Source organism: Cupressus sempervirens, chromosome 1 (assembly GCF_028749045.1).
Source record: "Cupressus sempervirens isolate cs-2001-9-10 chromosome 1, ASM2874904v1, whole genome shotgun sequence".
NCBI lineage: Eukaryota > Viridiplantae > Streptophyta > Pinopsida > Cupressales > Cupressaceae > Cupressus > Cupressus sempervirens.
This window is the reverse complement of record NC_143118.1, coordinates 887,081,115-887,225,293: the sequence shown is the minus strand read 5'-3', so window position 1 is coordinate 887,225,293 and position 144,179 is coordinate 887,081,115. Positions and strand designations below refer to the sequence as shown.

Genomic DNA, 144,179 nt, shown 5'->3' with positions numbered 1-144,179 from the left:
TCTACAACAACAATTTATTCTCCCTGCTCAACTGCAACAATTGTTCCTAAACATTCATTTTCTCTGAAACAATCAGAGTAGAAGAAACAATATGACTTGCACAAAGATACAAGGTTCATACTTTCACACCTTTTGCTACTACAAAGGAACCTTTTGAAACCTTCCAATTTTTAGCATTAAAAGTAACGACACAACCTTCATCACCAAGTTTCCCTGCTGAAATTAAACTCATACTTAGCCTTAGAACATTTCTTACCTCATGTAGTAGCCAATGATTCCTATTTTGCAACTTAATATTAACTTTTCCCTTTCCAACAATTTGACAGGGTTCATTATTCCCCAAATAAGCAAGCCCAAAATCTCCTTGGACATAATCAATGAAATAACCTCTACGAGGTGTAGCATGAAATGAAGCACTAGAATCTAAGATCCATGAATCATCAACACTTTCTAAAGACAAAAGCAAATCATCCTCTTTAGATTTGTTACTTACCACATTTGCCTCTTTGTTCCCTTCCGGTTTTATCTCCTTCATTTTTCTTTTGAGTCAAGTAATCTTTTTTTTTATGCCCTAGTTTCCCACAGTACCAGCAGTCATTTGGTCCTCTCGATTGAGACCTCTTCTCCTTTCACTTTCCTCTTGATTTCCCACAATTTTTGGAATTATTTTCTCTCTCAGTCGTTATGCCTCTGCTTTGTGTGTTCAAAGCACTTTCTGATGTAGATCTACCTGAGGTTTTCCTACAAGTTTCCTCACTCTAAATAAAACCAATCACATCATCATATTTTAGGGTATTAGATGCAGAAACAAAATTACTCACAACCATTACCAAGAAACCCTAATTTCTTCATCAAAATTATACCCATAGAAGATAACTGACTAGTAGTAGTATTAAACTCATTTAAATGATTTGCAATAGATCCATCTTCTGTCATTTTCATATTAAATAAACACCTCATGAGAAATACCTTATTTGAAGTGGAGGGCTTTTCATACAATTTTGCTAAGGTTTCCATCAACTCTTTCATCGTCTTCGCTTTCGTAATGTTAAATGTCACTAATGGTGCCAAGCATAATCGAATGGTTCCAAGTGCCTTTCTATCTAAAATCTCTCAGTCTTCATTTGTCATAGTTCCGTGGTTCTCAGTTTTTCCTTCCAATGGCTTCAATAAATCCTTATGATAAAGATAGTCCTCCATTTGCATCTTCTCTAACTAAAAATTCTACCCATTAAACTTGTCGACCCTCAACTTACCCTCATCTGCCATCACTCTCACTCAACCGTGAGAATTTCCTACAGAGGATAACTAAAAAAATAACCTCGCTCTAATACCACTTGTTATGATTAAACCACATACATAAATAATATTACATGCAAATATAACCAATAACATAAAATAATAATCGCACAGTAGAGAACACAAGACACCAAAATTTAACATGGTTCACCTAATCCATGGGCTACATGCACCAAACAAAAAGTCTAATATTATTACAATCTATTGATTACAACCTGATTACAATATGTAATCCCTTATAGCTCAACGTAGCCACAAGAATCAATTTTCACATCACACCTTATGAAACAATCCCTAACCCTAAGCCCTTTTATACGAGTATTTTTTCCTCTTTACGGTTAAAATTAGTTACAACACGTCGACCATAAAATGGAGTGTACAATACATCCCTAATCAGTCACCATAGTCTAACAATTGTTACAGGGAGGATATTCATAGAACACACCCAATCTGAAACTTCCCAAACACCATCCAACATGAATTGATCTAGCTTCTCTATACTATTGGAGAAGCCATATCTTCTATTTGTCCATGTGAACTATCCATTTTGAAGAGCCACATCCACTAATGCATTATTGGTGTAGAAACTTGAAAAATTTGTGTATGTGTGGCATGTCCAACATTTACCACCACGTTTCTCTTTTGGCTTGAGGATGGAGTTGAAGACACCTCCCAATAAATTCAATTCGGAATCACATGCAAAGATGATATGAGTGAGACACCTCCAAACTTCCCTTTTGTTTTATGTGTTGATTGAGCCATATATTAACAAGATTTAAACTAGTCATCAACTATTTAGAGAGAACCTTCATCCACACCATGAAGTATCGTTACCATTCATAGAGACCTCCAAAGTTCTAGAGTTCCAAAGAACCCCTAAACCTCCTAAAACACCCAGAGCTTCTAAAAATTCACACTTCCATCTTGGAAGCTTTCTTCTAAAAGTTTCCCAATCATTTACGTTCAACTTAGTTTCTTGCACAAACACTATATCCAGTCTCACTTGATCCAAACAACATTTGATCGGGCAGATTTTTTTAAGGGAGTTGCAACCCCCGACATTCCACAAAAGGACCTTCATTTCTTCTAGGACATGGTGTAGCCCTTTTCCAATCTCAAAAGTTTGGTTTGATTAGAAGCACTCTCATCCATAACTAGTTTAACCTATGGAGGTTTGGGTCCCCTTTTCTTTTTTCCTCCTTTGTTAGATTTATTAATAATTGGCTGCATTTGGGACACCATTCTTTTCTCCAAAATGTTTGGTATTTATGACAACCCTAAAGTATATTCTAGCTCATGTTCCTCCATCATACAATCTGTCTTTTACCACTTTGAATGATGATTCCATATTACGAATAGGGGAAATCACATTATCCTTGAAAATGACTTATTACTAGTCATCCCTACCTTCCAAAATGTGCTCATCCATGAAATTAGTATCCTTAGCTTGACTTTCCTCTCTATCCTCCCATGCATGATCTATCCCAATATGAAAACATTCCCTTCAACCTTCTTTTCCCTATGTTGATTAGATATTGGCTCCATCCCTCTCCCCATATACTTTGTAGCTTCTTGGAAGCATGTTTTGTTGCTCCACATGGGAAACCCACATCGGGTCCTCCACACACCCTAGATCCATGGTTCACTATGTTTGCAACCATGTCTCCCTTCCTAGGGAAAATAAGGTCCATTGAAGCATACCTCAATCTTTCCTTTATAAGATTGGAACTAAGCTCCATCACCAAATCTTCTAGGACATCTTGCTCTAGCCCTTTCCCTTTGATACCCACCACACTTGCTGATGGAAACTATGTTTCTGTATATAGGTTGTGATCAACAACAACCTTCTGCCTCCATATCTATTCTCAAATGTTAATATCCAAGAGACTTGAAATAGGGTGGGCCTCTTGACATTTTATGAACATTCTATCCCCACTTTTAACTCTAGCTTATCCACACACTCTTCATGTCCCACATACGATCCTATCTCATCTCCAATCATTTTCATGGAAGTTGGATTCGCATACTCCATAGGAATGTTAGAAAGATGAATCCAAACTGGAATCATGTCTACTTGGGTCATTTTTGGGTTCACATTTGGATTCCAATTAACCACAAACATCCCTATGTTGTTTATAAAAAAAGGGTCCACTATTCATGAACCACTCCTTATCCATTGGAGCCACTACGATAATCAAGAAGAAGCCTTTTGAAACTAGTTTGACCTAACAACTCTGTCCTAGGGTTTTGGGGAACTAAGATTTAACATTAGGGTAAGAGGGCCAAGAGCCTTTCCATTTCACAAAGAAGGCATGTTCCTTCATATAATTGATTTCCTCCTTCCATTCAACATTTTAGATGGAAATAAAGGAAATTAGGTCATGCTCAAAATTCTTACTTACCAATTGGGGATTATTAACAGGAAGAGCAAGATTCTTTGGTCGCCAAGATTTTTGTTCTATAAATTTGAACACAAACTCATTGTCCACTCTAAATCATGTATAATCACTTCGCTTGTTGTTCCCTTAGGGATACCACCTTCCTCCCGCATTCTGTCTTAGTCTTCCATCCCCATTTCGCTAGTAACTCTCGTTCTGATGGAATCGGCTAGCCCCAATGCCCTATCAATGAAACCCTCATGGTTTTGCTGAAAATTCTCCACCCTCTTCCAAACTTGACTCAACCCATTAGATCCACAACTATTTAGATTTTGCCTATTGAATGACAACCTGCGCCCACCATTGTCGTTGTAATCCAAATTCCAATGTTGCTTAAAACCCTAGACTTTCGGCCAACATTGGTTACTTTAGTTACATAATGAGTGTGTTAATGTTAACATTTATCTTTGTAGGTTAAATTTGACAACCATCTACATGTCATAATTTTAGTATTTATCATAAATAGAATATACTTTTAAAAATGATTTAATAAATGCCACACAATTTATTTTCTAAAATAATATTTTTTTTGAGAATTAAAAAAATAAACAAAAATAAACAACTTAAGTTAGTAAAACAAACAAATAGAGATACAAGGAAATATAACAATTTTTTAGGTATAGTAAATTAAATTTTAATCATTTTATGTTACCGACTAAAAAATAAATAAATCATTTTACAATGAATATATGTCTGCATTTCTTTAGATACATATATTTACGATATCTATACTAGTTTATAATCTAATATATTTGTATGACATTTATTATCAAACAGTTATCGACTCATCATTGCAAGCACAAAAGTATGCAACTGGTAGTTACTATTATTATATGTTTTAGGATCACTTCTACAATAACATAATAGTATTCCAAGACCACTTTTACAATAATGCAAAAGTGCTCCAAGATCACTTTTACAGTAATATAATAGTGCTCCAGGACTCTACAAGGGGTGTTTCTCCTTTCCCCCACCATTGGTATGTTGCCTCCCAAACCCCTATTGAGAAATTTGAGAAGAAATGGCATTGATGAGAACAAACAAAAATTAACCTTTGAGTCTAATTAGGCTCCACATAACAACATATAATTATTTTTTACCAATTACATGTGTGAACACATTTTATTATAACATTAGACTAATATGTTTATCCCCTTTAATGAATATACTTAATAATATGACATTTAAAATATGAAAAAACAAGAGGAAATATTCACACCAAAAAAATCATCATGATAATAGGAACTTCATAAATACATACAAAACAAACATGCTCTACTACAAAATTATGACTTATCTTGTTTATCTTCCAAAGTGGTGAATTTACTTGGCCGTCCAATACACTAATGAAAATTTGTTAAGACAATCTCACTTAGAGAACTCTATATGAGTTTAACCTCAACTAAAATTAAGAAAACTTCAATTTCCATAATACGGTATAATACTCATGAATTGGAAGGTATATTTCTTAGAGACATTATGATATTAGCTCTTGTATTGACTTAAATTTTTGACAAGAAAAAGTTTCCTTTGGTGCAACATGAAAAGAAAGATTGATAAATAATGCACATGCTTTTGTATGCATCTCTTAGCCCAATGCTTAAATTAATTATTTTACCTTATTTACATATTAGGAACAATGGATTGTTGACACTTAATATGCTCCATATTATAAGAACCCTCACTTTCAAAATTGACTTCACATTGCTTTTCAATGTGGCTAGTGGTGAGGATGCACACACTCTATTGATTAGTGTGTAGTGGTATTCCTTTGCTTTAGTCTAGTTCTTTGTCAATGATGGTAATAAGTTGTAGGTATCGGAGTCTTGCTAGATGGATGATGACTATAATGTCCAATAACTTTCCCACTTCTATTTTTGGGAATACTATGCCACTTATTGAGGTGGTTTATTCATCATTTATGCTTATTGCTCATGTCCTCTTCAATCTATAACTTTGACCTATACCCCAAATCCTATTGTTTGTTGTGGTCCATAGATTAAAGAGAACATTTTTCATTATGCTCAATGTTCCTTACTTTACAAATTTAATTTCTTTTGGTTCTCTTTACTCATCCTACATGAGTAGGTATTAGCATCTTGGAGGCACCTCAAATGAAAAAAATGAGCTTTGCCCTTTTCTAAATGACTTTTAATAATTGGCTTTGGCCCTCACATTGATGATGATCTGATATAGGATTGTAGGGTTGTGGTCATGAAGAGAGCACTCTCTTTAACTCAAGCTAAGATTTCCTTCTTTTTAATGCCCTTATTGAGAACCTTCATATGTTTACATCTAGGTTGAATTATTTGATCTCCCACTCTATCTCTAGGAAGAATCCTATTATGAAGCTTTAACTATTCCATTAGACAATCTTTCATAGCTAACTCAATTGCTTTAAACATTGGATACACTATCTAGGCCTATATTTTGTTTGATATTAACAACTCCAAGGTACTTGGCGAGGTTGTTTTGAATGTGGACAATATGCCATGGACTCATGTTATTGACTATCAAGGTCTTCCCCTCCATTATAGGTGATGCTTCGCTTTTGGGCATCTTGAATTTCATAGTCCTCATAAACATCACAAGAATGGGAGTTTTTCTTCAAGGTGACATGCCATGAGTTTTGCCTCAAACCATTGTTGTCGTGGTGTACCCTTCACTATACAATTTACTTGATGATATTTCTCTAGTATTTGTTCCCACTCATGTTGATCCTTTGACGCTTTTTAGTGAATCACACATCTTTTATTTGTATTGCTCATTTTACATATCCACCAACTTTAGCTTAGATTTGACTTACTCCTATCGTAGTTGTTATTAGAATATATGACAAGAGATGAGGAAAAGATTAAATAAATAAAATATAATAATATAGTGCTTCAATCTCATTTTCACTCAACATATTACACACATATCGGATTTGCATGACCTAGTTTATAATGACCAACTTCCCTATTTAGCTATGATTGTCACTCACGTAACAATACACAACTCACACCATATGAGTTGTTTTAAACAAATCAATCCATAATATATATTATGGTTAATATGATAATAATATTAATATATAATAGCATTGAGATAATAGTTATTCACATAATTACTATTTACTAAAACTTACGAAGCACTATCTTAAATTTCCTAACATAACCCCAATGTGAATATGGTAGAATAACATTACACTCTTCTACAATATGCTCAACCCTATGGCATGCCCACTCTCGTGGTTCATGATCTTGATTCAAATCGAAAAAGGAACCCCTTGTTGAGATAATGGGTGTTGCACACATTGCATAATATTGTTATATTGTATTATTTTATTTTATTATGTAATGTTGCACCTAGGAGCAACTAGATGGGCATGAAACATGTAAAGATTTCCATGAGATATACTTGATGATTTGTATTGTAACATTGTGATAATATTTGATGTAATTATTTAATATTGGAAAAAATATTGAATTCCAATAATAAATGTAGGGTCAATGGGTTAGGTAGCACATGGTTTATGTAATACCACTTGGTGGTTTTGTGGGACTTGCACTATATAACCAGCCACAAAGGTAGTTGTAGAGATAAGACAAAAAGTAAAAAAAGACAAAAAAATGAGTTGAGCAAGAAGGTTTGACAAATTAGCCAAGGGAGCATTTGTGAAGGTTGTAAGCATGAAATGGGATGTGTGGATTCATGCGTGTTCACATGGATTTCTTGGTTGTGACTATGGCTTTGAAGGCTTCCATGGTTGTATTGCAATGGTGTTTTTGCTGAATAATATATGGTGATGGATGTTTTTGAAGGCTGAGTTTTCCCCTCAATGAGGGTTTCCCAGGGTATATCTTGTATCACATTTTTGTGGGTATGTTGCCTATTCTCTTGCATGTGGATTTTGATTGCATATTTATTTTAGATCTATTATGGGTTATGTGGAAATGGTTATTTTTTAGTTGCAAGTTTCCTTACAAGTGGTATGAGAGCTATGATTTTGTTGTTGTAACCCTAGATTGAATCCATGGGAATGCTGTGAGAGGATAAAAGAAAGGGCAAGATATATAAGTTTTGTAGGTTGTTTATTACAGATCTGAGGGTTTTGGGTTTGTCGTTATGGTGCGATGTTGGTAGATTTTGGGCATGTGAAATTATTGGACAAAAGTTTTTTTTGGATGTTTCATTTAAATGAGATTTTTAGGGGGAATCTTGTAGAAAAAACCTCTTGGATAAAAACATGCCTCACCATTGGATCCACGTTGGCTTTTCCATAAATTTTGATATATAATATGCCCTAGTTTGACCATGATGATAGAAAATTGCAAAAGGCTTTTATTTTCAGCCCGTGATGGCCATCAAATTTAATCTCATCAAAATTTTCCTCATAAAAAATTAAAAAGTGAAAATGGTAAAAATGTTGTCTTAGTAAAATGGTCATAACTTTCTCTCAGAAAATTGGATTTTAGACTTCTTATAGTCACCGGAAAGCTAATTCAAAACACTACAACTTGGTGTAGGTTTGATTATGTGATTTTGACATATTGTCAAGTTTGAAGAGCCCGAAAGTCAGATGTTATTTATTTTGAATATAGATTAGGGCATAACTTGGGCATATGGAGTTAGATTTTGGACTTCAAGTAGTCAACAAAAAGCTCTTGGAGAGCTCTACACATTGGTTTAGATTTGGTGTATGTTTGACATGGTTTATTTAGTGATATATTGATCAAAATGGTTTATGATATATATTGACTATGGTAACACTGTGAGTTTATGACATTGTATATTTTGGAGATTTGGATTTAATGTCATTGTATACTCAATTCATATTTCAGATTGGTCTCATCATGACATTTTTATCAGTGTTTGATTTGGATATGTATGATGACTTGTTAGGTCTACAAGTTGTGTAGTGTTATAAGCGGTCTATACTTACAAGTTACATTTATGGCTTGGTTATGGGTTGTTTTTTCCTAGTGATCTTTAATTATTGATGCATATCCATATTGGTGGCTTGGATTTGAGTTTTCTATGCCCTAAGTCACATGATTTGCTGATTTTTCTTGATATAGAAGGGATGAGATGTTGTTATGAGGTACAATCATCATGGAGGATTATGGTTGATTATTTTATGCTTACAAATTGGACACTTTGAGATTTAAATGCTTAGCATATGAATGTGATCATGGTGTTATGGATTTTGGCATGACATGATTGGATAGATAGGTACATAATTGATGCTCATCGATTTAGATTCCTGATTTAGCTATGGTGGTATATATGTGGTATATATCTTCTTGATTGAGGATCATGGTTATTTGGTTTCTTTTGTGGAGCTCATGATGTGCACTTTGACTTCTTTGATGGTTTGATGCCTTGGTTGATTCTCATGGTTAGAGGATGGCTTTTTCATCATAATGTCATGGATGGCTTAGATACATGGTTTAGTGAGAACTTGTGACAATGATGAGACCTAAAGGATCTTTATATAGGAGATGGATTTTTTGATGTCATGGGTGACTTGGTACCACGGTTGAGTGGGAGTTTTCTAGCATCAATATATTTATTAAGTTTTTGTAGATATTGGAGGTTTTTCTTAGATCTTGTTGTTGTAGAAGCATCTTTGACATTTGTATGGTACACTTGTTATCTTCATGGTGTATGGAGATGGTTATTCATGGTATGCGGAGATGGTTTTCTTCATGGTTTGTGGAGATGGTTGCATCTACAAGACTCATGGGGTTCTTGGTAAAGATGCGGTTTATGCTTTCATTTGACATGTTATCCTTGGTGTTAGGATGGTTTCATTATTATGCCATGGTATACTCTTGATGCACGCTTATATTTTTGACATGTTATGGTATGTTCATATGGAGCATGCTATCTCTTTGGTTGAGATGGTTTGGATGTTGTCATGTTTATGTTCCTAAGGCCATGGTTGGAACTTTGACATTGATCTTGGTTTAGTTTCTTTGTATTGAGTACATTGATCATTTCTTGGATACTTCATGATATTGCTAAGTGGTATTTGGAGTTGGCATGGATTGATTGGTCACAAGTGCTCATGGATACTTAGAGATGGTGGTGATGTTGATTTCTCTTGGATTAGAGAAGTATTTGTTGAGACGATTAATGGTTTTAGCAGGAAGTTTGAGGGGCATTCACCTAATATGGACTTGAGAGGAGATTGTTCTTAGATGGGTCTTGGTTGGATACTTAGATATCTTGATGAACATTCTCATTCCCCACTCTTGGTCTACTTGACGATTTGCTACTTGAGAGGTACAACCCATTGTTTCTCTTAGGTGCATTATGTTTATGTTTTTCTTTCATGGATATGAATCTTGAGCTATGGTACATGAGTTAGTTTTAGAAGGTTCATTTGAGAGATGGCTTAGCATTCATTATCTCCATGTGCATATGTCTTTTGATATGCTACTTGAGTTTGGGAGATAACTTTATATTGGGCATATTGGATTAGGAATGGTTATTTCTTGGTTTAGGAATGGTTTATGAGTTTGATCTTCTTGTGAGAGACTTACATCCATGATTAGTTATACGGTATGGTTTGGGTGTTGTTGTGGCTTTTTTTTGAAATTTTATGGAGGAGATCATACTTGCAAAATTTACATCTAGAGGTGTGTGTAGAAGGACATGATACAGGTTATGATTTGTATGACTTCTATTTGGTCTTGGTTATCTTTCTGGATGTTCAATTTCAATTACATTGGATTTGAGATTGGTTAGATATTATGATCAATGGTTTGTGTTCATGTATGTCATGTAAGAGATGAAATGGTTATTCCTTTATCTCTTTCTTTTGTTGGTTATGGAGAACATGGAAGAGTGTTGGAGACTAGTTATGAGAGTTATTCTTGCAGGTTATTGGTTTATGTATTGTGGATATCCTTGATACTACATGGATTCACTTCTTTGAGATGTTGTGAGTGGATTAGTTATAGATTTGACATTATCTTTTGTAGTGGGAGCTTTTTAGTATATATGTGATAGGTATTGCTCTTGAGGCTTGTGATTGTAGGTTACAAATTGGATATGTTGATGATGTGAGATTCACTTGGTATGTACCTTTGAAGGTATGGGTTGTTGGATGGGTTAACACTTCTTGTGTGTGTTATTTCATCTATGGATATTTGACAACTATGGATACATGTGATTACTTATGGATCAGATGTTTGTGCTTGATATTTTCAGTTAGTATAGGATTTAATGATCTTCTTATGTGACAAGTTGGGTGGCTTTCTCTTTGGATGGATTCTATGTATGCCAAGTGACAATGGCATAATAGGAGGTGGCATCATTCATGTTCAAGGGGCTAGATACTTTGATTTTGTTGTTAATTGGTGTACTTTGATCCATGATGGTGGATGTGCTAGGAGGGATTGTTTCCTTATTCATTTATGTGGCTACAAATTGACCCTATGCAATGTATACAAGAAGTGGGAGATTTTTGAGATAATTGATGTTGCATACATTGCATAATATTGTTATATTGTATTATTTTATTTTATTATGTAATGTTGCACCTAGGAGCACCTAGATGGGTGTGCACATGTAAAGATTCCCATGGGATATACTTGATGAGTTGTATTGTAACATTTTGATAATATGTGATGTAATTATTTAATATTGGGAAAAATATTAAATGTGGGCTCAATGGGTTAGGTAGCACATGGTTTATGGAATACCACTTGGTGCTTTTGTGGGACTTGCTACTATATAAGCAGCTACAAGGGTAGTTGTAGAGACAAGACAAAAAGGGAAAAAAAGACAAAAAGACAAGAGTTGAGAAAAAAAGGCTTGACAAGTTAGCCAAAGGAGCATTTGTGAAGGTTGTAAGCATGGCATGGGATGTGTGGATTCATTCTTGTTCACATGGATTTCTTGGTTGTAGCTATTTCTTTGAAGGCTTCCATGGTTGTATTGCAATGGCATTTTTACTAAACAATACATGGTGATAGATATTATTGGAGGCTGGGTTTTCCCCTCAATGAGGGGTTCTTAGGGTATATCTTGTGTCACATTTTTGTGGGTACATATGTTGTCTAGTCTCTTGCATGTGGATTTTAATTGCATACTTATTTTAGATCTATTACGGGTTATGTGGAAATGGTTATATTTTTAGTTGCAAGTTTTCTTACACCCCATCAATGTTTCATAGTTTTCACATAGGCTTACAACAAAACTATACATGAAAAAGAACCTAGTCATATGTCCACCTCATGTAGTTTTCTTGATCCTCTCACAAACCCTTCCAAAATCCATGAACCACATTATTATGGTGTTGTTGACTTCTACTATGCTTGTACATCATGAAAGATATAAACTAACATACATATTGCAAATGGGAATGAAAATTTGGTTATATCCCCCCTCCCCCCCACAATATTAAATTTTAATTTATTCATATCACCCACAACACTAAAAAACAATACATATCAAGTTGCATAAAATGCTACCAAAGCTAATAAGCAGTATTTTCATTGACGACTAATGAGAGGACATTAATTATCCTCCAACCTCCTATTCCTCCAAACTCCACTCTAAAACTTATCTAAGGAACACAATCTTCCTCACTATGACATGATAGCTCTTCATCATTAACATATATTTCCCAATCAGTTTCTTCAACTAAGAAGGCTTGATGATCCAATTTATCATCTAGTAGATCTTGTGCCATCTTCTTACAATTAAGAATCACATGACCTATTTTATTACAATAGAAGCATTTATTTTTCCTTTTTAAAAGAATGTTCTTGGATTTGTTATTACCTTTTCTTGATTTTTATATACATATAAGTCCTCTTTAGATTTTGAGTCTTCATTATGATCAAGTAGTGTAGATATTACTCCTTCAAGAGTAATTGTTATCTCCCTTAAAGTGAACACTATAACAAACATATGTTTAGCAAAACTATTCAGAAGTATTTCTTTGGCATCATCATCTTTTTATTTCTCATTAATCTCATCTAGCTGATTTAGAAGAGAATGAAACTTATTGATATGATTTGTCATTTTAGTAACTTTTTCTATCTTCAATTCATACAATATTTGCTCCAATGTTGTCTTTGCACTTTCTGTTGAAGATTTCGAGAGCTTGTTTAATAACTCCCAAATTTCTTTTGTTGAATTCACAAAATCCACATGGTGTAAATATGATTTTGATAATTCAAGGCAAATAGCCCCCAAGACTTTGTGATCTTTGATATTTCATTTCGCAAGTTCATTTACATCGGTTGGTATTACTAAGTTTGGTTTGACATGAACATTCCAAATTTTTTTTCAATCAAATGTAACCCCATTTGTATTCACCAAGTATAAAAGTATCTTCTATTAAATTTCTCAATGAAAGCTAATTTTTCCATAAGATAAGATGATAAATTTCTTAATTTCCAAAGAGAGATCACAAAGGGTCTAAGGGACTCAAATCATACAACAAGGGCCACAACTAACAATAGGAGCACCAAATGGTATGAGGGAAGAAACAAAAAGGAAAACATAACAACCCAAGCAAAAAGACTAAGGAACCTTTTTGAGTGAGAAAAAGTTGGCCAACACTAAAGGATAAGGTCAAGGGATGGGAAGAACCCTAGACTATCATAGATTAATGCTAGAAGTGGAGTGTTGTCATCTAAAATACTCGTTGTGAGGCCTCACACACCTAGAGTGACTAGAATTAGGAGGGTCAAGTCATCATTTTGATCCCTAGGCAAAAGAGGTCAATGAAAAAAGGAAGTGATTAGGTGATTAGAAACTTGCCTTGAAGGGAAAAGAGTCAACAAAGTGTGATCATAGAGACGCATGGCCTCTTGAAGGTAATGAGAAAGAGACCATTGGTCAATGTAGATGAAGAAGGATGAAAATGAACTACACACTTTGAACAAGCAATGATACCTCCTTCTGATCTCATAGTAGCTGGGACATCGAAAGATAAAGTGGATCTCAATCTCAATCTTAGTCAAGGTACAAAGGTAGTAAATCTGATTAGCTCTATCAATCTGGTGGTGACTTTGGATGCGGAGCCGATGAGAATCAACATGGAAAGAACCTAACAAGATGTGGAGGACATAGTTCTAGCGTCGAGACAGGTAAGGGGGTGCACAATGACACCACCCTAAATGTCCAAAAATTGCTCAACATAAAAGGTCATCTTCACCGAAGAGCACCCGTGGGGCTACACCAGATCATGGTAATGTATTACCTATAGATGTCAAGCTAAATATGGCCATTCAACTCCTATTGGGAGGAAAGAAAGTGGGTAGGGCATCCAAAGAATATTAAAAGGGAAGGGCGATTAATCCCAATCCCAATTGAACCTAGAAAAGTAAAAGCTTGCACATACCAACAACATGATTTGTTGACATGGTTAGATTTGAGAATGGGCACAAACAAGAAATAAGATAAGTAGGAGTATTTGTGACACCCATCGCCAGAGTCCGTAAAGCTCCAAAGATGGAAAAGAAACTAGACTAGGTCAAAGATGGCTTTGATTCTGAAGGGATGAGCCCCAAACTCAACAAAAATAATAGTATGAGGATTGGATCAATGATATTCAATGGTGTGTCGAAGGAGAAGGATCTAAGCCCTCTCAAAGAAGTTTAGTTAGTGTCAAGAAGAGAGGGGCCCTACATAGAGAAGAGTTGGCTTGACCAAGGATTCCATGAGGGGCAACTTGGATGTAGTGTCCTAGAAGTGATGTATGAAGCACTATCTCTCAAGCATAGCAAGGGATCTGGGCCCTTTGTTGACTCTGGGTTGAATGGCGGGTTTCAAGCTAAAGCAGGGACCAGAGAACTTAACCCTAAGATAAGTATATGACGACACAATCTCAATCTGATGACCCTAAAAATAGAAGTGAAGATGGAGGGTCTTTAGGTAATTAATGACCATCACCTGAGTCTTTCCCATGTTTACTCTTTAATCAAATGTTGTGGGGTCAACCTACAATGCACCTTACTATAACACTCGAGAAAATTGACTTTCCAAAAATAATCCTGTTAAAGACCAAAAAAAATTATTTTGAAATACCATAGCTAAACAATAGTTAAAGACCTGCCAAACTTCTTGATGGGTTCTGAATATGCCTTATATTTTCACATCCTTTATTCTAAGTTTTGCCTGTTTGGTCATTTACTTTGCCTAAAATCTTTGCCATAGTCCTCTACATCACCATAGTTATTGTAAAATGATTGATATTAAACATGTGAAAAAGACATGTAAATCCTTGGCATTAAACCTAATAATGAATACTAGTTTGGGTGTTTGTTTCAAAGCAAGAATCTATTAGCGAAAAAGTTGAATAGCAATGGATGACTTGGCATATCCTTAGAAGACCGATTTTTTTATCTAACTAGTATCATGATGTGTTTTGAGCATATAGCTAATTTTTGATGGTGCTTGTGAATATTGTTGTTCCTCACGGTTTCTAACCACGAGGAACAAAACTTAGACAATTACTATTAATTCTAATTGGGTTTGGCCTATATATGCATACCATATTATGCAAAATATATATTCATTTTATGGGATTGTTAATGAAACGTTGCTCAATTGCTTACATTATGATTAAGTTTTCTTGTTGATTGATTGGTGGTTGGAGAAAGGCCTCGCTCCCTCTATCAACAATTGATGTGTACATGGTGTTAGTCCCTAAGTGTGGATTGCATATACATTTAATCCTGTAAGTAAATATTGTAGTACATTTTCTAGATTCATGTGTTTTTGGTTGTTTCCATTTTGTGTATACCAACTTGATCTTGCACTACGTAGGAATAGACTAATTGAACTACTGGAGATATTCGATGAAAATTGGATTGAAAGATTAAGTAGTCTGTCAAACAAGTCTTTATCCTGTTGCCAGTATTATTTCTATCATGTCATCCAATAAATTAAAGATGTTGAATTACAAGCTTAGTCAAAATACTTCTAAAGTTTAATTGAAATAAGCATGTCATTAATGTAAGATACAATAAGGATGTATAGTAGTTGCGTGAATTAGAGATTCTAGTGTAAACCTTAATAAGCGTGGTGAGTATAAATTATATTTATTAAGTTGTGTGGGTGTTAACTCCAATGACATAATAGGTATAGATTGTATTTATTATAATACCATAAGAAGTATTTAGACTTTAATTGTGGGATTTATTTTCGGTTGGGGATATTTCATTAAATCATTCAATTTTGTTTATGTAAGTATGGATTTACTTTTATTATAAGAAGGGATTGTATTTCAAATGAAGATTGTATTTAATTTATTTAACTGAAGATTGTAATTAATTTCATAAGTGGATATTGTATCTAATTTTATTAGGATAATTTCATTACATGCTCAGTCTTTAATAGTGGTTATGCTAAACAAAAAACAAAAATGAACATCTTTAGAAAGTGTATTAAATATATGAGTGTGTTCATATCAACTTGATTTGGTGTCTTCACCCCTTGTGCAAACAACTAGTATATCTCTCAATAGTTTATGAAACTTGGATTGACATTCTAAAGTTTAACTTAGAATAATTATCCTAAATCCAAATCACATTTTTACTCAACACTTCTCGCTAATAGTAAAAAAGAATCTTCATAAAAGTTTAAGCCCCTTATTAATAATGAAATTGCATAGTACCAAAATAAAGCCTACCCAAAGGTCTTGACAAGGATAGAAAGAATCTCATAGACCACATGCAAAGGAGCAATAGGACCACTCTAACACAAAGTTGTCAATCTAGAAATAGTTAGGCTCAATCACAAAAAAAGATTGTTATGTCGACATTCGTTTCCACTCATCTTTGGCTAATGAGCGAGAGAAGATGATAAGACAAGGATCTGCTAATAAAAGAATTGCCAACCACTATATTCAATCATACTAATGGCATAGACACTACATAAATTCATTCTTATAGACACTACACATATCTAATCATATAGTTGCAAGATAATGAACCAATACTCCAACCAATCAAAGATCTCAGCTAATGGAGATCAAACTAGATACAAATGCAAAACCAAATGTGTGGACTAGAAAAATAATAACTCATAGACATATCCCACTATCACAATAAAAAAACTCAGAAGATGCAAATATGGCCACCTTTAAACATCACACACTAAAGAGAGAATTAAGCTTGGAAAAAATACGTCAACTTTTACTATTTAACACTTTTAGTCTTGGAATGAAACTTAGTGTCTGATGTTTAAGTTGTGCCTACACATATCCCTAGCATTGCTAAATTTTCTTCAAATCTCAATAATTAATTAAAAAATTATGAAGGAACTGAAAAATAATAGCCAAAAAAATCCTAAGTTGTAATACTGTATTGGAATATATGGTAAGAGATGAGAAGAACCTAAAATAACTAAAAACAAATAATACGACGCTTTAGTCTCATTTTCATTCAAGAGATATTACATATATGTAGGATTTTCATACCCTAACTTATAGGGAACAACCTCCCTATTTAGTGGTGATTGTCACTCACGTAACACTGCATTACTTGCTTGGCCTTAGTGTTGATGCTGACTTCAATCTTTGGCACCACAAAATCCTTGGCCTTATGGGTGTTGGTGCTAGCTTATGCATGAGCTCATCCTTAACTTGTAGATGATGCCATTGTTTGTATGAGTGTTGGTCATGGTCTCAAGGCTCCTCTATTTTGTGGGCAACATTTGGTTGTCCCTTTCCTTGGTTTGGAGTCTACTACTTTGGCTCCTTGTAATGGCGATCTTTGCAATTAATATGATGAGGGAAGGATTCACCCCTAAAATTCTATTGTTGTTTGTTGAAGGAGCTATGTTCATGTGACCAAATATGCTACTACCATTCCTTTTGTTGGTAAACAAATTGCTCTTTTCAATTTAACTCTTAAATGCATGAATTTGTGAGAAACAATTTGATACCAACAGTTGGATAATCTATCATTAGGTTGATACATTTTCTCTTAATTAAAAGGCGCATCTCCCTTAGCAATGATATTCAATGAATCTTGTTTTATTTCTAAACTAAATGGGTACGTTCTTAACCTGAGAACGGAAGAGGAAAACCAAGCCAGCCCTAGACAGAACTAACTTAGGCAGTGAATTCAGTTCTAAACCTAGCCAACCCTAGGATTTCAATTCCTCGACATTGGTAATGCAATGTGAATGCTACATATTCAAATGCAATGCAAAATAAAATGAAAGAGAAAGCTAAATAATCCTAATTTTTGTAATAGGAACCCCTGCAAATACTCTAATCTACAACCCATTCATTATTCAACACAAGATGCGAGATGATGCCCAAAACTGAATACAACAATACTCTAATTGATTATAATCATAAGAGAAATAATCTAAATGCTCTGATTCAGAAATAAACTCTTGCTGCCTCGAACATCACAAATAAGAATGCTCAGATTTTATTTATTCACAACTTCTGTTAAATCAATTACAAAAACTGAAACTCTTAACATGCACAATCAAAATGTAGAAAAACAAAACTAAGTTCCTTCCCCCTACTCCAGCTCTCTGTCTCTTGCAGAAGAAAAGAACCCTTCTTACATCATCAAATTCTTTATTTAACACCTTTCCATCTCCGTGACCCTTCAGTTGCTAATATCACTGATTATTCGGAATCAAAGTCTTTAATCATTTGTTAATGATAGTCTATTTTCACTCTCTTCGGATACCATTCTTTTAACTTTTAATACCTTAATCATTTTAATGGTATCGTTCTTTATGGGTTCAACGCAAAGGATTCCCCAAAGTTTGCAACAGTCTGCTGAATATTGGCACTCTTGGGATTCTTTGACACTTCATTTCCAAAATAAGATTGGCCTAGAATGCTCTGCCATTTGTTCTAGTAACGATTATATTCAAACATCTTCTCTTTATTACCTGCATTGATGAACGGAATACGGTGGCATACCAGGAGACACTCAGTGATGACTTATATTTGACTCATTTGCATCTGATGGCGAGCTAACATCTTGACATCTAGCAACTATGACATGAATCCTTTGTATTATGAGTGGTGCATATAGCCCGCGTTCCCTTCACTGCCATTAACATCTTAGGAACCCAAAATTCCCCATGTGAGTTGAGAACTGTGTAATCTGTATTGAATTTAATGGAAGATTAAATCATAATGTTATTTATCTCTTCTAGGCTGTGCTCATGCCAACCGAGACCATTGAGTTTATATGAGGAAGTACAGGGAACTTGCCCATCGATCGGTGTCGTATGTTGAGGCATTGGTAGCATTGGGTACGTTTATTAATTTGTGTGAGTCGCCCAAACCGTGAGCTCACCACTGGGCTTGACTTCTTGATAACCTGAGAACCTCAGCATTCCAGATGGTTACATGATGCGTAGTCTCTCCAACAGTTCGATGCCACTGTCCTGGCGGGAGCTCCATTTCTACAACTTAAGCTTCAACGTGGAGAGGCACAGTTGCATAATAAGATACTTCCGAACTCATATGTATCATTTGAAATCCTTTAGAGTTCCGTGCGACAGAGAGTGTCTCATAATTGAGATTCTTGATTTGGTTCAAGATGATTCTCACCGTGTAGGATAGCCTACAATTCTGTAAGACTTCAACGTCTCTGTGATTACAATATGGGGAGGATCAGGCAACCTTGCAAAAGTGTGTGTGTTCACTGTGTGGATGTTTTCCGGAAGGCTCAATCATGGATACACATTTTACTATCTGATACTCTTTCTTAGTGGACATCTCTATGCATTAGCTCATTTAAACTTGTATTTTGCCTCAGTTGACAAAAACCAAAACATCTTCTTTCATCTCCATATTCCATGTGAGACCACGATATAACCAAAAGTCCATTCTCTAGACGCATCTCACCATTATGTAACTCAAGTCAGCCCATGGTATTGAGATTGCCAATAGTTTGTCATTCTTTTGAAATTGTGACTTGTATCGGCTTTTCCTTGGCATCAACGTCATTCGATATCTCTCTATCATTAGACATTGAATGGAAAACCTGCCCAAAGTGTTTCTTATTCAACTGAAATTATGTCCAAAGGATGGGAAGCAAGGTCTCGTCTTTGCTATCAAATTCTAACAATTTGCATTTAACAAATAGTCATAAAGACCAATGCACAGAGTGTTCTTTCTTAATACTCATTAGGCACGGGCAGTTCACACATAATTTACCAATCTCCCCGATTGGTCTTCGGCTTGAATGGAGACTATGTCTTCTCCTCCTTGTCGGTTTTACCAGCAACAATCGGCCTTTCCGTCCAGCAGTCACAACACGCGCATCCTTCCAGGAATGTCCCTGTAATTACATCATGTGTTGTCCAGATGTCTTGATGATGGATATTCGCTTCTCTGTGACTAGCAGTGATCTCGAGTTGGAGTGTCCGTGTCTGACTTCACTTTGGTGGAGTTTTGACTATGGCCTTCTCTTTGGCGGAGAATTAGGCTGGGGTTTTATGGAAGGGGGCTTTTTATAAAATAGAGTGGAAGCCGATTGCTATTTTTTAGAGAATATTTTAAAGCTAGCAGTTCCATGATTTATGCTACTCAAAATTATAGCTCCAAAATTTAAAGAAGATATGCATTTAAAATAAGCTGAAAATTTAAATTCCCTCTAAAACTACATTTTAATTAAAATCTAAAATTTAGATTATTGACAAATGGCAAAAAGCATTCCTAAGCTGGTGGGACAGCCCCACCCTTTTTTCACCTGGTTCCTAAAAATCTAGGGCTTCTATTTTTCAGGAGAAAATTCTAAATATCCCCGTAAGCAAAATTATATTTTACTCATGAGACCACCCACTTCCAATAAAATAGAGCTTAAGCCCCCCTCATGGGACTGCACCCTTAGAAAATAGCTTCTCCTGGTAGAAAATGAACATGGGATGGTATTTTCAGCCAAAGTAACTCCTTCATGCTCGAGTCGTTCTATTTGGGATTTTAAATTTTAAGCATATGCATATTCCTTGGAGTTGCAGTTATGGTGCGAACCTGAACCAAAGCTGAGTATGGATTCATTTCCTCATACAACTCGCAATTACTTCCATAGAGTTCGAGCCTCTGTAATCATACCTGCATCCACATAACTCGAAAAGTAGTTATATTGTTCTTATATGATCACGACGTCTTCCTTGGTGAGTGACAATGTTGAGGAGGATACTTGGCATGAACTACACCTTCGAGTTCCCGTTCACCATGTTACTTCCAAATAGGGGGCTCGAAATTTTTATTAACCAAATCTGCTCTTTTTTCTTTCGACCCACATGTTTCAAATAAAGCTATTCTTATTGATTTGATGGGACACGATTGAAGTTTCCATCATTGTAATTACCAACTGTGAAAAATTTAACTATTACAGTCACTGATTATTAATCTCCTATCATAAACGATTATTAAACTGCTGAAAATAAATTTCCAGCTAATATCGAAAAATAACACAACTGCAAATTCACTTATAAAATATGGAAAGAAATGCGCAACACAATGAACATAATATTTTTGGACAAATTGTCCCTGGAAAAACCCCTAAGGGAAAACCAGTTCTACAGATGAGAAATTATATTAAACTTTAGCAAATCAAGAGATACAAAATTCCTTGCCTTTTATTGGCAGAATTTTGACAACCTTCTAATTTCTCTCGCTGATATTCTCCACTGCTATTCCACACTAACACTATGCCCTTGCTAACACTGCAAGATTGTTTGCTAACACTGCAAACGTTTCTCCAAACTTCATGTTCTCCAAATGCCCCCTTGACCTCCTTTTATACTACTCCTGTTGGTAAACCAATGGCCGAGATTGATTTACAATCGACGGTTGAGATTAAAACAACTTAACAACCCTAACCAAGTCGATTTCTAGTTGTTTCCAAAAGTGGTCAATTAATTAACAAATATTTGTTTCTAATCTAACCAATTAGTTAGCAAAATAATTACTTGCTAAATAATAGCAAATGGACAAACAGCTGTCCAAAGCTAACAAAACTAACACTCCCTCTTAGCGAGGAAGCTATGCTGCAGGACACCTAACTTATCTCTGAAGAAGATAAATTTTGCCTTCCCCAATGCCTTAGTCAAAATGTCTGCTACCTGCTCCTTTGTAGGTATGTACTGTAGCTGAACAACTCTCCTTTGTACACAATCTCTGATGAAGTGATATCTGATATCTATATGTTTAGACCTATCATGAAACACTGGATTCTCAGACAACTTGATGCAACTCTGATTGTCACAATGTATCACAGTAGTCTCAACCTTCTGACCAAACAAGGCTACTAACAACTTTCGAATCCATATAGCTTCACATGTCGCCATGCTAGCTGCTATGTATTCTGCTTCTACTGAACTTAGATCCACAAACTTTTGCTTCCTGCTGAACCAAGATACAACTCCTGATCCCAAGCTGAAACAACACCCTGAAGTGCTCCTTTTGTCTATTGTACTTCCTGCCCAATCTGCGTCAGTATAGCCTATCAACCTGATACCTTCACCTCGAACATATCTGATCCCATACTCGACTGTACCACACAAGTAACGTAGCACATGCTTAGCCGCTATCCAATGCATTCTCTTTGGTTCAACCATGAACTAACTAAGAGAGTTTACTGCAAATGCTATATTTGGTCTAGTGTTGACCAAATACATAAGCGAACCAATCAACTGTCTATATAAAGTGGGATCTACATCTTTCTCCTTAGTTGTATCTACCTTCCTCCAATTTGTGATCATGGGTGTAGACATGGCTTTGCAATCCTCCATCCCAAATTTTTTCAAGATTTCAATGCAATATTTCCCTTGACCAAGGAAAATCTACCCATTTTTTTGCCACACTTTCATGCCTAGAAAGTAGTGCATAAGTCCTAAATCCTTCATCTCGAACTCTTCTGCAAGGTTCCTCTTACAATCCACTATGAGCCCTAGAGAACCTGTAAGAAATAGGTCATCCACATAAAGAACAAGAATGAGAATCTCACCCCCAACCACCAAGTAGTAGAGATTAGCATCTGCTTCACTCTTCACAAAGCCCATTTTCTGCAAGTATGTATCAATGCGCTCATACCACGCTCTAGGATCCTGCTTGAGTCCGTACAATGCTTTCTTCAATCTGCACATGTGGGTCTCTTTGCTATGTGCTACAAAGCCTTCTGGTTGTTCTATGTATACCTCCTCCTTCAACTCACCATTAAGGAATGCTGTCTTGACATCCATTTGATGGATTTTCCATCCCATCTGTGCTGCAAGTGAGATTACAGCTCGTAAAGAAGTATACCTGGAAACAAGAGAAAATGTCTCCTCATAGTCTATTACCTCCTTCTAAGAGAACCCCTTTACCACGAACCTCACCTTGTATTTCTCGATGCTACCATCTGCAACATGCTTTATCTTATAGATCCAGCATGATCCAACTACAACCCTATCTGTTGGTCTAGGTACTACCTCCCACACATCATTTTGCATTATTGAAGAATATTCCTCAATCATAGCATCTCACCATACCTGATGTTCTGTAGCTTCCTGATAGCTAGAAGGCTCACTATTTACCAACTGAGTAACTAATGCCACATAGTCATTGAACTTGGCTGGTTGTCTTCGCTATCTAGTACTCTTCCTAGGAGCTCCCACAAACTCCTGAGTATCCCTTTGTGTATCTGGAACCACATGGTTCCCGCTGCCAATTGTAGAGGATGAAATGTCAACCTCTAAGTCTTCTAGATGCTTTTCCTGTTGCTCCATATTCTGTGAATCTTCACTAACTGAGTCTACACTCCTACTGGTAACTGTGATTGAGCTTTGTTGCTCTTGACTTGGTCTTGGAGCTTCTGTTGGCTACTCACTCTGATCATCTACTGGAAAATCTCTGGATCTCCTAAATGCCTTGTCCTCCATGAACTTGACATCCTGTCTGACAATAATTCTTTTAGTCCTCAGAATGAAAATCCTGTATGCCTTTGAGGTCTCATTGTACCCACCAAAGTACCCCCTCTCTGCAGTCTGATCTAACTTTGTATGTGTATCTCCAGGAATATGGCAATATGCCAAACTCTCGAATATCTTGAAGTGACTAACATCTGGCTTCTTCCCTGTGAAAGCCTCCTTTGGTGTCATCTTTCCTAGCACCTTGTGTGGAACTCTATTCTAGATGTAGACTGTTGTATTACATGCCTCTGCCCATAAGTAATAGGGCATGTCCTAGTCATGTAGCATAGGTCTTGCTGCCTTCGATATAGAATAGTTCTTCCTCTCATCAACTCCATTCTACTGTGGATTGTAAGGAATAGTCCATTCTCTCTTGATTCTTTTTCTGGTACAGAACTCCTGGAAGACATTTCCTTTGTACTTGCCTCCATTGTCTGACCGAAGAACCTTTATCTTCTTTCCTGTTGAGTTCTCCACAAGAGCCTTGAACTCTTGGAATCGACTGAAAATCTCATCCTTAGTCTTCAAGAAGTATATCCAGGTCTTTCTAGAGAAATCATCAATAAAAGTAACATAGTACTCATATCCTCTAAGAGATTTCGTTGACATCGGTCCACAAACATCTGAATGTACTAGATCAAGAACACCCTTAGATTTGGTGTCACTCCTTGGAAAAGATGCTTTCGTAAACTTTCCCAACACACATCCCTTACATACATCGTCATGCTCTGTGCTCACCTTTGGAACACCTGCCACTGTCTCACGAAGCAATCTAAGTGCTCCATGATGAATATGGCCCATCGTCCTATTCCATAGTTCTCCAAGATCTCTAGGATTACTATTGCTCATGAGTGCCTTAGGAGTATCAAACTGCAATCTATAAAGGTGACCACTCCTAACTCCAATAGTTATGGGTGATTTCCAATCTTTGTGCTTAATCAACACATTTGTACCTCTAAAGAGTACATTATACCCCCTATCCTGAAGAACAAATATAGAAATCAAATTCATACCTAAGCCTGGCACATATAACACATCATGAAGTGGGATTATCTTTCCATTCTCCCTCTAAAACTAAACAGTCCCTTTCCCAATAGGGTTGAGTTTGGACAAGTTTCCCATAGAAATCTGGATGTTGGTGTCCTCCTCCTTGTAACTGGAGAAGTACTCTCTAACTCCTGTCATATGAAATGACGCCCCACTATCTATATACCAAACACACTGTGAGGTTGAGCTAACCATACAAGCTATGAGTGCAAACTCATCTTCCATTCTACTGGAGAGTTCTTCTGCACTTGCTGAAGCTGCCACCTGCTTCTTACCCTTCTTCCTCTCTGGGCAATCACTGACATAGTGGCCAAAATCATGACATCCAAAGAACTTGACCTTAGAAAGGTCCTTCTTCTTCTTTTCACTTTGTGAATTTGATCCTTTGCTAGATCTCTTCTTTGCTTTCCCTTTACCCGCTAGGGCAACGTTCTCTTGTTCCACCTCATTTTTCTAACTCTTGTTGGCCCCATTGACAAGACTTAGTCTAAACTCCTCTTGAATGAAATCAGTCCATAGTCGATCCCAACTCGGTAAAGTATCTCGTCCACTAACAACTTGAACAAAGACACTCCATTATTTAGTAAACCCATTTAGGGCTATTATCATTAGCTCATCATCACTAGGGCTATCTCCAACAGCTGCTAACTCATCCTTGACAAGTCTGAGCCTAGTGAGGTAACTTGTGACGTCTTCTCCCTGATTCATCCGAGTATTCTTTAGCTTCTCTCTGAGAATCAACTCCCTGTTGGTGGTAGCATTCTGGTATAGATTCAGAATGGCGTCCCACATCTTCTTCGTCGTATCTAGCTCTACGATATGTGGAACAATATGATCCTTGACACCATCAAGGATAATCCTCCTCGCTTTGGCATCATCCTTCCTATATGCTGCAAGCTGTGTTGCATCCATTGGTGCAGGTACAACACTGGTAGCATAATCCTTGATACCATTCTCTTCCAACAATAAAGAAATTTTGGCCTTCCAAACACCAAAATTTGAGGCACCATCCAATCTATCTTGATCTCTTAAACCAGCTAAAGCCATCTCAAGGGTTTAAAGCAATAATAGGTCTAAAGAGATCAAAATTTCTTTGCTAGGGAAAAACTCTTCTACCCTTAACAATGCTCTAATAGCATGTGAAAAATTTAACTATTGCAGTCACTGATTATTAATCTCCTATCATAAACAATTATTAAACTACTGAAAATAAATTCTCAGCTAATATCGAAAAATAACACAACTGCAACTTCACTTATAAAATACGGAAAGAAATGCGCAACACAATGAACACAATATTTTTGGACAAATTGTCCCTAGAAAAACCCCTAAGGGAAAACTAGTTCTACAAATGAGAAATTATATTAAACTTCAGCAAATCAAGAGATACAAAATTCCTTGCCTCTTACTGGCAGAATTCTGACAACCTCCTAATTTCTCCCGCTGATATTCCCCACTGCTATTCTCATGCTAACACTACGCCCTTGCTAACACTGCAAGACTATTTGCTAACACTGCAAACGTTTCTCCAAACTTCATGTTCTCCAAATGCCCCCCTGACCTCCTTTTATACTACTCCTGTTGGTAAACCAATGGTCAAGATTGATTTACAATCGAAGGTTGAGATTAAAACAACTTAACAACCCTAACCAAGTCGATTTCTAGTTGTTTCCAAAAGTGGTTAATTAATTAACAAATATTTGTTTCTAATCTAACCAATTAGTTAGCAAAACAATTACTTGCTAAATAATAGCAAATGGACAAACAGTTGTCCAAAGCTAAAAAAACTAACACCAACTGCTATGAGGTGGATGTATAGATCGTTTCTCTTTAACTCATTTGGTAACAAGAGTTTATGAGGAATCAGGTTGTTACATCTATGGATATCATTGAGCATTGGGATTATGCAGGCCAAATCTTCTTCAAAGATGGATATTGAAAAGTGTGTATGTTGGAGAATTTACCTCATGCAATTATTATGGAAGAAACCCTCATCAGGCTGAGTGAACGTTTGATCAGACATTTGTTGGATGTCTTCATGTGCATTTTAATGATTTCAATTGTAATCTCTGAATGTGCGTTTGAACTTGAACTGAGACTGTATTTTGAAATCTGCACTCCAAACCTATATTACAGAATTCGAAACATGGAATTATGTCGAAACTTCGTAAATCTGAACTTGAACTATAGGCGTTCTTTGAACCATTAATTCTGCATGAACCTCGAAAATGGAAAATTCCAAACTTTGAACCTGAACTTCCATACTGATGATCTCATAATTTGAACCAACAACCTGTGCTCATGAACTTGGGCTTGGAGGGTGATCTTTGAAACTGTAGGTCAGAATTTAAACTTTGAATTTGATTTCAAACCAAGTGCCATGTATATCTGAACTGTATCTCAAGCTTTGAACATTTGAACTTGACCTTCTAAGCTTTGCAAATCAAGGTTCAGGTTCAGTACATTCTCCAAACACTGTATTCTTACAAGTCAAATCCTAGAACATCATAATTAGCAAAACAAACTAACAGAAGATTTACTTGATGGGTCTGATTTGGAAGTTTAAAATGCAGGTGCTAGAAGCACACTAACACCTTCAAAGGTGAATGTTCATCCCATTTCTTGTGCTAAGATGCCACTTGTGGTTATCTATTGCCCTAAAGTGGAAGAAAATATAGATTTACACTAGAGCCATGGGTTGGTTGATAGATTTGTAGGCCTTTGGTTGCCTCTCAAAGACTTGCACTATTGGGTTACCAACTCTTGGAAACCTCTTGTCTCATATGATATTGAGCTCTACCCTTGTGTTGATGGATTCTTTTATTGCTTATTTTTCTTCGATGAAGTATCGTGATTTGATTAAGAAGAAGCAATGGATTTAGGTAAATTATTCCCTTTTTTCCAAACCTTCGGCAATCTCATTCAACATTCTCTCTTAACCACTCAATGTGCATTCAGTGTGGGTTTTTCTTCCTAATATCCTACTCCTTTTTTGGGAGATGTCTTTCTTTGAAGTTGTCGAGGATTTCCTTGGTTGTGTTCTGAAGGTGGATGTACAACTTTTGGTGATTCTACTTGGTGGAAGGTTGTAAGTAATGCTTCTTTGATTGTTCATAGTGTTGACTCTCCCTGAGTCCTACTCTAAGGATTCACATAATATTGTTGATGAAGAAGAAACCCCTACAAAAAATCTTGATAGCACATCTACAATCAATTGAGACTAGGCTTATGTGATTGTTCCAAGTCTAGCTTTTGTTGCAACTTGTGTTGTTGCCCCAAATCATGATGGTACTTTTCCCTCGATCCAAGATATACCTGCTCCCTTTACTTTTCCCACTACTTTACACTAGGTTTTTGCTGACAATGCTAAACTTCTACAACCCCCTCCCTTTGCTATTGATAACTTCCCTAGCAAATCTATTTTGTTAGGAAGCATAAGGATAGTATAGCTTGGATAGTTGTATGTCAGTGTATAAAGAACACTCACCCTTCCTCTCTTTCGATATGATTTTTGCCCACTTTGTTCAACCAAAAGCCTTTATGCTTTGTATTGATATTTTTTTATAGTTCTATTTAGTACCTTTTGGATTGCCTATGCATTGTTGATGACATGATAACTTATTGTTGGACTTTTCTTCTATAAAGGGTCAACTCCCTTGTTTTTATATACTTCTAATTTAAAAATCACTACTTCTAATTTCAAAATCACTACACAACTCATAACACCTAATTTTTTAAAAACAAATCAAACCATAATATAAATTATTGTTAATATAAGAATAGTATTACTATTTAGTAATATGCAAGAATTTTAGGCTAGAAATGGCTCCTAATGTCCGCTACCATGGCTAGGGTTTTGATCTCTCCTCAAAACCATAGCATGACAAGCATCTCTTGGTGTTTCTCACAACTTATAGGGGATGGATGTAAAGATAGTGAGATTGGTTGGAATGGCTCAATTCGTATGAATGGTTTGCGTGTTCTACATGTAATGCCTACCCCTACTTGACTTTTATGTTGTAGTGTCAGATTCTTTTAGGTCAATTTTCTGATTATGTTTTATGATTATCGGTGCTTGGTTATCAAATTTCATTAAATGTTAATTTCATACTTAGTTTATATATGTGATGAGTTATTTAGTTATTTTAGGTGTTTATGATTGTTTTAATGACAATATACGTATGTTCATTTAATGGATTTTAGTTATTTCATGAGGTTAGATAGATGGATTTATTATATACAGTTTCTATAGTTACTTACCACATACTTGCATGTGTATGGTATACGTGCATGTTTTCTCTATGTTTGACCTTCTTGATGTTGTTGAGGGAGGGAGTCGTAGTCACCTACTAGTCAAAATTTACACAATTTACCACTTCCTACCATTGCATGTTTAGTTTAGGATATATGTGTATGTACATGCATGGATTTTATGCAGATTGCACGTACTAGGTATCGACTCTCTAAATTGCCAGGATGAGTGTACCCTATCGCAGTATTTCAATGGTATAAGTGAGGAGATAACTCTTGAGTCCAAATCCTAAACTAAGCCTATTGTCTTAGAAAATAGGACAAGTATTTGAGTTAGTTTCACCTTTCCAAACTTGTCAAATGACATGAATTCGTGACTTTGACCCTAGAGTTTGACTATATTCTTTGACTTTTAGTTGAGTTGTCAGATTTGATTTTGTGGGTCTATTGTGATTTTTTGTTATAATCAAATCAAATCAAAAGAGAATTTAATGAAAATTTTATAAAGAAATTTGATATTTAATTATATTTAATTAATTGAAAAATTAATTAAATAAAAGATTTTATTAAAGTTCTAATTTAGGCATTTTATATTTATTTAATTTAATAATAATTTATTTAGGAGTTTTATTTTAATAATAAACTCTAAATAATATTATAAGTTAAATTAATAAATATATTATTAAAACATCTCGTAATTAACCTAAAGAGAGAAAATAAAAATTTAAGTTTATTTTAATTAAAGTGCATAAAGCTTATGCATGAAATTAAAATATAATAAATTAATTAAAGAGAGAAAGAAAATTAATTTAATAAAGATATTTCAAATTACCAAAAAGTTTGTGCATGAAAATGTAAAAAGATAATAAAATATTAAAAGAAATTGATCAACGAGTTCCCTCTCGTGATTGCACAATCAAAGCTCCAAATTTAGGGGAGAACTCTTTATCAGAGATCGGGAGTTCATTTTCAATAACCAGGATTTTGGAGAAGTGATTTCAGGGAAGGAAGTTTTTAGAGGAAATAGATTTTCTCTTGTTCTTCGTGCAATTATGTGTTTACGGGTTAGCATTAGATTCAGGTAGAACTTAGTGTTTAATTTCACAATAGATTTAGTTTTCCAATCTTCTATCTGCTTCCTGTCTGGATAGATCTGTTCTCGGATAATTGTTGATTTGTTTGATTTCTTTAATGAAACCCTGTTGTGAATCTGAGTTTGATTTCATTTCAAAGTTATCTGTGTTTGAGGAATGGAATTTTGGAAAACCCTTGTGCTTGTAAATTTTAATCAGTTGGGTTTTTGTTTAAAATCAAAATTTAGAATGTGAATTCGATTGCTTTATTTAGGTTTCCCTACTAGATTAAATTCACAATATTTATTATATATATATATATATATATATATATATATATATATATATATTAAAAAAAAGTTTTTTTTTTTTTTTTGGGGGTGGGGGGGGAGGGGGCGGGGTGGTGGTTGGGCATCTTGTTTTAAATTCTTTTTTAAAACAATTTATATTGAAAAATAAAATTTTAAAAAGGGAGGGAGGGAGGTCCTAGACCCCATCTCCCCTCCCGGCGATGGTACTAGTCTCGGCTACATGCAACAGGTGTTGTAGCAACTGCAACAGTACACAGTCGTAGACCGTTGCAACAACATCAATTTAAAGGCCAGTCATGCGGGCCTAAAGAACTTTTAAACTATGTTTAAAAATAATAATTTAATTTAATTTTTTTTTTTTAAAAATTTAAAATTATTTAAGTTATTATTATATAGTTTAGTTAATATTATATTATTAATATTAATTATGATTATTAATAAATCTAAATTATTTATTAATAGTTGAAGTTTTTATATTAATAACTAATATTAATTGCTAGTTTTATTAATATATATGTTAAAATGATAATTATTATCATTAATAAATTGATGATTTTTGAATTAAATCTTAATAATATTTAATTAAATTATTATTAAGATGAATTAGGACTATAAATTGTGAATGAGTATTATTAAACTTCTATTATGCTATGATATTGCTATCAGGATTTAACTGTGTAGTTTTGAGTCAAACTCATTGACCCACATTTCATGAGTAGTTATTCAACATGAATCCATCTCTCATGAGAATAAATGGAACACTTAGCACTCATTGGATCTAGGTGATGCTCATAGGGGTGAAACACCGGGACTACCTGGGAGGTCACCCATCCTAGTACTACTTCTATTATGCTATTAATAACTTGTTAATCATTATTTAAATATATAAATAAATATTTTTTTAAATTTGTTTTATAATCTTAGGAGAGATGTGAAATTGTGATTTGTGATTTGGAAAAGACCTATAATTTTGAGGAACTCAGATTTTTCTCTAGACGAGTAAGTTTTAAATGTAAATGATTTTTATCACCAGGGTAATTTTATGATTCGAAAACCTTAGTAGTTATCATACTTTGAGAAAGAAAAAACATGAACCCTAATTGAAATTGAAAATTTTATAAAGTCAAAAACTTAGAAATGAAAATCTGAACTCTTATGTTTTTTTATAACAAATTAAACTATGAACAATGTTTAAACGACTTTATACAAATTGTTGAATTGTCCAAGATTCTAGTGTGTTAGTGTAGTTTTTTAATTTCCTAGTAGGTTATTTATTTTTTCCTATATTGCTAGGTTTTTCCTACACTTTTAATAATCTCACTTAGGTTAATAAAGCATGTCTTATTAGGTGAATGGTTGCAAGGTGTCACCTTCCTACATGTGAGCATCCATTAGCTATTTCGGGAAGATACTTTGCTATCTTTAGTTCGATAGATGGTTGCTCCTCATTGGTCAGTATTGCCACCTTGTAACACCCCGCCAAGGGATCCAAAAGAATTAATCTAAAGTTTTACTAAGTTTGTCATACAATTTTTTTTTTAAAACAAGAAAGATAAATCATTCACATCAAACACATAGTAGTAGAAGCAATAACATACAACCAACTCAAAGCATACATAACAGGTTACATTCCTTAAGGATTCCAAAATGTTGAGTCACATTTAAATTTAATTAATACTAAGTCTAACAACTACCACATTCACATGAAAGAATAATTAAAAAGTCCAATGTCCATAATATACATTTGTTCCAAATACCTCTTGGCAAATGAAATTCAGAATGCTCAATCATCCATTGTACATGTCATAGGGTATGAAAGGCTAAAAGAATATAATATGTGAAAATAGAATACATCATCCCCTTCGGATCCATGATACAAAGTATAGTAAAATAAATGAAACCATCCACCACACATGATACATCCATCCATCATAAAACACAACTAAGTGCGCAGTTCCTCCCAACTGTCAATAGCATCATTAGACCATCGTGGGCCCTAACCATCCCCTACACATAACATCCCAAGCCACTGATTAGATCATCAGTACTATCATAATAGGGATGCCACAACTAAAACATACCACAATATACACATAAAGAAATCTAACATGCTAGAATAAAGCATAAGATGATCCTGCAAAGTAGATAACATCATCTATCACATGCTAATCATCAATATAAGGAAATGCGTTAGTAAACAACATCATCTAAACCTGATAAACAAGCATCCCAAGAAGCTCTAGCCACAGTCACTACAGGCGGATCTCAATGGTAAGAGTAAAAAAGCACTACCACCCGACCGCGTGGAACCTAAATGGACCACTCCCACCGTGTTGAGGAGATAGTCTCAAGTCTCAAATAGGATATCAAATCACATAACACAAATACTCTCTAAGTCCAAAAAATCCTAAAAGTATACTAACTCAAAGGTTCTAACATAGATCGACATCTAGACCCAGAGGCACAGAAGACACGTAGGAAACCTACTATGTAAGCGGGCAAGTGTCATCGCACAAATCACACTCAAAGTCACCTAAGTAGTCCCTTAGGACTCCCGGGTCCATAGTGATCCCACTGCGGACACTAGTATCCTCTTGTACTGACACGACATACTAAGGAATGCAAGGTCGTAACCAAGCGTTCTCTCTACTCTAATCCTAGTTTGTACTAGCACTCAAGGCATGGGCGAGAACATATACAGACTCATTTTACTCTCATTTAGTGTAATTTTTTCACTTATTAAAACAACTTACAATGGGTTATCCCTAGAGCCACTTAGGGCCCCCGTCCCCTATTGCAAGCCACTTCCCAAAACTACATATAGATAACCTACCCTAGGCTCAATAAAAGCACAAATCAATAATCATATAAAAATCACCTCAACCCTATACAAGCGACTGAAAAGCGTCAAAAGATAATCCATAATATTCACATCAATTCTCCATGAGCAACTGGAAAGCACCAAAAGATAATCATAATAATCACAATAGTTCTCTACGAACAACTGAAAAGCATCAAAGATAAATCACAAGATCCATCGGTTCTCAACGAGCAATTGAAAAGTATCCCAAATAATATTACTGATCAAAGACTCCAAAATGGTCAAGTCAAATATGTCACAACATAACATCATCAAGAATAAATCATTCAAAACACCTTAGTCCTCTCAAAGTGACTGAAAGGCAAAGCAAATATAATTGATCGAGGACTAAAAAATGGTTAAGTCACGTATCTCATATAGATACACCTCAGTTTCACACAAGAAGACTGGAAAGCAATAACAATCAATAATCCACATGCATCATAGAGCATGCCATTGCATTACCATGGTTGGGTTTTAAAAGATCGAGATCAAAACATTAGCATGACATCACAAACTCATAACTCCCAAGCCTCTGGTAACAACCTAAACAGGTTAACATCAAATCAACCCCAAAACCCCAAAACCCCAAACATAAACATCACACAGAAGACAAGGTGTAAGTTCATATTTTGGCTTGTTTTAAATCACATGGTTGGGTTAAAGATAAAGGTTTCAGTTTTCTCATTTTGGAGTATATTCAAGTGTATAAGATTCTCAGTTTAATACACCCAATAACCCATTCATTTATTCGACTCAATTATATAAAGTTACTCTCATTATTAAAGTCAATCTCCTAAAAGAATAATCTGAGGGTAATCATTTATTTATCTAAATTATAAAGGTAACCATTATTGATTTTAAATAAAATAATTACAATTTTATTAAAATCGATATTATTAATTTTTTTACCAACCATAATTAAATTTACAACATCATTAATTACATCTCATTATTAATTAATCTTAATTAAACCAAATTTAATTTTTGCAAAAAGAGGGGTAAAAATTTATTAAGACAGAAAGGAATACAACAAGGAGAGCTCAACAAGGAGCTCAATCCTGAGCAACAAGATCATCAAATTCTTGCACCATCTCAAAGGACAGTTGCCTTCTATCCCTAATATTCCAACCCAGATCATGACTAGATGCCCATTTGGCTAAACAATCAGCAGTTCTATTCCATTCACGAGGAATATACGTGAACCTAATGAACTGAAAAGAGGAAGAGAAGAAAACAATCTTCTTAACAACAGTAGCCAGCTCCCAACTAACATCCTCAAGCTCTTGCAAAGAAAGCATGTTCACCACTACTTGGGAATCAGACTCACAGATAATCTTACTCCATCCCCGCAAGCAACACTATTCCACAACATATAAAATAGCCTGAGCTTCCATGAGATTGTTAGTATAATCACCCTTATGAACTGAGAAGAAAAATTTAACATCCCCATAACTACAACGAGCCACTCCGCCAATACCAGCCGGACTAGGATTCCCACGGGAAGAACCATCAATGTTAATTTTCAGAACTCCATAGGGAGGAGGAGTCCAGTGCCCATCCCGGATAACCCGACCCTTCCTCTGATGCTGAAGCTGCCTGGACATAGAAGGAAACCTATGAGCTGTAGCCCCATCCTGCAGATGAAAATTGAGGCGATTACAGATAGCAAGAGCAATCGGATCCATACCCCCATCAAGCTCACACTTCACAAGAATAGTTTCCTGAAGAGAATGTGATATTTTCCACCAAAGATGAAAAACACCAAGCCGAACATCTTGGAATATGTGACGATTCCTCTCCAACCAGATATGCCAAAGCATGAAAGATGGGCCAGCAATCCAAGCAGCATGGAGAAAAGAAGACTTGGAGGGAGCAGTACCCAAGCGGGCCAAGAACTCAGGCAAAGAGGAAGCATGCCGACAAGAGCAACCCCAAGCGCGCCACCAAAGGTGCCATATCTGAGTAGAATAGGAGCAATGGAAGAATAGATGGGAGACAGACTCCTCTCCATTACCACACAAAACACAATAAGAGGGGCCCTGAAATCCACGTTTACAAAGATTATCCCAGGTAAGACAACGGTTGTGAGCCACTAGCCACATGAAAAAATTGCACTTGGACCAAGAAACTTTATTCCAAACTTGCTTCCACCAAGGGACCTCAGCATCCCCAAATAATTGTCTAGTTATCTCCTGATACCCAACAGAAACATGATATTTACCAGACAAGGTACCGCCCCAAGCCAAAACATCTGGACCAAGCAAAGAAGAACACTCTCTAGAGACCAGAATTTGAGAAAGCTCCTGACGATCCATGTTTGTACCTCCAGGAGGCCAATCAGAAGAATGCTTCCATCTGTAACCAACAACAGGTCCCAATTGATAAGGAGTCTTGTAATGAGCCACTTTATCCCATCCAGCGGCAAGGAAAGAGTCACAAAGAGGCTGAAGATGAGGGTATATGGATAAAATGTTAGGGAATCCATCCCAAGCATCAGACCAAAAAAAATCCTGAGAACCTCCTTTACATATCCAAAATAGACCCCTCTTTACCAACATCGTACTTGTCTTCAAAGTATGCCAAACCATTGAGCCACGACCTTCAAGAGGAAGTGCAGAAATAGAGCAAGGATCAGCACCATGAAAATATTTATGAGTTATAATACGAGCCCAAAGTTGATGTTGTCTATAGCACCATCGCCAATAAAGTTTAGCAGCCAAAGCTTGACTACTCAATAGAGCAGATCGAAGACCAAGACCACCCTCCTTTTTAGGCCTACAAACAGTTGCCCAATTAACCAAGCTCCATTTAGTACTACGCAAATTACCACTCCAAAGGAATTGTCGAGAAAGAGCATCAAACTCCTTGAGAAAGTAAATAGGTGCAGCATGAACCATGCTTCGATAAGTAGGAAGAGCTTGGATAACAACTTGAAGAAGAGTAACCCGAGCAGCAGTAGAAAGCCATCTATGAGTCCAATGATTTACCTTATCCTGAAGCTTGGTAATCAAATTTTGCCAGAAGAGACGTGGCTGCCTGGAAACAGCAATAAGGATGCCAAGATAAGTCAAAGGAAGTGATCCTATCTGAAACCGTAGTATACCAACAATCCTATGCTTAATAGAATCAGGAGTGTTAAAAAAGTAAATGGAAGATTTGTGCTCATTAACTTTTTGGCCTGAAGCTTCCAAATAAATGTCCAAAGCATGTCGAAAGGCTTTAGCTTCCTTGATCCTAGCAAGACCAACAAGAGCAGAATCATCAACAAATTGAAGATGGGAAAGAGAAGGTAAGCCATTACCCCACCGCCAGCCTTGAATAGAATTCTGGGACACCTGATGCTTAATGAATCTGCCCAAGCCTTTAGCCATGATGATGAATAGATATGGGGAGAGAGGGTCACCCTGGCAGAGGCCTCTAGAAGCACCAAATAGTTGAGAAGGTTGATCATTAATAAAAAAAAAAAAGAGGAAGAAGTAACACAACTCATAATCCAACTCACCCAGTCAGAGCTAAATCCAAAAGAAAGAAGAATACTCCTTAGGAAACTCCATTTAACTCTATCGTAGGCCTTAGCCATATCCATCTTAACAAACATGGCTCTCTCCCTTGAAGTAGTCATAGAGTGAATAGCCTTAGTAGCAATAACCACCCCATCCAAAATTTGTCTGCCAGCAACAAAACCACCTTGTTCTTCTGATATAATAATGGGAAGCCACCTTTTCAATCTCTCAGCAATCAACTTAGTAATAACTTTGTAAACCACATTACATAAGGCAATTGGTCTAAAAAACTCCAATTGATTAGCACCCTCTCTCTTAGGAATAAGAGTCAAGAATGTACAGTTCAAAGCTCGAAGCATCTGCTTGCTAGCATAGGATTCTTTAACCACCTCCAAAAAATCATGATTAATGATGTCCCAAAATTCCTGAAAGAATTCAACTGGAAAGCCATCAGGACCAGGAGCCTTCCCTTTAGGCATGCCAAAGACCACCTCCTCCAGCTCTTCCAAAGAAATAGGATGCATGAGATAATCATTCATTTCCTGAGTGATAAGGGAAGGAATACAGGACAAAATAAGATCTTCTTCATTATCAGCAGGAGGAGAGTCCTCAGAGAAGAGGGTAGACAAGTACCAAATAGCCTCCTAGAACAAAGCTGGCAAGGAGTTCAGTTGGATACCTTGAGAATTAACCAAAGAAGAGATAGTGCTCTGATTCCGGTGAGATTGCACTATTTTATGGAAAAAGGCAGTGTTACGATCACCTTCCTGGAGCCAATCAACTCTAGCCTTTTGCTTCCAAAAAATTTCCTCTCGAAGTTCCCATTCTTCTAGAGCTCTAGAAGCAAGGGATTCAACCTTGCCAAGATCCTCTGAGAAACCTCGATCTCTAATCTCCCTTGTGATGACATCAAGATCTTCTTGAGCAAGCCTCTTCATAAAGTGAAGGTTCCCAAAGCATTCCCTATTCCATATCTTGAGCTGCCTTTTAACATATTGAAGCCTTTTAGAAAATGAGAACATTGCAGTACCATATGCAGGAGCACCATCTTTCCTCCAACAGAAAACACAATCATGAAGAGAGGAGTCCCGAAGCCACATCAACTAGAACTTAAAAGGAGGATGCTTCGGAACATAAGCCCCTATAGCAGAAAATTTGATTGGCCAATGATCTGAACCCCTCCAATCAAGGATTTCTAAAGAGATAGTAAGGGTGCCACTAACCCAGAAGCAAGAAACAAGAAATTTATCCAGACGTTCTGAGATAGCAGCAACACCAGTCCTGCAATTATTCCAGGTATAGAGACCATTAGAAGGCTTAACATCAGAGAGATGCAAAAGAGATATATGTTGCCGAAAAAGAGCAGAGAAGGCCCCAATCTAGCCAAACCACCATGCTTTTCCTCTAGACTTAAAACTGAATTGAAGTCCCCTGCTAACACCCAAGGATGATAAGGATGAAAATTTCTAACATATTGAATATGTTCCCAAAGTTCCTCCTTTCCCACAAGATCAACAGGTGCATACACATTAGTAACCATGATTACCTCTCCTAAGTCTAGAGCAGAAGCTACCATAGAGAGAGCTGAGCGAGAAGACATCCAGCCAAGAGGAGAAATTTTTTGAGGATCCCAAAATATAGCTAAACCACTCGCACTGCCTGTTGCCCCAACACACTGGCATTGGCCACGAGACCAAATACTGGGGGCATATTGGACCATAGACTCCATAGAGAGCTTAGTCTCTTGGATACAAAAAACATTAGGGCTATGATCAACCACCAAGTTATGAATAGCCTTTTGTCTAGGGATGCTATTCAACCCCCTTACATTCCATGAGAGAATAATCATCATTGGGTAGAATTGGGAAAATGAGAATCCAAAGGTTTCACTGAACCAGACTCAATCAATATATCTCCTGTGAGTTTAATCTTCTCTTGGTCTATTTTGCACCCACTCCTTAGAGGAGTAGAAGAAGCCCACTTAAAGGGTCGAGACATCAACCCCAAGGGGAGAGGAGAACCCTTGCCCTTACCTGATGGTAGCACATCCTTAACCAAATCAGCTAAAATAACATCATTATCCTCCAACACTGCAGGAGTCACCAGAGCCTCTGTCACAGGAGCTACAGGGACCTCACAATTTTGATATACTACAACTTGGGATGCCCCACAAGCATCATTAGGAACAGATCTCTCATCTGGGCAAACTGGATCAGAAGAGATAGGAGGAGGAATACCCTCCTCTAGAACCATTCTATCCAGCACCTCAAAGCGGTTAAAACCTGAATCAGATAATCTTTCTTTCAAAGGCCTCTTTTGACCACGACCCTTAGCATGAGGGCGAACAGGGGTAAATCCATCCTTATCCTGCATTTGAGCCTTACCCTTACCTGTAGCATCTTGCGGATTCATCCCCTTGGTAGTATTAGCCATTTGAGATTGTCCTTTCCCTGTAGTATCTGCCAAACCACCAGTATTGCCAGCTGTAGAACCATCCACTCCTTTGAAACTTGAGTTATGGGGGCACTGATGCAGTAAATGACCATACTCATGAAAAATCCGGCAACGAAAAGGGAGAGATTCATAATCTAACTGCTGCACCCAAGAAAAATCCCCCATACAAATTTCCAAAGAATCTGGTAATGGGTTATTCAAATTAATTTCAACACAAATTCTAGCATAAGAAATAACCTTTTTATCGAGGGATTGATGTGCGATCGCAGCCGGCTTCCCCAACAAAGTAGCAATTTGTCGAAGGATGTCTTCACGCCAAAAAACCAAGGGAAGATGAGGCAAGCGAACCCAAACTGGCACTGTTGAAGGGAGATCCTCAGCAGAATTAAAACCTGAATGCCAAGGTTTGACAAATAACCCCACATGGTTGTAGAAATAAGGGCCTCCTTCAAAAACATGATCCCGATCAGACATGCAAGAGAATACAACAAAAAAATAACTATTCCCCGACAACATGATCTCCATATCGCCTTAAACCTGCCATGAGTGGCGGATCCATGCCTCAAGAGCGGATAGGGAAATTCGGATTCCAAGAAATTTGTATATCAAAGCATGCTTGGTCCAATAATCAATGTCCTCCATTACAACCATTGGAGGAATAACCAAAACAGGACGATCATGGCTACGCGGAAAACAACCATTAACTTTTTTTAGCTTAGAGCTCTCCCTTGAATAAAACGATTCAGATCGCATTGCATGCATAGTTGGAGAAGAACCATCTGTTCTCACCAACGGAGAAGAAATCCCAGGCCCTGCCATGCAAACAATAAAACCTCAAGACTGCAGAAGATTTCCAAAAACACCGACGCAAATTATGTCCAGTAGCTAGCAATCCAAACAGAACAGAAAAATAGTAAAGATCAAACACCAAGAACAGGCTAGGGGAAAAACCCTAGCCCAGCCGACAGCCAACGCTTCTCCACATTCTCCCCATCGTCCACTTCCAATCACCAAATTAAATTAAATTAATTGATAAATTATATAATTCACCAGTTACGATCTCAAATCATTTAATAATGACTTAATTAAGACTTAATTAAATATTATCATATTTTAAATTACTTAATTAAATTATTAATAATAATAGTTTATTTAAACATAATTTAAATTCTTACTAAACAATTACTAATTTATTAATAAAATGATAACTCATTAACATTTTATGAATTAATACTTATTAATATTTAATATATGCTAAATTTCATTTAATATATATTAAATTACATATATTAATATTAACTACAAGAAATATATCATAAATTAAATCTTACAACATATATTTGTAACTTTAATATAAAAAATTAAAACCAAAACTTATATATTTTTATAGGCCCATCGGCCTACGCATGTGCGGCATCTCTATTGTTGTCATAGCAGAGTATGCTACGTCAGCGACAGAGTTTGCTGCCCGCATGCATGTGAAAGAAGAAAATAGGAGGGGGTGGGGTGTGTGGAGTTCCCCCCACCCCATTAACAATTTCATTATAATTTTTTTTAAAAAATCGCTTTCATTTAATAACCAATTTATTTCATAAAAAAAAAATAAATTTAAAATTTAAATAAAACCAATTTCCTTTTTAAAATAAAAACATATTTTATTTTATTTTAAATTTTCGCCAATGATAATATTTAAATAAACAAATAATTTTTAATTTATTTTAATTAATTAATTTTAAAAAAATAAACTTACTTATATAATTTGATAGAGAAAATATCATTAACCAACTGAATTTTCTTTTTTTAATTTCTTTTTAATTTTCAAAACCCTACCTGATTAATTTTCTCTTCAACTTTCAACCCTTCCTGGCTTAATTTTGATTCTCCAAAATCTACAAAATGAGGTTTCCTTTACTATATTTTGAATCTCCACGAACACAAAGGGATATTAGCATACATTCAGTAACCTACAATATTAAAATATTCACAAGTTCACTATAGAGAAATTCGGATCTATAATCCACAGTCACAAAGAAGACATAATTTGTTTTAAATAACGTAATTAACTATGCAATTTTAAAACATAAGAATCTACCTGGATTCTGATGCTAAAATCGCAACGCCCAGAAGATTTGTGAGAGAATTCGCTTCTATCCAAGAACTTCTCTCTAACAATTTTTTCAAAGTTTCCTTTCTAGAATTTTCTCCCCAAAATTCACATCCAAATTCCTCCTTTGCTGAAAATGCTCACTAGACTCAATTCCAAATTAACTTTTATTAATCTTTTTTTAAAAAATCTTTTATTTATCTTTTCCATGCACGTTAATTGCATTATTAAATAACTTTATTTAATTTTCCACTTGACTTCATTTTCAAATAATTTATTAACTTTAATCTCATGCACACTTTATGCAATTAAAATAACATTATTAAATTCACATGTTTAATCTTTTTAATTAATTTCTTCTATTTTGATCTCATACTCAAATCATGCAAACTTAAAACTTTTTCATAATTTAATAACTTTTTTCACTCTTAATTTAATTTTGAACATTTAATTTAATAAATATTTATTATCTTAAATAACAATAATATTTAACATTTATTTAAAAATGAACTTTAAATATATTATTATTAAATTAAATAAATATTATCACGTTCTAAATTTATTCTTATAGCTTTTATCTCCAAATTTAAGTCTTTTTATTTAATTAATTTCTCAATTAATTAAATATAATTAAATATTAAAATGTCATAATAATTTTTCATTAAATTAAATAATTAATTTAATCTTGTAATTGACTTAATTAATAGAAAATCCACCAAAGACTCATAAAGTAAAATACAAAAACCCATCATAGAAAAACACATACAAAATCAAACTAAAGGGTTATAATCACAAATTAACATCATTCGACGCATTTGAAGGGTACTCGACTCAGATACTTGTCCTAATTTTCAATTATGACAAATGGCTTAAAGGTTTAGGATTTGGACTTAAGAATTTATCTCCCCTCTCTTACCATTGAGATAATGCAATAGGGTACGCTCATCCTGGAAATTTAAAGAAGTTGATACCCAATACCTGCAACCTACATAAAATTCACGCATGTACAAATAGAATATTCTAAGCTAAATAGGCAATGGCAGGAAGTGGTGCATCGTGTAGATCCCAACTAGTAGGTGACTACAACTCCCTTCCTTAACCACATTAGAAATGTCATACATAAAGAAAACAAACACACACACCATACACATGCAATATGAGGTAAGTATCCATAAGAAAATACATATGATAATAAACCATCTAACTAATCATCATCAATAACTGAAAACACTAAATAATCATCATGCATACATGAAATATAGAGTACCAAGTAATCTCATTATATAATAAACTAAATGTAAAACAATATTTGATAATCTCAAAACAATAGTACTAATCATCAAACATAAAACTGACCTAAAAGAGTTCAACAATGACATCAAAAATGCAAATAGGGCAGACACTACACGCCTCCTCTCTCTTCCTAGCCTATATAAGCATGCTACCTGGCTTGTATTTGCGTATCTTATTTTTGCATCCTCTTAATGCTAATTTTCTTCTAGCATTTGCATTACTCTCTTGGAGACTAACTCTGTGTTGCTATTTTGATTTTGTATCATTTGCATTCATAGTTTAGATATTTATTCTTTGCACTAATTTTTTGGGTTATTAATCTTTTTAGATTCTAACATGGTATCAGAGTTTTTCTATGTGCAAGAGTAGATTTTAGTTTCTTTATTGGAGAGATTCAAGGGGGGCTAATAAATCTTATTATAAGTTTTTGAAAAACCCAGTATGCTCTTCTCTCACATCTTCGGATGATTTTGAGAATCGAAAAAAGTTTGACACAAACATTTTGGATCTCTTAGTGATTGCAACATTTCTGGTTATACTGGCAACATTTCTTGTTGTTCCAATGCGTCCAGGAGGCTTGAGAAAGTTAGATTTGGCTTTCATTTCACCGAGATTAGAGATCGTCATACAAGTTGCAAAACTAAGGTTTCAATCTCAAATTTGACAACCAACTTGCATAGTTGGTGTTTTCAATCAATATTACAAGTTCCAGCATGTCATTTATTGACTTAGGTAGTTGATTCAATCTTTTCATGATGTCTTTTGGTTGTTGGGGCTATTTTTTGTTGTTAAAGGCATCTAATTTACACTACAGCTACATCTTCTATACATCAACAAGAAAAATGCTTTCTGGGTTTTGTTTGCAGCCCCAAAAAACCATTTGGATATCTTTTAGTTTTTGCATGCAATCTATATATTTTAAATAATCGAGCGTGGAAAGCTATAGCCATACCCCTCTCCATTGGCAGTCATAGTTTTGAATGCAGTTTTCAAATGCCTCGTTCTTGCTCATACAGACTCTAATTTCAATTATTCTTGTTATGATCTTGGCTATTTATTTATGCTCTATTCACTAGTGCAGTCACTATTTGATTTTCATCCATAATTTTTTCAAAAATTGTAGATTCTCGGCAGTGACTTTGCATAGTTCTCCTTTTAAAAACTTCGAAGGATCATAACTTTCTCATACGACCTCATATCAAGGTGATTCTTTTTTTGAAAGTGCACAATTTTTTGAGTAGATCACAGTGGTGCTATTTTTTTCCTTCAATATTGTGCCCAAGTTTTACTTTTAGAATATGCTCTTCGTGAGAGTTTTTGTAATGCATTGAAATCAAGACAACTTAGTATTTCTTGCTAGTGGTAGTTATAAACACACTAAAATAAAGTGCAAAATCATTTTATTTTATTTTATTTTATTTTTGGGGGGGCAGGGGGGGGGGTGTTCTTTAATTGAGTAAAAAGGGGGGGGCATTGTCGTGGTCGGGTTCTCTTCTTTTTAGCATTTCTTCTCTATATTTCTTCATCATGGATCAAACAAATATGCCCATCCTAACTCCATACAATTACTTTGAGTGAAAATCACACATGACAATTCACTTAAGGAAAGCTGGATTAAATAAGATAACTATGGGACTTGAAACTGAACCTGATAAAGTTGAAGATAAGCCTAAGTGGTTTAACAAATGTGATGAGGCAAATGAAACATTGTGTTTGTTTGTTTCTCTTGACTTGTTATTTCACATTGAGTCTTTGGATACACCAAATGAAATATGGATAGAGCTAGAAACACTATTTGGCACACAAGATTCAATGAGGGGTCATATGTTGGAAAATGAACTAATTAGTTTAAGTCCAAGCAATTTCAACACGATCCAAGATTTCTTCACCAAATTGAAATCACTAAGGTTGTAGTTAAAACAATGTGGAATTGAAAAGAAAAATGAACAACTGATTCTTAGTATTCTCTCTAAGCTAAGTGTAGAATATTATGTGTTTGTCTCTACCTTCTATGCTATTAAGGGTGTACTTGGTACCCAATTCACCATGCCATCTTTAGATGGTTTTGCTATGAATCTCACTCAAGAATAGGACAAGCTAATCCAAATGGGCACTCTTAAGTCCTCTAAGTCACATGCCTTGGTTGCCAGCCAAGGCACAAAAGAACAAAAAGGACAAAGCAGTAATAACAATAGTAAGGATGAGAAACAAAATAATAGTGAGAAAAAGAAGGATCAGATACTGGTTGCTTCAAAAGTAACTATTGATACCCCATCTTCCAAAGGCGATAAGCCTAAGAAAGAAAAGGTCAAATGTACCTATTGTAAAAGACCCAGTCATGATGAACATAAATGTTTGAAGAAACATATTGATCACTTGACATACATTCTTGTGAAGAATAATATTAGTGTTCCTGAGCCTATAAAACAAAGTTCTAATGAAGGGTCTAACAAGGCAAAATAAAATAGCAAGGGGAAAGGAAAGGGCAAGGCTCTTGTTGCAGTTTCTTCCTCACCATCCACTTGGGTTCTTGATTTAGGTGCTTTGCACCACATAGCTTCATCTAAGGAAGAACTTGCATCCTTAGAGCTGTGTACTATGCCTTCTATTTTGATGGGTGATGAAACTCCTGTTGAGGTGTGTGGGAGAGGGTTTGTTGATGTGGGGGATGGCACATTCCATGATGTTCTTTGTGTACCCTCATTATCAACTAATCTCCTATCAGTATACTAGATCACTCACATAGGTTCATGCAAGCAGGTTAAGTTCACTCCTAATTCAATGGAGATACGTGAATTACACAGTGATTCTATAGTTATAGCTGGGAGAGTAGATCATCAGTCATGACTCTATCTATTTTCTCACTTTGTTCCTGATCCTCCTTTGACTATTTTTCTCACTCACTCTAATGATGTGAGTAAATTATGGGATGAGCGGTTTGGCCATCTTAACTTTCACTATTTACATCAACTCAACCAGCAGAGCATGGTCATAGGGTTGCCTTCGGTTTAGTTCTCAGGGGTGTTTGCCAAGGTCGCATTCTTGGTAAGCATCTTAAGGAAAATTTTGACAAAAGTAAGGCATGGAGATACTAGAGTTAGTTCATAGTGATTTGGCTAGTCTATTTCAGCATCCTTCTTTTAGCAAGGCCCAATATGTCCTCACATTCATTGATGACTTTTCTTGATATACTTGGGTGTACTTTCTCAAATAGAAGTCAAAGGTATTTGATCATTTTAAGGACTTCAATTTTTTTGTAGAAAAGTAATTTGGGAAAGTCATCAAATTTTTGCACACAGACAATGGTGGTGAGTATGTCAACCATCGGTTTGAAAGATTTTGCACTTCAAAGGGGATTGATTTACAACATTCAGTTCCATACAATCCTCAGCAGAACGGTGTTGCAAAATGGAAGAATAGATCCTTGAAGGAAATGGAAAATTGTATGATTCACTCTAGATCTCTTGCACCACAGTATTGGGCAGAGGTTGTTAATTGTGCTTGTTATATCTAGAACCATGTTCCTCACTGAGCCTTGAAGGGAGTTACTCCTTTTGAAGCTTGGAGCAGTCAGAAACTATCAATTAAGCAATTTCAAGTTTTTGGCTCTCCTGCATGGGCCCACATTCTTGCAAAGAAATGCAAGGCCTTGGATCCGTAGAGCAGATCTTGCATATTTGTAGGTTATCCTGATGGTGTGAAGGGTTATTGATTGCTCCACCCTACTACACATGAGTTGTTCATTGAGAGGAGTGTTTAGTTTGAGGAGGGATCTTCAATCTCACTTTCTATCACTTCTCTAACTCCTCCTAATTTGACATTGGAGTCACTTGGAATACATGATAGATCTTCTAATGAGTTAGATTCACCTGAACAATCTTCTACCTCCACTTTCGATGCAGAGAGTGATTCAAAGAACTCACCTCCTTCCTCTCCTAGTCATCATTCAAAGGTTAATGATTCTCCTCTAGATTCTCCATCTTTCAGTCCACTTTGGGCTAGACAGACCTTGCAGTCTACAGGTGATTGGGTTGGGGATCTATCAAACACTAGGTAGACTTGTTCACAATTCCAAGATGCTCCACATGACTTCATTGCTATTGCCTCAGATCCACAGTCCTTTCATGAGGCTTCTGGTATTCTTGAGTGGGATACAACTATGTAGGAATAGTATAGTTGTGTGATGAGAAACCACACTTGGGATCTTGTCCCTCTTCCTAAGGGAAGAAAACTTGTTCAATGTAAGTGGATCTATTGGACAAAATTTGTAGCAGATGGTTCAATTGACAAACACAAGGCTTGTTTGGTCACCAAAGGATTCTCCTAGGTTCCTGCGATTAACTACTCTGATATTTTTGTGCCAGTTTCTCAAATGAATTCCATTCAACTTGTTCTTTCCATTTCTATAGCTAATCATTGGGAAGTACATTAAATGGATGTGAAGAGTGTTTTTCTTCATGGTGACCTTCATGAGGAGATATACATGGAGTAACCACAGGGCTTCCTTTAAGATTCTTCACTTGTGTGTCATCTTCAGAAGTCTCTCTATGGCCTCAAATAGGCTCTTTAGGCCTGGTATGCCAAGATGGACTCCTTCTTTCTATTATTTGGGTTCACTCGATGCCATTTTGATCCTAATGTCTACAACAGGGTGATTCACTTCTATTTTTTGTTTTGTATGTTGATGACTTGCTAATCATAGGAAGTTCTTCACCCACCATTAAGGCTGTCAAAGTGGCCCTTCTGAACAATTTTTTGATGACTAACTTGGGCTTATTGCATTACTTTCTTGGGATTGGGATCTTTTAGTCTCCTTCCAAGATCACCATCACACAGTCCAAGTATGCTCTAGATTTACTCTCAAGGTTTCATATGGTTGATTGTAAGCTTTCTCTGACTCCCTTCCTTTCTAGAGTCAAACTTGAGGATCAGTGTTCTTCTCCACTTGTTGAGGGAACTTTGTACCACCAACTTATTGGGAGTCTCATTTATCTAACTCGTGTGAGACCCAACATCTCATATGCTATAGGCATAGTCTCTCGATTCATGCAGGTACCTCATGAGTTGCATTAGAAAGAAGCCAAGCAAATCCTTCACTACATTCAGGGTTCTCACAATTGTGGGATTCACTAAACAGTAGGTATTGAGCTTGATTTTGTGGGCTATATAGATTCAAATTGGGCGGGTGATTCTCAAGATCGTAAGTCTACTTCAAGTTACAATTTCTCACTTGGTTTAGGTCTTGTTTATTGGTCGAGAAAAAAGTAGTTTTCTATTGCTCTATCTTCTACTAAGGCTGAGTATTGGGGGGCTATAAATGCCACCACTGAGGCCATTTCGCTTCAACATCTTCTTATTGATTTTGGTATCCAGATTAGACAACCATCGGTCATATTTTGTGACAACCAGAGTGCCATTCAGATCTCATAGAATCTAGTTCATCATCAGCAGACCAAACACATAGAGGTCCACATGCACTACATCTGGTAGCTCATCCATGGTCACGTCATTAACCTTCGCTATTGTCTGACTTCCAAGCAGGTTGATGATATCTTCAACAAACCCTTCACTGAGAGCAAGTTCCTTCATTTGCGAGCTTTGCTAAGGGTGCAGGATGCTTCATCTTTTCGGGGGCCTCTTCCTCTCACTCAGAGTATTGACATTTTTTTGGGGGGTCTCTTTTCTCTCTCTTTTGGGGGAATTTTATGTACATGGGTACCTCATCAGGCTTGACTTGTCGGGACCCATTTCTACATCCACCTAAGCTTTGCTTATGGGGGGGTGTTAGTGTATTTTTTTATTTCCTAGTAGGTTATTTATTTTTCCCTATATTGCTAAGTTTTTCCTATACTTTTAATAATCTCGCTTAGGTTAATAAAGCATGTCTTATTAAGTGAATGGTTGCGAGGTGTCACCTTCCTACATTTGAGCATCCATTAGCTATCTTGGGAAGATACTTTTCTATCTTTAGTCTGATAGATGGTTGCTCCTCATTGATCGGTGTTGCCACCTCCTCCCTCTTCCTAGCCTATATAAGCATGTTACTTGGCTTGTATTTGCATCTCTTGTTTTTGCATCCTCTTAATGCTATTTTGCTTCTAGCATTTGCATTACTCTCTTGGAGACTAACTCTGTGTTGCTATTTTGATTTTGTATCATTTGCATTCATAGTTTAGATATTTATTCTTTGCAATAGTTTTTTAGGTTATTAATCTTTTCAGATTCTAACATAGTGAACTCAGAAACCATAGTGATTCTAGCAACTAGAGAAACAAAAACAGAAACTCTGATTGAGATCAAAATCATTATGAACTGCAATACTTGAAAATGAAAATGAGAACATGAAAACTTATAAGTGAAAATTAAACCCTAGTGTTTTCAAAACCTTATGAATTATGGAAATGACTTCTGTGTGTACTCTTTATGACATGTAGGTTTTTGATTCTGGGTTTCAAGGTTGACTTAGCTTTGCCAGTCAGGATGTTTACGAAAGGCTTGGGGGTTTGTGTTGTGATGTCATAATGATGTTTTGATTACGATCTTTTACACCCGACCATGGTGATGTGTCATGTGTATTCTATGAAGAATTTGTCCATATCTTTGTTATTGCTTTCTAGTGTTCTTGTGTGAAACTGAGGTGGATGATGTGTCTTTCTTGATATAACCTTTAAGTCTTCGATCAATTAGCTTTGGATTGCTTCCTAGTTTCTTGTATAGGACTGAGGTGATTATGTGATTTATTCTTGGTGATGTCATGTTATGACATGGATTTGGTTTATGTGTACTTTTTTTTGGATCAATCTTGTTAGGATGATTGTACTGGTGGAATTTGTGATTATGATCAGTGATGTTTATAGTATGTACTAGTTGCTTGTTTAAGAACTAATGTGTGGTTTATGGTCTTTTGTTGATCTTAGGGTAGGTTTTATGTATGTCATGTAGGGAAGTGGCTTGCAATGGAAGTCAAGGCCCTAAAGAGGCTGACAGGTAACCCATTGTAGGTTATTTTAATAAGTGATAACATTTCATTAAATGGGCTTAAAATGAATTAATAAGATATTGGTACCACAGAAAGTCACTAGGGGGTCGGAGTATTAAAAGACTGTCATGGCAATCTTAGAGCTGACTTGTTTATATGCCTTGTTTGTACAAAAGGATACTAATGCTGCATAGAGGCACTAGGGGGTCTGGAATATTAAAAGACTACCGTGGTAACCTTAGAGTTGGCTCATGCGATGACACTTGCCCACTTGCATAGTAGATTTTTTACGTGTTTGTGTTTCCTCTGGGATTAGTTGATACTTGTGTCTTGGTACCCTTTGAGACAGTTTTCTTTCAAGTGATTCCTTGAACCTAGATGTGGTATTCACTTTTGAGTTTGTTATCCTGTTTGGGACTTGAGTTTATCTCTGCAACGCGGTGGGAGTGGACCTTTTTGGGTTCCATGAGGTTGGGTGGTAGTGCCTTTTACTTATACCATTGAGATCCGATAGTTTGATGTCATGGCTGGAGTTCCCTATTTTGTACTCTCTTTCATTCTATTTCTTATGTACTATGATAGATGGTTGTACTGTATTTGATTTTATAGATCTTATAAGATGATGTAATCTATTTCATGATGTATATTATTTCAATCTTTCATACCATGTGACTTGTACAGTGGACGATTGTGCACTCTATTTATTGCCAAGTGGCATCCTATAATTGTATATTATTTAAATGGAATTCGTACATGTTGTTATTCTTTAGTATGGACATTTTATATTTTGGTTTTAGTATTTATTACACTTAAATGTGATTCAACGTTATAGAACCCAAAGAGATGAAATCTATTTTATGGTATGTGATTATGCTTCTGCTATATTTTATCTTGTTGTTTATTATCTTTCAAAAATAAATGTTTGACAAACTTAGTGAAACTTTAGGTTAATTTCTTTTGGGTTCCTTGGCGGGGCGTTACGTTACAAATCTCATCTAGTGCAAGTGGGGACCCATGCTTCAATGGTAGGGATGAGTTTTTGCTTCAAAAAATGGACATAGATTTTCAAGGATTTGAGGACGGGAAAACATTGGGTTCTACAACTCTCATTTGGTGTAGGGGAGGACCCCTACTTCAATGGTACTAATGAGTTTCTACTTCAACAAATGGCCAACAAGGATTTTTAGGGATTTGAGGAAGGCAAGACATAAGTATCCCCATTAGTAACAAGTTACATACACCAAAGGGATGGAAGGGAAATTTGATAGTGGTGAGATCCTTTACAAATAGGTGAGTGACTATTTTGGAAGGAAATGTTCTAATTTATCATGGTGCTCGAGGTTTCTTTGTTGTTGGCTTTAATGATGATTATGATAGGAAAAAGATCTTATGTGAGTCCATTTGGAGTTGAAAAACAAATATCCATTTCCATTGAAGACATTTTATCAATCTTTTAATCCAGTCACAAAGTGCTTTGACAAAATTCCTCTTTGGGTAAGGTTGCCTAACCTTTCATTTTAGTTTTGGTTTGAATCCTGCTTGGAAGCAATTGAGAATTCTTTGCGTAAAGTCGTCAGTGTTTACAAGAGTTCTCAAAAAGTTGCACACATTTTTGCTAAGGTGGATGTTACCAAAGTCCTCTTCATAAATTTATTGTTGTAAATAGCTAATGGTAAGTGGTTACAACAAGTGGATTATGAAGGCATCCCTTTCGATGTAGACAATCCTTCCAAACAAATCATATGGCTTCTAGCTGTCGAAAAGAGAGCATGCATAAGCCAACTTGGTGGAATGATAAATCTTTCAAATTTTATTCGATGGAGAAAGAGGTGGAGGTAGCCTCACATGGGGCTCCAAATGAAATTTCTAAGATCCCAAAGTAGATCTTAGCTTTGGATTCTTCAAGCATTCCTATGGTGGATAGTGGTTTGAGAGAGAAGAGCCAAAAAGAAATGAGATATGAGGCCTCAAGGGTCACCATTGAAGATGAGTTGTGTTATGGGTTCAAAGAAGTAAAATCTTGTGGTGGTGTTAATGATAGTTTGTATGATACCTTGAAAGGGGGATACAATTGAGTCTTTTGTTATAATGGAGTGTCTCAGAAAGAAATTTGTTTAAGATGCCTTTGAAAAAGAATGCTCTTTTGTTGATGGAAGTCATGGATATGAAGAAAATACTTCAAAGGGATGATCCTAGAGCCACGCAAGGGAGGATGTTCACTTAATATGGTAAGAGGTAGTGGAAAGGTCGGAAAAAGGCTGGCAAGTAGTTAAAGGGAGAAGAGATGAGAAGGTAAAGAAAGGGGGTGGGTTTGATATGGTCTTAAGATCACACTCAAAAAGTGGGAAACTAAAACACCTTAAAACATTGACTTGTTAATATGTCCTATTTGGTGGCCCTGCTTGTATGGAGAGGTAGTTCTCCTTTTTTACCTACGACTAGTACGGGCCAAACTTATACTCAAAATACTTTAATAAAATTATAACCCTATTAACACGAAGAAAAAAAAATTACTAAATAGTAACATTTATACGATAATAATTATTCAAAATATTCTATTTACCCAAATTCATAGAGCACTAGTCTAAAGTTCCTAACAATTATTTGATAATTGGCTACTCTTGCTTGATGTTCCTCTAATTCTAATGTAGACATGATTGCACCCTCTTTGAGGGATTCTAACTTATTTCTCCTAGGTTTGAGGACTTCAAAGATAATTTTTCTCAAACAATTGTACAAAGGAGGAATGTCTTCCCAAATATCTCTCTTTATGTAATCCAAGAGTTAAGGTTGTGATATTGAATAGGGTTGATTCTCAAAATATTCAGGTTGGATCTTTGAGTACTTTACTTTATTTTTGTTTGTGCTTTAGCCACTTGGTTGCAACTGTCATACTCCTTTAAGTTCAAATTATTGAATTTGTCTCTACTTGTAGGCTTGCGTTGTAATAGAGTTCGGACACTTATTTAATATAACAAAAAAAAGCACATCAAACAACATAATTGAATAAGAACATGAGCATTTTAAAAAATCTAGCTAATAGAGAACATGTTACTGTTCAACTTGAAGCATATCTAACATTTCATAGAAAAGAGTCTAATATCACTATTGAGAACAATTTTCACATCAGTTATCCCCTTAACTATATGAGATTTTTCATACCTAATAAAAACAAGATCCCTATAGCAATCATCAATAATAATGCCTACTAGTCATTTGCATATGTCAAGTGTTTAGATGTGTTCAAATGAAACAAATTCTTTTACTATGGTTTAAAAAATCATCAATGCAAATTCCTCACCATGATTTTCATCAAAAATAGCATCCATCATAGGAGCTGCATTTTATGGCTTGTGGGATAGATCAAATTTGTATGCAACTCTTTTCTTGATAGTGAAAACACTAGCTTTTTGTGTGGTTAGTTGGGAGAACGAAAACTATAGTTTGTGAAACTAGTGCAATTTGTAAATCTGTAACAAATGTATTTTCATATAAAAAAAAAAGATGGTTTAAACTAAGAACTTCCAACATTCATAAATATACAAATTAATCCTTTTCACATGACATTAACTACCTTTAACAATTAACTGAATTAACTCTAACTTTATCAATGTTCATCTGATAATAACTATTTTAACGAATAACTGAAGATAATTGTATTCATGATCATCTAAAATAACTAGAATAATGATTAATTAAACATTATTGTATTCATGATCAATTGAAATAACTAGATTAACAATTAACTAATCATAATTGTATTCATGATCAACCGAAATAACTAGATTGACGATTAACAAATCATAACTGTGTTCATGATCAACTAAAATAACTAGATTAACAATTAACTAACCATAACTGTATTCATACAAGTAAAGTAAATGCTTGTCAAGAAAAGAAGGAATGGAACATACAAGTATCATCCCAAGGATCTTTAGCTGGTTGTACAAGCCTCAGCTTTGGTGAGAGGAGAAGCATTGACATAGGCTTAACCTCCCAACCTTGGACCATACTTATCCTCACACATTCTATTAAATTAGAAAGGCCCTCCTTACCTCAGGATCGGGCTTGGGATGTTCTTTAGTCTAGCCACCTGAGCATCCTAGTGTTTTGAATGTCTGCTCAGTTATGAAACAGACATGCTTACATAACTGGCGCTACTGAGATCAAGTGATCATTAGATGGAAAACATGCCTATAAACTACCTTGGTCAAGGATTTACGATGGGCTCAATGACCCGATCACCACCGCTCAAATTGACAACAAGTTTCATTACAAAGATGAGCATGAGCTTTTAATTGTATTTCATTTAAGTTATTCATGTATGATTTCTCTTCTATTTCCTTATAGATTTATTCCACCTCTTCACCTTTCTTGGCTACATAGTCAGTGATTCCCAAGTGTTTGAAAGATTATGAGCATTATGCCCTTTGCAACTCTTCACCATTTCATGGCTACACTATCGGTGATTCCCAGGTGTTTGAAAGATTATGAGCATTATGCCCTTTGCACCTTACCATTTCATGGCTATATTGTTAGTGATTCCCAGGTGTTTGAAAGATTATGAGCATTCTACTTTTGATACTTTTTATTGGGAATTTTGATACAATAAAATTTGTTCTTGAGATCAATAACATTCATCCAAGTTCTTATCACATTTAGAAACTCTTCTTTAAGATATACTATTCATCTCCTTTTATGATGATTCATAAAACTATGAAAATAAGAAGAGAATTCATTATAAATCACAAGAATTATTCAACAAGTTAAAATAACATGATCATAGACAAAAATAAAAGAGGTTCATGTGCCTAGCCGACTGCTATAGAAATTTAACATATTAGAATGGTAACTCATGACCTATTACGAATTCGATATTGCTTTGATGAACTTGAAATCTGATTTGTTCTCTCTAGTTATTTGAGACGTCACCTTCAGTGCATACAACCTCTGATTCTTAGCCCAAGTGCTTGCATGACAAAGGGTAGATATTGTACTGATTTATCAAAATTATAAATCAATAATTGTAGGGGTATTGACAGGAGTAAATACTGGCAATGAGATGGAGTTATGTGTTATGGAGGCAAGGAGATTTGAAAACAACATAAAGAATTCAGAAATGTAGAAAAAGGTGTCTGACTCCTCTCGCGGCTTCCATTTTTAAAAGTCTAGTCGTGACTTCTTGGCTTCCATCGGTTAAAAAGATTATATGCAAATTGATATTGCCAAGTGTTAAATCGATTAAAAAGAAAAGGGAAAAGTAAAAGGTTGGAAGAAAGAGTTGGAAAAATTATAATTTCAACTATTATTATAATTTATATTTACATACATTCAAGTAAGTATATCAATGGGTTGACATCATTTTATTAAGTTATTATAATATAATGGTGCCATTGCATTTTATATTTGTATGTACGTATATAAATATATATTATAATGATATGATGAAAGATCAATTAAAATTGCTTAAGGTATGTTTTATATTTTAATTAAATTATTTTATGTTTTCTTAGATTATTTTCTTAATAGCTCATGCAAGTCCCACAAATGTATCCTGTGTTCAAGTCCCTACGTCCTTCCCAAAGAAGTTTAAGGTCATGCCTATCGATCCTGATGACTGAACTAAGCAAGCATCCCATTCCAGTGATCTCTTTTAGCAATGCTTCTACCCTCTTCATATTCTCCTGCAATCACCCATGAAAACACTTTCACCATAATAACAATTCTATAATAATTTCACATAAACATTTTAAGAGACTTTAAATTATTAACCATAATTTTAAATCAAGCATGCTAATCATCTAATAACAGTTACTAGTTAATGAATATCTTCATTAATAGTTAATACAATGCATATAAATAATTACCTATTTCACATGATCATGAAAGAAAAATCCATTAAATCGAATGGTTATGAACAAGTTTAAAGTTAGGTCAAAATTTTGGGATGTAACATACCCTCCCCCTTAAAATTTTCATCATCCCCAATGAATATCACAAAAAAACTTTAAACAATACTTAATCAATTTAATTTAAGAATAGAAAGGAAATGTTCAAATTCCAATCCTAGAGAAAAGATGAGGGTATCTTTGAATTTTTTTGTGATAATCCTCCCAAGTAGCATTATCCTCTGCATACTGATCCTAGTGGACCTTGCATTGTGTCACCTCTCGATTTCGTAAGCATAGCTTACGCACCTCGAGTATTTTGAGTGGTTCTATTTCTACCACGCCTAGTTCTTGCACCTATAATAGGTTTCAATCAATTATATGATCATGATGAGTAATGTATTTCTTAAGGTATGACACATGGAAGATGTCATGCATCTTGGCAAAGGCTGGTGGTAAAGCAATTCTGTAAGCTACTAGGTTCACAACTTCCAATATTTCAAAAGGTCCCACATACCTTGGGGCTAACTTCGGATTCTTACCAAACTTGATAGTACTCTTCTGAGGTTTTACCCTTAACAATACTTTTTCTTCCACTAAGAATTCTCTAGGTGTTCTTTTTGCATCTACATAGCTTTTTTGTCTATCATTAGCTTCCTTCAATCTTTCACGAATCTAGACTATCTGTTCCTCCATTTCCTTAAGCATTTCAGGTCCAACAACAATTATGTCTTCCAAGCGATTCCAACTCACATGAGTTCTATATTTGTGGTCATATAGAGCCTCAAAAGGGGTCATTTTAATGGTGGATTGATAAGAATTGTTATACACAAATTCCACCAGGGTAAATATGTTTCTCACTGGTATTGTCGATCCATATAGTATACTTTCAAAAGATATTCTAATACCTAGCTTACTCTTTCTATCTGACCATCTGTCTTGGGATGATAAGTTGCACTAATGTTTTGTTTAGTGCCTAGTGTTGAAAATAATGTTTGCCAAAATCTAGAAGTTATTGTAGCATCCTTGTCTGAAATAATTTTCTGTGGGATTCCATGCAATTTGAAAATTTTCTTTCATGAATTTATGAGCAATTTCTAGTGCTCCATAAATTAGATTTCTTAGTATAAAATGAGCAACTTTTTTCAGTCTATCAACTACTACCAGAATGGTATTGTGTCGATTTCGTGTCATAGGTAATTCTTGTACAAAATCCATGGAAATTATTTGCCACTTCCATTCTGGTACTTCATTAGGGTGCAAAAGACCGACTGGGTATCGATATTTTGCTTTTACTCTTTGGCATTCTAAACATCCTACCACAAATTCTGTTATCTCTCTTTTCATTCCTTTCCAAATATATAGAGGTTTAATATCAGACAACATTTTAGTTACCCCAGGGTGTTCTAAATATGGAGTTGACTGAGATTCTTCCAGAATAATTTTTCGGAGTTCAAAGTTGTTGGGTACATAAATCCTGTTATGATAACTTAACAATTCATCCTCTTCTAGACTAAATTTTGAATACTTAGAATCATATGGGCCCCTGATAAGAGCTAGGCTGATTTTTACATAAAACTGATCATGTTCTAGATGTTGTAAAATTTGGTCTTTTAATCTAAAGTTTATAGTAGCCATTGCAGAAATGTGTCTTCCCCTACTTAGGGTATCTGCTACTTTGTTTTCCTTGCCTTTAATATAACTTATGTCGAATTCATAGTCTGCTAAAAATTTCAGCCATCTTCTTTGTCTAGCATTTAGATTTGGTTGAGTGAGGATATATTTTAGGTCGTGGTGCTCAAATCATAATTCAAAAGGTTTTCCAATCAAATAATGTCTCCACATTTGAAGAGCATGTACAATAGCTACTAATTCCAAATCATGAGGTGCATAATTTTGCTCAATTTTTTAATTTTCTAGATTCATATGCAATTACCTATTCATCCTGCATTAGCACACCTCCTAAACCTTTTCCTAATGCATCTATTATAAGTACGAGTTCCTTTTGTGAGTCAGGTACTTTTAGTATGGGTGTTGTAGTTAGTTTTTCTTTCAAGTATTCAAAGGTTGTTTGACATTTTTTTGTCCATACAAATGTCTTTCCTTTTCTTGAAGTGGTGTAATCGAGTAAGCTATCTTGGAGAAGTTCCTAACAAATTTTCTATAAAATCCTGCCAATCCCATAAAACCTTTAACTTCTATCACATTTTTAGGTATAGGCCATTCCTTAATTGCTTTAATTTTTGATAGATCTACAACTATTCTCTGAGCTGATATAATGTGCCCTAAATATTGAATTTCCTTTTGATAGAAAGTGCATTTAGACAATTTTCCATATAATTTATGTTCTCTTAACCTTTGCAAAACTTTTTCCAAATGATTTTGATGTTCCTCCTCATTCTTTGAATAGATTAGAATATCATCTATAAAGACCAACACAAACTTATCCAAGCAATCTTGGAATATACTATTCATTAAGTTCATAAAAGCTGTTGGGGCATTGGTTAACTTGAATGGCAACACTGTAAATTTGTAATGCCCATACCTAGTTTTGAATGCAGTTTTGTGAATATCTTCATCCTTAATAGGAAGCTGGTGATATCCTAACCTCAAATCATTTTTTGAAAACATTGTTGCACCCTTCATTTGATCGAAAAGGTCATCTATTCTAGGAAGTGGATACTGGTTCTTGATGGTAACCTTATTGAACATTTTGTAATCTATACATAATCTCATGGTTTTGTCCTTCCTAACAAACACTAGGCTCCCCATGGTGAAACACTGGACCGGATGAGTTTCTTGTTTAACATATCCTACAGTTTGTACCTGCAACTCCATTAATTCTGTAGTAGTCATTTGATATGGTACCCTAAGAAATGGGTTCTACTCCTAGTAACAAATCTATAGTAAAATCAAAGGCTTGAGAAGGTGGTAGACCAGAGAATTCTTCTAGAAACACATCTTGAAAATTCTTTAGTTAGAGATATTTTTCTTCGAAAGATTCCTTTAACTTTTCTCTGATTTTTCCATCTTCAAAAATGTAGTCATCTTCATATGTGGTGTTTTTAGGTTCCCTCATGTCCTCAACTCTTACTGCAAAGATCTCACAGTCTTTTCTTCCATATTTCATAAGTTGCATGGTAGATATTTGTTTTGATTTAATTTCATGTTTAATCCCTATAATGATGGCGGGTCTACCTTGATCATCCAGACAATTTACAATTTTGGCAAGACAATCCACCTTGGCCCTATGCTCACTAAGCTAATTAATGCCTATGATAATGCCGTAAGATCCAAGAGGTGCTACATACAAGTTCAATTCCATTGAGAAATTTGGAAAATCAACCTAAGCCTCAAACAAACACTACTCTACCTTGGCCTTTGATTGGTTTGTATATTCGATTGTCCATGGTTTTTCCATAAAACTAGATCTCTTCAGAAATCTACTTAATAGGTTAGGCGATATAAAACATTCAGAAGCTCCAGTATCAATTAAAATGGAGACAGGGTTCCCGTAGATCTTACCTAGAGTTTCAATTGGGCCAATTTGTTGTTCTGCTTGTCTATTGTCCAAGGTTGCATGGATCCTTTTCTGATAAACTTGTCATTGCTGTGGAAAAGGTGGTTGTTGCAGCTGATTGGTGTTGGGTTTGATGGGGTAGTTATTAGCATAATGATCTCCTCCACAAGTGAAACATCCTGAAGGTGGCCCCTTCCTTTCATTACCTTTATTATTCTTACTTGTACTAAAATTACTTTTAACATCCTTGACTCCCTTTCCTTTCGATTCTGGTTTGTCGTACTTGAAATCCTTAAATTATTTTTTCTGAGATCCAGTACCAGTGCCTTTTGTATTCCAGTTTGTTTTCTTTTTATTATCCCTAATGGAGTCATCCTTCTTGATTTTGTATTCTTGTCAAACAACCTTCTCTAGAGCTTCCTCCATAGTTCGAGGAATGAGAACATCAACTGCTCCTATTCTGTTCTTCAAACCCATAATGAATTTTCTCACCTTCAAATTTTTATCTTGTTGATATCGTGGTACATACTTCAATAGTTAGGTGAATTTCTCTTAGTACTTATGTATAGTCACGTCTCTTTGCTTCAAGTTTTGGAAATCCAAAAGTTTTTTGTCATAGAAGGTCTGGGGTAACCAGTGATTTCTAAAAATTGTAAGAATTTTTCTTAGGGCAAAATTCACCCAAAAACTAAGAACTCAAACACAAGCACAACTGTAGACCAAAAAGAGAGAGTATGATAAGAATGATGATATATTCATTCAATATGCATTGTGAGAGTACACTAGGAGTGCCTGTATATAAAGGCCTCTGAGTTACATCTAGAATGCCTCAGAATTAGCTACATGATAAGTCACACAACTAGGCACAGGTCCACCAGATATGGGTTATCCTCCATTAAGCATAGAAATAAGTGCGATGATTAGAGGATAAGCCTACAAGGATGTAACACACAAATCAATGTTGTAGACAACATGTGCTAAAAAGAGTGTGAATAATTGTGTTGTCTACATGACAACTCAGTGAATGATGCAAACTCCAATGTTGTAGACACCATGTGTTGAAATAGAGTTGTGTACTTCTGTGTTGTTAACATAACAACTCAAAAGGGTATGCAAACTCCTAAGTGTCTCACAAAATAAAATAATAAAATAATGCATTAACTTAAGTAAACTTAAATAAGTGTAAATAGTAAATACATATTTACACCAACACCCCCCCTAAAGTGCAACTTAGGGGAATGCTCTTAAGCTTATGAATGCTAGAATGAAATGCATGATGGGTCTCGGCTACTAGGCCATGTTAGGTACCCATGCACATAATGAAAATGCAATCTCTCATAAAGTGGAGAAAGAGGGAAAACCTCATGGAAAAAACCCTCCCCCAAAAAGAGAGATAAATAGGGATGCATGGATGGATGGAGTAATCAAGACCCCCCTATTATGACATACATCCAATATATACATAAGTGAAGAATGGGAAGAAAAAGAACCTCATAAGAGGAAAAAGTCCCCCCCATAAGAAAGAAGAGGAAGAGAGACAAGGTAACCCCCCCTCACCCCCCAAAAAATGAAGAATGCTTGCCAGTGAAAACTGCTCCAAGGAAGAAGTTGGTCCATGAATGTTGGCTAATGTTCCTCCCCTTTGGAAGAAACAATGGAAAAGGTGCAATCCTGAAGATGTATGGTGGCCCTAAAACCTGCTCAAGTATCCATGTGCTGATGTGGATGTTCGCCCCTTCCAATCGTGCTAAAAAGAACAAATGCAAATCTAGCAAAGATGTCCGTTGAACCTATTCCAATGAACCATTTGTCTCCTCAACTGATAAAGAGACGTGTTGTTCATAAGGATCCACAATCATGCCAACCTGTAAAGATTGATCGTGTAGAGAATGGACATGAGGGTCAGAGTGAGCCCTCACAACATTTGTAGTTTGTGATGTGTGACTCCACGAACAAACCTACAATGTCTATCATGTAGTCATCCTCTATTGCTAAAGCTAGAAGACGATGTGTACCTATGCTAGACCTTTCACTATGGCAATATAAGCATGTGGACTATACTAATGATGTGACCTCTCATTGCAACTGTCGATAGAACCCCACATGTCTGAATCTATTGAAGCATTATCGCTGGTGTCACTATCAGTTTCCATAGTGTATGAAGTGCAGAAAGGATTAGAGGATAAGCTAGGTGAACTTCCCTCAAAGTGTACATCCTTCTCCACAAAAATCTCATGTCTCAGGATCCATGAGTCTATATGCCTTCACACCATCTTCATAACTAATGAAAGTACAAGGCCTAGGTGACGGTGTCTTGCAACCCCTGGAAGATAGGTTTGCCTATGCTAGACAACCGAAGACTTTATGGTGACTCATAATTAATTTTCTGCCGCACCATGCCTCAAAAGGAGTCTTCCCCTCTAAGGCATTATGAGGAGACCCATTAAGTATGTGAGTTGCACTATTAATGGCTTCAACTTCAAGTGTTGGATCAAGAGACTTGGCTCTTATCATGAAACTTGCCATGGTCTTGAGAGTTCTAATCCTCATAGTTGCAACATCTGTCTTATGCGGACTGAATGCTAGTGGAATCTGAAGATCAATCCCCTCAAGTTTGCAAAATTCCTTAAGTCTTCTATTCACATATCTGCTTACATTATCCATCCCTAGAACCTTGATGGCTTTCCTTGATTTCTTTTCAACATGAGCCTTAAAGGCATGAAGCTTATGAACCACTTCATTATTGTGATGAAGGAAGTAGACCCAAGTGAATCGTAAAAAGTCATCAACAAAAGTAAGGATGTAGTGGCCTTGGCTAACTAAATCACTGCAAAGGGACCTACTCAAACCATGTGAACCAACTGGTGCTCTATAAGACTTCCTTTTATCATACTTCTCCTCGAGATGCATATCCACTGAACATGAACACTCTCCCTTAGAAAATTTGATGTTAGGTAGACCTTTGACCATGTGTTTGAAGCATAGTTGTTGAAGAGAGCAAAAGGCAAGATGACCAAACCGCTCATGTCATAAGGTGATTTGTGAATGAGAGTGAGTCAACAAGGCTTGAGAAGGAGACTTAGGCACAAAGTGGGAGAAGGAATAAAGCCTCTTGTTGGCATTAACTTTCCCCACTGCAACCAATGAATCATCTCTAAGACTACACACCATCACTGAATCTGGAAAGAACTCACCTTTGTGACCATCTCCAAGGTGAGTGATTTGGTAAACTGGGAGGAGATTGGAGCTAAGGTTTGGAACGTAGAGAACATCTTTGAATTCTCCATTTTCCATTTCCACATGTCCTTTTCCTTCAACTTCCATTTTGGTATCATCTTCCACAAAGATGTGTGGTACCTTTGACTGTTTCAATGAAAAAAAGTCTTCCTTTGAAGAACCCATATGGTAGGAGGCACCTGAGTCAAATATCCATTCTAAAGAAGAACTTGTGTTTGCCCTTTTCCCTTTGAAGAGGTTGGAGTTGAATCCTTGGAAGTACTTGGCACTTGAATCTTGTTCTTCCTGAGTAGGTTTTTAACTCATCGATTCTTTAAGTCTCGCAATGATGCTCATCATGATTTGGCTTTTTGCAATATGCACAAAAAAGTTTGTCCTTTTCATTACTTCCCTTCTTGTTGGAAGAAGAACTGCCTTGTTGTGACGATTGTTGTGTCTCAGATTGTGTTTTTTGCTTCCATTGCTTCTTCTTCTTCTTGTTTTTCCCTCCTTAACTTGATTGGTGCTCATCACTAACCACCAAGGCTTTGGTCTTTGATGACTTGAGCAGTCCTAAATCCATAAAGTGAGATTGTTGAGCAATCAACATCTCTACAAATGCATCAAATGAAGGCTTCTGGTAAGCAATTCTCATGGTCAACCTTTGAGTATTAAAACTCGAAACAAATGAAGCATACTCTGAAGGTAGTCTCTTTAGGATGTGATGAATCAACTTGTCATCCTTCATGGGATTTCCCCAATCTTTAAGTAGTGCCCTATACTCATTGGCTTTGTTGATGTAATCTTGAATTGTGTCAAACTTCTTTGGATCCAAGAGAAGTAGATCGTCCTCAATCTAAAATCCCTTTTCTTCATCCACCTTATCATACAATGATTCAAGTTTGTTCCAAGCTTGTTTGGATTTCGTGAAATTGGCAATGTGAAAGAAGAGATCTCTATGAACACAACTCTTAATAATTTCTAAAGCCTATTGGTCTTGTTTTTTCTATTCAATGAGCTCTTTAGTATCAGTAGGTTTGGTAATTGTACCATCAACATAAAGACTGTAACCTTTTTCCATTAATCTACTCCATGCAATATCTTTCCATGTAGAATAATTGTGTGAAGTTAGAGGTGGACATTTAAATGAACCCATGATGCAGAAAATGAAAAGAGCACAAAAGAGAGACACAAGAACACAGTACACAACCCCCCTTTTCACTCAATCAAAAGACCCCCCCCAAAAAAAATGTTTTTGACACTTTATAAGTAGTGCATGTACAATGGACCACTTATCAAAATGAACAAAGTGGACTTTCTGATTTTGCTTTTACAACTGCCTTTCGAGGCTCAAATCTGTCACTAAGCACTATAGCTCAAATGTACAACAATTCTGAAAAGTAATCAAAGCTTTACAATGCAGAAAAAGCCCTAGTTATGAAAGTGAGAATTGTCCACACAACCTTAAAATCTGATTGCAGATCTAGAAAGTAGACAAAAAAATACACACTTCCAAAAAAAAAGAACCTGAAAAGGTGACTGAATGAGCCCATACAGAGCGTTTGAAGTTGCAAAATGCACGATTAAGCGGGTACAGTTGCCAAAAAATGCAATTTTTGAAAAATCCTTATCCCAAAACTAGAAAAGAATGCCACCACTAAAAAGCTCGGGAAATTCTCTCCAATTTCAAAAAAAGTCGCACTTGAATTGGAGTCCGGATGACCAAGTTAGGGGCTTGCAAAGTCAAGTTGCCAAATCAAAAAGCAATCTGGAAGGGGGTCTAGGTAGGAAACTGTTATCTTAAATTTGACGATCAAACGACCCTCACAGCAGTTGAAAAATGCCTAATTTTGATGATTCGACGATCGTCAATTTTAAACTCGTGCTCTGCTGACATCAGCGAAAAAAGTTCACCTAGGCTGATGTGGGTACGGTATAGATGGTACGGATGTATGGATTTGTGTAAACGTGGTGGGCTGAGTTGTTAGCTAACGTGGTTGTCTGAGCTGGTTGCCAACATGGAATGTTGACGTGTCAATAGGTACACGCGTCTGTCGTTTATTCGGCCACGTGTCAGGATTAAAACAATCCGTGTGTGCAAGCGGGGCAGGCAGGTTACTACCGCATGTCAGTCAACACTGGTTGATGGGAACGTCACGTGACGTCTGTTGTTTCGTTCCATGTGGTCGTGTGTGAGGATGTCACATAGGGTCGCAGATGTCGTCGCTAGAAGTCTGTTCACAACTGGTTGGAAACCCAAAACAGTGGCCTGGAGAGAGAGAAAGATGGTAGGAGGCAAAAAGTCGCTGAAACTTAACACGCGGGCCGAGATTTCAAATTTTGGTGAACAAAATTTGTTGGGAATTGTCCCACATTTGATGTGTAGAGAAACCATGCGCAATTTTAAAAGAATAACCCGTGGTAGCAATAACAAAGGGGCATCGACCGATGAGGTGGTGTGGGCCGAGCTTGATCCGCTGGTGGTCGAGTTCTTATCGTCAGTCTTCGCAGGTTATGGCCGAAATTTGTGGTCGCCTAAAAATTTGATGGTGCCCACGGATTTAAGCCCTGCGATTAAAAAATATTTCTCTACGAAGAAACAACCTCCAAAATGCAGAGCCGGGGTGTCATTGCTCGGTTCTGCTAAAAAAAACTCTGCTAAATGCTTGTAGGGCAAAAAATTTTGAAATAATATTGTTGAAATTAATTGCAGAGATTAAAAAATTACAAACCCAAAAAATAATTAATAAGATCTGCAAATGACCATACCCGAACTGCAAATTGAGGCCTCCGAGTGCCGATTTGCAAAAAAAAATTGCCTCATGATCGACTTTGGGCTAAGGTAGCCGAATTTATAGTCAATTTTCACCGAATCAGCATTTCGAACACAATGGTGAGGTCGGATCTGACTGTAGATACTCTCAATTTCTGCAATACTCTAGATTTGCACCGAGGTACTGAAGCAACAATGGTCTGGAACCACTATGTGACGAGAAAATCTTCAAGCTCTGATACCATGTAAGAATTTGTCTTAGGGCAAAATTTACCTAGGAACTAAGAACTCAAACACAAGCACCACTATAGACTAGAAAGAGAGACTATGATCAGAATGATGATATATTCATTCAATATGCATTGTGGGAGTACAGTAGGAGTGCTTGTATATAAAGGCCTTTGAGATACATCTAGAATGCCTCAGAATTAGCTACATGATAAATCACACAACTAGGTACATGTCCACCAGATATGGTTTATCCTCCATTAAGCACGAAAGTAAGTGCAATGATGAGAGGATAAGCCTACAAGGGTGTAACACGCAAATCAGTGTTGCAGACAATATGTGCTAAAAAGGGAGTGCAAACAACTGTGTTGTCTACACGACAACTTAGTGAATGATGCAAACTCCAATGTTGTAGACACCATGTGCTGAAATAGAGTTTCGTACTTCTGTGTTGTCAACATGACAATTCAAAAAGGTGTGCAAACTCCTAGTGTCTGACAAAATAAAATAATAAAATAATGCATTAACCTAAGTAAACTTAAATAAGTGTAAATAGTTAATACGTATTTACACCAACAAAAATAGTTACAAACTTCTCCCAAGTAATCTCAATGGTTTTAATGTTTTGCTCAACTTTGGTGTTTACCCACCAGGTTGTAGCTTCTCCTGTAAAGTGGTATATCCCCCAAACCCCTTTTGAAGTTTCTGAAAAGTTCCTAATTTCAAAATATTGTTCCATTTTAGTTAACCAAGCCTTTGCATCCTCTCCAGATTCAAAACTGACAAATTTGGGTTGTTTGATTTTCTTAATATCTGTTGATAGATCAGCCACTATTTCTTGTTTCTTTTATTTTTTAGTTTATATGGGTGAAGAGGTTTTCTTATTATATCCGGAGACTTCTGTCTCTGTTCTAAGAGGAGGTGATGATTGAGTTTCCTCATGGTTATGCCCCATCTGGGTTGCCATTCTCCTTTCCATGTTATCCATCTTCAATTGCGTTTTTTGCAAATCTGAAATAACAAATCAGTGAATGATTGAGTGTTTTCATGGACCATATCATGATCTGCAACATTCTCGTTGCTATTCATTTTGTTTGTTTTCTGGTTTAACCTATGAATTTACAAAATTTGTATCAATTTATTGAATATATATATATATATATATATATATATATATATATATATATATATATATATATATAAAGTGTATCTACAACCAAAAGAGTTTGCAAATTCATAAAACACATAAATTAACCCAGTTTATTTATTTATATTAATACTTTGCTACTACATTCATGGCAGCCTTATTTACAAAAATTTCCTCTATTGTGGATGTTTACATTGATTTGTACATATCTCGCACCATCCAAGATCTGTGTATATGCAGAAGAGAGTTTCCCTGACGAGCGTTCCAATTTTTAATTAATTTGTTCCTATATGCTACTTTACTAGCAAGAGTCCACTTGACTCTTTCTTTCGTCATTCGTTGCAATGTCTGGTTCAAAGTTTCATTATCTTGGGGCATGGAGCAGCAAGTATAGTCGAATTTTGGCATGTTTTTATTTAAATAGAGGAAGATGAGATGTCAAGCCTTCTTACGAGGTGTTTTACGTACTTGCATCCTATACAATTATTCTAAAAATTTCAAGTTTACATGGAAGGTAGTATGCCCTAGGTTCGGTGTTGAACCCAACGCTTTAATAAAAAATCACTTCACTCATCTAGTTGACATTCCTTATACGTCATATATAACTAGATATTGATAGGGACCCAAGTTTGGCCTTTTCCCAATAAGTTCAAGGAATCCACAAAACCATCCAAAAAGGACAGATTATTGATAAATCTAACCACCCTTGTCTTATTATCGAAGGTAAAAGTTTGGCCTTATGCCAATAAATTCAAGGAATCCACAAACCCTCCAAAAAGGGTGGGACTATCCGTGCTCAAAACAACCATATCTTATTGTCAAGGTTCAAAGTTTGGCCCTTTGCCAATAAGTTCAAGAAGTCCTCAAAATTCCCCAAAAACAATGGAGATTATTGATGATTGAAGCAACCCTATTTTCCTCATCCATTGGCTTGTTGCCCATGACAAGCTAACCCCTAAGATCTCCAGTCTAAAAGATGGCATCACAAAGATCCACCCTCATTTAAAATAGTGAAAACTGAGTATGGAAGCTGACATTGAATTTGGTATTTATGAAATATCACATATAAAAGAAACTTTGAGAGGAACATCTTTAGTTCTGTAATCTCTCTTGTTTAGGCACATGGCTTTGATTTAGGAAAGATTTAAAACATTATTTTCTGCAGTCTTTAAGTAACTTAGTTTTAGCAGTTTTAGCGTAGTATCATTATTCTTAAAAGGCCTGAAGATTGTTAGTTCATCATAACAAAATTGCATGCTTTTTACTCAATAACTCAACCGAGAATTGGTTTCCTCGATTTCTTTGTTCTTTCATTTTGTTAGTTTCTCTTTTGTTTCTTATGCCATTTAAGTTTATTCAAGATGTCACATTTTTGTCATCAAACATAAAAATATGGGCAGCACTACATTCTTCTATGCATCTTGCAGCAATGCAAATTACAACAGATAGGAGGCTTGAAACACCAGCTTGTGATACATCAGGGACTAAATATGCTCTAGTATGAGGTTAGTTTAAGATGAAGTGTGTGCAAAACTGATCAGTCAGTGAAACATTATTTAATGGGTTAAAAGCAACAGATAACTGTTATTCAGTCAATGAAGAGAACATCAGAGACAAAACACGCTGAATATTTCATGAATTTTGGTAAACAGCTTGGTTGGAACATTTGTAAGAGAAACACAGGAGTTGGATTGAGTTTTCTTTTCTTTTTTCCTTCTCAATTTGAAGAACTGCTGCATTATATCTGAACAATCATTTTGTAGCACGCCTCGACGAATTTTGATATTTGGGTGGAATGGATGAACTGGGCCTACCATAGGAGGATGCTCCTCACTTGTGGCATGCATCTTTTGGACACCTTGGTTAGGAAAAAGGCTGCAAGAACAAACACAGCATACATTAGAACTCAGCAATCATTGCTTAAACAAAATTAAATAAGCAACAGAATTATCAATTAGATGTTTTTTTAACAATTTTCAATTAGATGTTACATTCTTTGAAACATTAGATGCACATTGCTACATTTTTATCTTCTTGAGCTTTTTGTTTTTGCTTTCTATCATCCTGATGATGGATCACAGGGAGTGATCGAAAACATTGATATAAATTAAACACAAAAAATAACCAGAAACATCGGCGTCAATATTAAAAAACAAAAATGAATAAACAAAACTGAAATCTTATGCTCTTAGATGTTTGAAAGTTTCTCAACCAAAGACGTGATTTTATAATACAATTGAACCACTTAGTACATATTTTTAAGGGAAACCAACATAACAATACAGAGAAACCAATAAAAGTTAAAAATCATATAATTTTTTTGATGGAACAGAATAACTAAATACACATGTAAATGTGATTCAGTGTATTATAGCAGTAGACCCCCCAATCACTACCCCCTACGGCATCAGCAAGCTCCAATAGTAGAAGAAAAATGTTGAATCTTTCCTTCCTTCCCACACTACCTAATTAATTTGTATGACAGGTTCAGAAACTATAGTTGCAAACTTGCAAACTACCATGGTTTTGTCAAGTCAGTTGCCAGTACCTACAATATTACATAGAATCTGCAATATATGGTTCTTTGATTTGAATTCCATAAGATCAATTTAGAAGGCTCTAACATTTTATAAGCACCAAGGTCCAGGAGCACCTAATGGTCCTATAAGGTCCACCACGTCTATGAGGTTTACTCAAAGTCATTTGTGACTTAACATGATGTAATAAGGCATGAAAAGCCAAAATATGCAATGGTTTGGATCAATAGGGTGATATGTCCTAATTGGCACAATAGGGGTCAAGAGACCTAAATTTTAGAAAAATAATGCATTTATGGCCATGAGGGTGTGGATTTAGATGAATGGAGATTTTAAATAGTTTGGGTTAGTTTAATGTTTGGTTATTAATTGAAACAGTTTGGGAAGGTTGGAATCATGTTTAAAAATTCTGATTCATGCCCAAGTTTGGGTTGTTGTTTGGTATTCCAAATCTGTACAGACCGAGATTGAAGAAACACAAGTTTAATGGTTTTTTCTGCAATTTTGGTCTAAAAATCTGAACTTTGAACTACTGTAACTTTTCATTCATAATATCTTTTGATCTGATTCTTTTTGCAAGTGTTAGGGTGATGTCTTAACTCTCATTTGGTGTGGGTTTGGAGGCTCTTTGATCCACTTTGTGCATTTGATATTGACTGTCCCAAAAGTGATGCAGGTGACCATTTTGCCTTCGTTTTGTGAACTTATGGAGACATAGGGCTCATTCCTCTTTATGTGCTTGCTGTTTCTTGAGGAATGAGGCCCTAACATGTATTATAACTTGTTCTACTAACAAAAATTCAAGGAAATGAATACTAAGATGCGGATCACCAAATTTGAGGGCAAGCTTGCTTGAGAACGAGCATGAAAGTTGAAGGTAGGTTAATGGATCTGAAAATCTGTCCAAATGAGGGCATGATATTATGATGGATATGTTTGTACATGACCAATACACTGTGAAACAACTTTATTTCAAGTCTGGAAGTGTATGGAGACATGTTTTTCAGAAAACCCAGATTTAAGGGCCCATTGATGAGGGTTTTGTCACTTAACCTACATTGCTGGACGTTGCTGGTCAAACTAGTATGGAAATCCTTTGATTTGAGACATTTTCTAAGGCCGTTTCAGAGTTTGGAGGTTAGCACTAAGTTTTGTTAGTACTTGCTTTGTAAAAGTGGGCTAATTAGGCCTATTTTGAAGGTTGGCAAGGTATAGTTCACCCTGTTGGTCCAAAGGAGTGATATGTGATTTTGACATATGCGGGGTATCTCAGAAAAGGGTATCTAGATCAGTATTTGGCTTTTCAAGTGTTTTGGGAAGTTCGGGAGAAAAGTCTAAAAAACCAGGTTTGGAAGGGCTACAAGGAGTGCCTAGATTGAGCCAGGTAAGGGTAAGTTGTCTAATCAATGAATGTGAATTCTTGACCAGTTAGATCATGTTGGATAGGGTATGTAGAGCCCTTTGAAGGTGTTAGCTCAAGCCTTGAAGGTTGGTGTTTGAGATTGTAAGTTTGGAGCAAGTCTGGTAAAGAGGAATAACTTGGAGTTTTGAAGCTTTTGTTGAGTAGACCAACTAATTTGGGTTTGGAAACCTTGAAATGGACCTACCCCTGCATCACAAGTCTAGAAACTACCCAAGGTCTAGCATACCTAATAATTCATAGTAGTACTGTCCATCAACTTATTATTGCATTAATTTCTGGATTAGATTATGCAGCAATTTTTTTCCATCAACGTTGTAGATCACATTCCATGAGCCATCATCAGGATGATAAATGAGAGCTCAAGGACTCCATGATCCGAAATGCTGATGGAAATAAACTGCTACACAATGTAATCCAGAAACTACCGTAATAATTCACTATGGATTGTGGAAATCTGATGTCATCAACTTCTGTATCCTAACTGTCCATGGTTATCAAGAATGGATCATATATGTTAGTAAAGTTGCCTAACATCTCATTTAAGACATACTATTGAAGACTTTTAAACAACAAGACAGCCATAAGATGTAACAACCTGCCTTGTTCTGTTATTTTAATGTCTATTTCTTCTTGTAATTTTGTCAAACAATTGTCTTGCAACTAAATTTCTTATAGTTTTCAGCTTGATGTTGATCAATGGTTTCTCAAGATTGTTTGTGTTTCATATGAGATGCAAATAGGAGGCAACATAGAACCATATGCAGCTAATAACAATGACCATTCATTTATTTCTTGTTTCAGATTTATCAAGAAATTACAACTACCATAACAATCATATCTTCTCATTAAACTCAACACATTATATCAACTATAAAGTTCAATGATAGTCCATACCCATTGCGGTTGCAGCAGTGTTAATAGTTCTGAAATTGCTACAGTAACTTGCAGCTACAGTGATCCGGACTGCGACAGTAACTTGCTGTTGCAGTAACTCGCTGCTACAGTACCGCGCTACAGTGATTCGGGCCGCTACAGTGATTCAGACTGCTACAGTAACTCGCTGCTACAGTGATTCCGACTACTACAGTAACTCGCTGCTACAGTGATTCCGATTGCTACAATAACTCGCTGCTATAGTACCGCGCGACAAGAACTTGCTATTACCATGTTGAATCTCAAGACCATATCGTTCAATGGCATCAAGATTTCCAGCTTGAAGAGATTTCGTCTTTCAAACTGTTGAGATATAATCTCCAGAATATTACCCAATTTTTTTGATATTTCCAAGCATACTTAAAAGAAGCTCTTCCATTTCTTTTATAGTGTTCTCACAAGAGCTCCATCCTTCGTTTTCTCAATGTGGGATAAAACATAACTCCCTTTATGTAACTTATGTCTCCAATGTGTTATAAAATAAAAGGGACTCTTTTAATTTAAATATTTCCCCCAAACTATAGTCTATGCATTAATAAAGTTAAATATTTAAATTTAACTTTATAAAATAGCTTTATCAATGCATAACAAATCTTATCAATGATAAACAAGTCTTCTTGTCGATTTTAAACAATTACCATCGACATACCGTTGCCACTGGATGTCTGACCATGTCCAAGATGACTTACTATAAATAGTAAGTATGCCCAAAGTTGCCTCAAAACCCCTCAGAAAGACCTGCAACTGAAACTATCTAGGCCAAATGGCCTCTAAGCCCCTTTAATGTCCTGGTTAGCCTACGGGACCGTGGGGAAATAGGCTAACGACAACATCATGCTATGAATGCTAAAAAGGGGACATTACATAAGATTCATTTCCCTAAGACAAATACACAATAGAATTGCAGAGTACACAGTAGGTTAGAACAGTTAACGATTGTTAGAGTAAATAGTTCTTTTCCATTTCACTCTTCTATTAAGTTTACTTAGGTGAACTCATAAATTAGGAAGAATTATATCTTTTGGATATTATTATTAGGAGGATATTGTTGAGTCATCCCTTTGACTCCAACTACTTCTAAAATGTCACATGCAGTTAATTCCAATTTGGACACCACCCTTTTAGATTGTAGGTGGACGGTAAGTGGTTGATTCTATCAGGACTCTACTTCCTCTAAGTTTAGACACTTCTCTCAATCTTGTCCAAGTTTCCTCCCAGCACGTGCCTATATAAACAAGCTAGCTAATTGTATTTTATATTTCAGATATATATCATACAACACATTAGGAAATATTGATACTATTATGCCTTTGAGCATTTACATCAAAAATTGATCTTATATTTTTATTCTAACAATTTCATTTCCTATTGTTTAATCTAACTCTTTCAATAGATTTTGGATCTATATTTGCTTCACATATTCTAACATGGTATCAGAGCAATTACTAAAAGACTAGATTATTTTTAGTGGTCTTGAAAAATCTCGTATGCTCTTCTCTTGCATTTCTATATGAACTCGAGAATCAAAAAGGATTTATAAAGACCCATTAATCTCTTTTGCATATATTATTTTTCTTGATCTAGTGATTGCAACACTTCAAAGGATTTAGATCTTGAGGACAATGTGAAAATAGAGCTTTTTTCTGTCAGTGGGGCCCACCTACTTGTGGTGTCCTACATCAAGTGGGGCTCACACCAAGAAGGGTCCACCTCCAACGAGTCCCACTTCTAGAGGGGCCTACATCAAGCAGGGCCCACACCAAGCAGGGTCTACATCTAGCAGGGCCCACCTCCAACTAGCCTATATTAAGTGAGGCCCACCTCTTAAAATGCCCACCTCTTGTGGGGCACTTTTATAGTTCGTGATGACATTTCTTATCCAATTTTGAATTTTACAACTTCTGAAGCATCATTTGAGCTCATATCGACACTTTTTTATTTGCTATTTTTTCAAAAGTGCATGATTTTGTCTACTTCTTAGCTTTGGTATCAATTCTGAGATATTATGGGTAGACATAGTACTTTAAGAATTTGGTCAAGATTGGCCTAATTTGGCACTTGTAACTTATTCAATCCTTGAGTGATCTAGCATCCTAATTATATAAGTCTCCTAATGCTTCATATTTGAAGTTGTAATTATCAAAATTAGAAGTCCACTTTGGTCCATTTTGGCAAGTGGCAATTGTACATGCACTAAATTATAAAGTGCCAAATCATTGCATCTTGGGGGGGTGATTTCTGATCTAGTAAATTTGGGAGGGTGACTTTGTGTTGTTTTGGTTTCATTGGTTTTTGCTTGTAGTACAAATGAGAAAATCAAAAACTGAACTCCTAACTCCATATAATTATGAATCGTGGAAAAATCAGTATGGAGTTATCCAAGGGAAAAAAGTTGCATAGGATATGTAAACAAAACAATTACTACACCTACTGATGCTAATGCTCATCAAGCATGGGAAGTAAATCATAAGAAAGCTCTTGGCTACATTTGTCTATTAGTCTCTTTTGATTTACAATTTCATCTAGAATCACTCAAGACGCCTAAAGAGGCTTGGGACGCTCTTGAAACTTTGTTTGGTAAAACTGACAAGATTAAGGGTTACCAAATCAATAATGATTTGATGAATTTTGATCCAAAAAGTTTCAACAACATCCAAGACTACATCTCCAAGATTAAACAATTAAGAACACAGCCAAATAACTGCAAGATAATTAAGGAAGCTATGCAATTGATTCTCAATGTGTTATCGAAATTTGGTCATGAGTATTTTGTATTTATTTCTACCTTTCATACCAATCGGGTTTCTACGGGAGCTACATATGCTGATCCTACTTGTGATGCATTTTCAAATCTTCTAATCAAAGAGGAAGTAAAGCTAATTCAAACAGGTATCATCAAGACATCCAAGTCACAAGCATTAATTGCTAGTGAGCCTAAGGTACAGAAAGAAGTAGGGAATCCAAAACAAAAACACAAGAATAAATAAAACAAGTCACAGAGAAAATTTGAATCTTCTTCCTCAAATAAGGAATCATCTAAAAAGGAAAAGCCTACTTGTGCATATTGCAAGAAGAATGGACATGAAGAACATCATTGCTACAAGGACATTGATGAACTCAACAATACTCAAAAGAAAAATCAAATAAATCTACCTTTAAGAATGACTACTTCATTCTCTTCTCATTCCAATGTAGCTAAAGGTAAAGATAACAAGAGAAAAGGTCAAGCCTTAATTGCTACTTCAAGTCATGAGTCAAGGAAATGGCTTCTAGATTCAGGAGTTTCTCATCATATGGCATCTTCACAGTCTTTGTATTCTTCATTTAAGCCTTGTAATGGACCACCTATCTTTGATGGGGAATCATACTTACATGAATGTGATTGGGAAGGAACAATTGATAATGGAGACGGAACCTTCAAAAATGTGTTTTGTGTTTCCCACCTAACTCATAATCTCCTTTCCATTTATCAACTCACTAATGGGCCAACAAGGAGTATTGTGGAATTCATTCCTGAATCAGTTCTTATCAAAGACTTGGAGAGTAGAGAGATCATTGCTACAGGAGTGGTTGATCATGCATCTCGAATATACTACTTTGCAGACTTTGCTTCTAATGATGATAGTGATTATTCAACATATTTTGATCACACTTCTAGTGTTGATTCACATATTGAGAACTTTGGCTACTTGAACATGGGTATTCTCACATGTGATCAAGTTCCCGAGTCATCCATTCCTTCTCCTTCTATTAATACTGTATCTACCAGTATTCTTGATGATGCTTGCATTCATACAACCATGGGTTCACATGAATCTGTACAACAATTGGAGGAGATCACTTTATTTTCGCGTAAATCAGTATAACAATTAGAGATCACTTTATCTTTAGAGAGGACTCTTTGAGTCTTTAAAACATGTTCTGAATTCATACTCAGTTGATCCCGACTTGTCTTTTTCAGCAGAGTGCCTAAGTACACATTCTCACATGGATCAGTTACCATTGGCTTATTGTTTGTCACCTTCTTCTATTGGGCTTGATCTTGATTGGTTCGTGACATCATCTATCAGCCTTGACATGGGATCATTTGAGCACATTCCAACAATTCCATACTTTATAGAGTATCTTCCTTAAGATTGGGGAGGCTACATTGATGCACCTTTAGTTTTCGTTCTTCCTAAAGGGAGGAATGTTGTTATTCAGTCATGGCACAATTTCTACATCAAACCTGGAGCATCTATCATTGGTCGACATTCTACATTAAAGAAGGGTTATTATGTCTCTCTTCTTCTCACACTTATTGATAGTATATGCATGATGTATGTCATAATGAGGATGTCTTGAATATACCTTCCATTCATGCATTTAATTTTTTAGTCCTCTTTTTTTGGAAGAGGGTTTTTCCCATGTGGTTTTCCCTCTTTCTCCATTTTTTGAGAGATCGCATGTTTTTATTTGTACATGGGTACCTAACATGGCTTTGTTGCCAAGACCCATTCACTATATATTGCATTAAAGTACTCCCTAAGTTGTACTTAAGGGGGGGAGGGGTGGTGGTGTTAGAGTAAATGATTTTTTTCCATTTCACTCTTCTATTAAGTTTACTTATGTGAACTCGTAAATTTGGAAGAATTATATATTTTGGATATTATTATTAGAAAGATATTGTTGAGTCATCCCTTTGACTCCAACTACTTCTTAAATGTCACATGTGGTTAATTCCAATTTGAACATCGCCCTTCTAGATTGTAGGTGGATGGTAGGTGGTTGATTCCATCAGGACTCTACTTCCTCTAAGTTGAGACACTTGTTTCAATCTTATCCAAGTTTCCTCCCAACTCATGCCTATATAAACAAGCTAGTTCTTTGTATTTCATATCTCAGATTTATATCAAATATATCATACAATACATTAGAAAATATTGAAGCTATTATGTCTTTGAGTATTTACATAAGAAATTGATCTTCTATTATTATTCTGACACTTTCATTTCCTATTGTTTAATCTAACTCTTTCAATAGATTCTGGAATTTATATTTGTTTTCACAAATTCTAACAAAGATGTCATTTTTGAGAATCCTATATACTCTGGGAACTTAAAATGATGTGAAAAGGCATGGGTGACACCTTCATTCCCAGCTGGAAAAGATCAAACTGGTTTGCAGCCAAAAATTCTGATGATGATGATTGCACATACAAGATGGTATTTCTTTGTAAATATCTTAGATGAGACAAAATAAGAGAGTCTATAGACGATGGAGAAGCTGGAGCATTTGAAATTCTTCCACTGTATTCTAAGATGTTTGGGCATCTTCTGAATCTCTCCTGCAATTATTGATAGTACCTTCAGGAGAACACTGTATGTGAATTCCATTCAGCTACAATTGAATGTAAATGTACCTGTTGCTTTAGTTAGGCAGTCTAAAAGCAGGTTAGAAAACAGTAGGTAAGGTTAGAGACAAGCTTAGCTATACAGATATTTGGGGATGGTTTTGTATGTGTAACATATCCTAGAAGGCTTCTAGAATGTAGTAAAATTCTGAAACACCCAGGAGATTCTTTACTCTTGTGGAGTTTTCTTTCATTTCTATTTCTCCAAAACAAAAGCTATGATTACGTTATTTTGTAAGTAATCTTGCTCATATCTCTATTTATATATTCTCGCTTAAAGAAATGTATATTTAAATATGCTTAACTCCAATCCTTATTCAAATTGGATTTTGGTTTCAAGCTCAAAGGATTTTATTCTGATGTCATAGGTACTTTGATGTGGACATGTGGTATGATTGAGTTGGTTCATTCCATTGGGGCTTCTTAAGCAATCAAGGAGAGTTGGTCAAAGACTTTTCTCTCTGGCAGACATGATTAACTTTAGAATTCAATTTTAATCAATTTCAGTCCATTTTTTTCAAAAGGTTAAACATCTAGTGCACTATGTCCACTTTAAAATGGACACATCAATTGAAAATTGGCCCCAATTGATCGAGTAAAATTTCCTCCAATACATCAAAAAACAAGAATCTCATTGGGGTTTTAACTCAAACCAAAAAACTTGAAATGAGATTTATAATTCACCAAATTTAAACAGAATTAGACCCAAGTCATTGATTAGAGATCCATTTCCCACAAAGAATAAAATTTTAAAATGAAAGAAAAATGACAATCTCTTTAGCTTATATTATCTAGACAAATTCTTAATTATGATAGAAAAACATTGAACTAAATGAAGAAACAGATTAAACCTTCCACCCTACATGTATCATCTAAATGAAGCCTGGAATTTCTAGAGAGTCATCTGGGGACTTCATTAAGCTAAATTCCTCTAAAACATCCATTAACATAATTTACATAATATATAGCAAACATGAATAAACACTCTGAAGAACATTTTGTTTCTTAGAGAGATTACAAATTAAAATACTTCAAAAGATTACCCTTACTGGTACCCAAGGTTGCATGGGGACGGGGTACATAGGGTACATAAGGTACTGGTATGGGTATGAATACAGCTATTTTTCAAAATAGGGGACGAGGGTATTTGGATATATCAAACTTTTTATTTATTATAAATTAATATTTTATAGAAAATCTGAAATTATAAGTCATGACAATGGTTTTTCAAAACAAGACCAGTGATAAAGTTTGCAAATGTAATGTATTGTTTTCAATTTCAGATTTGCTATATGTTTGTAATAAAAATATATGACAGATGTTTAGATGCATAACAGAGAAGGCAGACTTTAAACATGAACAAGAAGATCATAATTCATATAACAATGACATATTGCAAATGATAAACTTCTGACTTGAACGGTGATAAAGTTTACTGTTAATCAGTACTGTACCAAAGTTTCATACTGATCACATATTAAATTAAGCTTGATAAACAACAAGCTACATAAACGAAAAAAAATCAGAAATCTTAATCAAGGTCCTTAGCTATGCTGCTCTCACTGAGTACCTCATACTTGGGGTACGTGTACCCGGTACTTGGGTATGTGGGTATGAGTACCAAGGGTGTGGGTACACATACCCATGCAACCTAGCCAGCACCATTTGTCAAAAAAAGACATGACCTGAATTACAAGTATTAAGCTTTCAGAAAGCACTACACAAACACTCACTTACTCCACAAGCATCAAAACTGAGAAACGTCAATTACAAAATTTTCTCAAAAAAATTGTGGATTACTAAATAAGTAGTCAAAGAATGTGTATCCTGTCGACTATATTGCTAACATTAAACAATCTAAAGATCATTTTGTTTCTTAGAGAGGTTACAAATGTGTTTTTTAGGTTCGTCTAATTTAGGAACCTATATTGTTTTTTTCATTTTAGAGTTATTTGTTTCCAACAAATAAACCAACTAATTGTAAGCCACAAAACAATAGAAAAGTGACATGAAGACAGGAGCAAATGCTAGAAAATAGGTACTGAAGAAAGCCAAATGAATAATGTTAAAAAAAAACATGGCAATATGAGCATAGACTTAGTTTAGGATTTGTTATTTGCCTTCATTATAGAAAGGCAATATCATAAAGGAAACGGGGAAGACTTGTATCATTTTTTTGTAAATAATACAATATCATTATTTCTTCTGATCAAACCAGCGTAGAAAAGCTTCTATTTCTTCCACCACGATATTTATTACTTTTGTATGTTGTTTCTTTTTAATCTAATTTAATTATGAAAACTTTTAAGATTTAAATATTTTTGTAAAGTTCAGTTTTATGAGAGATTTTGTAATTTGAGTTTGTTTATTAAAGTTAGATTAGTATTATTGATTTGATGAGAAGGTTTATCAATCATTTTCTTCTGATTAAGATTTATCAACGTTAGGATTAAAGAGACAAGAATAACGATTACATACAACTATAACCAATATCACAAATGAACAAAGCACACATAAGCGAACACAAGACACAAAGATTTAACGTGGTTCACCCATTCCCTACGCTATGTCCACCAAACAACAAGTCTAACATTATTATCCAGTGATTTCAGCCTGATTAAAATCTGCAATCCCTTGCAATTCAATACCGTCGCAAGAAGCCACTAAATCATCATACATCATAAAAATCCCTAACCCTAAGCCATTTCATACGACTTATGTTGCTTACAAAATGAGGGTTAGAATAAGTCATCCAAAAAGAAAAAATAACTCCTAACGTCTTTTACAATAGTAAATTCATTTTTGGCTTTAGGGGCGCTATTCCTTGACCCCGCCCTATATCGTGACGAGAAGGATGAGGCAAGGACCTTGCAAGGGGCGCTACTCCTTGACCCCTATTATGGGGACACTACCCCCAAACCCCCATAGGAAAAACTAGGGGGAACGAAATGGGAAAAAAAAACCTCTAAATCTGATTAGGCTCCATATAACAACAACCAATTGTTAATAACTTGTTTGTTTTAGAGTTTATTGCTTGTGTAATTTTTGTTGTCAAGAAGCAACAATCCATGTCACCACAATTATTTTAAGTTACTGTAGGTTTATTTTTTAGTTGCATTTCATTCCCACTCAGCAAATAGCCACAATACCTTTCATAAGTCTATGATCCTCGAATTGACATTTTTGGAACAAACTAAGTGAATCTAATTTTTTTATAGAAATTTGATCCCAAGTTTTGATCCACAATTTTGTCCATCAGTCACTATAAGAATTGCTTACAAATTATGAAACAAAAGTCCAAATATCACCAATAAACTGTAGGTTTTCTACAAATTCTGAAGATATAATACGGATGGAGAATTTATATAATACGGATGGAGAATTTATACCTTGCTGCAAATCGATGTAAGTTTTCTACAAATTTTGAAGATATAGTACTGATGGAGAATTTATACCTTGCTGCAAATCAATCTACTACAATTCTGGACCAAATGTTATTGTTCTAGAAGTTTGCAATAAATTCTGGAAATTATCTTTTATTTCTGTACTAAATCGCCAAGGAGCAGATTGCTAGAAGAGCAGACTTAAGATTGTATTCTATGTTTTCTATCCACAATCTTGCTCCTCCTTATATATTAACAAAGGGTCTTGTCTTTTCATAAGACACAACCCCTTCAGGTCAGCCCTCCATGAAACAACCTACTCCTCTACAAATCGGTGGCCTTTGTCCATTAACTAATAGTTAATTATTAATTAACTAATAGTTAATTATTAATTAACTAATAGTTAATTATTAATTAACTACAATAGTCAAATACAAGGCATATAAATATGCCTAGCAAATCGCCGATCTGTTCTACGGAGATGTATTTATTGGGAAGCCATATATAAAGGAAATTACATGCATTTTATATCTGTCTAATCTGAAAAATCAGAACATTAATATGATCAAGTTATCAGGATTTAACACTCCCTCTTAACTTGATAATATAAATGAGAGAAACATATCTAGCAACATTGTTGAGCATAGGTTTGTACTCTATATCCATCTAATTCTTCCAAGCATGAAGTATTATGGTACATATGATACTTTGTCATATTACTAAACCTGTAGTATGAATTATCACTAATACTTGTGATAATAGTATTACATGTGATGCAATACACAGGATAAAATGCAGATAATGATTAAATTCTTCCTTTATCCAAATTTTAACTCATAGGCACTGACAAGCCTATATCACAATATGATCCTGAATTAAGATCTGCTAGTACACAAGATAAAATCCGGAGAATGATTAAATTCTTCCTTTATGCAAATTGTGACTCATAGGCATAGAAATGTCTATAACACAATATGATCTTTAATTCATCTAGATCTACCAGTAGTTCCCTACTATTATAGAACATTATCTCAGAGATCGTCATCTCATACAATGTCTATTTATTATCACAAAGATCGTCACCTCTTTAGATAATAAACACAAATGGTGAAGCCCATAACAATCAATAGCCAGACAATAATAATTTAACATAGATTTATTTATTAATAATCAAAGAATACAAATGAGTTATAATTCAACCATACCAAGTCCTTTTTTGAAGTGATCTATCTTCTCTTGAGAGAGGTTTGGTAAGAATATCTGTTGTCTAATTTGCAATACAAATGTATCTTAACTTGATAGTATTCTTGTCTACCGTATCTCTTACATAATAGTAAGGAATTTCAATATGCTTGAATATGTCATGAAAAACTTGATTCACAGAAAGCTTGATGCAACTCTGATTATCACAATGAATGATAGTGGGATTCATGGGTTGACCAAATAATCCCACAAGTAACTTTCTAAACCAAATTGCTTCCCTAGAAGCAATTGCAGCTGCAATGTATTCAGCTTCTATGGAACTCTATGCTACTGATGCCTACTTTCTGCACATCCATGATATCATCACTGAGCCTAAACTGAAACATCCTGAAGTGTTTTTCCTATCAGTAACACTCCCAGCCCAATCTAGATTGTGAATCCATACAAGTCCAAGTCAACTTTCTCATACTTGAGCCCAAGGTTTAGAGTGTCTTGTAGGTATCTCATAATGTGTTTGATTGCAACCAGGTGAATTTCCTTTGGCTCACACATAAACTGACTTAAGACATTAACAACATAGCAAATATCAGGTCTTGTATTTACCAAGTACATAAGAGACCCAATCATTTGTCTATAAAGAGTAGAATCTATGGAGGGTGATTCTGTTGTTGCTTTCTTAAGTTTGTGTAGATTAGTCTCCATTGGAGAAGACATAGGTTTGCAGTTCCACATTCCAAATCTCTTTAAGATGTCTAATGTATACTTTCCTTGGTTAAGTATGATGCTGTCAGAGTTCTGCCATACTTCCAGTCCTAGGAAGTAATGAAGGAGTCCTAAATCTTTCATATCAAATTCTCTAATTAGATCTTTCCTGCATTGATCTATAAGATGATCATTACTTGTTATTAGTAAGTCATCAACATATAGTATCAAAATTATCATATCATCTTTATCCTGTTTATAATAGAGATTTGAATCAGCTTCATTCTTGGATAATCCTAAACTGGTGAGATACTTATCAATTCTTTCATACCATGCCCTTGGACCCTGTTGAAGCACATAGAGAGCTTTCTTGAGCCTACAAACAAAGACTTTAGGGTTATGAGTTTCAGATCCTTCAAGTTGTTCCAAATATACCTCTTCAGTAATCTTTCCATTTAGAAATGTTCTTTTCACATCCATCTGATACACTTTCCATCCCTTTGATGCTGCAATAGCTAGGACTGCTCTTACAAAGGTGTATTTGGCAACTGGAGCAAAGGTTTCTTCATAATTAATTCCCTCTTGAGAAAATCCTCGAGCTAAGAATTTGGCCTTATATTTTTCAATGCTACCATCAGCAACATGCTTGTAAATATCCATTTAGAAGAACCAACAGATTTTCCCTCGAGCCTTGGAACAGTTTCCTAAACATCATTCTTAATAATGGAACCTTATGTCCATCATCTTCAAGTGTTGTAACAGAGATTAGATTCCTCTTGATTCCTGGTACACAGAGTACTCTTTTGAGATTTACCCGACTTCAATTTCAAGGTGCAGTTCCCAATTCCTCTGACAAAATGAGTGGAATTATCACCTATGGTAACTTCGTCATTAACTTCTTTTAATATTGAGTCTAATACTTCTTTGTATCTTGTAATGTGTCAAGATGATCCACTATCAATTACCCATGCTTTGCTTGATACTTCATTTGATAGCACTGAATACAATATGTAATTTTTAGGATCATAGTCTTCTTTTGTCTTAGTTACCTCTGTGAGATTTATTTCTTGTTTCGTATTCTTAGGACTGCTTATTCCAAATTTGTGTTATTTTGAGAGTCAAAGTCAAATTGGCTCAATATTTCAAAGTCAAAATCCCCTAGGTGTCCTTTGTCCCCGAGACGTTTTTGGGACAAGGAAGGCTGAAAAAAAATCGAGGACGTGTCCTTGGGTAACGTAGGAATATGTATAATCATTGTTCCCCCCCATAACGGTATTCAATTTTGTATTATATGTGTAATTTTTTTTTTTAATTTCTCATTTTTCTAATTGCAATGATCATTTCTAAAATAAACTAGGGATTAGTTATAAAATGTGCAATTTAATGCTCTTCACAATATAAGTAAATAAATTATAAAATATGTAATTTGAAATTGTAATTATTGCTTTGAATATGAATCAGTAGAAACAAAGACAATATAGAAAAATGATATTTTTACATTTATTTGAAATAGAAAATAAATACACATTATAGACTTTTTATCAATTTTTTTATTAAGCATTGATTGGCCAAGATAATGAAAAAGTGTTTCTGTGCATTTGAATTGTTTATTTGAAATAGCTTTAAATCTTTCTATGACTTTTTTTTTCCACGGGAAGTAATTCACATACCTCTTACAATTACAAAGGAAAGAAGAATGGTGAAGATATATAAAAGTTCCCCGAGAGCAAGGTCATACGCAATGACATTTGTTCCAATGTCGGATAAAGGTCATACACAATGGCATTTGTTCTGATGTCAAAGAGAAGAGCCAGATGATTTCTAGGATAAGCCTAAATAGTATTTGAAGAAATAAATAAAATTCTCAATAATAATCAATATGTGTAGCGTGTGGGCAATGGTTGTGCGCCAGCTCTTGCTAGGTTGGTAATTGGGTTACCGTCATGGACGTGAAGTCCGATAAAATATTAGATTCAGATTTAACAACTTTTTCGGCACCGTTTTTTTAATTTTATGTATGAGATATCACAAAAACCGGCAAAAGTTTCTCGTATAATAGCCTACTAGCTAATTATTTTGATTTTCAACTATGTAGTTTAGACCTATTGATGTGAGTTTTGTTCCACAACAACATGCAGAATCAAATACTCAACGCTTCAAGATTAAACATCAAACATTCAATCCTCTCTTGGTATAAGGTCATCCCTCATGCTAAGCTTGCAAAGTAAGATCATGAAATGACTTCAATGTTACTTCTAGTGTGGATGCTCAATAAAATAATGTGATTAGCTTTTAACCACTTAAGGGACTTACATTATTCATTCAATGGATTTCAACCATTTCTACTTTTAAAGATTTAGCTTTACAGTGTTATTAGAGTTGTTCTACTTAGTATGAGGACTTACAGTAGGACACTTGTAATGGTGAAAAATGAACTACCAAAAGAATTAGAACCTATCATTTAGAAGAGGTGGCAAGCTGGAGTTGCAAGACTCAAAGCGGTTCTCGATGATGCATTGACCAAGGTCAGGCCAAAATATGCTCCATCTGAAAGTAAAATGGATGTGGAAGCTTACTTTGAAGAATTTGGCACTCAAGAAAATGTTGCATCAATTACCACAAGTAGAGAGAAAGAAGCATTTGAATTTGCAATAAAGTGTTGGAAGACTATAGCAGAGGAAATGCAAATAATATGTGCACAGAAGCAAAGTGAGCAAGCCAAAGCTCAAACTCTAGCAGATGCAAAAGGTAAGGGCATTCAAATAGAGCAAAAGAAGAAGAAAATTAAACCCATTGGATCCAAAAGAGCACCTAAAGAAGAGGGATATGTTGAAGAAATCCACAAGATACCTATTGACTTCAACCTTCTTACATCGCCAAGGAGATTAGAATATGCAATAGCTCGAAGTGGAATTGTGCCAGAAAGGGAGAAATCAACAGAGCTAATTAATCCGCAACCAACTCCAGGAACATTGGATCAACTTAGACTTAACTTATGCTACTTCTACTCTTAACTATGAATACAAGGAATCGTGGATGAATGCAACTGCAGTATTTTTCACCGCCTAGTTGGTGCAGAAGATCACATGACTTTGATCTCATGTAGGTTGTGTCTATTCCATGATGAAGATATAAAAATCTAATTTATGAAGAATAAGCTAATCCCTTATTGTATGGACAAATTGTTGATGAAGCTATTGCAGATGATGTTATCCCTTCATTGACTAAAGTTTTGAGGGAAGGGACTCTCAAAGGAAAGCAACAAATTCATTAACTAGTTGTATTCATTGATACAATTTACCTTTTCTTTTGGAAGTGTTCTTTATCTAGTTTTGTTCCTTTAAATTGCTTGAAGTACTTTCCTTATTGAGACAAGAGGTTCTCCCACTAAGAGGGAGCTTAAGTAGCAGAGCAAGAGAGCAAGCTCATGTAGTAGTGTGACTGCTAAAACTCCATGTTCGGTCATCATTGGAATCAACTCTACAAAATGGAATGATTGGGAATTTTACATTGTGGGGGGGAGAGAATAATAACCAATGTTCCATTCCCATTTGAACCATCTCTAGAAGGGAAATTTCAGAGAAAGGACACCATCAGAGTTCAAATATGAACCATTTTTTATTTGATGCATATGAACCTTCATTAGAGCAACTAGTATCAAGGTGGTTGATGTGCAGGGATACGAGAAGAATGAAGCATTAGGAATGTTAATGAGGCATCTTTGCGGGTGATAACATATGGGATTATGAAATAAAAGGGGCTCTTCCATCGAGAGGAAGCAAACTGTGATGGAATTTTGTTCAAATATCAAAATGGTCACATAATTATCTAGATGATCTAATGATGATAATTGGTCCAAGGTAGTATCAGATCTAACACCTTCAGTTGTATGTGAACCATGTTGATAAGAGTCTCTTGGAGAAATATATATCCCATGATTGAGATCATATGAGTAGAGAAAGCATCCATGATAGAGTGAGCATTTAGAGGATTTGTTTGGTTTAGAGGGAGTTTGATAATCTACCAAAGGAAACCTTAGACAAGGAGGTCTGAAGGTTGATATCTCATTCAAAAAAAGTTTGAAGCAACCTTGGACAAGAAGGTCAAGAGGTTGATGTATGTACTTCGAGGTTTAGATAGAAGCCACATTATCATGAATGAAGGTGTCACCAAGCCTAGTGCTAAATTCATAGCTTATTACATTCACTCATGTTAATATGAAATCAAACAAGTATGTTTTTATAAGAGGGACTACTCCTACGAATAATGTTGCGATAAGAACAGAGAGAGTTGTTGGAAGATCTGCCAAGTTGATCTTTGATCCCAGTGATTCATAGGGAGTAGACCATGGAGATGGTTTCTAGACAAGGTACATTATCATTAAAGAACAAACGACTGATATTCTCACCAAGTCTCTTACCAAAGTAAAGTTTGTGCATTTGGAGACTAGCTTGGAGTTGGGAAGAATGAAGCCCTTGCTAAGAGAGTTTTGGAATCAGTAATTTCTTAAAATGTACTTTATTAGATCCTTCTTTGTGAGAGAGAAGTTTAAAGTGGAACCCTTATTCCACCCTCTAATATAATTCATGGTGGATGTCATGGTGTGACGCCATGACAGAACCACATGAGAATATCTATGTAAACTCTTTTGTCATATCTGTGACTCTATGACTTTATGGGCCTCCTATGTACATTATCAAAAAGTGACAATCTTTCAAATAATATACACTTTTATTCAACATTGTAAGGTGACGACTTTACAATGTTCACTATCATGATGAATATCATGTGACTTGATATTCATAGACTCGTCATGATGGTTTGTATCTCTTGGAAATTTTGATATATATCCTGAGACTTGATATCAATTGTAGATCATTGTGTTCTTTATAAGATAATCATGGTGGATATTATGCAACTTAATATCCATGGACATGCCATGATACATTATGGTAGACATCATGGGACGTGATGTTAGTACACATACCATAACTAGGATATAAGAAGAATCTCACGTGACATGATGTTCTCTATATCCCTTGATATCCACGAGTTAAGTGATATCTCCATTGATTTATACTTAGTTATCCTCCCTAGATAAGAGGGAGTGTTGATACATGGTAGCTTCGGTCAAATACAAGGATGATTGCTTGTATTGATTAAATATGTGCATGTGTGTATGTATGTCAGTTCATTATGTGAACTGACATACATGCACACATACACAGTTCTACTCATTAAGAATTATCATTTTATATACCTTGGAAACAAAGCAATCATTCTTGCATTAAATCAAAACTCTATATATCACAGTAAGTATACTGAAATCTGAATTTGCAGATTCATCTTCTCTTGATACAGATCAAGTAATGATCTGATATACATGCACATAATCGATCAAGCAATGATCGAGCATAATAATATTCAAACATATTGAACCTGTTTTAGATCGAGTAATGATCTATAATAGCACATGCAGATCAGCGACTTGGCATAAGTAATAATTGGCTAAGTCTCAACAAATCCGATTAGGATTATAATTAATATTTGTTTATATAGAAAGTCATGTCATGAGCAAACGTGAGACATGTCCTATCATGACATGTCTTTTGGTTACACGTCTTTTGGAAGCAACATTAATACCCACCCGATCATCCAAGAGAATTGTTGAAATTGATAAATGCTCTCTCTCCCTTTGGGTCAGTGATTTCAGACTTGAGGAAAAGAAGTATCTCAGCACCATATCAATACTTTAACAGATTGAGGAAACCATGCAACACTTCAAAGAAATATTAAGTAATCCACCATAAAGAACCAACAATGAATTATCCATTACTTTGATAGGATCATAGCAACAATTTGATCAAGGCACCAATTCATGGGCCAATAAGATAAATACAATGATTTTTACAACCAATGAGAAAATAGGACACTTGGCATGTTGTGATTGCCTGTACTTGAAATTGGAATTTTCTGATTGACAACCAATTGCCACCTCTCATCCTTATATCTTGTGGATCTATTTAAGAACATGTGATTTAAATCCTAGCTGGTAAAATGTCAATTAAAACTGCAAATATTTCTTGTTCAATTGTTTGAAAGTAACTCTTAAATTTTAATGAAGAAAATCTTGATTCTCAACCTTTCTAACATTGATTAACTCTTCCAAAACTATAAGCTATCTTGAAGATGATCATGGCAACATTTGCTTTCAAATTGCTTTCCTCGAATCTCTTCCATCCTCTGAGATTTTCTCCTAGCTTGACTTGAATTGGCATTGTGAACCTTCTAATGCTCATCTTCGAACTTGAACTTCATCTTTGAACCTCTTCAAACAGTGGAGTCTTCAAGTGGTTGAAGGGATCCATTTCAGAGAAAATTTAGAATTCCATAGCAAATTCAAGTTGATTTTATTCCACTTGTAGATTTGGCGAGCTTTGATCCCATCTTGATCTCAATCTGAATTGGTATGTTGATACTTGAATGTGAATCTTCCTTCACACTTTGAATCCTTGAGCTTGGGTTTGCCATCCTCCTGCCACCAAAATTCATGATTACTTTTGCATTCAATGCTATGAATTCTAATAGTATACTCGGCCTTTTCAGATTTTGACTTGATTAGCAAGCCAAGCCTTATTGCGATTTCAAAATATACCTCATTGATGCATCAGTTAGACCTCAAATCAAAATCTTGTGATTTCCATCTTATGACATTTCAATTTTTAAAGGAACTTAAACTAAAAACAAAATCCACTAAACCAATTTCCACCAAGCTAATTTGCTTCCCTCATTAGACCTGAACTAATTGGATTTGAATGAGGACCCTAATCAAATTTTCAATTGCAACTAATCTCGATAATTTCATCTCACTGGATGTTCAATTGTGACTCTTCCTTCCCATGAAGTTTGAACATTTTTCTAGAGAAAATGAAGAATTCAGTCACTTGTAAAAGGATCCATCCTCATACTGAAAAGTAGATAACAAATCTGAAAGTGAATGATAAAATTCATGCCAAAACATTTTCAGAACTCAGCATTTTTACCTACCAATCAAACCTGCTAAGAGAACTACCTGCCTTACAACAAGCTATTCCTTCTTGTAATCTCAGTCCTGATAGAATTATCGTCTTGAGGTGGTCTGTCCCCCTATAAAACAACTCACTTCCTTACTAAGGAAAAATTGCTGCTAATTCGCTGTCAAAAAAACTGATTATGAAGGTATAATTCGCTAATTATAGCAGAGCCCAGCTTGCTTTGAGTTGATGTTAGAAAGAAGAGATCTAGCATTCTTTTATAGGCGATCTAAGGCTGGAAACGCACATCATAGTAGGGGGGCGACCTGGTCTAATTGATCCTATAGAAATTATTTGTTTACATTGTTTTCAATCCTCTGTGTGCTGACAACACTAAGGGAGTTTAACGGTTTTGAATGTTTGATATAATTAAGTTGAAATACTGCTCCCTTCACTGAAAGCTGACTTAGTCTTGAGGATGCAATGGCATTGAAACTCACAAGTCGGATTCCCATTTGTCTTGAGCATTGAAGACTATACCGTGGGGCCGAAATAAAGGGGTTATGGGAATAAAATTCCCAGTAGAGGGTGGAATTGCAAAATATTTCATGTGCAAAATTATGAATCATTTCCCCTCATCATCAAATTTAAACTCGTAAATTCATCTCTCCTATGATCAACTTTCAAATGAATTTCATCTCCCTCAAATTTTGCATCTGAACTAGCTTGCTGTTAAAAATAACCTTGCTTGTTCAAAGGGCAGAAATGAGGTGATATTGGGTATTATTTCACAAGAAAGGTCAGAATCTGACCTTTAGGAAGAAGAATTTTGCATTAACTCCAAACTCGCCCACTATTGATCAGATTTTCAACAGAATTCATTTATCCCTCTTCAAAATTTAATCACGTTTCATGCATTCTCGCCAAAACTCTTATGTCAGAAATTCCGTTCTGATGGGAAATTGTTTCCCAAAGAGTGTTGGATTCCTACAACTTTTGGGAAATATTTCCCAAAGATGGTCAGATTCCTACAACTTTTGGGAAATTTTCTCCACAGTTCACCATTTTCCATCCAAATTCCAACTCAAGTCACTTCTTTTCCATATCTTGCTATGTTTTTCACAATTTTGATTCATACCAAAGACTTTGTTGTAAAGCAGGGTCCGAAATTTGCTCATGTTGGGAAATATTTCCCAAGAAGGGCCGGAATTTGACCTTCTTTGGGCATTTTCTGTCAAAACTTGATCATTTCCACTCAAACTTCAGCTTGCACGATTACTTTTTCAAAATTTTGCTAAGTCTTCACCGAATTTTAATTGACAACCAAAGAATTTTGCCAAGAAGGTAGGGGTCGAATTTTGTTCATGATGGGAACTATTTCCCAAAGAGGGTCGGAATCTAGCCTTCTTTGAGCATTTTCAGTCACACAAAAACATTCTGAGTGTTAAAACTTGTGAACTCACTCATTCTACCTCTCTTCATTTAAATCTGCCACTTCCCACCTTGTAATATATACCTTTAAAAAATGATTGGAGGGCTGGAACAGAGAGATTTTGGGCTTGAAATCCCAAAATTTGATGCCAAACTTAATCTTCCCTCATCCTCCCTAACAAAACTATGACTAACTCCATCCAACTCATGGCATCCTTACCTTTTAACAACCTCGACAAGACTAAGACTTGAAAATTGTTGCTATCCAAGTCCCCCTTAGACAACTAAGACCTACAGCTGAGACGAAAAGAGGGGTCTTTGTTTGCAATGGGGCAATGGTGTGAAAACCACACAACAAGACCCATTTTGCCTCCAACACTATTGTTTTGAGATGCCTTGTAAAGGTTAAAGAGGCATTGTCTAGAGTGGTTATTAGTGCTAATTGGAGAGTATGGAGGTAATCTAGTAGTGCAAGGGCAGTTGTTGTTAAGGCAATGATACTAAATGACTCTTGGTGGGATTGTGTTGAGCATCTCTTGAGATTTACTAAGCTTATATCGAGCATGATCCAATCCACTAACATGGATAGGCCTTTCTTGGGTGAGGTATATGATGGCATAGACTCCATGATGAAAATATTAAAAAATCATACATGAGAAAGAGCAAGATCTTGAAGTAACATTCTTCAGGAAACAACAGAAAATCATTGTGGAGAGATGGAACAATAATGACTACCCCTTCACATCTCCTTGCCTTTGCATTGAGCCCCAGATACTATAGTAAGTCGGTCCTTAAGGAGAGTAGCACTACATTTGCCCCATATAGAGATCCTAAAGTTGGACAAGATTACAAGGCAACCCTCCATAGGCTCTTTCTAGATCCCATACGACCTCTAGTGAGTGTTGAATTCATGAGTTGCTAAACCATCGATGTTTGTGGTTTTGACGCTCTTGAAGAAAAGAACAATGTTGATGCTTATAAATGGTGAAAATTCCATAGAGAAATGTTGATGAAGGGCCACACCACCCTACCAACTCATAACCAAAATGCAACAATATGGAGACGAGAGATAAAATGCTTCCCAAGAATTTTTTTTATTATACTTAAAAATCCTTACAACATCCACAAGATGATATCATAGATATGACTTCTTCAAAAAAAAGTTTACAAATTCTTCAACATAAGAGAAATCCCAAATAAGAGTCTTCACACCAAGAGCTTCACCAAGAAGAACTTCCCAAACTAAGAGCCTTCTCCTCCAAAGCTTCCACCCAAGAACTTCTACTTGAAGAGCTACCTACACCTTTAGAGCTTTCACACCTTGAAGCCTTCACCTTTCAACTTGATTAGAAATGCTCATATGCCTTGCTTAAATAGGCACTTACCACCCAATGCATGACTTATCCACAACCTTCTAGAATTCCACCTACACAATATCCAGAACCTTCTACAATATCCACAACTTTCTAGAGTTCCACCTAAATACAACTAAGCACCACCATGTGGCCTAATTAGAAAATTACATTTCCTTTATGGATCACAACAAATATTAAATGCATGATTTAAGGAACTTTCCACAAGCTTCTAAGATGCCACTTACACACTTCGATAAATGGAATGACAACCATTTTTATTTTATTTTTCTATTTATGCCACCTATGCACCTCGAAAATAGAAATTCCTCTTTTCTCCTTTTTCTCTTATTTTATTTTATTATCATATTTCCTTCTATTTTCGTCACTTTCTCTCTCCTCCACAATTTATTTATTCATTTTTTTAAATTTTTTTTAAACTTTCAACATTTCCCCTTTATTTCGGATGCAAGATGCTCTTGCATCAAATGTACCAACACCTATAACCCTTTTCCATCAAATTTCTATCACAAGTTCGTTCTTGACTATTAATATTCTAATTTTTACATTCTTGTTGATGGATATTGAATTTATATTTACAAATTTTATTCAAAGCTCTTAACTCTCTAGTTTAAAATTTGAAAATCTTTGATAGGTTGCTAGTTCATCACCATCTAAGAGGAATAGGAGCACATCCTCCTTTATCCACTCAATAAAATGCAATAGATTGCATTACAAGAAGGCGAAAGACTTGGTCTATATATATTCAAACTTGTAAAGACTCCAAGCAGGCTCCAACAGAATTACCAATGTCAATGAACAAAGTTCTTGTGTTTCTTGATTTTATTTATATTTCAGTAGATATAATGAGTACAAGGCAAATCTTGACTCTAGCAATTCACTCCATAACTATTGTGTAAATTTATTAAGAAAGGAAAACAAAATCTCATAAATGTTTAAGGACTGAATTTCCAAAATTAGACAGTAGAAGAACCTGATTTCTTCCGTAGCACATAACCTTGCTTATGCTGCTTGATAGGGGAAGCCATGCTAAATGATAGAATGCAGTTTCTTAAAGCAGCATCACCATGAAAAATCCTAACGCCAACTAGGGAAGTGAACAGCTCGATTGATATCAATGTGCATATCCTAATGCAAGTTGCGGCCAAGAAATGACATCCACAGATTGCACAAATTTGGACGATTCTGAGTACCAGTCCCGCGTTTGGTGTTGTCGGCTTGAATGCTAGTCCAATAGATACTAGCAAATAGATAACTTAAAAGGACAGATTTATGTATGGTATTCGCAGGATCAATCTATTAAGAGAAGAACTGGTTGGTTTTCAAATCTATCTACAAAAGGGCATAATTTTTGAAAGAAAATGGGTGTATAAGCTTTAAAACAACCTCCCATAATTCTCTGACCTACCCTTTTTTTAGAGACGCCACCTTACATGTACAAATCTATCTAGCAACCAACTTTAAACTAACTCATATTACATACTATACCAATCATGGCTTGAATTCCAGCTATTTATAACCTCAGACGCAACCCTCAGTAATAAAACAACAGTCACCAAAACAATCTTCCAATCGATTTCCAGCTTGCAACACAATACAAACGATTTCCTTCAAAGTATCTACCTCCAGAGCCACAGTGGATACAAATGGAGAATTCGATTAGTGTTTACCTTAGCACAATTATTAATGGGAAAACTCGAAAATTTTTAAAACCCTCAAGCAATGAAATGAGCAAGAAAATGTATAATATTCAAGATGATCTCTCCTTCTCCAAAAAGCCATATTTATAATACAAATTTGAGCCACTTAGATTCATGCTCACACTTCTACTTAAAAGCAACTTTTATAATATAAAGTCATAACACTTTATATTATAAAATACAATGATAATAAAGTGTATCATAAATAATCATTAAACCACAATCCTCCAAATAAATATGACTTCCATAATAATTCATCAAGAGATCAAATATCAAACCAGACAATCATCCTACCTGAACTACACACCCAAAATAGTAACCATCCCAGAGTGACTTACTAAAAATAATAAGTCCAAAAATAGCAATATCTCGACAAAGACCCCCAAATTCAAACGTCAGCTCATGAGGATCACGATGATGAACTGACAAAACCACACTTCAGATATTTGCTAAATCAATGACATTACAGTCCTCCCTCCCCAAGATTGTTTGTCCTCAAACAATCGCAATTCAGGGTGCTGTAGAATATCCTCAAGCTCCCAAGTAGCATCCTCCTCTAGTAGGTTCTGCCACTTAACCAATAACTCACGGATGGTCCTCCATCACAGCTATCTCTCTCTAGTATCAAGAATCGCGTCCAGAATCAACTCCAATCTCCCTTCATCATCCAACAAAGGCAATATAGGGGATGGTATCACACGACTGCCCAAGGCTCCCTTAAGGCAAGAAACATGGAAAACATTATGAACCTTACTATCATCAGGCAAATGCAACTCATAAGCCACCTCTCCAACCTGCCATATGATACGGAAAGGACCATAATAATGTGGCTTAAGTTTCTCAACACCACTCTTTTTGATTGAAGACTGTCGATACGGCTGCAACATCAAGTAGACCATGTCACCCACTTGAAAAGTCCAAATTGTTCTCCACTGATCAGCATACTACTTTTGCTGATTTTGTGCTCTCTGTATATTATCTCTCAATGACCTCACTACATCCTAATTGTCCTGCAACAAATCTCTTGCACTCGACACTCTGCTATCACCACATAACAAGTCTATGAAACTAAGTGGATCATACCAGTATAAAGCCCTGAAAGGCGACGTCTGTGTAGTCATGTGATGAGTGGAATTGTAACAATATTCACATAAGTGAATCCACTTTACCCAAGCCTTTTGCTGAGAAGAGACAATTCCGCAAATATCCCTCAACCCATTTGTTCACTATTTCTGTCTATCCATTAGTCTGCAGGTGGTAGCTCATGCTGGGGGTCAACTCAGTCCCACACAATCTAAAAATCTCCTGTCAAAAATGACTCATAAATTTGTTGTCACGGTCAATAACAATGGTCTTGGGTAAACCATGCAATTTGAAAATCTCCTTGAAAAATAACTCAACTAACTGTACAACCGAGTAAGTAGTGGTAATAGGGAAGAAATGAGCATACTTCGTGAGCCTGTCTACCACCACATATATACAATCCCGTCCTTGAGCTTTAGGCAAGCGCACACTGAAGTCCATGGAAATTCCCTTCCACTTTCTTTCAAGAATAGAAAGTGGTTGTAATAAACCAACACGATATGTGTGTTCGCGTTTGTTCTGCTGACAAACCAAACACTCTCGGACATAGTGATGAACATCAACCTTCAACCATCTCCATGTAAATCTCTCCCAAACCTGTCTATAAGTCTTAAAAAACCCGAGGTGACCAGCCATAGGAGAATCATGAAATGCTTGCAGGATAATCCTACACACATTTGACTCTGAAATCAAGTATATCCTCCCTTTGTAGATAATCAACTCCCCTGAAAGAAAATATCTATCATCCTGAATACTACCATCCACAATACCTAAGGCCCACTAATCCCTAGCATATTCAACAATAATCAAATGTCTCCAATCCTCTAAAATATTAGAAACTATACATAGATGAGGTCTCCTCGAAAGAGCATCTACAACAAAATTTTGAGTTCCCTTGATGTAAGAGATATCAAAATTGTAAGATTGTAGCTTGCTGACCCATTTTGCTGCCTTTCATTTAAATCCCTCTACCCTAGGAAATGTCTCAAGCTATTATGATCAGTCTTAATGCAAAACTTGTTGCCCACTAAATACTGCCTGAACTTGGCCAAAGCATGCATGATGGCCAACATCTCTTTATCATAAACACTAAAAGATATCTTAAGACCCCACAATTTCCTACTCTCAAAGACTATGGGATGTCGATCCTAGGATAAAACTGCACCAATACCCTCTCCGAAAGCATCACACTGCAAATCAAAGGGCCTAGAAAAATCAGGTAAAGTCAACGACGGACTCAAAGTCATGATAGTCTTAAATTTCTCAAAACATTCCTATGCCTGGGTCGACCACTAAAAAATACCCTTGCGTGTCAAATTTGTAAGGGGAGTAGCATGTCGTGAAAAACCAGCTGCAAACCTACGGTAAAAGGCACAAAGACCAATAAACCCTCTTAACTGTGTCAAGGTCTCAAGTGTAGGCCACTCCACAATAGCACAGATCTTATCTGGGTCCATGCATACTCCATCAGCACCGATAATATGCCCCAAATAAAGTAACTCTGTCATACCGAGAGCACACTTGGACTCTTTGGCATACAAGGAAGCCTGATCCAATATAACCAAAACCGTATCCAAATGAACAACATGATCATCCCAAGTCTTGCTACAAATCAGAATGTCGTCAAAGAAAACCAACACAAACTTGTGGAGCTGATTGTGGAACACCCTGTTCATAGTAAACTGAAAAGTGGCAGAAGCATTGGTAAGACCAAAAGCCATGACTAAAAACTCAAAATACCCATAGTGACTCCTGAATGTTGTCTTCTCTATATCCTGCTCTCTAGCTCGGATTTGATGATAGCCGGACCTCAAATTAATCTTCGAAAAATACTTTGCCCCATGCAATTCTTCAATGAGCTCATCAATCCGTGGAATGCGATGCTGGTTTTTAATGGTCTTCTTATTCAACATCTAGTAATCAATGCGCATCCAAAGGGTGTCATCCTTCTTCACCAGAACAACTGAAAAGGTGAATGTGGACTTACTTGGCCTAATATGTCCCTGATCAAATAGCTCCTGTATGGTCTTCTCAATCTCATCTTTGAGCCTCTTTGGATGGCGATAAGGCGTGATCATAATAGGATTAGTGCTCTCCTCCAACTCAATGATATGCTCAATCCCACAATTCGATGGCCTACCAGGGGGTAAATCATTAAACACTCTAGAGTGTTTAAGTCTCAACTATTGGATATCTGAATGATAATCCACCTCCTCAATATTCTTTTGAGTAGGCATAATCCTGCACTCTACTGCCCAATCAATAATATCCTCATGACGAACCAAATGCTGCATGCGCCTAAGGGAGATCTGCTTCAGCTGATCATTACGGATTGCTTTAAGAACCCAAGGTTGCCTGTCCTTAATGAATCTCATCTCCATTCTCTCTGTACTAAAGTAGATATCCTTAAGTGTGTGTAACCAAGCCATACCAAGAACTATATCTATTTCCCCCATGTCTACCACATAAAAATCTGCAGTGTAAGCATATGTATTAAGTATCACGGGAAGATCTAAAATCATCTTGTTACACTTCAAAGTGTAACCATCAGCTACCTGTATCCGTAGGCCCTCAAAATCCTTAGTCTGCATACCTCTCCTAGTAACCAAATGAGCATCAATAAAATTATGAGTAGCTCCAATATCAAATAAAGCAACAATAACCGGTCTAACTATGAGTCAACGCATCCTAAAAGCTCCCTCCTTCCTCATACTGGATAAGTAAGCTACCTTGAGGTTGGAGTCATCCACCTCATCCTCAACATCATCGCTCCTATGTTGATCCTGATCATAATCCCCAAACTTCTCTTGAAACTCAACACTGTCGTCATCATCGTAGAACCACTCCATCCTATTTTTGCCCTTAGGCTTCATAGGACAATCATCAACATCATAGGGACCCCTACAGTAGAAACACAACTTCCTCCTCAAATCATTAATTGTTTCCTGGTCCAAAGGTGCTCCAGCAGAATGCTTACCCTCAGATTTCTCCTCTCTCCAAGGAGGTGTCCTATCATGGGAGGATGTAGCAGGCTTCGAAGCAAACTTGCCTTTGAGTGTCGAGGCCTCTAAGTTATGGGCCTTTTTCATTGTCTCTTGCAATGAAGGGGGATCTAATCACTTAACCCAACCTCTGAGTGGCTAAGCAAGACCCTCAATGAATAGCATAGCCCTCCTCTTAGATATGTCATACACCATCACTGACAACCTTTGGAACTCACTAATAAATGCCTCCAAACTAGACGTCTGTCGTAACTAACTGAACTCCATAAAATAAACCTCGGGATCTTTCTTGTCAAAACGCTCTATCAACTGATCAATAAACTCCTGATATGATATGATATGATCATGATGGAGAGATACTAAACCATAGTACCACCAATCATGCCCAACTCCATCAAGGTGTAGCACAACAAACCTGATCGCATCCTCCTCAATCAGAGGACGCAAAGCGAGGTAGGTGTCGAGCTTGTGGACCCAAGCTCTAGCAATCACTCTACCGCTCCCATCAAAATGAGCCAATGTCATTTTACCAGCTGCCTGTTGAAGCTCAATGTACCTAGGCCGTTATCTATTAGTAGCAAGCCTACCCCTGGAATGCTCACGCTTCTATGTTAGATATCTGTCAAAACTCAAATTCTCCTTTAATGCCTAAGGAAGAGCATCCAACTCATGAAAATGAATCAATACATCGTCAACAAAAGGAGCGGCATCAGAAGCAGTGCTAACTGCATCTAACTCTGGTCTCAGGAAAGTGGGTCTCTGTGGCCTGTCCTGAGCACCAATATAGCATGTCCTGTCCACCCTATCATCCATCCTAACATGATGCTCAATCCTATGCCTGTCATCAGCTCTAGGTCCTACATCCACATGTGACTTATGGGTACCGACAGAAATATCTCGAGCTCTCTCTCTACCTCGATCCCGAGGCAAATTCAACTGCTGCAAAGTGTTAGACAACTATTGGAGAACACCTGTCATCTATTGTTGCTCGGTTGTGATATTCCTAAATGCCTGAAGGGCATCTCTATCAACCTTTGCATCTGGGATCCGTCGTCCATTGCCCACCAGAACCACCCGAGCTACCTATTGTACCAAATTAAATCTTCGGCTCTCCTTCTCTGGAAGGCAAATTAGGTTCCTGTCGGTTATAATGCATGCCTGGCACAAATCTTTGATCACCATCCATGTCTCAAAATGCGGAATCAACAAAATTTACTTCAAAATTTAATTGAGCCCAATTCCTGCAAGTTGGCAGGAAACCGCTTTGATACCACTGTAAAGAGTCCAAGTAGGCTCCGACAAAATTACCAGTGTCAATGAACAAAGTTCTTGTGTTTCTTGATTTTATTTATATTTTAGTAAATATAATGAGTACAAGGCAAATATTGACTCTAGCAATTCACTCCATAACTACTATGTAAATTTATTAAGAAAGGAAAACAAAATCTCATAAATGTTTAAGGACAGAATTTCCAGAATTGGACAATAGAAGAACTTGATTTCTTCTATAGCACATAACCTTGCTTATGTCGCTTGATAGGAGAAGCCACGCTAAATGACAGATGCAAGTTCCTTGACACAGCATCACCATGAAAAATCCTTACGCCGACCAAGGAAGTGAACAGCCCAACTGATATCAATGCATATATCCCAATGCAAGTTGCAACCAAGAAATGACATCCACAAATTACACAAATTTGTCGGCTCGAATGCTAGTCCAATAACCAATCACGGCTTGACTCCCAACTGTTTATAACCTCAAACGCAACCCTCAATAATAAAATGGCAGTCACCAAAACAATCTTCCAATCGATTTCCAACTTGCAACACAATACAGACTATTTCCTTCAGAGTATCAATCTCTAGAGCCACAGTGGATATAGTTGGAGAATTCGATAATTGTTTACCTAAGCACAATTATCAATGGAAAACTTAGAAATTCTTAAAACCCTCAGGCAATGAAATGAGGAAGAAAATGTATAATATTCAAGAGGATCTCTCCTTCTCCAAAAAGCCATATTTATAATACAAAGTTGAGCCACTTAGCTTCACGCTCACACTTTTACTTAAGAGCAACTTTTATAATATAAAGTCATAACACTTTATATTATAAAATACAATGATAATAAAGTGTATCATAAATAATCATTAAACCATAATCCTCCAAATAAATGACTTCCATAATAATTCATCGAGAGATCAAATATCAAACCAGACGATCATCCTGCCTGAACTGCACACCCAAAATAGTAACTGTCCGAGAGTTACTAAAAATAGTAAGTCCAAAAATAGCAATATCTTGACAAAGACCCCCAAATCCAAACATCAACTCACGAGGGTCGCGATGATGCACTGACAAAACCACACTTCAAAAACCTACTAAATTGGGGACATTAAAAAACTTGAGGGTTCTAACACACAAAAACAATGCCTACAAAAAAGGGAGGCAAAGTATCGAGATGTTGAACCAAAGCTTGCAGAGTTGGAAGATTCAATCGCCCGCCTTAATGCACTTGCAATTGATGGTGATGGTCATGAGCGACCTAGTGATACTGAGGATGACATTGCTAGTATTGATGCCAAAGACACTATCTATGCTTCTAATTTTCCACAACCAAAGGATGATGATATGATTGATGATTTTTTATGATATTTGATTAGGGATAGTTGTTCATTAATGTTGACATTATAATTTTTGAATTGAAACATTGATATGGTGGTGTATTTCGCTATGTTGCTTTACTATTAGCATAGTGGTGTATGAACTTATTTGGTGCTGCATATAACCAGCAACTTAGGTCTGTACGATAGAAACACTAAAGGTGAATCATTCTTGATTCCAGCCTTAGTATAAATCATCAATGTATTTCAAGGGTCTAGAGATGACACTGACTACAAAAAGACTTGGTTTGTTCAGCTAAAAGAGGGGGGATGGAGGTGGGGGGGAGCATTTGCATTAAAGCAACATGTGAGAAGGTCACAACAAGGCCATTGGTCCATATTTCCATCCATTAGTCACCCCTTCTCCTAGTTCAATTTAAGGTTTCAGATTATGTATTTGTATTGGATGGTTCCTTTCGAAAAACGTTATGGCCTCCATCTTAGAATCTACTGGTCCATCTAAATTCTGGGTTCCTTCTTCCCCTTTCTTGGTGTGATAAATACTGAATCTGTAGGTTGTTCAGGTGCTGACCATTGTTTAAGTATTCTTTGAGATGACTTTGGCAGTTCTTATGGTTTGCGTTCAAAGCAGGACCCTCCAATAACTTCTTCCTCAACCAGCTGTGTGTTGCATCCAACAAGGTTGTAGGCTCCAAGGTTCACACCTTCCCTTCAATTTTTGGAGATAGCCTGCTACTACACCAATTCACCTTACTTTTCTCGTTTTGCATATAACCAAAAAATTTCAAACAGACCGATAATTTGTCATTGTATTCCACCACTGTCTTGCCTTGTTATCTCAAAGAGTGAAACTCATTCACCAAGCAGTGACGTATGAATCTGTCGAATAAAATATATTGAACTGTCACAGAGTTGCTAATGATGGTTATGGTGCTCTACAAGTGAACCCACCATAATGTGGTTTCTTGTTGAGTTAATAAATTGTCAATATTCTTCTGATGATTAAAAGTTAAAGCAACTCTGTTTTCCAATCAACCTGGCTTCAACTTCTGTCCCAAGGTTTCACCCATTAAATTTTGGTGGCGCTATCTTATTAATGTCTTACATGAAATGACCAAACTTCTCTAAAATTCCCTCGAGTCTAACTTGATTCTATTGGTCACTACATGTGTTTTCCTCCCCTTCTCCATAATCCACTTCCTTTTCTTGACCTTGCCTTGGTGGCAATCCATCTCTTAGTTCTTTCAGCATGAAAAGTATCACTTCCAAGATCGATTGTTGGGGGTTGTCCTCTATTTTCCATATTCCCCTTGCTCTTAGTGCATCAGCTCTCCTCCTCCATCTCTAGACCTTATAAACTTAACTATTAAATATCTACATATTTCTTTTGCCACTTTGTTCCTTTCCTCTTCTAATCTAACTTTAGAGCTCTAACATCACATCACCATCATAGCCACATGAAAAGTATTACATCAATTTCTCATGTTAATTTCAATCTCGACAACCTATAGGCCTTTGGTTTTTGAACTATGCTCTTCTAAAACAATATAATAACCCAGTAAAAAACCAAAAATCAGGCTGTTTTTTTGTTAAAAATACTCTTTAAGCTAGTGAAAGTAGAATTATGGTTCGTCATACCAGTTTTACACTTAGCTTAGTTTATGACATGGTTGAACTCAGCCCAAAAGATACTCAACTACAGTTAGTACAATTTTTTTGGCTTTGCAAGGCCTCGAGGTCACTTGAGGAAATTTTGGGGTATCAAATTATATTGAGAGCAAATGTGAGAATTCTCAAGACTTGGACTTCGGTTCCAGACATCACTTGGTTGATACTTCTGAAAGATCCCACAGAACCAAGAATTCCTTAAGCTCTTACTTACTCAGCTTTTCAAATCTAGGATTTTTAAGGAATTGCTCCCAAAAAGACATGTTATGATCTAGTCAATCCAGCCCAACAAGGCTTCTCAAGCAATCTAGGAGAGTTGTTCTATGATTTTTCTCTCCAGCAAATGAGAGAACTCAACAGAGTTCAGTTTAAACAATTTCAGTTCTGAATTTTGTTTGCCAGGTTGAAATAATAAGGAATTACTCATCTTTTACAATGGACAAATGTTGACTGAGAATTGGTCCCAATTGATCTACAACTAAGATTTATTTTCATTACAAGAGTCCTATCAGGGTTCTATTAATTTGATTCCTTTTGCTACACTTGTGACCTGATGCCCATGGTTCTCTACAACTAAAGCATAAGCCTTTCTTCATTACGTCCTCTTTTTGCTTGAGAGTATCCTTTCCTTGGCATTGATGCCCAACACTCCACTGTCCTTTGCAAAAATAACATTCTTTTTCTTTGTGATCTTTCCTCGAGTCATTGTTTCTAAGTTCTATCTTTGCTGAAAAATTCTTAGATCTTTCCTTTGAAGGATTTGATTCTACCATTTTTGCTTTTCTAATGTCTTCTTCCAAGTTTTGTGGTTCATGCAGTTTAACAAAGTGCCTAGTGGAGTCTTTTAATCCTTCTATAAATATATGAGTGAGTCTCTTTTGGGAAAGGTCTGGAACCATAACTAATAACTCTTGGAATTTGCAAGCATACTCTTCCACTGTTCCAGTTTGTCTGGGTTGAGGTAGTTCTTGGAAATACCATTCAGTGTCCTTATCATCAACTCTGTTCATGAGCTTTTGGGAGAATTCTTCATAGGATTTTACATCTTTATGTCCCAATGAGATACACCCATGGGTCCACCAACCATGCGCTGCTCCCTCTAGATGCACTATAGTGAATTGCAAGGCATCTTCTCTTGTCATGGGATTTAGAATAAAAAATGTATTTAATTTTTCTAACCATTGGCGCGGTGTAATCTTTTCTGAACCAACAAAATGTGGAAGCTTTATTTTGTTAATTTTATGTTTGAGTTCTTCATTTACTGTCCTTCTAGACGTCTCCCTTCATTTATCATCACAAAATTCTCTGAAAGATACCAGTTCTCTAATGTTAGGTTCTAGAGCTGCGTATGCCCTTGCAATTTCTTCAGTCCTAGTCATCGGTTGTCCTATTCCATCTTCTTCTCTCGATAGCTCTGCTCTGTGTAAGAATGATGTTTGTGGTATTCCGGTTGTAGAAAACACATTATTATTTTATGAGTGAGTGGAGCTAGTTTCTCTTGCCTGGTTGGGTTGACCTCTTAAATTGTTGATAGAATTTCCCATATCTTGCAATGCTTGGAGAAGTGCTTGATTTGATTTTTCCATTTGATTCAATATGGTTTGGTTGGATTGGTTGTTTTGCTCCATATAGGATCTCACCTCATTTGCTAAGTCATTCATTGTTGTTTTATTTGCCCTCCTCTCATAAGTTTCCATGAGCCTTCACTCATAGGATGGTAGGATTATTGCTCTGATACCACTGTAATGTCCCTTCTAGATATCCTAAGAATTTTGGGACAAATACTTGCAGCTTGATATTAATAATGAATAGTCAATATTACTATTGGAACAAAGTTAAGGTAATATAAAAATATACACTTCAAGCAGCAGAAGAGTTGTATTTGAAGACTAAACCTTTCTATTTCAGACATGTCTGATATATGCAATTTACGATCTTTGTGGTCCTCGATAGGACAAAGTGATATCTGATGGAACTGTATAATTTCTTTTGCGTTGAAGTCAGCCAATTTTCCTTCAATAGATATATATTATTGCTCTCCTCATAGTGCTCTTAAAATTCTGATTAAAGATATATATCGGATTTATGATATCTGAATATATCTCCTTTATCTCTGCTCCTCTCTGTTAGCATGAATGTTGATGATACTACTTTGGGGGAGTATACTAAGCATTGGAGAGTATTGACATGTTACATTCATGACTGTGTTTGTCACTGATGTCAACATAGTATAGTTTCTGTAAAGATTGGTTGAGTAGTAGACAGAGATCTTAGTCGTATGGACAATGGTTTGATTGTTTGGTGATGCGCGGCCATGGACATGTTAAACACTATGTCCTGATGATGTGGTTCAATGCGCAGAGTCTAAGTTGAAGATGTACAAAAGTTGTACCCGATTTACAGAGAGCAATTCAGAGATAGAGTATTAAGAAAGCAGTTCTTGATGTTTGTTCGCTATCTTTCATCTAAGTTGTAATGAGAAGATGCGCAGTCGAGCAGCAACAGAGGACAGTCTGTTGGTAACGTTAGCAAGTGCGCAAGCCCTAGTATCGGATGTGAGAAGTTTTGCTAGACTGTGAGTCAATAGTGCTATTGTAGTTGTAATTAATTAATTATTTTATTACAATTAATTGGGAAAGCTTCAAGGCCAACTCAGAATTATTTTGAAGATATGGTATAAAGGAAAGTTGTTTTCCTTGTTTTTAATGTGTTATGATCATTGTATGAAGTGCGAAGTGCGAAAAGGAGCAGAGGATTTGAGGAATGCAAGTAAGTGATCTAGGGGATTATTAGATGCAAGATTTGTGATCTGGTTGCAGATTAGGAGCAGAGGTTTGATTGACGAGACAAAGGAAGGAAGTACATTTCATTTCTATTATTTTGCAAGGAATAATACAGAGATCATTTGAATAGTAGGTTCATTGGTCTTATCCTTGAAGTTGTTTGTGCAGTGGGTCCAGCTGTATTCCACAACTCCTAACAGGGATTCAAAGTCTCCTAACAGGGACTCATATACTCTACATGTATTCATAGATTCCTAACAAGGTCCATCCTCTAACAAAGAACATTTATATTAGTACATCATTTTGTGAGTACCATCCCCACTGGGGTTTTCCCTTTGATCAAAGGTTTCCCTAGTTAAAATATATGGTGTTATTGTGTATGAGTATCTTGTTGTGGTTTCTAATTATATTGCTCATATGGTTAAAGTTTAATAAGGTTGATAATTGTGATATTAGTTGGATAACTGATTCACACCACCCCCCCGCCCCTCAATTATATTGACAGACTATATATTCTAACAATTAGTATCAGAGCATCAAGTCCTTGAAGGATAAGCTTAACAGCTTTGGGAGATCGATGGCGAATCTTTTCAAAAAGGATAGTCCTAGATTTGATGGGGCCAACTATGACAGTTGGAAGGAGAAGATGAAGGCTCATTTGTTAGCATGGGTTCGGGTTATTGGATCTTGACAAAGTGAGAAGATGATTGTGAAAGAAGAAAAGGTTGAAGAATGCAGTGAAGCAGAAAGAGATCTATTCATGTATAACATGAGAGCAAGAGAAACATTACCATTAGTTCTTCCAGAGAATGAACACAATCAGGTAAAGTCACTTCAAACATCTCATTAAATTGGGAAAGCATTAGAATATGCTTTTGAAGGTGATGCACATGCAAAGAGAATTATTTGCAATATTGGATATGTGCATTCTAAGATGCTAAAATGATGGAAGATGAATCTGTAAGAAGTTATATTGGTAGAATATCATAAATTGTTGCAGGAATTTGGTCTCATGGTGGAACCAAAGAAGAAGATGAGGTAGTATGGAAGATCTTGAAAAAATTGATGCCACCATTCAAGCAAGTAGCTCAAATGATTCATTTATTGATACCCTACACTAAGGATTTTACCAAGGAAACATTGCTTGGTAGATTAGAAGCTGCAAAAGTAGATCTGAGTCAGTCTAGAGATCTAGCAAGAGTGGAAACAGCTTTCAGTGCCCTTAACATTCGACCTAATCTGATAAGGAGTGCAAGCACATGTGGAGATTTTTTTGGTAGCAGCAGATTTGATGAAGACAAGAAGATTGAGGAAGGTATAGCCCTTCTTGTGAGAAGAGAAAAAAATGATAAGAAAATCTTTAAATGTTGGAATTGTGATGAATTTGATTATTGTGCATCTAAATGTCCTAAAAAAGAGAAAAAGTATAAGGGAAAGTTTGTCTACAAATGAAGATGAAGAATTTGATGAGAGAGGCCAAAGTGAAAGTGATGATGAATTGGGATTTGTCGCTATCAAGGAAGATGATCTTGATAAAGAAAATAGAGAAGAAAGAGCTCTAGTGTCCTAAGTTGAGAAGAAATCTGATTGGATAATTGATAGTGGATGTTCACATGACTGGTGATATGAATAAGTTTGTTAAGTTCAAGAATCATGATGGAGGTATTGTTAGAGTTGGTAACAAGGCAGCCTATCATATAACGGGAATTGGATCCATTACTCTTGATGGTAAAACTAACACTGATGATGTTTATTTTGTTGATGGATTGAAGCATAATTTGTTGAGTGTTGCACAATTAGTGGATAAGGGTTATCAGTTGCAATTCACTAAGAAGACCTGTATTATCAAAGACAAAGATGGTAAGTTGATTGGAATAAGCACAAGATCCAGAGGTAATGTATTTCAGTTGAATCCTACTGAAATGATATGTTTGGTAGCTAAAGTGAACAACAATTGGTTGTGGCATAGAAGATTTTTTCACATAAATTTTGATAATATTGTGAAATTTAGTAGCACATTTGCAATCAGAGACTTGCCTAAGATTACAAAATCTACTAATATTATTTGCAAAGAATGTATTTTGGTTAAACAGAAGAAAGTATCATTTCCTAGCAAGAAGTTCACTACCACAGAGAAGCTAGAGATCGTTCACACAGATTTGAGTGGTCCTTCAAGAACACAAGGATTCTATGGTGAAAGGTACTTTATAATCTGTTGGTGAAAGGTACTTTATAATCTGTGTTGATAATTTCACCAAAATGATGTGGATAGCATTTCTTAAAGAGAAGTCTAAAGCTTTTGAGAAATTTAAGATATTTAAGAATAGAGTTGAGAATAAATTTGGTGTTAAGATAAAATGTTTGAGATTGGATAGAGGACGAGAATTCACCTATAGAGAGTTTAACATATTTTGTGAAGAAAATGGAATCAAAACACAGCTATCCTCACCTAAAACACCTGAGCAGAATGGGATTGCTGAAAGAAAAAACAAATTAGTAGTAGAGGCAGCAAGAGCGATGTTGTTTGAAAATGATGTTTCTAAGACATTTTGGAGAGAAGCAGTCAATTCAGCAATATAAACTCTGAATAGAGTACAAATCAGAAAATGTATCAGCAAGACACCTTATGAACTATGGTTTGGTCATTCACCATTAGTTAAGAATTTCAGAATATTTGGAAGCAAATGTTACATTAAGAGATGATGACATTGGTAAGTTTGATCCAAGAAGTGATGAAGGTATGTTTCTTGGTTATTCATTGAAAAGCAAGGCATAGAGATGTTTTAACTATAGAACTAAGACGATAGTTGAATGCACAAATGTAAGGATGGATGAAAAGTCTAGAACTAAGGAAAAGATGGTAGATTATAATTCGGATGAAAAAGAAGATAATTCTGGAATTGTTAGACAAAATGCAGAAGTTTTCTTTGAGACTAACAATGTTCTGCAGAACGATGTGTTAACTATTGAGCAAAGAAGAGAGTAGGGATCTAAACCTAGAGATGAGATACGAGTTGAGATGTCAACTCCTACCCCTAATAGGAATCTGACAAGGAATCACCCTCCTGAGCAGATAATTGGAAGCAAAGACAAAGATCTGATGACAAGAAACAGAGTCAATGAAGAGATATGTTTGATTTCTCAAGTTGAACCTAAGAGCACAGATGAAGCATGTAAAGATGATCACTGGATTCAAGCAATGAAGAAAGAATTAGATCAGATTCAAAAGAATGAAATATGGGAGTTAGTTCCTAGACATAAAGATAAGAATGTGATAGGAACCAAATGGGTATTCAAAAACAAGATGAATGAGCAAGGCGAAGTTGTGAGAAACATGGCTAGACTTGTATGCAAGGGATATTCACAGCAAGAAGGCATAGACTATGAGGAGACATATGCACCTATAGCCAGAATGGAAGCAGTGAGAATGTTCTTTGCTTATGCAGAAAATAAGAAGTTTAAGGTATATCAGATGGATGTTAAATCAACCTTCCTGAATGGAGAACTTGAAGAAGCGGTATATATTGAGCAGGCTGAAGGTTTTCCTCTGACAGAAAACAAAGACATTGTATGTAGACTAAAGAAAGTTCTATATAGTCTGAAGCAAGCACTTAGAACCTGGTATGCAAGGTTGGACAAGCATGTGGCAAAGCTTGGATTTGCTAAAGCTACGGTAGATAGTAACTTGTATTTGAAAAAAATTGAGAATGGTTTGCTAGTAATAGTAATATTTGTTGATGACATCATATTTGGAGGAGGTGATGATGAAGCAAGTGAGAAGTTTGCTGAAGAAATGAAGAATAAGTTTGAAATGAGTATGATAGGAGAAATGAAGTTTTCCGTAGGATTGCAAATTGTGTAGAACAGCGATAGTATTTTCATTTCACAAGCTAAATACCTAAAAGACTTGTTGAAAAGGTTTGGATTAGAAAGTTGCAAACCTATTGGTACACCTATGATAACTAGTCACAAGTTTTCCAACAAAGATGAGACACTTGCAATAGAGCAGAAGAAATACAAATCCACGATTAGAGGTTTGCAATATCCAACTCACACGAGACCAGATATAGCAAATGCAGTTGGGATTGTAGCTAGATTTTAAGATGATCCTAAGGAGTATCATTATGCAGCAGTAAAGAGAATATTCAAATATTTGAAAGGAACATTTGACTAAGGAATTTGGTATGATAGATCGAGTGATTTTACTCTATGTGCATATACTGATGCAGATTGGGTAGGTAGTATGGATCACAGAAAGAGCACCAGTGGTGGAGCATTTTTCCTTGAAGGAAGATTGGTTTCTTGGCTAAGCAAGGAACAAGATTGTATTTCTCAGAGCACAGCTGAGGCAAAGTATGTTGCAGCAGCAAATAATTGTAATCAAGTTATGTGTATGAAGCAGATGCTGAAGGATATCAGATTTGAGTTTGAAGAACCTGTTATCATATACTGTGATAACACAAGTACAGTGAGTATATCTAAGACTCTTGTATTGCATTCTAAGACTAAGCATATATCTATTAAGTATCATGTGCTGAGAGAGAAAGCAACAAAAAAGGAGATCAGACTGGAGTATGTGAGTACTAAAGATCAAATTGCAGATATCTTTACGAAGCCTTTACCTAAAGATACATTTAAGTACTTGAGAGGTATGCTTGGGGTTATGCCCCTGCCTACTTCTGAGTAGATGATGCAATAAGTGCATCAACCTAGTGGTACAGAGAAGTATTGTTAGACTGGACTGAATGTTGATGCTTCCCATATGGGTATCTGTGATAAGCTGAGTCTTTGAGGACTCTTGGTTTTTGGTTTTTGAATAGTGTCTTTCGACACTCAAGCTGGTTGAAGACTTGGAGCAGTGTATTAACAATTGGTATTTAACAATTAGTATACTGTCATATTGAAGCCTTTGACATTGTTGTCAATGGGGGAGAATATGCATGAAAAACATCTCCTAAGCAATGGGGGAGAAGAACTCCTAAGTATGAATGAGAAAGTTGCACCTAAATGTGGAGAGATATCTCTTTAGGGAGATTTAGAAATATTCATGTAAGGAAGCAGGAATATCTCCAGAGATATGCACCTGATGTATTGAGAGTTGTATAGCGTGTGAACAACTGATGCTAATCCTAGAAGTGTCACAGAGGATTTCAAACTGTTAAATCCCAATTTTTGCCCTAATTTCTTTTTGAAGGATAGTCGTTGTGATCATGTGAAATGAATATAGTTTATAGCCGTTGTGTTCATGTGAAATGAATATAGTTTATAGCCGTTGTGTTCATGTGAAATGAATATAGTTTATAGTCGTTGTGATCATATGAAATGAATATAGTTTATAGCCGTTGTGTTCATGTGAAATGAATATAGTTTATAGCCGTTGTGTTCATGTGAAATGAATATAGTTTATAGCCGTTGTGTTCATGAGAAAATGAATATAGGTTATAGCCCAAACGAATAAAAATTTTCTTTAACCATTGTTCAATCAGTTATTATGTATGATGAAATTCCTAACGATATTATTTAATTATGAAATTGACGTTTTGGCGAGGATGATTGTTTTTGAAGGTTGCAGGATAAAGACTCGAAAAGGAGGGGAAGCATTATGAAATGAGGTCATACGGAAATGGAATGATCATATGATATAGTTATCAGGAATATCAAGGTTGATCAAAAGTCGCCATGGCAGGACTGTCAAAGCTTGACAACAAATAACAAAGTGGGAATTTTCATGAGCTAAAAATAATATAAGATTTTCAAAAAAAGAACTAAATAAGAAAATTCTTACCTTTATTTAATAGTAATATCATTTAATAATATATGATTATTTTGATTAAAATCATAATTAAATATTTATAAAGTGGCACTATTATATTAGATTATAATACAATAATGTCACCTTATTTATATTTAACTATAATTTCACCAAAATAATAATACAACATTAAAATTTATACTAGCAAAACCTTTATCCACCTCTTGTTCCAACTTTTCGTATTCCAATCGTTGGAATTTCAAAAACGCAATGCATTCTTGTAACGGCGGAAGATGTAAAGCCGTGCATTCGAATTTATATGTTGTCTTGTCGTTTTCGGGAGACAAGAAGGGACATCCGCCTATTCACGTTCTTGCCTTGGTCTGAGTTTTTGTTTACTCTATAACCCGAGCTAGTGCATGGAGAAGTTCTCCCTCTCTGCTGCGAGTAGCCGATGTCATGTCCTCTTTTCAAATAATTAAAAAATAATAATCTTTGCTAAGGCAGGCAGGCCCAAGAAAGTGAAGTTTCGGAAAAAGGGGGTTAATCTTTGGAAACCGTTGGACTAATAAATGAAAATTATTATTAAAATATGTTTCATTAACCTCTCTTGGACGTGAGTTACAGTTATGCCCTCTTTTAAGGGGTTTGGAGGCATTTTGGGCGGATGGGGGAGAACTTGATTTTTGCTCATTCTTTGTTATTCTTCAGAGGCTGCCAAACCTGTGGAGAAGGAGACCCAAGAACGGGAGTTTGCAGGTTTCCAGGGAGACCCAAGAACGGGAGTTTGCAGGTTTCCAGGAAGGCTAAGGACGGGAGTTTGAAACCATTCCATGTGCATGCTCATACAGAGTTTGCCTTTGTGCTGAACAGTGTAGATTTGTGGGTTTTTGGGTGTGTTTTTTGCATGAGTTTGGTGTTTTCAGTTGAGCATTTCATATCAGTTTTGGTTGCTGCTGTATTTCAGACTTTAAGCTGTTAAAATAGAGCTGAATATATGTATTGGGACGTGATTAAACTTCTGAGATAGTTTATTAGTGTTGTGTGGTGTTTCCGGGCATTTTTGTGTTAATTTCGGGAGCCCGATGAGCATAGTTTTTGTCCTACATTTGAGAACTGTAGTGTAAAGGTTATACGGATCTGAAAATGTCATTTTGTAGGCTGTTATGCTGCTGAAATTTCTGTAAAAATGTCCACTTTCAGATTTATTAATAATTGGTGAAGCTGTGAAGCTTTTGGCACAATTTCTGGCATACCCGATTTGGGGTTTCTTGAGAAATTTGGAGGATCTTTGTGATATTAGTTGTTTGATCTTAAAGATCTGATTAAAGGTTGGAAATATCATGTAAAATTAGAAAAGGGACATTTCAGTGGTATCAGAGCCATGATCTTGCCAGCCTGAGGGTTTGTAGAAGTTTGCAGGTCAGTTTTGACAACTACTCAGATCTTGCATTTCAGTTTTGAGAACTACCCAAATCTTGCATGTCATAATTTATGCTTGCATGTTGCTTCTAATCAGCTGCATGTCAAAATTTATGGTTGCATGCTACTTCTAATCATTTTCATGTTAGTTCTTGGTGAATTTGGTGGTTGTAGAAGTTTGCATTTCAATTTTGACAAGTACCCAAATCTTGCATGTCAGTTTTGACAACTACCCAGAGCTTGCATGTCATAATTTGGTGGTTGCATGTTGCTTCTAATCAGTTGCATGTCCAAATCTATGGTTTCATGCTACTTCTAATCATTTGCATGTTAGTTCTTGGTGAATTTGGTGGTTGTAGAAGTTTGCATGTCAGTTTTGACAACTACCCAGATCTTGCATGTCAGTTTTGACAACTACCCAGATCTTGCATGTCATAATTTGGTAGTTGCATGTTGCCTCTAATCAGTTGCATGTCCAAATCTATGGTTGCATGCTACTTCTAATCATTTGCATGTTAGTTCTTGGTGTTTGAAGAAGTTATATCCTATTGGGGTTACACTCTACTTTATCCAGAATGGACAGGTATAGTACAGAGTCTCAGAGGGAACGATCTTGGACAATTGATAGCCAGAGTCAAAATAGTAGAAAGGATGGTTATTTAGACATTCGAGATAAACTTATGAAAATAAGCCATGACATGTCTAAACAGTTGGTTGAGCACCACCGTATAATGAATGACATGTTATCTGACCCAGCTAAGGTGGATAAGTTGACTGGATTTCTATTTGGCAGATTTTCTCACAGGACAGATGACACAATTCCCAAGAACTTGCATAAGGAGTTTGAGAAACTAGCTGATAGCCAGGTAGAGGTCTCAGATTCTACTCTGCCACAGGAGGTGGTGGGAAAGGATATTACACAGATTGATAGTAACGGTCAACTTGATACTCAAATTGAGACAATTGTTTACAGGTTGTCAAAGGGTGATGCCACAGGTATTCAGGATGGTATAGTTACAACAAGCAGTGACTACAGTGTAGTGGGTTCAGATGATGATTATGAGGATGTTGTTGTGCAGGATGGTGAGATACCTGGTAGAGATGAGAAAACATTGAGCATTCATGACTTTGCTGAGAAAGAGTACCAGGCACAGTTAGATGCTTCATCACATGAGGTTGAGGCAGGTAGTACTTCACATGATTTATCCCGCCAGCTGAAGGTGAGTGAAGATAGTATTTTGACTTCATTATCTCATCATGATAGGTATGTGGAGTTAGTTGGTATTGGTCATATTACTCAAGTGAGGATTTTGCTTGAGTTACCAGCTGATTCTAGTTTACAGATATGGACTCAAGATTGTTATATTGGCATTTGGGATTCAGTTGATAGGAGATCTTTAACACTTTTTGGTAGCAGTGTTTGTTTGGGTGCTATCATGGATTTTATTAGCAGATTGCACGGTGTTGTCTTTTCTTGTGCTAGCAGCTTGTCCAATGTTGGTATTAGTTTTTATACACCGATGTTGGGCTTTGTTCATATATCCAGTCGACCATACTTGCTAGAATGTGTTGATGATATTTCATATTTGGCAATGTGTATAGATGAGTCCCAGGATCATATTGGCATTGATGACATCCAGGAGGATGCAGTGGGCAATTTTGAAGACTTAGTTTCCTTGGGTATAGAGGAGTTGGACAGCAATGCTAATGTTTTTGATACTCCGTATGTTGATATGAGTTTTAGATTTGATTCACAGGATATGGATGGTAATACTCTAGAGACTAGTAACTTTGAGGATACTCCTTTAGACAGTGCATCAGAGGAGGTTTGTAGGAGACAGTCAAGCCAGTGCCATCATGTGTCTAATCAGTTGAGAGTTAGTGACCAAGAAATTGCTATCACTTGCCAGCATTTCGATGCTGCTCGTCAGTTGTTAGCAGTTTATGGATGGGGTTCTCCTACTAGTGATGAACAGGGAGGCAGTTATCTTTCCTTGACAAAGTTCCACTCTTTATGGGAGGCTATCCAGATTCTGAGACAGGATTATATGCAGTTGGTAGCCGACAGAGATTATCTTATGAAGTGGGGCAGTACAGCATATGATGCATTGTTGGCCAAGGAAGATGAGGTGAGTGAGCTTACTGAGCAGCTTGTGGTGACTTCTGAGATTCTTGAGAGTACACAATTGGCTTTCAAAGAGTCACAGTTTCATTTGGCTAAGGTGACCATGGAGTTAGAGCGACTACAGTCTTCACCTGATTCTATACAGTCACAAGCAGTGGTGTTTGGTGATCCGAGGATGTCCATGGCCGAGATTGTCAGAGACAATGGAGATGGGGATGCATCCATTCTTGATACTAACATTGGAATATCAGGTTCATTCCCACTAGAGTTAGGTTCAGTTGAGTTGGGTGTTGTAGCAGATTGTTGTATGCCTGACATGGTGGTGGCCTCTAGTATTGATGGCACAGAGACTAGAGATTTATCAAAGATCATGTGTGATGTTGGTGAGTCGGCAGTTGGCATGGTTCCTACTAGTAACACTACTCCCTTGGTGATATCTTCGGAGGTAGTAGTTAGTTCCAACATGGTTAATGATCAATTGCAGTTAGTTTCATCTGGATTACAGTCTGAGCCACTGACTAAGATTGGTGCATTCTATCGGCATTACACTGTGAGGTATGCTCATCAATTTACCTTTGATGACCATGTTGATGAGATAATGATACAAAGATGTACTTTGGTTCCCAGTGCTTATCATCAGTTATGGGACAATTTGATGCCTCAAGATGAGAGTTGTGATGGGCATGACATGGCGATAGGTTCTACAGTTGACAGCTTGATAATACATGACTTAGAGCAGGAGTTTCAGAGTGATGCTTCAGCGGGTGTTGTTATTGATTCTACTCCTTTGGCTATGACATCTCCTGACTTAGCTGGTGATCAGTCACAGTGGGTTGTATCACTTGTTCATGGTGATTTGTTGACTAAGGTTGGTTTTTTTTATCAACATTATATTGCAAGGTATGTACATCAGTTAGCATTTGATCCTTGTGTTGAGGAGTTGATGGCAGGAAGATTTGGTTTCGGTTCCAATTCTTGCTATTTATCTTGTGATGGCTTTTCACCATCAGGGGTGCATGGTAGTTATGGTTATGAGATAGTGGCCGGTGATTTGCAAATTTGTGTTGACTACAGGAGTTGTACAGTGTGTGGATTCTCCATACTTGGTACAGTTTCATTCGAGAGCATTCACCATTGTTGCAGAGTTGGATTGTGCATTCCGTATAGGCCAGTGGGATGCGTTGATGGTATTTACTGTGTTGGTAGTTTGATTTGTCCACTTTGCTTGGGTTCTGATGTTCTAAGAGTTTGTGCCTCATGGGTTTTTGATTGTGGTAGTGGTGATTTCGGAGTTTGGTTGAGCTATAATTGTCAGTTTGATTATGGATTCCTCTTGGTCATATTGCAGAGGATATTGCAGGAGCCTATGTTAATTGGTAGTAGTATAGTTCATGACTACATTTGGGATCCAAGTGGATTGATTGGTTTATTGTTCAACCATTGCTTGAGGACAAGCAATGTTTGGGAGGGGAGGACTTGTCATGTCCCCTTTTCAAATAATTAAAAAATAATAATCTTTGCTAAGGCAGGCAGGCCCAAGAAAGTGAAATTTCGGAAAAAGGGGGTTAATCTTTGGAAACCGTTGGACTAATAAATGAAAATTATTATTAAAATATGTTTCATTAACCTCTCTTGGACGTGAGTTACAGTTATGCCCTCTTTTAAGGGGTTTGGAGGCATTTTGGGCGGATGGGGGAGAACTTGATTTTTGCTCATTCTTTGTTATTCTTCAGAGGCTGCCAAACCTGTGGAGAAGGAGACCCAAGAACGGGAGTTTGCAGGTTTCCAGGGAGACCCAAGAACGGGAGTTTGCAGATTTCCAGGAAGGCTAAGGACGGGAGTTTGAAGCCATTCCATGTGCATGCTCATACAGAGTTTGCCTTTGTGCTGAACAGTGTAGATTTGTGGGTTTTTGGGTGTGTTTTTTGCATGAGTTTGGTGTTTTCAGTTGAGCATTTCATATCAGTTTTGGTTGTTGCTGTATTTCAGACTTTAAGCTGTTAAAATAGAGCTGAATATATGTATTGGGACGTGATTAAACTTCTGAGATAGTTTATTAGTGTTGTGTGGTGTTTTCGGGCATTTTTGTGTTAATTTCGGGAGCTCGATGAGCATAGTTTTTGTCCTACATTTGAGAACTGTTGTGTAAAGGTTATACGGATCTGAAAATGTCATTTTGTAGGCTGTTATGCTGCTGAAATTTCTGTAAAAATGTCCACTTTCAGATTTATTAATAATTGGTGAAGCTGTGAAGCTTTTGGCACAATTTCTGGCATACCCGATTTGGGGTTTCTTGAGAAATTTGGAGGATCTTTGTGATATTAGTTGTTTGATCTTAAAGATCTGATTAAAGGTTGGAAATATCATGTAAAATCAGAAAAGGGACATTTCAGCCAGCCCTAGGCCTTTCACCCAATTATCCTTCGACCTCTCTGATCAGTCACCAACATATTGTTTTAAGATCTGATTCCATTACCAAGCATTCAACAGTAATTACGTGAAGCATCCTTGCATGCAGTTTAAGCTACGAATTTCAGTAAGGGTGGTAGACTTCCTCAATCCAAATGCACAGTATACTACAGACAAGTAAGAGTGAACTGAAACGTTTACATTTTCTTGCATACGAATTCATTTTTCCATCTCATTTCCTGTCCTCTTTTCTGAACCGAGTTGGATCACTGTGAATAAGATAAAAATACAAGTTGAGTCATATTTCATCACATGTGCTTATCATGTTAGTTGTTCAGCAATAACAGTGAGCAGTGTCTTAGACTGAGTTGATAAAATTTTATAAAACCTCTGATCTCTTTCAATGTCTGACTCTACCTCAATGATATTTCTTTCTTGTGTGAAAAATTGTACCAATATCAATCCATGATATAAAACTGTGAAGTTATGTTTTAAACTGTTCTGTAATAAAGATCAAGTCTGATTACTAAGGAAGAACTGAGTAGGTAGAACCAAAAATCTTATAATTAAGATGTAATGGATTCAAGCACCGAGGAATCACTGATCTAACGATCTGCTGATGATGAAAAGTGTAGATGAATCTGTCACAAGATAAATAAGAAAGGTTATCAGTAATTGTTATTAAGAACATAATTTTATTTAGCTCATGTAAAACCCACTTTGAAGAATAAATTGTCAAGCTGAGCGGTGGAGATCGGGTTATAGAAACCCACCTCTGAAATTCCTGGCCAAGGCGATAAAGGGCGAACATGCCACAACAAAATGATCATGTTGTTGTCCTGATACTTCAACTATTCAATCGAATAGTTGTTGGGACCTCAACCCACCTGAGTACTCCGATGACTGGATCGATGAACATCCCAAGCCTGACCTCAAGGTAAGGAGGGCCGTTCTATTTATTTAGAACTTGTGGGGATAAGTAAAAAGGTCCGTGATTGGGAGGTTAAGCCTATGTTAATGCTTCTCCTCTCTCCAAAGTCAAAGCTTGGACAATTAATTTGAAAAAGTCTTTCAAGTAAATCAGTACGTACCTTTGTTTTATTCTTTCTTTCTTTATTTCTATAACTGATAGATTCTTCCCTGTAATTAGATGTTTTATAAATTGATTCATAAAGTAGAATGAATACAGTTTCTTGTCAATAATTTAGAATAGATTTGATGATCAGTAATGAAATTTGATGTAGAATTTTAGGTTAATAGTTTAGATATTTCTTATCAGTTGAATTATAATTGTAGAATACTCTGATGTTACACAAACTTGATTAATGAAGAGGATTTGAGAAGATGAAAATAGCAACAGCAGCAGTAGAGTATTATTTGGTATTCTTGGAACTTAGATATTTTTCATCTATGTTGTCATCAATGCCAAAGGGGGAGATTGTTAGCATGAATGCTGATGATACTACTTTGGGGGAGTATCCTAAGCATTGGAGAGTATTGACATGTTATGTTCATGATTGTGTTTGTCATTGATGTCAACATAGTATGGTTTTTGTAATGACTAGTTGAGTAGCAAACGGAGATCTTAGTCGTACGGACAATGGTTTGATTGTCCGGTGATGTGCGACCATGGACATGCTCAGCATTATGTCCTAATGATGTGGTTTAGTGCACAAAGTCTAAGTCGAAGACGTACGGAAGTTGTACCTAATTTATAGAGAGCGGTTCAGAGACATAGTATTGGGAAAGTAGTTCCTGATGTTTGTTCAATATCTTTCATCTGAGATGTAATGAGAAGATGCGCAGTCAGGCAGCGATAGAGGATAGTCTGTTGGTGACGTCAGTAAGTGCGCAAACCCTAGTATCGTACGTGTGAAGTTTTGTATAGACTGTGAGCCGATAGTGCTATTGTAATTATAATTAATTAATTATCTTATTATAATTAATTGGGAAAGCCTGAGGCTGACTCAAGGAATTATTTCAAAGATAAAGGAAAGATGTTTTCCTTGCTTGTAATGTGTTGTGATTGTTGTATGAAGTGCAGTGCAAAAAGGAGCAGAGTGTTTGAGGAATGCGAGAAAGTGATCCAAGGGATTATTGGATGCGAGAGTTGTGATCTGCTTACAGATTAGAAGGAGCAAAGGTCCGGTTAACAGGACAAAGGAAGTACATTTCATTTCTCTTCTGGAAAGAATAATATAGAAATCATTTGGACAGTGGATTCATTGGTCTTATCCTTGAAGTTGTTTCGGCAGTGGGTCCAGCTATCTTCCACAACTCCTAATAGGGATTCAAAGTCTCCTAATAGGGACTCATATGTACTGAATGTATTCATAGACTCCTAACAGAGTCCATCCTCTAACAAAGAACATTTATATCAATACATCACCTTGTGGGTACCATCCCCACTAGATTTTCCCTCTGATAAAGGGTTTCCCTAGTTAATATATATGTTGTCATTGTGTATTAGTATCTTGTTGTGGTTTATGATTATATTGCTCATATGGTTAAAGTTTAATAAGGTTGATAATTGTGATATTAGTTGGATAACTGATTCACCCCCTCCCCCCTCTTAGTTATATTGGTGGACTATATATTCTAACACTCTCTTCCCAGCTACTCTAGCTTCTCCCCCACTCTTTGAAGAATAAAAAATCCTTATATATATATCTTACATGTATTAGAATGTGATGTTTCAAATTTAAAAGTCATGTCCATTCAAGAATAGATTACATCTTGTATTGAATTTAATTCCTTTAGTTTATTTTAGTTCACCGATGATTTGGATGATTATCAATTTGTGAGTCCATTTTATTTGATTGCCTAAACTTCTTATGCCGTCACCATATCTTAGCCGACTTTCTATACATTTATTGTTTCCTTATGTAAGTCGACTAATATTCATTTAATTGCCGATGAAAACATTCAACGGAGACTTGACGGTACTAGATGTGGTTGTGTCTTTTACCTTCGAACTGCCTTCAGATGTTTATGTTCAAGAATCTTATTCGATTTGCTCCCTCCATAGTGAATCTACACCACTGTCGTATCATTGTTTTCGTGTATGCAACTAATATTCATTGTATCTAATCTTTGATTCCTTCGTTGCAATACCCATATCCGGATGTTTGTTTTCTTGCATGACTTTCTTTAACACAAACCGGATGAACATATGTGACAAACGATGCACAATTGTTCAATCATTCTATGGTGACTCCTCTAGTTCATTTAATGAAATGCCATTGATACGATATAGTTTTCAACTCAACTTTTGTTATTTTAAATATCGCTTCTTTAATGTTGTTTCCTCGATGACCAATCCCATTCTATTGATGCAAACAATATTTTCTTGTATCTACGCTTCTGACTATTAAACTTGTTTAATAATTTATTATTTGTTGTCATTAATTTCTAAGATAATAGGTTTCATTATATTATTTCTTTATCCTAGTAATGTATTAAATTAATAAATTATATTTCAATTTGATCACTTTTAATTATTATTATTTTTATTTATACGGTAATCAAAATTTTATTGATTAATCATTAAATTTTGTTCAAAATAGGGGACATGACAGCTGATTCGCCAAGTTCCAAGCTCCTGACTTGGTCGCGGAAGACATAGATTATATTATTATAAAGTGAAAAAAAAAAAAAAATTTAATAGTTTGACTTTTTATGTTTCTAGCTTTCTCTCAAACATAAAAGGAGCATTCTTTCATTTGCAAGCACAAGGAAGAGAGAGATAAAGGAATTGGAGAAAAAATATTGGAGTTTTTGAGAATAGACCAATAGATCAATTGGCTCTCAGAATTTGAATTCATATATACTCAAAAAAGCGCAACAAGTTGGCAATGAAAAGGTTGAATGATCTTGTATTTTTACACTACAACCTTCACCTCCGTCGCAAACAAATCTTGGGCTCTGACACATCTATCATTTTAGAGGAGATTGATCCACTGGTAAAGTGGAACACTGAGGTTGACGATCTTGTTTTCAATGATGGAGACTTGGAATGGGTTGATTAGGTGGGTCGAGAGGTAGAGATAGTGGCAATGACAGTGGAGGATAACGCACGAGGAGACCCACTGAGGAGCTTGAGACTGAGAGTAAGGATGATGAGGATGAGGGTGTGGATGTGGATGTCATTGAGGCCGAGCCTCAGACACAGATATAGATCATAGCTGCAGAATCTTCCAAGACCTATCTTAGGCATATAAGTAGGAATATTGCGGGGTCCACTGGTCACTGATATAGGCTACTCTATGCCTTAGTCTCCTAGGTTCTAGCTTTTACTTTGATATATATATTAAACTTTCAATTCCATGGATTTCATATTCCATATATATTGTAGACATTTGACAGTGGCATTATTTATATTTCTAATGTGCTATTTACTTTAACTTATTTCCTTTACAAAGTCACATTTATTCTCATGTGATCAATATGACCTTGTGTATGTGTGCAAAGCTTCTATTTATCTCAATTATTGTGTCTCTAATGTCAATTTAATAAATGATGCATGAAAAAAGTTTTAAATCCTTAAAAATCTTTGAATTTCTTGGATTTGTCAATATGCCAAGTCCAAATGCCGAGTTCAAGTCTGAGCCAAAAATCAGCTTGCCAAGCCTGAGCTGAGTCCAAGTCTTGTAACACGGCTTGACATATATAAGATCCAAATTATACATATACAATTCGCAAGCCCTCAAGGAGGATTATGCAGACACTGGGCCATTAATTCCACATAAATTATAATTGAAACAATTCAATATATAATTGTATCTCTTAGGACAATACAAAAGAATATTAGACTACTTGCAGATTACCACATAGACCGTTGAAGAGTGTAATTGAAGAGTGTAACATGGATATGTTATACTCATCCATGTTATACTCTTGACTCTATGTGTAACATATCTCAAGCAATACTGTAAAATTAACCAACTCAATTCTCCAAGGTGCCTTCTGCAATCACTTGAACAGGAATATGAAGACCATCTTTCACCTATCAATGGTCCCTTTGCTTCCTGTTGTACTATCCTGAAGAACTGTGTATAATCATAGGCATTATCTACCCCTTTATTTGCAGACATGCTAGGGCGACAGCAATTAAGGGTTCATCCAAACAAATTAGTCCTAAATACTACAATCATTATACCGTAGGATAGTCAAGCTTCATTGAGTCCACATTATAATTAGTTATAAACAATAAACACAAGTCTAGATATCACTGATTTATCACCAGTGCGAATGACATTGTTCAGAGACAAAAGACAAGTATCATGGCAGGGTATACAGCTCCATGAGGACATGGTGAGCTGCCCAACCATTTCCAGAGGTCACATCCAGTTAGAATTTTGTCCGGTTTCGGCCATCTAGAAAATATCATCATCAGCATTCTCAATTATCCCCATACTAAACACTCACCACATGTAGGCAAAACTCGCCACATGTAGGCGAACACCCACATTCATAGAAGACTCGACACTGAGACACAAAATAGACTCACATACACAAACTTGGAAGAGATACAACCACTCCACTAGGCCCAACCAAAGGTGAATCAAGAAAATTCGGCTACAACAAAGTGGGGGTTGTACTGCTACAACCAGGATGTATACCCAACTACAATCAATCCAATCAGCAGGGCTACAACCCAGCTTGAAGCTTTACTCTCTACTTAGTGGTGGCTACAATCAATCCACTGAGACCTCCAAAAAATGATTAGCATTCATTTATCTTAGTTCATTGAGTATCCTAGCACATAGTTTCATTACATTAACAAAACATAATTACATGCACCCCAAATTTATTCTCACAGGTTTAACATTACCAAGCTCAGCACAGACATACCTTATCAGTCCTTCAGTTATCTGCTGTGACACTCCACTCTTTTCTCATGATTTCAGCAACTTCATCAAACAGCCTCGCTTGATATTTATCCTAAACTCTTGAGCTCCTCGGATTTCATTGGTCAATCTAGCTGGCACTTTAACTCTCAGAATGTCTGTCCAGGATTTCCCCTTCATCATGAGAAGAGCATTCCTTGGTCTTTCTAGCACATGCAAAATGTTGGCTTCTTCCAGTTGGCTATCCTTCCAGTGGTGTATCAAAGTTGATGTTTTCACCTCTTCCCATGCATCTATGTTATCAAAAATTCCTTAACAAGATGGATTCATTTGCCACGGGCACATTACCCTCTTGGTTCTGCCTGTGCTAATGCTATTAGGCCATGCAGTTAGTCCAGTTGTTCTAGCAATTGACACCTAGCCTCTTGGCTTTACCTGCTAATGGTCTGTTGTGAACTGCCACCAAACACCAAGGGAGTTCTCCTGAAAATGTCTCCCCTTCTACTTGGTCTTGTTTGGTCCTTGTTGGCAATAACCTTACAGTTACACAGTCAACCAATTTATCAAGGCATAGACTTTCATGAGATAATCTGCGGACTTGTCCTAAATAAGCAATTATTTGAATAATCATTAATCTAAATATTACTCTATAAATAAATAAAAGTTAATCCAAGTTACAATTAGAAATACACATTAATATGAAGGTATCGCTCCACATTCAATCTGAATGCATCTATCAAAATTGAAATCAGATTAATTAGGTTTGTTAATCAAAATTATATTTTGTCAGACACAATAAACACAAACCATATTGCCCAGGTTAACAAGTTTTGTTCACAGGAACACCAGGTTATTGCATCCAACTAATAGCTAAATACTTAGGTGTAAAAACAAAATTCTTTCAGGTTGCAAATTCCAAAATGTATTCCAAGGGATTCAACCTATGATGGAAACTTATTAAAAGCATTAAGAGAACCCCCATTGTTGCCAATTTCCCCTATTCATTATGAGCAGCCTGCACAAAATCAAGAAAAGAATGGTCATATTAACTGGAAGCCTATTAATAATGGTACTATTCCCTATGAATGGGATAAACCTGATCACCATGATGCCCCTCCTACCAATGCTGCTCTTGCCACTTGGCTCTGCCCTTTACTTATTTTATCTTTGTCTGGCCTCCTCCTGCCTAGACTCTGAGGGTTCCCCTCCTACCAATGCTGCTCTTGCCACTTGGCTCTGCCCTTTACTTATTTTATATTTGTCTGGCCTCCTACTGCCTAGACTCTGAGGGTGTGCATTTCTACAACCCATCTCTTTCCATGAATGCTGTATCATTATCCTTTTAATCAATAAAAAGTAGAATATGCCTTATTCATAAAAAAAAGAAGCATTAAGAACATGTAAGCATTTATTCTGTTAATAGTATATGCTTCAGTAAACAATTTACTCTGACATGCCTTATTTTGACTCCACAAATATCATATTGATCCATCATTTTTCAAGTCAATAAGAATGTGTCTACGTTATAACATGATAACATTTTTTCAGCTAACCACCACAGTTTCATAAGTAACATACAGACTGTAATTAATTTATAACATTATATTCTTCTTCCTGATAAATATTATCAAACTTGACAAACCAGGACAAAGTTATCACAGTTGGGTTTCTAATTTTGGTGCCAGATGCAAAGTCTCTTATCAAACTACATGATCATCAAACATCTAATCAAAAGCTACATGAACGATTGGCTCTTTTATCTCTGCATCTTGTATTTTCTATCTCTGAATGCCAAGACTGGTTATCGTGTTGCTATTCCAAGATGATAGACATTAAATTTTGCCTTAAGACAAAGAAAGGAAAAAAAAATAGAAAAATAGTAAAATGTTGAGCACGTATGCAGTTTCAAATCTTCCATAAAAACGTTTCTGTTTCATGAATCAGTTCTTTAAAAGCACATGTTTATTTACTAGATAGCCCTGACGAGAATGTGAATACATTCAAAGGTAAAATTAAATGAATACAAAATAAATCATTAATATATATTTTACTTAAAGATTTATTTTCATGTATTTTGGAAATATCAAATGCAAGTTTTTCAAACAAAGAAATAAGTCTTGTTTTCACATACCTGACCCAACTGCCATCAGCTCCCAAAAGCTTGTTAGGAGCTCCCCAGACTACAGTCCCAATCCGGGCCTGAAGAATGGCCCCAGCACACATGGCACATGGCTCTAATGTCACGTACAGAGTTGATTCCTAAATCATACAGAATAGAGGATATTAGCAGAAAATACACCACAGACAATAGAAGTGAAAATGTATCATTGAATGGAGAAGTTTCAATTAGCATCCCAAAGTTCACTTTTGATAAACCTTGAAAACTAATATGATAAACAAAAAATACAACTTCGCTTTGACAATCAGCTAAAAAGTTACCAACAACAGTTCAAAATCATTTACCACCAAACGAATTTGTCAATTGTTAAGACTAAAGAGGAAATTGCCATCAATTTCATCATAAATTTCTAGTGCATAGAGCCAAAACAAAGTGACGAAGACTTAAATTTGGAGAGAGGCAAAACAAAGTGATCTATCTTTCAATATTGTTCAAGGTTACTCATCCATGCAAATAATCTGTTCACCGTCTAAAATTTCTAGAAGTGCAATGTTATACTATGGTCAGCGATAGTGTACGTAGTTTGATTTCTGATAATAAATGCAAAATATGGGATGGGTAAAAGCACATTAAGTACCGCAAGCCTCCATGTTTTGAGTTGATTTGATGCATAACGAATACAAAGCATTTCTGCATGTGCAGTTGCATCTCTGGCCTCCTCTACCCTGGAATATGTAAATTCCATCAATTTCAAGCAGGATATCTCAAATTGCAAGGGTACTTCAATTGCTAAAAATAGAATGCTCCGTGAGTAGTAATGGAAAAATCAGGAGCAAAAGATATTACTGAAATACCATTGCAAGATATGCCATCACGTGTCTTACAGAATTGTTTGTTTGATACTTACAAATTGTGGGCTCGGGCAATGATTTTTCCATTTTGAACCAAAACAGCTCCTATAGGTACTTCCCAGGCATCTGCAGCCATTCTGGCCTCTGAAAGAGCCTCTCTCATAAATTTCTCATCCTCTCGTCTCTGCTCACTTTCAAGTATAAGTGCTTCCTCCCATGACACAAAAGTTTCCTTGGGAACTTGTTTGTTTCGCTTGATCTTTTTGGTTGTTATATTGTTTTCTTCAATTTCTGAGCTTTGATTTACCCTTTCAGTGTCCTCTTGTTCATCCAATTCATCCTTGTCTAAAAAAGCTGTTTTCCCTCTTTCTTGGTCCAACTTATCACATTCTTCATATAATCGACTTGAAACAGGTTCACTAGACAATGTTAATTCATCCACTGATGTTCCTTCTGATGACCAATTGATAGCAGTATTTTGCACCTTTCCTTGGTGGCTACTTTCAGTTTTCCCAGGAACTCTAATAACATGTGTAACCTCTTCTTTTGCTTGTTCCTGGCATTCATGCCCCTTATTTGCAGTACTTGAAACACACCTTCTAGTTAATTGTGACACATCTGCAGATACTTCTAAATCCCATTTTAGGGCAGATTTGTGAGCCGTTTCTTTTTGAGTTTTCTCAGCTTCCTTTAAAGTGACACCTGCATTTCCTTCTGTACTGGAAATGAGAATATTTGCCTTTGTTTTCGCTACCACTTCCTTTTTGTCCTTGTGTGATTTATCCTTTACAATGCATTCCCGATCTTCCAAATCTGGTACAGAAAACCATTCCTCACCATGTTGAGATTCAGTTGAAGGTCTGGCTGAACCTGATTTGAGTGTTGAATTATCTGATACCTCATTTAAACCCCAACGCCTACAGCAAAAATCTATAAAAGAGCTCCAGATCCCTCTTGATCGCCTTTTGATAATGACCTTTCTCCTTTGTTCCAAAATGGCCATCTGGTCTTTCTCCACTTCAGAAATGGGATGCTCATCTGTGCTTTTCTGTAGTTCATCTGATGTCTCTTCAGAAGTCAATGGTTTAGACTCTTTAGAGTCCTTTTCATGTTTTATCTTACCAGAATACTGTAGTTCCTCAAATTCCTCACGTGAAGACCAACCTGCAATAGCCCATACTTCCTCTGAAGGCCCTTCCGAAGGAAAATCTGGTGTCGATAACTGAGGATTGCGTAATTCCAAAAGTGACTCGTCAGAAGTTTTCTCATTTCCTTCAGCTGAAGCAAATCCCAAACTGTAATCGGACTCATTAGATAGTCTAGTCTGTGCTGATTTCCCCGAGGTTGTGTCTGTTTCAATCTCTGCGGCAGATTTCTTCTTGTTTGATTCCGTTACCTTTTGTAATATATCATTGCTTGATAACATATGAGAGGGATTACTGAGTAGCTTCTGGGAATTTTTACTGCCTGTTTCATAGCCACTAGAAGTTTTCGATACATCCACTTCTGCTTTGCTGGAAGAACTTTGAGCTAACTTTTCAGGAGTTCTATTTACCTGTTCAATAATCTTAGTAGATTGATTTTTGTGCATGGCTGAATGAGAGGATTCGCTGAGTACAGATGAATATGATGAACTTTTAAGCAATTCCTGAGAATCTCGCTTACCCTTCTTATAAACCACAGTGGATGTTTTCTGCTCCTGTGCTGGCACTAAGCTGGCACGGTCAATGCTTCCAGAATTGAAAGAGTCTTCAGAAAACCTCTGAGCTGTTCTGTTTGATGATATTAGTGAACCGAACCTCTTGGAAGCAGTTGCTTCATTCTCTTCTGTTAGGCTTTTTACTTCCTCCACCTCTGTACTAGAACTTCTCCCGTTATTTTTTACAAGTTCATCCCGCTTTTGGAATGCCGATGTTTCTGAAGTCTTTGCTCTTATCTCTTGCCCCTCCATTTTCGAGATAGAACTCAACCTAGTAATCTTCCTTGAACCACCGGATGCCATTCTTGGAACCAAATTTGCTCCATCCTTTTGTGAAATTTTCTCATACTCTTTGCTTGTATGTAATTCGTCCTGCTCTTGAAAATACTTTTCATTATTTTTACTCACCTTGTCTCTTTCCTCGAGTTCTGCAGCACAATTCCAGCCCGAAATCTTCCTTAAATTATCAGATGGCACACCAGTTCTACAGTGTCCTCCCTTGTTTGGCACCATTTGAACCAGCTGGTCCCTTGGATCCTCGTCCGAAATCAAACCCGCACCAGAACTCTCCCCTTTGCTCGACAAAACCAATTCGCTCTCCTCTTTCATAGAAGCGTGCTGGACATTACTTGAATCATTCATAGACACCTCAAAGAAAGACTTCTTGGCACTCTCTTCTTCTGCTTCTTTCAACTGGGTGGATCCTACAGTAGAAGACCACTGCACACCGCTTCTCTGACCAGACAATGATGTCACGGAATCAGTTTTCTTGTTGGCATTCTGGACTGTGTTCTGGAGTTGCACCTTGTGATGATTTGCATTTGCACCAACGTCAAACCCATCTTCCTCGGTGCCCTTTTGAAAAAAGTTCTGCTTTTGGGTTCCTACTGTACAGGCCCATGTAATATTATTGTTGTTTGATTTCTTCCCCGATTTTTCTACACCATTTTTTTCATAGCCCCTTTGCAATGCTTCTTCCTTATGAGAACCTACTCCAGAGGTGAAGCTCACAGTCATCCTTGACCTATTCATTGACCCACCTGAATCAGTTCTGTAACTATCTGGTCTTACTACTTCCTCATTTTCCAATTTTAAAGAAGAAATCCAATCTATCCTACTCCTCAAGTTACTCGCGGCTGCCTTTGAGCCCGTTTTACAACACCTCTCTCTCTCCCCATATGACTTTCTTACACTTCCTTTGTTTTCCACAGTGCCCTTTTTAGCACTCTCCCTAAAAAACCTACCCCATCTATACTCGGAACCCAGGTGTCCAGCACCATTTCCCACATCTACTTTTTCTGCACAACGTGATCTATCCATCCAAACTCTCCCTGAGATTGTTCTTTCAGCATAAAATGCTTTTCTCTCTAAACTTTTTCTTACTTTAGAAGACTTGGATGAGTCCATTTCATTGAGGACTCGTTTCCTTCTGCAACCATCTCCTACTAGCAAACTCAAAATTGCTTGGGCCTCATCGCCTAATTCACAAATCGACAAACATTCATCTTGATCCTCAATTTCTTCCTCCTCATCCCATCCCAAACATCTACATACACTGCGCTGGCCTGAACATAAGGCTGCATAACTGCACTTTTCATGTATATAGAACGCCTTTCGATACCCACTACCACCGGCAACTCTCCAACACCGAGGATTACATAAAAGGGCAGACTGCCTTACTCCACATGAAATTTTTGTGTATCCTGAATCTATTGCGTATGCTGAATCAAACAGAGATACTTTTGTTCTTGTTGGGACTGTTGTGTGCACAAACGGATTGTTGGACCAGTAATCATATTTTGGGCAAAAGTCTCCTCTATTTCTTCCCCCAAAACTTATGGAAGGTGAGCTCGTGTACATATACATTTTTTGGGTTCATAGAACTCAGTAAAGTTCTCAAAACCATAACATCTACATACTGTTTTCTTGTTTGGATCAGCCGAAGAGGAAAAAATCTGAGTACGGATATGAATACATACCTCAACCAGATTCTGATTTTTGTATTGATCCAGTAAGGCACGTGAAATGTCTATATGCAAGTGAGCACTGCGAGAACTCAAAAAATTGTTGTTGTTACATATATATTGGATTTGAGAGAGGAGAAAACCATGAAGCTTTGGATTTACGTGATCTGGTGCATAGAATTTTAAGGACATTGTTTAGTTCCAAAGCTGTAAAGATTCTCTGCTTTCCTAGAAAAGGATAAACAATTGTACACAGTCCACGTAGCGGGTGCTCTTCTACTTTGATTATGTTGCTGTATTTTTTATTTGTATTTCATCACCGGGATTGGCCTTAGAAGACAGTTAATGGAGTCAAGTGTCAAATTACCTTTTGTTTTTTTAAATGAAAATGGTTTATTATTAAATTAATTTAAAAACATAAGAACACTAATCAAAAAAATTATGGTGGGAGGAAAAATAATCACTTGCTAAACACCAACTATAATAAACTTGGGCAAACTTATAAATAGAGAACTCTAGGCAGCAAATGCAATCCCAGTTGAAGGAGGAGGGTTTGGATCATTCTTCTTTTTCTAGTCATTTGTGGGGTCAAGCACTGAGTCTGGAATAGTCCACTCATAAGTTGTCAGGGAAAGTCAAAGAAACTACAGGAGGACGAACTAGAATCTCTACCTAAATTGAGCTAGTCTAAAGCAGCACAAGCAACACCACCAATAGGGGGCCACCCAGACACAAAACCACCAAAAGATGGTGAACTAGACTGTATGTGATCCCTCTGGCTGTGTGAGCTGCCTCAAGGAATCTAGGAATGTGGTGTATGTGAAAGCTTAGTTTTTCAAACAAGAAAAAGAAAAAATAATTGGTTTAAATAGAATTAAAAATTGAGAAAATAGAGAAAAATCATACTTTTAGATATCAATTATTCAAACTAAAATGTAATCCACTCATCATGTACGAAAATATTTAAGTCTTTATTAAAGGTTTTCCATTCACAACATTGAACTTCATTACATAGGAACATGTACTTGTTGCTCTTGGAGAAAATTGACCTTCATTTTTCTAAACACATACCCTAGTACATTTGCACTTGTTTTTCTACCAAAATTTTCAACCAAAGCTATGATTTCATCTTTGTTTTGTTTTCATCCCCGCATTGGTTGAAAATTTCCTAAGTTTTCCCAAGTTGGTTGAAATTTCAACCAACTCGGGTCATTACAAAAAAAGAAAAAAAAAATATGCATTATATTATGTCGTATGTTATATTTTGAGTGGCACCAACAAAATTGGGGCTTCATTCATGCGGGTAACGTTGACAAATTTGTGGGTAATATTAGGGCTTTTCCCAATTTGATCCTATGGACATGGAAGCACTTGCCTTGCCCTTGTGCGAAGCGAGATTTCAAGGATTTTACTCATTCCCCACTACCCCTGGTTGATCTCCGCTCATTCTTCCTTTCGTTTCATTAGTTACCCAATGGCCCAATAGGGCCCTGGGGATATGCATGCAGGGGCGGATAGATGATAAAGAAAAAGTCATTTTCGCAATAGTGCAGGAAATTTCAAACCTCAAGATGCGATCAGAATGGGCGATCTAATGGAGGAGGTTAGTTGAACTTGACTTGTGAAATTTCGCAGATGCTAAGAAAGGTTCATATTGGAGATTAGAAATGATACTAAACTATTTTGTGTTGCTTGAACTTCTTTTATTCTCTGTTGTATTTACTATATCATAATTTTTGACTTAATTTGATTGTCTTTCTCACTTGCATCCTTGCATCCTTCTGAAAACATAACATTCATGTTTGTGGATGGAACTTTTTCTTCCAGTTCTTGAGTTAACATTTAGTATAATCATCATCCATGATAAATGAAATGTCCCCTTTTCTGATTTTATATGATATTTCAAGCCTCTAATCAGATCTTTAAGATCAAACAACCAATATTACAAAGATCCACCAATTTCTCAATAAACCCCAAATCGGGTATGTCCGAAATAGTGCCAAAAACTTCACAACTTCACAAATTATTAATAAATCTGGAAATGGATATTTTTATAGAAATTTCAGCAGCATAACGACCTACAAAATGACATTTCCAGATCTGTATAGCATTTATGCAACAACTCACAAACGTAGGACAAAAACTATGCTCATCGAGCTCCTGAAAACAACACAAAATAGCCGAAAACACCACAAAAGCACTGATAATCTATCACAGAAGTATAATCACGACCAAATACATATATTCAGCTCTATTTTAACATCTAAAAGTCTAAAATACAACAGCAACCCAAACTGATATGAAATACTCAACTGGAAACACCAAACTCTTACAAAAAACACACCCGAAAACCCACAAATCTGCACTGTTCAGCACAAAGGCAAACTCTGCATGAGCATGCACATGGAATGGCTTCAAACTCCCGTCCTTAGCCTTCCTAAAAACCTGCAAACTCCCGTTCTTGGGTCTCCTTCTCCACAGGTTTGGCAGCCTCTGAAGAACAACAAAGCAATGCACAAAAATCAAGTTCTGGAATGAGCCCAAAATGCCTCCAAACTCCTTAAAAGAGGGCATAACCCTAACTCATGTCCAAGAGGGGTTAATAAAACATATTTTAATAATAATTTTCATTTATTGGTCCATTAGCTTCCAAAGATTATCCCCTTTTTTCTGAAACTTCACCTTTTTGGGCCTGCCTGCCTAGAAAAGATTATTATTTTTAATTATTTGAAAAGAGGACATGACAAGTCCTCCCCTTCCAAATATTGCTTGTCCTCAAGCAATGGCTGAACAATAAACCAATCAATCCACCTGGATCCCAAATGTAGTCATGAACTATACTATTGTCAATTAACATAGGCTCTTGCAATATCCTCTGCAATATAACCAAGAGGAATCCATAATCAAACTGACAATTACTGCTCAACCAAACTCCAAAGTCACAACTTCCATAGTTAGAAACCCATGAGACACCAACTCTTAGAACATCAAAACCCAAGTAAAGTGGACAAATCAAACTACCAACACAGTAAATACCATTAACGCATTCCACTGGCCTATACGGAATGTACAATCCAACTCTGCAACAATGGTGAATGCTGCCGAATGAAACTGTACCAAGTATGGAGAATCCACACACTATACAACTCCTGCAGTCAACACAACTCTGTAGATCACCGACCACTGTCTCATAACCATAACTCCCATGCACCCCTGATGGTGAAAAGCCATCACAAGATAAACAACAAGAATTGGAACCCAAACCAAATTTGCCTGCCATCAACTCCTCAACACAAGGATCAAATGCTAACTGATGTACATACCTTGCAATATAATGTTGATAAAAAAAACCAACCTTAGTCAACAGCTCACCATGAACAAGTGATACAACCCACTGTGACTGATCACCAAGTCAGGAGATGTCATAGCCAAAGGAGTAGAATCAATAACAACACCCGCTGAAGCATCACTCTGAAACTCCTACTCTAAGTCACGTATTATCAAGCTGTCAACTACAGAACCTATTGCCATGTTGTGCCCATCACAACTCTCATCCCGAGGCATCAAACTATCCCATAACTGATGATAAGCACTAGGAACCAAAGTACATCTCTGTATCACCATCTCATCAACATGGTCATCAAAGGTAAATTGATGAGCATACCTCACAATGTAATGCTGATAGAATGCGCCAATCTCAGTCAGTGGCTCAGACTGCAATCCAGATGTAACTAACTGCAATCGATCACTAACCAAGTTGGAACTGACTACTACCTCTAAAGACATCGCTAAGGGAGTAGTATTACTAGCAGGAACCATGCCAACTATTGGCTCACCAACATCACACATGGTCTTTGATATAGCATCTCTAGTCTTCGTGCCATTAGTGCTAGAGGTCACCACCATGTCAGGCATACCACAACAATCTGCTACAGTACCCAACTCAACTAAACCTGACTCTGGTGGGGATGAACCCGATATGCCAATGTTAGTATCAAGGATGGATGCATCCCCATCTCCACTATCTTTGACAATCTCAACCATGGACATCCTCAGATCATCAGACACCACAGCTTGTGACTGTACAGAATCTAGTAAAGACTATAGTTGCTCTAACTCTATGGTCACCTTAGCCAAATGAAACTGTGACTCCTTGAAAGCCAACTGTGTACTCTCAAGAATCTCAGAAGTCACCTCAAGCTGCTCAGTAACCTCACTCACCTCATCTTCCTTGGCCAACAATGCATCATATGCTGTACTGCCCCACTCCATAAGATAATCTCTGTCGGTTACCAACTGCATATAATCTTGTCTCAGAATCTGGATAGTCTCCCATAAAGAGTGAAACTCTGTCAAGGAAAGATAACTGCCTCCCTACTCATCACTAGTAGGAGAACTCCATCCATAAACTGCTAACAATTGACGAGTAGCATCGAAATGTTGGCAAGCGATAGCAATGTCTCGCTCACTAACTCTCAACTGATTAGACACATGATGGCACTGGCTTGACTGTCTCCTACAAACCTTCTCCGATGCATTGTCTAAAGGAGTATCCTCAAAGTTACTAGTCTCTAGAGTATTACCATCCATATCCTGTGAATCAACTCTAAAGCTCATATCAACATACGGAGTATCAAAAACTATAGCACTACTGTCCAACTCCTTTGTACCCAAGGAAACTAAGTCTTCAAAACTGCCCACTGCATCCTCCTGGATGTCATCAAGGCCAATATGATCCTAGGACTCATCTGTACACACTGCCAAATATGAAAGATCATCAACACATTCTAGCAAGTATGGTTGACTAGATATATGAACAAAGCCCAACACCGGTGTATACAAACTAATACAAACATCAGACAAGCTGCTGGCACAAGAAAAGACAACACCGTGCAATCTGCTAATCAAATCCATGATAGCACCCAAACAAACACTGCTACCAAAAAGTGTTAAAGATCTCCAGTCAACTGAATCCCAAACGCCAATATAACAATCTCGAGTCCATATCTGTAAACTAAAATCAGCTAGTAACTCAAGAAAACTCCTCACCTGAGTAATATGACCAATACCAACTAACTCCACATACCTATCATGATGAGATAATGAAGTCACAATACTGTCTTTGTTCACTTTCAGCTGGCTGGACAAATCATGTGAAGTACTACCAGCCTCAACTTCATGTGTTGAAGCATCTAACTGTGCCTGGTACTCTTTCTCAGCAAAGTCATGAATGCTCAATGTCTACTCATCTCTACTAGGTATCTCACCATCATGCACAACAACATCCTCATAATCATCATCTGAACCCACTACACTGTAGTCACTACTTGTTGTAACTATACCATCCTGAATACCTGTGATATCACCATTTAACGACCTGTATACACTTGTCTCAATTTGAGTATCAAGTTGACCATTACTATCAATCTGTGTAATATCCTTTCTCACTACCTCCTGTGGTGGAGTAGAATATGAGACCTCTGCCTGGCTATAAGCTAGTTTCTCAAACTCCTCATGCAAGTTCTTGTTAATTCTATCATCTGCCCTATGAGAAAATCTGCCAAATAGAAATCCAGTCAACTTATCCACCTTAGCTAGGTCGGACAACATGTCATTCATTATACGGTGGTGCTCAACCAACTGTTCAGACATGTCATGGCTTATTTTCCTAAGTTTATCTCGAATGTCTAAATAACCATCCTTTCTACTGTTCTGACTCTGGATATCAATTGTCCAAGATCGTGTCCTCTGAGACTCTATACTATACCTGTCCATTTTGGATAAAGTAGAGTGTAACCCCAATAGGTTATAACTTCTTCAAACACCAAGAACTAACATGCAATTGATTAGAGGTAGCATGCAACCATAGATTTTGACATGCAGCTGCTTAGAAGCAACATGCAACCACCAAATTCACCAAGAACTAACATGCAAATGATTAGAAGTAGCATGCAACCATAGATTTTGACATGCAACAGATTAGAAGCAACATGCAACCATCAAATTCACCAAGAACTAACATGCAAATGATTAGAAGTAGCATGCAACCATAAATTTTTACATGCAAGATTTGGGTAGTTGTCAAAACTGACATGCAAACTTCCACAAACCCTTAGGCTGGCAAGATCATAGCTCTGATACCACTGAAATGTCCCCTTTTCTGATTTTATATGATATTTCAAGCCTCTCATCAGATCTTTAAGATCAAACAACCAATATTACAAAGATCCACCAATTTCTCAATAAACCCCAAATCGGGTATGTCTGAAATAGTGCCAAAAACTTCACAACTTCACAAATTATTAATAAATCTGAAAATGGACATTTTTACAGAAATTTCAGCAGCATAACGGCCTACAAAATGACATTTCCAAATCTGTATAGCATTTACTCAACAACTCACAAACGTGGGACAAAAACTATGCTCATCGGGCTCCCGAAAACAACACAAAATAGCCGAAAATACCACAAAAGCACTGTAATCTATCACAGAAGTATAATCACGACCAAATACATATATTCAGCTCTATTTTAACATCTAAAAGTCTGAAATACAACAGCAACCCAAATTGATATGAAATACTCAACTTGAAAAACCAAACTCTTACAAAAAACACACCCGAAAACCCACAACTCTACACTGTTCAGCACAAAGGCAAACTCTGCATTCCTGTCCTTAGCCTTCCTGGAAACCTGCAAACTCTCATTCTTGGGTCTCCTTCTCCACAGGTTTCGCAGCCTTTGAAGAACAACAAAGCAATGCACAAAAATCAAGTTCTGGAATGAGCCCAAAATGCCTCCAAACTCCTTAAAAGAGGGCATAACCCTAACTCACGTCCAAGAGGGGTTAATAAAACATATTTTAGTAATAATTTTTATTTATTAGTCCATTAGCTTCCAAAGATTATCCCTTTTTTTTGAAACTTCACCTTTTTGGGCCTACCTGCCTAGAAAAGATTATTATTTTTAACTATTTGAAAAGGGGACATGACAATAAATCCATAGATTAAGGCACCATTAATTTTTTATTTGGCACAATAAAAGAAAAACTCCACCAAACTTTTTAAGTGTTGCACTGGAAGGGCATTATGTCAGGCTTTAATTTATGTCCATAAAATTTTACTCTGATACTATTCCATTATGCAGTGATTGGAAATGGAGCAAGAATGCTATTCATGTGGCTGCAATTAATCAAACAATGTGTTAATATTGTCAAACAAGTAACCACCAACCTTTGGAGTTCATTTTTCTTTAGGAATGAAGTATTTGGCAAAGGGAATTATAAGAGCATTCCGTCTGATATATTATATAAAATATATTCTGAAGGCATAGTTAACAAGTTCTTCATTTTCTCATTTTTTGGATTCTGATTGTTGGAATACATTTGCATTTGCATTTGCATCTGGAAATATATTTTCCATTTATAATTATATTTGTATTTAGGATTAGGATCTGATGCAATATGAAAACCCACCTTTAAATCAGACTGAAAACTCATAATATAAGATAGGCAAAGACACCACATTCCATAAATGCAATAGATTGTAACACAATAAATCAATTCATTAACTCCCCTACTTTGCCATTATATGTTGTGTGCTTGAATCCAATCTCTCAATTTTCCTAATTTTGTTATTCTCATTAGGTAATCTCTTCACATCTCTATTAAGTGCCACTCCTCAACACACTCCTCTCCATAATTACAAATTCTTCTATTGATAATTGTTTTAATGAGTGTGGACATGAATGAGGATGCTACGTGATTCAATGCCTCCCTAAAATAGTTGTTACTAGATTTATCTCTTATATACCACTCGCACGTGCACTATGTCATTCAATAGATCTTCATACCTATTTCAATGGTCCCATATTGGCATAGACAAGTAGGACGCTCCTACATCAAACACACCTAGTAGAAAATTTGTCAGCATAAGCTCACAAAATTGGAGTTGATAGAAGCACTTTTGAGATTGCAAACAATCTATTGTGAATTCCATCATTGTGCACATGAAATTGTTTCTTTTTCCTCTTCTTCCATCATCTCACTAGACAATTGTCACCACACTCTCACAACTCTGCTAGCTCACCACTAAATTAGACTCAAAACTCATAATATAAGATAAACAGGGACTCACTGCATTCCATACACACAATAGATTGTAATAGAACAAAATCAATTCATCAACTCAAATTTTGAAACAAGATTTACATCACATGATCTTCAATGGAAAAATTTAATTTCCTCTACTGTTCAAACTTGAAATCTACAAATTCTTCTTTTTGTTCCCTATTCACAACAAGGCTTATTTCTTGTCTATTATCTCAGATGGCCTCCGCTCTTTCCTCTTTGTCCCTAAATGCAGTCTCTTCTTTACTACACCTTCCCTCTCTTCCTTTTCTCACACAGCCTCCACCTCCCTTCAACGTGTTTACACTATTCATAATATTATAATACTAAAAAAACTTAAGAAATATACAGAATTGTAAAACTAAATCATTTGATGATATGATACTTCATCATTGATAAATGTCAAATGCCAAAGATAAATATTAAATGTTGATTGATAGTTCAAAAAGACCATCTTGTACAGGAAAATTCCCAGCAATCACTAGTACGAAACCCAACAAACTACTGTGTGCATTCACATCCAATGCATGGGGCCTTGGGACACATTCGTTAACTAAGGATATATCCCACAAACCTTTAGATCTGAGACATAAGTTCCATGTAATTTCATCAATTATAAAACTATCTCAATCAACATATCTTCTAATTTCTGACAATGGGATACTTAAGAATTTAAAATGTTTCCCTTTAATAATATGCTTTCTAGTACTTTGTTGCAATAAGGCTTTTAATTCTTCCTTGGAAAGTAGCGGAAGGTCTCAAAGTGAACCTGCCATGTGATAGAAGAGGTAAGATGACTAGAAGGCCTCCCCAAACATGGAAATTAGAGACTTTTGGTTGAGAAACTCAAATATGAAAGCCATAATTTTCAAAGTACATCAACTTTACTTTAAACCTTGAAAATACATAATTTCACACCTTTGTTCTTTGTGGAAAAATATTGAGCTAGTTGATCTATAGAAAAAGTGGTCTTTAAGGAAAACAAATTATACTAATATTGTCAATTAATGTTATATATATTATTTGTATTATTATACACTAATGTAATACACTGACTCTATTTCGCAAGGGCAGGCACCTTGTTACAACGCCAAGCATCATGATAGGTCAAAAATGCTTAGGATATGTAGAAGAAAATTGATTTTAAGAGTCATAAGGAGCAAGGTCAAAATGTAAGTTCTTCAGTTAGTTATTTTGTTTTCTCCAAAACTTGGGCCAAATCAAAATTGGGAATAGGAATTTGTATTCCCATTTCAGCCCCAAAAAGAACATTTGATGTTCCAGCTAATGAGGTGTTATTAGAATTGCAATTCCTATTCCAATTTTGACTTTTTCATATTTGATTTTGAAAATGATCATTGCAGATATCTAGAAGCAAAGGGCATCCAAATATCTTCTGTCACATGATCTGCAATATTTACAGCAGTACATTATTTTAGTTACAATATGATCCTTCTTGTTAAATCTTTGTTTAATTTTTATCTAAAATGAATTTCCAGGGCGATTACATGGTACTTCCTGTTTCCTTTTCCATACTAATTACATTCAGACATCTTTATTTTACTACAAACATTCTATTACACTGCATGAAGGTGAGTCAATCAATGATGTTTCTGATTACTCTGCTCTTTCTTTCCACACATTAGATTTGTTTATCAAATTTGGGTGATTTTGATAAAAAAAAGAAAGACAATAGATCTTTAGGGAATAGAGAATAAATGAGATAACTCATTCTAAAACTCACCTCAGAGTAAAGTACAAAGAGAATTATTCTCTTCAAAAGGATTCATCTATATCTTTTATAACATAGGATTCACTTTTTGCAAGCATTAAGGTTGTTAGGGCTCAACTTTTTTTTTAAAGATTAAGGTGACTGAGTGGATCCATAATCTAGTTGTTGCTCCAGCTTCAATTTTAATGCACCATCAATTTCCAGGTTCTTCTAGATAGACCCTCTAAATGACACAAACCTATCATAATTTGATCCTCTTCAGGCAAGAAAATTTAATCAACTCAACAAAAAGGGTTGAATTATCTTCAACATTTGATCTGGTCTTTAAACTTTGAAACTAATCCTTTAAATCTATGCTAAACAGAGTGACGTTGAATTCATGCTTTGTTTGTTTTCTCTATTTAGACTTCTAACAATGCCTGGGGATGTCATGGGGCATAAATAAATAGTTTGTGGTGTATGCACTTTGCACTGTGTCTTTGTATCAGAGGTTGAAAAAAAAAAAATTTATATGTGTGTTTGGGGCTCATGTGGACGTTGTCTTAAAAAGTTTAGAGTAGATTAAGTAAGGAGACATAGTTTTGTTCTCAATTTTAGATTAATTGGATTTTAATAACTTTGAATTGGTGGATCATATTGGAAGACATATTTTTTAACCAATTTGATTTCTCAAGATTTGTGTTACTCTTTTCTTACAGATTGAAGGCCCATCTCAATCAAATGGGACATGCCAAAAAATTTGGTATTAGAGCAATTTATTTTAGTGAAAGCACTTCTGCTAGCAACTTTTGTCAATTATTAATGTAGGCTTTGTTCTTTACAATAGAAATACATAAATATGATATTGACTACTTTCCATCTTTTTTCTTCTTCATTATTTTCATATTTCATTTTCTGGGATCAGTTGGTTTGACAGAGCACATTTGTAGCATCTTGTTGAGTGCTAGTTTTCAACATACACAAGTTACACATTTGCATTTGATCTAGTTTGCCTTATATAGATGGTTTCATTCATCAAGTAAGTTTATTGTCAAGAAGGGTTTAAGAAATTCTAAATGTTGTTATGTGGATATTACATGGATTAATATTATCAACATGGCATAACCACAATGAAATACAAGAGTACTTATTTGTATAGTCCACTGATATACACAACAATGTTTCCTTTGCCATGGACCTGACATCTAACCTTGCATAGAAGGTTGTCCCTAGTCCTTCACAACAACCTACCCTTAGTACTATCCAAGGGACTGATATCAAGGAGATAAAGGTTTAATTTTTTTCTACACCATTCTTGTAATTGATATAAATTGATGGGCTATTAAATTGAAACTTCTTGTCACTAACCTTGGCTTGTCAAGGAAAACGTGAAGATTCATGCTTTGATGGAAGTGGAGCCTTGCCAAAAGTAGTTAAAAGGTATGATTATTTACAAAATCTATAGCTATGAAAATTTCAAAAAATACATAATAGTGTGGCTATTGATCATGTTATAATTTATTCTTTGCATTAAAGTCTTAAGTTTATCAGTCTAATAAAATGGACATACATTAAACTTCATATATCTTCAAGAACAGTCCTGCAGCTCTAAGCAATTCAACTGTTCCATTATTCTTGAAATATTAGTAGTAAAGAGGCACACTATAGCTTGTCTAATTGCTTCTCAATTTTAAGAGGTTATCTAGTTCCTAAGCATATGATTAGATTTGTCATTTTAAAATGCTTCTCTACAAGAATCATCTCTTTTAGCGGCAATACATTTTGTAAAAGAAAGAAAGGAGTCACAGCAGTAAAACCTGAGCTAATTAATAGCCACATTTTTTGTTTAGTCAATCTATAATCTCTCAAAATATTGCATTAATCCTTAATAGTGTAAATTGAGATTATCCATATTCCAATGAACAAAATTCAAGACAATGTATTTGTTGTGTATGTAAACTGAAGGAATCTGTGCATTGACTAGGGCATCCCATCCCATGATGATTAGTTAAAAGTCATTGAATGCAGAGGATCAACATTTATAGGGAAATAGAGGAGAAGTTTGTGATCCCTATTTATTTTGATTTATAACTTTGAGGTAATACAAACTCATACCTGAATAAATGCTTATGTACATTGTGTATTTACACAAACTCCGCATGTGTAAAGCGGGGTAGCCTAGATGAATTAGAAGCAAGTCATTGACAATTCAAGCAGTAATAATACAATTTCAAACAATACAAGTTGTCCTCCTATTTCTCTTCACACCATCCTCCACCAGTAAGCTATATTTTGTTTCAAATCCACCATTCAAAATTAAATACATAGTGGGAATTAAAATTAACATGATTTACATCCATGTGTATTGTAAAGACAAAAATCCATCTGATAGATGATATGAAATAATCATAGTATGAGTACTATATTGTCTTTAAATACAAAGAACTTCAAATCATATATAAAATCATTTTGATGGTAGGAATCACAAGAACATAAAAGCAAGGAGATTGCCTTAGTACTATTTTGTTCTTGGCGTAAAGGATGTTAGCACCTTGGTTGCATTCCTCCTAATTAGATAACATACAACTTTGGGGTACTTTTGATGCTTAGTTATGGAACTCCATTATAGTTTTGAATGGACATTTTAGGGGGTGTATGATTGCTCTTTTATAGATGTACCCATTTTAGGGATATGGGAAGGCCTTGGAAATGTCTCCTTGCTATCTCTTGATGTGCAAAATTAGGAGGAAACACCTTTAAAGTGCGTAGGAAAAACCAATATTTTGATGAAGATTAATACATATGCAATTTTTCTTTGTAAGATTTGATATTTACTCGGGCCTCTATCTACCACTAGAGTTTTTCTTGAAATGTTATCTTTATGTAAATTTAGAACTTACTAGAATTGAGCAATTTTTTCATGTGGTTTGTTGATTGCACACGCTTTTCATTTCCATTATCCTATTATTTTTATTAATTGAACATTGATACTTGTTTGTAAAGTTTATGTTGCTGAAACTCATCACTCTATTTTCAACTTTTGTTATTATAGCCTTGTATTTTTTTTTAATCAAAGAGAGACCTTTTTAGAAGTGTTGTGTAAAATCCACCACTTAACAACCACAATTTTTTTCTAAACTTAATATTGATAATCAACTTAACCAACCAAATAATTTACATCTAGCTTAGAAGGGTTGGCTTCATAACTTTTCCATTCATCTCAGTGGTATCAACTCGATGAAAACAAACATATGCCTACACTTGAAAGTGTTACCTCCCATTATTAATGTCATCTGTAGACCTAGACCTAAGCCTTGAGGGTTCATTTGTGATGGCCTTGCCTATGTATCCTCTCATGGGAAATTAGAGGCTTTGAAGTTTGCACTCAAATGTTAAGAGGGAGTCCATTCTCTCCTCCTCTATGAGATAACTTGATCTCTTTTAAAACCTTGACCATTAATTAATTAAGTCTTGTTAAAGCATGTAGCTTTGGTCTGACATTACTATGATTAGCATATGTGTGTGTGTGTGTGTGTGTACAACAATATGATGCACATACTTTTATACATATATGCATACATACTTGTTGTATGTAACCAATGCATAGTAGAAACCGATGATATTTTTTTTTTGAGATCATTCAGGGCATGATCGAAACATATTCTGATTCCTTTGGTATTTTAATCTCTTTCGATCTACACTTTATATCGGGCCACAGATTTACATGATTAGTATTACATTGTGTTACTTGTGTTAAGTTCGTAACAAATCGTGAATGATTAGTTACTTCCAAATAGGTGTAAGGATGAATGTCCATGTTTCCATTCAGAGACATGACCATTCATCCCCACACCCTTTCACTCAATATATATACCTGATCTGCCCAAGTAAACAAGGAATCATAATCTATTAATGCAAGCATATCAAAGGATCGAAGGACATTTTGAGTTCAAGAATATTATTTTATCTCTATTATTTATGCACTAACTTCTACAGATTCTAGAGTGAATCAGTCCATTGTCAATAATGTTCATAAAAATTGTGCATCAGTCTGCCATCGAATTTGAAATTTGGTAAGAAACTTTACAAATTTCTTAAATTAGTCCCATTATAAAAAAGAAAGAGGGTCATTGACAAAGTGTTTATAAAGCCATCACTAATTAGTTTCAAGGTCCCATATCTCCATTATTTTAAACATATGGTACATACTAAACAAGAGCATAAGTCCTAAAATACATGTGTCAAAGATGGAGGTGAGGTTGTTTAAGTTTATAGTTTTGTTTACATCTTGATATGGTGTATAGGTTTACAAGTTCACTTGATAGCTTATTCAAATTTTGTGAGTTTAAAGTTCAAGAATTGGTTTAGACTCCTCCAAAGCTAATAATGAAGAACCCAAAATAAAAATACTACATTTATCTCTTAATAAATCTTTAATCACAATGATCAACATTGGCATATTTTAGTATCATCATTTTATGATAAGTTGACATAGATGCCATTGTAACCATATCCCAATGTAAGTATTACAAAGATTGTTCTTACAACCAGAATCATCAAGTAGTAGCTTGATAATGCCATTTTAAAACAATCATAATCTATCCACCTTCAATAGATTTTATAACATTCTTCTATATAATTTGAGCTTTTGAGATCAAGCTTTGTGAATGCATAATTATATAGTTCATGATATCATTGTACTATGACTAAACTTTCTTAAAATGATTATCACTAAGCTGTGGGAACGTATAGTTGTGTTTTGGTGATGGGAGAGTGAAGACCTTTCTTGTATTTTACACATTCTTAATTGTGCTAGAAATTTGATTTCTATCTCAAAGCTGAATTATTTAAAGATGCAAGCAACAATTGATAAGTTTGGTTGTAGGTTAGTAGGAGAGAATTCAGAAGTTGCTAAAGGATCCCATATAGAGATTTTGTATAGGCTGAATGTTTCATTAATTGCAACTTTGCCAACGTAGTTGATTTCAAAAATACATTTATATTGTGTTTGTGCCACATTGGAGAAAAATGGTTTTGGATGGGTGGGCTTTACAATCCTACTTTTAAATGCCTCGCAATATTACAGACATCCAGACAATGTGTAATCCAAGATGCCTTGAATAATTTTGATTTGTTCGTTGAATACCTACTTGCATAAGTAAACATAGTTCTTGGCTATGAGTAAGTGGACTTCGCAATCTTGTTTCTAAATGCCTATTAGCATTGTAGATGTTCATGGAACACAAAGTTTGGTGTGCATTGAATAATTTGGACCTCTATTGAATATTATTCCTGCAAAAGAATTCAGTTCTTGTCAAAAGAGGACTTTACAAATTTTCATCTGAATATCTACCTAGCAATAGTGTGTAGTTTAAGATGTGATTTATTATAACCTTTTTGATGAATATTTGCCCTTTTAAGTAAATTCAATTATTTGTTGTGTGTGAGTGGCCTTTCTAGAAGAGAACGGTGCGGGATATATCATATAATCTTATTTTTATTTAGAGAACAATAACTAGAAAAATGTACTAAGGCTTTTGTCCTCCTGTCTTGTGTTGAATCTTTTATGAGAATTTTTAATAATCCACAACATCTGCAACCTGCACTAAGAGCTCCATTCACCAT

General features: G+C 36.0%; 1 protein-coding gene across 4 annotated transcripts; it reads right to left on the bottom strand.

The window, feature by feature from the left end:
• Window positions 1-67,646: 67,646 nt before the first annotated feature.
• On the bottom strand, window positions 67,647-128,996 carry TADA (tRNA arginine adenosine deaminase). 4 transcript variants are annotated; one of them, XR_016354074.1, is made up of 5 exons: window positions 125,109-128,996; window positions 124,839-124,926; window positions 124,214-124,341; window positions 123,179-123,408; window positions 122,879-123,097 (listed from the first exon to the last, which is right to left on the bottom strand). XR_016354074.1 is itself a non-coding variant. In XM_089792729.1 (4 exons), the coding sequence occupies exons 1-4, from the start codon at window positions 128,615-128,617 to the stop codon at window positions 67,885-67,887; spliced, it is 3,993 nt and encodes a 1,330-aa protein (XP_089648855.1). In that variant the 5' UTR covers window positions 128,618-128,994; the 3' UTR covers window positions 67,647-67,884. The 4 variants fall into 4 exon arrangements, 2 of the variants coding, with proteins under 2 accessions (XP_089648855.1, XP_089648864.1); XR_016354075.1 differs by having other exon boundaries at window positions 123,204-123,408; XM_089792729.1 differs by lacking the exons at window positions 122,879-123,097; window positions 123,179-123,408 and adding an exon at window positions 67,647-68,152 and having other exon boundaries at window positions 125,109-128,994.
• Between the last annotated feature and the right edge of the window lie 15,183 nt (window positions 128,997-144,179).

Excerpts from the sequence above, each read along its gene's own strand:
- TADA (XM_089792729.1), bottom strand. The coding sequence starts at position 128,617 with ATGTATATGTACACGAGCTCACCTTCCATAAGTTTTGGGGGAAGAAAT. Across the intron at positions 124,927-125,108 it reads ATTGCCCGAGCCCACAATTT|GGTAGAGGAGGCCAGAGATG; the intron begins GTAAGTATCAAA and ends TACATATTCCAG. Across the intron at positions 68,153-124,213 it reads GCTGATGGCAGTTGGGTCAG|CCTTTTTCCTAACCAAGGTG; the intron begins GTATGTGAAAAC and ends TTGTTCTTGCAG.